Source organism: Sturnus vulgaris, chromosome 3, assembly GCF_052056855.1.
Source record: "Sturnus vulgaris isolate bStuVul1 chromosome 3, bStuVul1.hap1, whole genome shotgun sequence".
NCBI classification, from domain to species: Eukaryota; Metazoa; Chordata; class Aves; order Passeriformes; family Sturnidae; genus Sturnus; species Sturnus vulgaris.
Window position 1 is genome coordinate 78014476 of NC_142245.1, and position 144179 is coordinate 78158654.

The following is a 144179-nucleotide window of genomic DNA, read 5'->3' on the forward strand; positions in this document are numbered from 1 at the left end:
GTTTGGCATTTTCTGGGAGGGAAAAAGACCCAGCACAATTTTGTTCTTTAAAAAGATTTTAAATGAAAAATAAAGTTTAGAAAGAAGCTGCTTTCAATGTATATTTCATAATTCAGAAAGGAAAAGCAAGGCTTCCTTTTTTTAACTCACAAATGAGCTTTTAATAAATTTTGGTAAAGACTATGAAAAATCCTGACAGAGGCATTGTTTCAAAATGAAGGTGTGTATGTGTGTGGAGGGGGAAAATCTCTTCAGATCTCTCTGTTTAGAGGCCACTTTATATTTCTTCTATACTATGTCCAGTTAAAGACAAAAGATAATGAACATTTCTTTTTCAAGCACTGCTGCTGTTGTCATCCATGTTTGGCTTTAAAATCTGGATTTTACTCTTTTATTTTTAAATTATGTTCTTATGTTTTATATTATTTTACATAACATTTGTTCCAATAATTGAGAAAAACAATAAAAGGCCTGTTTTCTATCCGACAATATTCTCAAACCTAATTTTCTCAAAAATTTTAAAATAACATTTTCTACTTTGGAGAATAATTCTAAAGCACTGAGGCTTAAATCATTTGCAGCTCAGTACATAGTTGTGTTGCGATATAATCTAGTTTTTCAAGGAAAACGGACTTTTCTACTCAAAAAAGCTTAACATTTTTTATACCAACTCAGTAACTTAAAAAAATTTATTTAATGATAGTCCTAACACTTATTTAATTAGTCCTAACACTTTAACTTCGTGTCTAAATACAATAATTTCTCAAAGGCAGCTATCAGTACTGCTAGTCTTTCAATCATGTGACATTTCACCCGATATTTTTTATGTGTCCTATTTTCAGTTATTTCTTGCAGGGTTTTAATATAAGGTCTGACAAAATATTCATGTAAAGAACGAGGACAGTAAGCCAAAAATCTATGGCTGAAGGAAAAAATGTACAGTTAAAAACCCTGAGCATTACTGAGAGAAAACCTTTGTCTCTGTAATAATATCTTAAATAAATTCCAATTCTTATAGCATGCTAGAGTTTCTTGACTGTAGGTATAAAAAACAGACTTGTATTCAGTATTTTTGAGACCATGCGAAGAAAAGAATGAAAGCAAATATTTAAAAATATGATATGACCTTTCCCTCCCCCAGATTATTCTCACATTTGAATTCTAATCTTATGCAACAGTGAATAACTTTATGGAAGACCTCATGCATGTTTCTGGGGTGGGGAAGCACACTTTGTATTGGAAAACAAGATGTTAATGAAAGTCTAACTAAATTAGACTAGGCTAATTAAAGAGTGAATATAAATCTTTTTAGAATTATTCTAGCACTTACAGCCCCAAATATTCATTTACAGACTGTTCTAAATTAAGTAACAGCTAAAGCTGACACACACAAGCATTGTGATATCTACCATTTTTGCTGAGGTTTTTCACATTTTCAGAGGCTTCACATTTTGGGTGGGTTGTTTGGTCACAAGTCACAAGCATCCCAACCTATTTTGAAACTAATTTTTGTGGTGTGGGCTTTTTCACCTTGTTATAAGGTTGAAGTTATTCAGTACATTTTTTAACAGCCAGCTTCCTTTACTAATTTTTTTTTCCCATGTCATGTTACATCTACATTGTACAGGTGCTACATAGTTTACATTGCTCTCTCTGTTATTTGCAAAAGGTAGTTTTATTCTGTTCCCAAGGTTGTATTCTTTTAGTAAATAATAATTGACCATTTCTGAGTAGAGTTTATAGCTCTGGAGAATCTTGTATCATCCTTCACTTGCACTTTCAAGGTTTCTGATACCATCTTGTTAGGGGAGGCCTGTATTAAAAAATTATTTGACTTCATTGCCTTCAAGTCAAGCCTTGGTAATGTTTTATTAGTACAAAATAGTCAAATATACAGCTCAGTTTTAGGGCCATTAATAGCTGCCTCCACAAAAATGATGATTGATGAGGAGATGTGTATGCATGTCCATAGATGCACTATACCTCTCTAGCTACCTGTTATTAATATCTATTAGTTTTGGTATACCTCTCTGAATTTATCAAAATTGCTTCTCAACACTACTCAGCTAGGATTCCAGTACTTAACTCTTTCACGCACCTACCTTGCAATGTATAAAATCTCACATTGCCAGGTCACCTCCATACTGGGAATATTTCTGGAACTAAATATATAGCTTTTCCATTTGAGATGGAAAATCACACAAAAAATAAGGTGTCACAGAAACATTGTAGTTATGAATATCTCCAGAATGCTTCTGTTGAACAAAAGTTAATTCTACACTCAAGGTAGTCCTTAAAACGATCCACTTTTGCTTTCTTCCAGGAACTACATTTTTGTTCCAATTCTATAATTTTTCTTTAATCAAATACAACTTTGTCACATATAGATCAAATGTAGATTGGCAAGATTAACTAGCTGTTGTAATTTTTGTAATTAAAGTTTTGAAGTACCCTCTGTTTCTATTTCTTTAGCTGAAGGTCTATGAACAGTTAATTGAACTCCCTCAAAAGTATTAATGACTGATGGAAACTGTAGCAAAATGGAGAGGGAAAAAGATCTGTTGTTTGCATCCCTACTATTCTGTTTTATTGTAAGATCATTTTTCATAGTTTCTCCTAGCATTTTTCTCTCTCCCCTTATTTTCTGACTTTCAGAAACAATACTCAAAGAGTGGGAAAGAAAGTATGAGAAAGTACAGGAATACCGAATGTAGCTCATTATGATTAAAATTCAGTAGAAAATTGAAAACAATATTACAACTAAATTTGCAAATCTTTCTTCAATCATTAAAATGGAATTTTTAAAAAGTGTAGTTCATACTTGTTTTCTAAGAGAGGTATGTTTGAGGATTTAATTGATTAAATTATTAAAAAAAACATATGCATATGTCTGATGTCAATATATATAAAAATGATATTTGTCTTCAAAATGATTTTTCATTTTGAATGTTAGTATGCATCATTTAAAACAGTCAAAATACTGTTCTGAATCTATGAAATAGAATTGTATTCACTCAGCTCAGCTGCATATTTTTCTCGCTTTTGGATGAATGAAAGCTATTTTGACTTTTCATTCCAATTTTATATTTTTAATTTTTTATGAAACAGGAACTCTGTCTTTCACCTGTTGTCTAGAGGCTTGCAGTTGGAAAGATAAACAGCAGTTGTAGGAGAAACATTGGAGGACGTGCTTTCTGTTCCCCAAATCAAAATGGAATTGTCAAAAGAGCCCCAAGAGAACAGATAACAGATGAAGGAGCAAAGAATCAACTGGTGGGAGTGGAATTTCCCTTCTTTTACTAGTGATGTTGTCACGGCTGAGTGAGTCAAAGTGAAAGGAATCAATTTCAGTGTCAGCGTTAATTTTCTAATTATTACTATGTTCGCTGGACTGAACACATCTTTTACTCCTAGTGCAATCATTAAGACTCTTCATGTCCCCACACTAAATAATATTCACTAAATCAAGAGCAGGTATTTCCTGTTATTTGAATGGATACATATACCTCTCAGCTAAAGTACTTCAAAGTGCACAAAATCACAATTTCTTACCCAAAAATATGAAATTAAATAATGTAACAAGAGAACTATGACATTTACAGGACGTGTTACTCATGTTTCTCACCTTGAAGCATAATACAAGAAAAGATAATGATTTTTCTTTATACTTATTAATATGTGCATAATTTTGCTTTTTAATATTTCTTTTCAATTTCAGTGGGAATATGTAAATAGTTCCAGATGAATTCAATGGATGTTTTCCCTTTTACCAGAAAGTCGATGGGAGTCTATATTTCCTTCCTGGCTTCAAACTAAGAAGAGACTTTTCTAGAACTCATAAGCAGTTGTACTATACTGGTACCTAATTTATTAACCATGAAATTCTATCAGGTTATACTTCCTGAAGGAGCTAGACAATATCTATAACACTGATGTCATGGTGTGAATTAACATTTTGCCACCTGAAATGAAATAAAAGCCTGTCTGTTTATGCAGTGGGAAGTTCAGATGTCTTTTCTGCAACAATTTTACTAAGTAAAATATCTCCTCAGTATATTGAAAAATTACTACTGAGGTATATGTCCAGCTTGAGCAGTGGTCAAATCTTCAAAAAAGTTTAGACATTTGGGCTATTCTGAAATTAACCAGAATTGGAGAATCAGAGTAGCACTCACATTTCTAGAACTGATTGTTTAAAAAGAAATTTTTTGTAAGAAATAAAAATTTCAGTTAAATTTCTCATTAAACTATTTCATGGACTTGAAAAAATTCTTACCTTTTCCTTTATTTTCAAAACTGATGCTCATAAAAAACCTTACACTAATAAAACTATTAAGAGTCATCCAGTTATTAGTGTTTTCCTTTAATGCAGCTGTTTAGTAAAACACAGTCAAAACTTCAGATGTTCTGATTCTTCCAAATGTCATCTCCAAAAGTCAGCGGCACTTGGTGCAGATTCCACCTGTTAGCTCATGTTCAAAGAAATCTTTATGGTCAAAATTCTTGTGTAAGATCACTAGAGTTCAAATATTTCCTAGGCTTTCATTATTCCTACATGCCTTTGCTCCATGGCTACATCTCTTATAATAAATTATGAAGAGAGAGAAAATCGTAGCCACTGGAACACATTTTGAACAATGCTATTCTCACTATTTCAAATAGTTAGAGCAGACTTTGGCAGAGTTTTGGCCTTGACCAACTAACACCACCATTTCCTGCCCACAGCTGAAGCACTAGTATGTCTCAGAGCTGATTTCCATTAGCAGGTTGCAATTACCAGTCTTTGGGGTAAGAGAAAATAATCACATGAATAAAGACTCTTTTGTGACATTTGCCTCAGACACTTTCAATTTACCAGCCTTGTTTCCACCTCAATATTGAATTACTGTCATGAAGTGTTTAAGGCAAATGTTTAGTAATATTTTAAGGACACGATTTTCACCTGAATAAAACATTTTGTGGGCTTTTCTTGAAAGTAGAAAAATTCTTTTTTTTTTTTTTTTCCTAAATTGGTTTCATTTAAAGCTTTCGTCTGAGACCACAGCCTATACTTGATCTTAAAAATTGTTTAGGTGTCTGCATGCAGAGTGTCACTGAATTTGCAAGATAAAGTCCATGGACTCCTAAAAACAACAATGCCTTTTTCTCTTCTATTCATTTGTCTATGATTTTTATGCTCATGTAAACTTGCAAAAATTTATGTCTTGTGGAGATGCTTTCCTTCTTTTTTATTTGTTTCACAGAAGAAATCTTTTTATTTCATTTTGTTCCTCTTCCATTCATACTAGATATTCACTGTCATCAGACAATGAATGATTGTTCCTTATTTCCATTTTTTGAGGTAATTTTGATTTTAAGGACCAGAGCCATCAAGACCCTTATACTTCTCTTTTACAGGTCGAATATCTGTACTTAATTATTTGTCTTATACATACTATGTACAGATTGTATAGGTATAAAAACTTTTCCTTAAGACTGAAAGTATTTAACTCATAAATCAGGAGATAAATCAGGCAAAATCGTTGTAGGGATAGTGGTTTTGAGTATATGTGCCTCAGAGTTTCTGATTTTGAATGAGAAAGTGCTGACTTAGGCTATACTTCAGATCTTCACTGCAGAGCTTTGCTGCAGAGCTTTGCTACAGGGCCTCTAGTAGTGTAATTTTCTTTCTGCAAGTTGTCCATGCACCCAATTTGTAGCTTCTAAGTTAATAAGGAATTGAATAAACAGTTCAATCTCTCTGTTCCCTCCATGCAGAAAAGCAACTTAAAATAATTAACTGGATATTTTGTACTCTTATTAATAGAGAGGAGAATTATAAGAAATGCATCTGTCTTCAAGATGCTTTAAACTGTAGAGGCAGTTATATCAGTATATTTTTAATACCTCTCTCTCTCTTCTCCTCTCACTACGTTTTTCTTTCTGTTTCAAGATTCACAATCAAACAAAAGAAAAGAAAGTGAATTTCATGAATCTCTCAATATACTGGTGAAGAATAGGTTCAAATGTTTTGATCGCTGGAGGAGATACACTGATGTCATAGTGACCCAATTTCTGAGTCCTAGAAAAAAATAGAAAACCTATCATGGGTTACTTGGAAAAGCAGAAATATTGTTAACGAAGGAATTATATTTAATAAAGTAGGCTTTTAAACAATATTCTTACTCTTAATTTTAGATTGTTCTCTCCTTTTAAAATCAACTTTGGTGCTAATCATATTAAAAAATTCCCCCCAAAATTGTAATGTATTTAAATAAAATAATAACAATATTGGACATCAAAATATTGTTCAATAACACAGTATTATGGAATTCTAACTTCCTAAGTAATTTTTAAAATCAATCCCAAGCAAAGGTTGGTTCCATGCTGCACAGTAAGGTCTCTTTTTCACATCTACGTCATGATTAAAAGAAAGCCTGACTAGCCTTGCCAACAGGACCATGGACAGTGCCTAACTGGTCACAATGGCTTTAAATGACTACCACTCCATCACTTATAACAATAAAATTAGTAAAAATACATAGAATAAATTATATAAAATATAGAAGTTTATAGTTTAACTATTACTGGCAATTTATAATGGCAGCATGCTCCTCCATATAATCTGATATTTTTAACCATAAATGTCTTTAAAAATTGTTACTTTTCTTTTGAGTAAGTGATATAACAGCAGTTTAAAGAATATCTCTAGTTTGTACTATTCAGATTATGAGAACATCTGTCTACAAAAGTTTATAAACATCTCCACTGTGTGCAGTTTTATGGGGAGCTCCAGGGCTTTGTTGCTGTTTCAAGAACAGTTATATTACGCAAACAAGGATAAAAATACAAAAACTGGTCCTCTCATATGCTTTATAGAGAGAAATATTATATGTAACAGACATATAAACGTTACCAAATTATCAAGTACATATTCAGTACATCAAGACTACTTTGTCTAAGGGTCATGTTCCATCCAAGCAAAGCTTTATTGCAGAACATGCAATAAATTGTGTTAGTGATATCAGTGGAATGATTTGCAGTGTAAGATACTGTTCATTCCGAATAAAGATGACAGCCTGGCTCAAACAGGATTAAATAAAGAGTGAGAGTAAAAAGAAGGTAATCACTTCAAATTACAGCACTAGAATGAAACCCTGAACTAGCTCCTATAAAACTATTTATGGGCTTCAGCTGTTCTCATGCTAAGGACATAAACAATGCTCATTTGCTGATGCTTAAATGTCTTTAAGAGAGAACAGTTACCACAAAATCTTTCAATGTGACTGAAATCTCTAATTACTCTTAGATCCATGGAGAGCTTACTCATTTCCTTTATTAATGTATTTTGGCCAGAGTCCCCCACTGAAAAGAGACTTATTTAATAAATCTCTATAAAGAACTCCACAACATTTGTATGTAGCATGAGAGACAATTTGACCATTAATTGACCATTAATAACTAGTGTTTGGAAGAAGAAAAAATCAAAACCAATAAAGTTGGTGATAAACTTGTTTACTTCATCAAGCTATCTTCATTGCCCAGTATATCAGGAGACAATTTTTAATTTCTGTTTTCAGAAACGTCCTGCCAGAGTAGTGGTGTATTGTCTGCTTTCTAAAGTTTGAAAAGAGGCTGTGACCTCGTGCAAATTCTGCAGTTTCATTCAACTCTTCTCTGGCTGAATTATTTACATATGGAGAAGAAGCCAGTTTCTGCCCCCTTTGATTAGGAATGCACAGCTGTAAAATGAGATTTTAGAAAACTAAGCTTTAGATTATCAGAAGATTGACTCTGGAACATAGCCCAAGTCCTGTAGTTCCTATGTGAGCATGATAGTTGTGTTATGGATCATGTTCCTGTTTTCTGTTTTTTGTGTTCTTTCAGGGTGAGATTGATCTCACCTGTAGAATTATAAACTAGGCATTTAAGTAAAACTAGATGTTTAGCCAGATGAAAACTAGTTTACATATGATACCTAACTTTCAAAAATTTGACATGCACTATGATACTAAAAATAAAATACAAAAAAAAGTTATTATTTGCAAACATAACACGTAAGACTTAAAATAATAAAAATATTAAGAATAAAATTTACATGAATCCTAATTTTATATTAATCAGTTCAGAAACAGTAGTAGCTTCCATCTTTAGCTCTTCATTGTCAATTGGAGTAAAAAATTCATCTCCTGCTGTTACCCTGGATTAAGGAATTGTGCAGCTTTCTTTATTATTCTTCCAAGCTGAATTTCCTGTGGACTTTTAAAATTTTAAAATAGAGACACTGAAATTAAAGCACACATTCACACAGAACTCACTTGAGTTACTGTGGTAGGCAGGCCCTGGCTGAGTACCAATTGCCCACAAAAGCCTCCCTATTGCTCCCTTCTTCAGCTGGAAAAGGGGGAAAAAACACAACAAATGGCTTGTGGATGAAAATAAGGACAGAGACAGATCACTCACCGATTACCATCTTGATGGGCAAAACAGAATATACTTGAAGACATTAGTTTAATTTATTGCCAATCAAATCAGAGCAGGGAAATGAGAAATAAATCCAAATCTTAAAAGCACCTTCCCCCCACCACTCCCTTCTTCCTGGGCTTGACTTTCTTCCTGAATTCTCTGCTTCATCCTTGCCAGCAGCACAGGGAGAGAGGGAATGGGGACTGGGGTCAATTCATTTCATGTTGTCTTCACTGCACCTTCATCCTCAGGGAGAGGACTCCTCACATTCCAGCAAGGGTCTTTCCCATGTGAGACAGTTCTCCCTGAACTTCTCCAGCATCAGTCCTTCCCACTGGCTGCAGTTTTCCATGAACTGCTCCAGGTGGGTCCCTTCCACGAGGTCTCTCAGGAGTGAGTGACAAGTCCTGCCAGTAAAATCTGCTCTAGCTTGGGGTCTGTTCTCCATGGATCCAAAGGTCCTGCCAGGAGCCTGCTCCAGCCCAGGCATCCCACAGGGAGGGGATTCACCTGCCCTCCATGGTGAGACCCTCCATGGTGCATATCTGCTTCACAATGGAGGTCTCTGATGGGATCTGCCTTGCCCAGGAGCAGGTGCAGCTTGGAATTGGCTGGCATTGGTCCCATCAAACATAAGGGAAGCTTCTAGCAGTTTCTCACAGAAGCCACCCTTGCAGCCCAGCCCTGTACCAAACCTTAACATGCCAACTCAATAAAATTACCTTTGTGACATAACTGAGACATTGTTTGCCGTTAGTCGTTTTTGAGCCCAGTCCTATTCTCATGGACGTCAGTGTTACAGAAGAATTACCTTTAATAGAATAATATGTTTTCCCTTAAAAATATAGAAGCAAAAAATATTGAGGAGTACTTATCTGGACCACTTATGTAGTCATTCCTCTTTTCTTTTATTCCTCATTTCTTTTGAAGTATGAGTTAAGACAATTTTGCTATTTAAAAAGACCCTGATATAACTTAATAAGCAATAAGGACTGTCAGTCCAATCCTGTATTTATAATTTGTAGTTACAATGTAAATCCTAACTGGGTTTTATAGTTATTGGTTCAAAAAAAATTCCAGATCAGAGAATCTACCACTGCAGGGAATAAAAATGTTTCTCTGCTGGTTCAGATATACTGTAGATAGCCAAAGAAAAACTGGATATTTATTTTCTCATATTTCTTACAGATATAAGCACACTTCAATGTAAGCAAATGTGAATTCTAGTTTGAAAATGTCTCAGAAATATTACCATTTTATTTGACATAAGAAAAAATCATATTCACCCCAATATGAGTGTCCCAATTAGTTGCAATATTATGCAATTCACCGCAATGAAAAATGAATAAAAATTAAATTTATTATTAATTATTATACCAATTTGTTGCACTAAAAAGATAAAATTGTAAAAAAAACCAGTAGAATGATATTTTTCATCATTTATGATCAGTGAGCTGCCTAATGGGGTTAAACTACAGCAGTCAATTTAATTGATAGCTGTGGGTTAATCAGTCAGTAATCTTCCGTTCTCTAACAATAAAACAAATTTGAGAGGCTGAGGACATCTAAGAAGTCCACAAAGCAGCTGACTGATGCTGCACTGGATAAGCAGAGACATTCTGGACTGGCAGAGGAAAGTACATTGGATTACCTCAAGCCCTTATGTTTAGGCAATGAAGCCCTAAACATTGAAATCAGAAATCCCAAGACCAGCATAGAAAGGACTAAATGAGAATAACATAGTTTAATATAAGGAATTTAACAGTTGTTTACTGCAAATACTGAACAGGATGAAAATAGTAAGAAATTAATACCCACATCTTTACCAAAAATCTTCATCTTGTCATGTATATTTAAGGCAATCTTGTCATATGAAGGGATAAAAATAATTTAAAAATCCATAAAATAATGAATAAGTGTTTAATTATTCTATGCTCCCTGTCAGAACTTGCTTTAGTACTCAGTTTGGAGGCATGTCTTTGGAAATATCAGCTGAATTGAAAAAATAATTAAATTAGAGGACATAGACATAAGCCTGGAGTCTTTCAAGCTCTGAATACGTGTACAGAGTCCTCATTTTCTGGACTGGACACATATGTCTATATATTTCTGTTTGAACAATAGTGGCTATGAGATAATCAAATATGCTGCAAATGTGAGAAAAAATTTTACTAAGCCAGGGTTGTGATATACTATAATTAATTTTATTATTTGAACTTATTAAAAAGTACAAATTTTATTTTAACTTTGATTGCAACGCCTTTTGAAATGAATTATTATTTTCCACTTTAATCCTCATTATTTTCTAAATTGTCTCAGTAGGTGGCAATGAAGATTCTATTTTTGTTACCCATAGCGGTGTATATTTTTGCTGAGTCACATCTAATTGAGTTCCTGTAAATTCAGCAAATGTGTGTGATCTAGAGATCACTGCTGAATTTAGGCTAATATATATCTAGAAGTCAAATGTGTTAATGCAGGCAATCCAAATAAAAATCATGGCAAAAAAGTCATTATAGTCTGCAATTCATATAATGGATTTTACATGTGCTGGAAATGAAGAGGTTTTGCCTTCTACACAGTTTTATAATAACTCTTAGAAAATAAAATAACAATGATGATATGAATCTAAGAGACAGTTCATGGTTATATGATCTGCCTGCATCTCCTTTCTCTTTCTGGTTGCTTCATTCATCCATCACATGTTTGGCTTCTTGGGCCCAACTGTCCTAAGGAAGCATTGTAGGAGTCTTCCATGTAATTTTAATATTTTAAATTAACTTGCAGTCCCTGGTGTTAGCTATTGCAATATAACAGTGCTAGAAGGGGCAAGGCTGTGCAGAGCTGCCTCACCTGCTCAGCAGCATTCGAGGCTGTTGTGCACACACGTGTTATTAACATGTATTTAGGCACATAGCAAAGTCTGGCAGTGGAGGCCTAAGCAGTTCAGAGGCTCAGATATTCATAGAAAGAAAGTAGATCTTTGCAGGTTTTCCTTAACATCTTAAATGCCAGTTCACCAGGGACTTTCATGGTCCTTTTAGGATCTAGCCTGAAAAACATGCATGCATAGCCATGCTACTTAAAGCCTAGTCTTTTATAATGATGGAGTGGCTCTTTCAAGAACTTCAGACTATTAAATCAGTCCTTGAATTTAGCTCTTCTCTAGCCCCTACAGGACGTAAGCATAGAACTTCCCTTCTCATCACATTATTTCACAAATATACTATTTTTCTGGCTAACATCTATTCAGAAAAAGCTTAAAGGTGAAAATCTTAAATCTTAGACCAAAACATTTGAACCTGAGGTTAATTAAGACAAAAGAATGGTTTGGAACACTTCTAAAGGATTTAAATGAGACCTAGACCTGGAAGCATTTGGTGAGTTTCACACGAGTCTTTTCAACAACCATGTGATGACCAAAAGTAAGGGAAAGCACAGACAAGCCCATGAAGATGTGTTATCGGGGCCTTTTCATTGCAAGTGTTGATCTTTATGAGGTGAATTAACTCCTGAGGATACATTCTTGCTTCGAAGTAAGTATGTTTGACAGCTTTCAGCAACTCCAGCCTTCGGGTCCCCCCCAGCATAATTGGATTGTGTTTTCAGAGTTTCTTCCTTTATCCTGGATTGAAGCAAGCAAGCTCTTTCTTAATTATACGCTTTAAAGCTTGTTGAGAGCTGAAGGATAGGAGCAAATAAGCTAAATCCCACCAGATCAAAGTATTTTTACAGACTACAATACTTTGCCCAGCAGCAAGAGACATATCAAACATTGACCTTTTCACAAAGGCGTTTAGCCTCGTGGTTGGCCTTCTAACAGTTATTTGTGATCTCTTCCCCTGTTTGCCACAATTCATTTCTCTTCTCTTCTGCTGGAGAATAGTTCATAGCAGATTATAAACCATAGAGTTCACTTAGTGCAGTAGTCACAACTGCTGCAGAAATACTTCTAATGCTTCAAAATCCCATAGAAGTGACTTATTTTCTATTTTTCTTTTTTTTTTTCCCTTCTGGCTTTCATTGCATAGTACTCATAGCTGTGTATTCACTATTAAAATCTCTAAGAATGAAGCAGAATTTCTCCCATGGTAGTAGTCACATTTCTAGTGCTATCAGAGTGTCTAACTTGAGTCAGTTTTCAATTTTTTACTCCACTAGTTTGGATTCATCTAGTTATATGAAGTGCTTACACTTGGACTTCACTCTAGTTCCTCATCTCCATTTTTATATCTTTGGATGTATTTATTTTTTATTGCTTTTTCTATGTTCTTTGTAGTTTCACATTTGAGAATGGATGTAACATGTATTTTGTTTTGAAACAAAGTCCAAAGGAAATGTCCCAAAATATTTCCCTCCAATTTTGTAATTTCTGGACACACTTTCCTTTTCCTTTGCCCTTATATGTCTCTTTTATTCTGCCTATTTTATCTGTCTTTTCTCATACTTTTTGATTCATTTAAGCTTATGCTCTATCACAACAAACCACTGCTATGTACTGGCAGTGTCTCCTTCTGATATTAATATGCAAGGACTGAGACCATGTAGAAAAAAGTTTTCTCTGCCTATTTCACCTCTCTTTGAACCTCCCTAGGATTAATGGACTCTGTGTTTCACAGCATACACCACACTGATCTCCCAGTAGTTACCCTAAATTCCCGCAGGGCTTCCTCCTTCCTTCTGGTCCTCTAACCAGTTTTCCTGTCTGCAGCACCAAGATCATGACCCTCTAACTTTGTAAGTAATTTCTACTAGAACAAGCAGCATTTATTATTATTTCTTGAGCAAAAATTAAGCATAGAAGAGACACTGCTAAATGTAGATTTTCTATTAACTTTTGTCCCATCCTATTTTTCAAAAGTTGACTTCAGAACCATACATCTGGAGACCAAAATTTAGGTGAAGTGAGTGCATGCTCACATACACAACAGTATTTTCAAACGATCTCCATTAATTTATCACCGTGACAGTAAACGATGTGAGTTGCAGAAGTCTGCAACATTATTGTAAGTTATCATTTGTAGTGGATAAAGAATGAACATAAGAAATTAATTTGCTTTGCATTTCTTCTAGGTAAAAACTAGAGCCCTATCAAAGTGCATGCAGGTTAGGAATTATCTAGCCTCTAAGGCTTTTATCTATTCTATAACTCTTATAAATGACCAGTGTCAACAGAAAGCCTCCCTGGGCAGTGAGATCCAGATTTTGGAAGCTTTCTTGGCAGTTCTTGTGAAAAAGAGCTCCAGTGAAAAGAAAGATGCCTTTCTACCTTTCTGCTCAGGATGGTGTTCGTAGGGAGTTTTGGCCAGTGTTGTGGTGTTTTGTCTTTCCTTTCTTTTACAGAAATTTTAAAGTTCCATTGTTAGCTGTTGCTGTTTTATAAAACTTCTTGATGGACCACCAAGTAATATTAAAAATCTGATCCTTTAAAGTGGTCATCTGAAGGGTAAATAAGGGCATGGAAGACTCAACTTCTGAAAGTGATTTTTTTGTCAAAATGATACAATTTTAAACCTGAATTTCATAATACATCCTTTAACATTGGCCATTGCTAAATCCAGATTAAGAAACTGATTTACTAGTCTAAGGCTCTAGTTTAACAGATGGATAAAAGTGCTTGTACAAATAGATAATTTTAAGATAATTTTGTATTTTTTTTCACAAAGGCAAAATTTTCTACTAACTGTTAGATAAAAAGATATCTCTATTTATTCAGTCGCTGTCTTCAATATAATGATAAAAATACATGCTTTTTTCCCTTTAGACCATTAATTTGATAGTACATTAAAAAAAATCTGTAGTTTTATGAATTGCATTTCATAAACTGCATAATAAGGCGTTAAAACACATGTGCAAGCCTTACAAAAAACCAAGCTGCCTAAGTTATATTAGAAACAACACACTTTCTATTTTTCGACTAAATTTATCAGAATATGTAAACAATGCCTTCAAATGAGATAGGTTGTTTTACTCTACTAAAGTATCAAAGTTTAAAAATAAAAAAAAAATATTTTATTAAAGCAAAAACCAAAATTAAATGGCAAGAAAAATAAGACTTAAGACAATGTGTTACCTGGAACAGTTTAAAATTCTTTAGTTTCAGTTTTTAATCTCTGAAAAAATATATTAGTGAATAAAAGAAGCTTGAAAATTAGTGTAAAAACTACACTGGATGTTTACCCAAATACTTTTTATCTATCACTTTCAGTATGTTGAATGGCAATTCTCTTGCAGTTCAGAACTACTGTTCACCACCAAAATGGAGTGTTAATATTAACATTTAATATATTAACATTAACATATTTAATATTAATATTAATTATTAATATTAACATATTTAATATATTAACATTTTTGTTAATAATGGGTACCAAGAAACAGAAAGGGTTGATGTAAATTTTGTGTTCAGTTTTAAAGGGTAGGAAATTATCTTAAAATATAATCACAGACATGTGGCCAAATCTTTCAATGAATTCTATATTTCTAGATGGTGACATAATTTGAAGAAAAGGTACAAAATAGCTGCTGAAATAAAGTATTTTTAAGAAAAGTTTTAGTCCTTCTTCTGTTTAAAGAAAGATGGTGCACAGGCAGCTCTTATATACCTGCACATATACATTTAATAAACGTTGTTGATACAGAACAACAGAAGCTATTATGTTGATATCAAGTTATTCAAAATTTGAGCCCTTAAATATTTTAATAAACTGCAGGTTTTTAAAATTGTTAATAATTAACTATAGCTGGATGATAATGACTAAGCAATTGCATTGTGAACATTGTATGGTTGGCTAAGGTTTTTTTTTTTAAGGAAAAGGGAAGACAATCCAAAGATGAGTAGGCTGGATAATAGTCACCAGGAGTAAAATCAGCAGAACCAAGCAGTAACTGGGGGAAAGACAATTTCAACAGTGGGGGATTGTGACCACTGACTTATGATCATCTACTCAAAACAGATCCCAAAATCAAATGGAGGGAAGAACTGCACATGCAAGCTAATTAGCATGAGAAGCAAGTGATAGAACTAGTAAGTAGGGGTTTGTGTACTAACTTAAAAAATAAATATAATCTGTAACCAAGGAATGCTGATGTGTTTGTTTATTAAAATATATAAATAGTATAAGGTTTTGATGAATGTTGAGCCAGCCTTATATGAATTACCACCAAGGTATTTACTTTGCTCAAACTAGAAAAAAAAAAGAAATAGCTCTCCTCAGTGTGTGGCAATGCACACCCAGTAATGAGCCCTCATTCTGGACAACAATGTAAGAATCCAATTAAAACTTGGCTACACATGTAAAAGGACACATGTAAAATAAATACAGTTCATCTGGGACAGTACCAGTAAGAGAGCATATTTGGGGCAATTATTCACAGAATTGGGAAAAACTGGAAGTTAAAACTCTTTTGGATTTTTTTCTGTGACTTGGTTGTTCACAATATTGAGTACCGAGAAAACCATAGACTTCAACTTCTTTTCTGGATGTAATAAGCAAAGGGAATGAACTAAACAAAATTTTCACTGAAGTTTAATAAGGTCTAAATCTGTTCCTAGTTTTCTCCTATTTCAGCTTTCTATATTTGATCCACAGTTCTGAAAGTGATTTTTTTTATAAAATAATTTTCTACAATGTTACAGCTTTTGTACAAACATCCACATATCTTCACTGGTGATAATATTAAATGCACATCATGAGTCTAGACATAGAATGAAAAAAATAAAACAAAGATGCAAGACAACTTGCATTTCTTTTGCCTAAGCAAACTGGGAGAAATCAAACCCCCGTAGTTTTAACATGTGCCAATCACTTTCCCTTTTATCCATTTAGAATATTATCAAATAACACTACTATAAGAATATGAACAGAATAGCTTCTAGTGGAATTCCCAGTAAATACTATGTATCATGAATAAATGAAAAATGCATAGGAGATTTGCAAATAAAGATCCAAGTAGAGTAACCTGGAATAGACTTCAATTTGCTTAAGATGGGGAGGTGCTAGTTATTATGTGCTTCCATTATAGCTAATGAAAGGAAATAAATACTTTTAGAATACCTAGACCTAGTTGACCTACTTTGGGATGAGTTACATTGCTTGTTAGGATGTGCAACTTCTTCAGCAGAAGAGGTGTAGGATGATTTGTTCATATATCAATATTGGTATTAGCCTATATTTTATCAGATACTTAACTCTAGTTTGATCCTTGTTTTCATATTTGTAACAGTAAATTGCTTCAGAATGTCACTTTGAAAGTTAGCAAATTTATCATAATTTTCTGAAAAATTAATTCATTTTAATAGTGTACTCCTATTTTTTGGCCATAATTAATTAGATTATGTAAGGTCTTCTTTACAGACCAGTAAATTCTGTTTAGTAACATCTAATGTAGTGATAGAACAAGAAAAGACTGAGACTAAAATTAATTTATGGACAGCATAAAAAATAAATGAATATTCTACTTGTTTTTAACCATGGAGAAGGTACTAAGGATCAATGAAAAACAATGTGGTTAGTAGGGAAGAAGGTAATTGAAACTTCAGCAAGAAAGCTTGGTTAAAAAAACAATAATTAAAAAAAACATGTGTTGTAAAAAAACCTATACAATATCTCAGTGAAACAAACTAGTATTCTCTATCATATTATGCTGGAACACGTCATATGTGAAATTGCCAACTCATCATATGGAAGCTGGTGAAGGTGTTAACATATAACAGATGGGGAAATACAGAGTCTGCTTTTAAAGGAAAGAAAATTGCAATCTAAATAAGTGTAAACTCAACGTCATATGAATCAATGGTATTGAGAGCTCTGGACAGACTTTTGAAGGAAAGTATAATCAAATAAATGAAAGAACTTGGAAAATGGGATGAAATACAACACATTCAACAAAGGTACTTCATGCCTGATTCATCTGATATCTTTTTTGAAAAGCGATTTTTTAGACAAGGGAAATGAAGTACATCTAATCTATCTGGACTCAGGCTCTATGAATAATTGATTTTTCAGTTCAACTACTCATTTGAAAAAAAAAATTATGACCTGGAAGAGAGATAATAACAATCATGATTAGAATCAATTGGTTAAAAGTTATGGAAAAGGTAGCAATTTTAATAGCTAAATATGTACTTTCTGTATGTCTATGAATTCATAAAAGGAAAACCCCCACTATTTTAAAATCATAATAGCAAAGAGTAAGTTAAGAAGGTAGCTATTTTCTGCCATATCAAGATAGGAACTAACAGCAGTCAGATCATATAAGGCCAGTCTATAAGCAGCATTTTCTAAAAATAGCTTGTTTTGTTTGATTAGATATTTTAAGAGTTTTAGGAAAAAAGAATTTCAAAGTAAGTTTTAAAGTCAGCTCAGGATATGTTAGGTCGTTTAAGCTGTTACAGCTAACAGTCATTTGAAAAGCAAGAGATGGTACAATTATTGCTCCAATACTTAAAATCAAGGAAGAATACTGTCTAAACAAAACCAAAATAAAAAACATAGATAAACAGTTTCATAGGGAAACAATAAAATTAATCTTCTTTACTTTTGTTAAAGTCAAAGAAAAAAAAATCTAAAAAGTATAGATTACAATTAAAACAGTAACTTTACAAAGAATGTAAAAGATGGAAAATGCCTTTTGGAGAAAACCTATGAAAATTGGACAGCATAACTATCTTATTAGAAGGAATAGTAAATTGCTAACTTAGTGGAAGTACCAGATTTTTGTTTTGAAACAATTTTTAAAGCATCACATACCTCAGGTAATCCTTTCAGGAGAAGGCTTTAGTTGATCATAAGGCTCTACTTTTATTTAGTTAGAAGGAGAAAACACTATGTCCTCCCAAATCCCATCATAAAGATGACAGTGGTTATTATTGTGAAGAAAAAAAAAGTTCAGATGGGTTGACTGTTAATTTTAAAGGCCGTCTTAGGTCCTTTATCAATATCATTATTTAAACTGCTCTTAAAAAAGGAAATGCTTCCTTACAGTAGAAAAGAAATAAAGATAATTCTTGTTCACTGCATACATAATTATAAACAATTGTTATAGGCTTCTGCAATAGTTTTGGCAATACATGAAGAGATTCATTAGATAGAAAAGTAAATCTAGATCAGTCAGGATTTATTTGGGTTAGGTAAATTGCTGCTAATAAAATTAGGATTTGAGTTACAGTCCCCACGAAAATAATATCTGATAAATTTTATTATGCCTCAGAATGGAGAAAAATCTTTAGCCCAATTTAATGTAAATGTAAGTTCCTTCCATTAAAAAAATCCTACCCTATTCTGGAGAAAAACTAAGTCGTGAAATTCCTTCCTTCCTTCCTTCCTTCCTTCCTTCCTTCCTTCCTTCCTTCCTTCCTTCCTTCCTTCCTTCCTTCCTTCCTTCCTTCCTTCCTTCCTTCCTTCCTTCCTTCCTTCCTTCCTTCCTTCCTTCCTTCCTTCCTTCCTTCCTTCCTTCCTTCCTTCCTTCCTTCCTTCCTTCTTTCTCCTGGAATTTTATATTTAATGAGTGGAGTTTCTTCATTTAGCAATTAAAACGAGAGAGGTAGCCACCATAATTAGTTAAGAAAACTAGGAGACTGCACCATAATCTTCAGTGACAATGAAATCAACAAATATTAAATTATACAATTGCAGTATGTCTGATAGTTTAGACTTTTGCTTCAGTTGAAGACATTTTAGGAGAAGCAAATGTAAAAGCTAAGACTAATTATTCCTAGTTCTGATTTACCTTTCTCTTACATACTTGCATATAGGAAACATACAGAGTATATTACATGAGCTGCATGGGGGAAAATAGCATTTGAAAATGTGGAAACAATTTTAGTGAGCAGCTTTTGTCTTCACAATGATTTAATCATTTTGGTAGTCAGCTAAAGGACTCTAAGTGTTAACTCCAGTGTTCATTTTCTTGAGATCATAAGATTCAAATCCTGTCCCTCTGGAAAGCTCAGTTTTATGTAGGGACATGCAAGGTTATTCTTTTCACTCTCATTCTGAAAGAAATAATATCAAAACAAGTTGATTTTGCTTCCCCAGAATGCTCAATTAGTGTCATAGTCAGAAAAATACCTTCTAACTCACACTGCTTTAACTGAAACACATGCCAAAAAGAAGACATAACCTGCAGTTCAGTAGGATCTCTAAGGTTTGGGGTCAGCTGCCATGCCATTGAAATTTGCTAGAGTTACTTTCTGGACACATTTATTAAAGAGGGAATAATCTGTCCTCTTAAGCCATTATAAATCCATTCTTCTTTCTGGTTTTGGAAGCATGTTTATTTTATATCTGAAACTCTAAGATATATTCTTATCAGAAAGAACATCTTCTCCTCAGATAATGAAATAATTTTTCATATGGTTGTTTACTGAAACAAAAGTTGAACTCTTTTTTGAACTTACACAGGACTTTTATCAAACTTAGTAGGCAAATCATCGAGCTTTACATCAACAAGAGGTTTTGCAACAGTTCCAAATAAAGCAGGAGAAAAACAGAAAGTACTTCACTGTTCTTTACAGTCTGTACAAGTACAGTACAGGCTGGGTTTGAATAGATTGAAATAAGTACTTACGAATTATTGGTAAATTAAAAAGTAGCTATGACCAGGCAATCTGCCCTTGTAGCCCAGTTGATTATGAGAGTAGTGACACATTGGAAGAAGTTGCCCAAAGAAGTTATGGATATTCCATTCCTGGAAATGTTTAACGTAATTGTAGCTGGAGCTTTCAACAATCTGGTCTAGTGGAAGCCCCTGTCCATGGCATGCTCTTAAAATAAATTATTTTAAAATGTCACTCCCAATCCAAACCACTCTGTGATTCTCAATTTTACAAAGTCTTCAGGCCATCAAGAGTTGCATATGTGAGTTTGTGAAGAATGACAGGAATAATTATAGCAACACAAAAGATGAAAAAATAAATTCACAATGTAGAAAGCTTCATAAAACATATATGTGAAAAAGCTCCTTGACATATATTAGCTAGATGTATATGAAATGTGTTTATTACTAATAAGATGCCATAAAATGCAAATTAAACCATTTAAAATTGCTGCTTCAGGTCTTTACTGAACAGAAACTGTCAAGTTTGAGATCCCATATGAACCTTAGGTAGAGTTTTTTTCAAATTTAGTGTCTTCAGGGATTTCAATGGAAACTCATTCAGTTCATAAGTGGGTTTTAAAGAGCAAAGATGCAAGGTTGCATAAGCAATAAGACTGGAGAATTAGGTAACAAATCTTACAGTGTCGTGTACAGACATCCAAGATTAAATGTACTACAATATACTGTACTGGTACCTCTTTTCATACAAATAAAGTAGTTTATTAGAACAAGGAGAACACTAAACAGTTCTGAAGATGGGAAGGGAAGAAACAAGATAGAATGAACTTGAAGTAACAATATGTTCAATTGTAAATGTTCTAGAGGAATTAGATTTAAAACTGCTGTCATCCCAATAACATGCCATGATGACAAGAAATACAGACTTTCTGATACAATAAGAAGGACAAATTTTATCACAATGCCTAATTAAAATTAGATTGCTGACAAAGAATTGTGTCTAGATGAAAACACTTACCTGGGTACCATAGTGAATATGGAGCAGTAATGAGGCTTTGAGCGGCAGAGTACTGGGCAGTTATTAGAGTTAAAATTAATGGAGGTAAGGGAAGAGGCAAGTTTTAGTTATACATATATGGCAGACAGGACTACTATCTGCCTGTAGGAATTTTACAGCAGGCAGAAAGGATAGTTAAAGTCTACCCATGGTTCAGCTTTCAACTCAGTTCATTGCAATATACTTTCATTGGTGGAGGATGTCAGCTTCATGGTGAAATACAGCTGGAATATGCTGAAAAATTGGTTGAGGAGACTGAGGTGCAGGCACAGAGTATTATCTGCCAACTGAACATTTGAAACATTAATGTCATGAATGGCAAGCACAGCAGCTAATGGTAGAAGTGTTTTGGGTAACCCAGTAGTAACTCTATCAAGAAGACCATAATCTACCGAAGAATTAATGCTCCACATAAGAGTTTGCCTGAGAAGGTGCAAGCCTTTTCTGTGCCAAGTTGTATTCCGATGCTTTCCTTCAGCACTTTGTTGAGCTGTGCACATCCCTGGGCTGCAGGGTACACGTAGCTGGTACTGGTAATGAAGGAGCCTGTAGGCAGCTGCCATTAGCATCAGCAATAACACCACCTGTGTGTGCTTGTATTTATTTCAGAGTGAAGCAGCCTGTTCTCATGTGAACATCCTTTTGTTTGACACTAGAAATGATTAATAGGATTGTTCTTTTCTAAGAATATCCTATAAGAGCTCTAAAGACCAAAATGCCATCAAACAGATGGGATCTGCATTATGTGCTGTTCCCTGACTAGAGGTCTTTCTAATGATATACAACTGTTCCCTACATCTGAAGGCATGTAAGATTATCCATATTATTCTCTTTTTCCCTACAGTGTTAGCTCCAATGAATGGTATTTTAGGCAGCATCTTACTGAACCCGAATGATCTTTTCACTGGGATCATAAAGAACACCAGCCTCAGCACCTTGCAGCCATGCACTGCAAATCCCAAGGTAGACAAATCAGACATTTAAGCCATCTGAGAGTGGTTGTTCCCCTGCAATACAAGTCTGGGAATACGAAGGATGTTTCTTCAGTAACTGATGGAAGCATATAGCACTACATTCAATTTTGCTTTGGGGTAGCATCTTCCAGGAAAGAAGGCATCAGTCCCTATTTTAGCTGTTTCAATTCAGAACACCTTGAGTGCAAACACCCTTTCCATCCTATGCTGCCTATACTATGGAGGTGATAATTCTCCATCAGTGGAACCCGGTATGGGTATCTGGGAACAATTCTATCAAAGTTTCCCATCAGGATGAGTTCCTACCTTCAAGGACACTTTTTAAGTTGTCACACTTGTAAAAATCTGGTATTGACTACAGGACAATAATTTGATAAAATATAGATCTATTTCAAGGCGGCAAAGCTTATGTTACTAAATAGCTGTATTTCTTCATTATGAACAATGGATAAATTTTTGCAGAATGGGCTCTCTATTGTGGAGTTCCTTGAGGCAAAATGGCTGCGACTTTATTTATCTGACTTGATTTAAACTACAACTGATTTACATCATCAAGCAATGTAAAGCTATAAGATAGAATCATTGAAACTGAGGAAATAAACATTGCTGTGTTAATAATGATTATTTTCAGAGTTTATTTTGGTTAAGTAATTTCTAAGAGCAGAGGCACAAGATACGATTTTCTCCATTGCTGCTATTCTACAGCAGAAGAGTCCTACAAACAACAATTAGCAGAATGCTAGTGACTGTAAGGACCTTAGAGGCAGAGGAATGGATAGCTGCTTTTTCTTGGGAATCAAAACACTTGGCAAGTCAGAGGAAGAAGCTTTTGTATAGCATCTATTGCCTTTGCATGTGAAAACGAAACAAGTTGATTGAATTATCTTATTTGCACAGTTACTAACCTTATTGATCATTATGTCTAAGGTAGGGATGCAAAGGAATGCATGAACTTGCTAGCTGAATGGGTGCAAAAGCTGTGCAAGATGGAATCCTTGAGTAGCGGGGAATGGGTAATTTTATGAGTTTCTGGAATGAAATAACTGTATGTATCACTATATTCCATGAGAAATACCAGGATAATTTTACTTGAAATTACACTGCTGTGTGACTGGTCACCTAAACTAGAAGACAGTGTTTCAGTATCTGGGCTAGATAATTAATACATTGAACAAGAAAGAAGTTAATATTACAGTTGAAGCCTCAAGAAAAAGCCTTGAGCATTATTTAAGTTATTACTGATGATAATACTTAAATGAGATTTGAATCATTCTAACTTTCTAAACTTCATCTGTCTGAATGCAAAGATACATGTAAAAATGACAAAGGAAATGTGTGTTTAGGGGTCTAGCAGAAGACAGGACATCAGAGGAAATGAGAAGGAAAATGAAGAGATAAACCTTCCATGCTCTCCCTGCTAAGAGAGATAGGAAAAGTTATCGGGAATATTTCAAGAAAATCAGGCTTTTCCCTCAGGATTATATTTATTAGTCAGTGAATTATTAAATTTTCATTTTGCTCATATTGGCATTTCTATATGAAATCACTGAAATAATTAATTCTTCATGTGAAGATACATTTATTTTCACTGCCCTTTAGTAATAGTAGCTTACTGCTATGGAATGATTCTCTGAACACATTTTTTTAGGTATCTGACCATTTTCAAAAGATCATGGACAATCATTTGCAATTTTATTTTGAAGTATAACAACAGAAATATTAGTCCTATCCTTAAACAGTAAATAGAAATGCTATTTATTCCTTCTTTCTGCTTAAATGACACATTAAACTTTTTGATTAATCTAGTGTTAAAAGTCACATGGCATTATTTTATTAAACAGCATTTCATGTTGGTCTAAATAGCTCCAATCAAACATCACTTACAGTTTGCCCTTGGAGCTCACTTCTTGTGCTATTTGCATAAACAAATCATGTAATACACCTCTCTGATGCAAATCCCATTGATTAATATCATATATTTATCTTGCAACAAAGGACTTCATAGGTTAAAGATCTACTGACTTGAAGAAGAACAAGAGCAGAGAATGGGAATACACAGTCTTCAGTCATGTGAAGTTCCCTGTGGTGACGATCAGCACAATTCCACTGAAAGCAGTTGAGCTAAAATGACTTTAATCTACCTCTTAATTCCATCAGTTTGCCTGGAAAATGAATAGCAGGCATTTAACTGGTAACAGCTGGGTTTGTAGGTTCCTACATTCTGTATGACCTTGTCAAATTTCCTCAATTTTTATTTGAACTCCTTTGTCCTCAAGCTATAATGTACAGAACTATCCATTGAAATCATAAACTGAACCTAGACAACATTTTTTTACAATGCTTATTCAAGGCTCTGATTTCATTATGCAACAACATGTGTCATATTTACTTTCCTATTAATTTATTGATTGTCCTCTTTTTGCTAAATCTGAACTTCTAATAACTAGATCAAGAAGAAGGCGGCAAAATGAAGGTTTGACAAGAAGTATAAAGTTGCAGAACACACACGCACAAAAAAGATTTTAAAATAAAGACTCTTAATCTTTCTCAATCCTGACAACACGATTTAAATAGGTCTGTGATAAAACCCCAGTCAAATAGAGACACAACATCCAATTTTCTGAGTCCAGAAATCAATTCTATCCTTAATTCTCTGCTTTTCTTTCAGAAATAAAATAGGGATTTGTTTTGATCTAAAAAGAACCCCCAATGTTTGTAAGGAATTTCATAACAAAGTATTGGATGCACATGTGACTAGTAAGCAACTATTTTGGACTATACCATTACCATCACAAAGTTGTCACCCACTTATAACCTAGCACTGCAAGAGCTTAAAAAATATTGCTGCCTACACCATTTGGAGTTTGGATTAGAAGCCAGCTGCACCATCCTATTCCTCATACAGAGAAGCTTAAGTTCAGCAAAAAGTAATAAAAACCCCATACTACAGAATATTTTTCATCTGAAATAATCTTTAAGAAACTGGAGACTTGTAGGTTCAAGACTAAGGCTAGGTAAAGACTTGTCACCTGAATATTTTATGCAGTACAGCTACAAGAATATCTTCAACTTACTTATACCATTTTTTGTGTCTGAAGTCCTTCAAGAACAGTATTTCACAACTAACAGTCCAAATTGTCAGAAGGAACTATTTTGAAGTAAAGAATGCAGTTAACCAACCAGACTTAGAAACACATTGTTAAAAAATTTTCTCTTTCTTTAACAAGTGTTAGAAACTGATATTTGATTCTAGCCACTAACACTTTCTGTCTCACAAACAAAAAGATCACAGAGGTTAATCCTGGATTCTGCAGGTCTTAGTCAATGATTTGTCTTCGAAAAGGATTTGAGTTCCAATGTCTTGCTGAACAGGACTTTTGACCCTAGGCAATAAGGTCATATTATTATGCCTTAGTTCCTTTGTTGTAAAATAGATATTTCCAAGAAAGGCTGAGATCTACTGATACAGGGAACTACATAAATTGTAGCTTGTTCCCAAAAAAGTATTTTCAAAAAAATCTTACTTAAGCCATTCCCTGTTTTCTCTCTGAGAGGTTGTAGTGGATTTTTTGTTGGTTTGGGGAATTCTTTTGGTTCTTTTTTTTGGGGGGGAAAAAGTGGCATGGTGGCAGAGGTAGTTGTGACTTTGCTTTAAAATATCATAATGTTTATCTTTTCAGCTGATGTCATATGTTCTTTTTTTTTTTTCAATGTGTCAGCTTCTGGGACCATTGTATGAAAAGTTTCACTTAAAAGAAATTAAAAAATGAGCAAAATTATATTCAGGCTAATTTAATAGAAAAACCACCCAAGTCAGAAATAGTCAAAAATTTCAGCTTATCACTTGAAGGATGTGCCATAGACATCTTCAATGCTCCAATGGGCTCTGGGCTATTTGGCAGAAATTAAAATAAATTTTAAAAATCAGGACATACTTCTGAGGTTTCTGCAAAGAGAAAGGAAGAGATGCAGCAGAAGAGGATCCAAATGTTACAAAACACACTTCCTAATAACTAGAAGTGTATCTGACGTTTTTTCCCCTTACAATGAATTACAGCCCTTATTTTCCCATTGAGGCAGCTGGAGCTCCATATGAAAAGGCATGAACAGCAGTGTGAAAACTGCAGACATATTGTTACTTTCTCTAGTCAAATAAGCTCAGTTCCATAGCGAAGTTGGTATTTTGCCAAAGCTTGAGTAATAGAAACCACAAGAGTAGTTTACAATCTTTAATTGTAAATGCATTACACAGAATAAGAAAAATACTAACCTATAACAGCACTTTGAAAATCCATCCAAGGCAGTGAAAATTTGTACCATGATAAACTGGTGTCTAGTGCCTTCTTTTGAAGTAGACTGAAAAATAAATAAAGCATTTAATGATGTTAGCATAAATGACAATTTCTTTATCAATAGTTTGCAAAACAATTTAAGGAATTTATTATAATTTACTTTAATTTAATGTTCTGTAAGTGTTGTCTGCTTTTTTTCTCATACAGGGCTAATTTTGTACATCACCTGCTGTACACCCTCCTTTATTTAGTCATATAGCTTTCAACTACTCTACACTTAAAGATTAAAATTTACTTCAACAGAGAGACAGTGGGAAAACTTTGCAATATATAACCTCTTCTTTAACAGTTTCAGTCATAAGTGATAGGAGAGATATGTTACTACTGCAGCATGCCAAAGCAGTCAGAGATTTCAATCAGAACCAAGGCTGTGTAATAAGGGATATTATTTATGTATTTTGTGAAGCAATTTACTCATTGTATGGACAGGAGTAGGAATATGAAAGACTTTTAGACAAAGCTGCTTTAGAATAAAACAGAATCGGTTATATTAGTAATTTTAACTTCTGTTTTATAAATATGTTTTATAAAAGACAGTTTTATTTTTTTTAATAAAAAATTAGTGCTTCATTTTTGCTTCCTGGTTTGGTTGGCTTTTCTTTCTGGTGTGATACTGTATATTTCATTTAACAAGTTTCACATTTTTTGAAAATTCAGAGAATAACATTTTGTTGCAATGAATTTTTTTTTAAGTCATTTTTATCCCTTAGCAGTCTGAAATTTTCTGTCTTTCACTATGGCCAAATAGATTTACTTATTGTAAAAAATAGTATTCTTATTCTCTTGCCTTCCAAGATTTCATTACCCTTCTCATTTGTTTCTACTTCAAAGTATGGACTATTGTTTTCACCCTATCAGAGGTCCTGCTAGAGATTTGTGATTCGCTTTTGGAAAAAGGATTCACAAATTGCATAATCTCTATAAAGAAATCATAAATTGTGATAAAGCTGAGAAAGATACTCTTTATTTACACAATGTAAAACTGTTCAATAATACTTAATAAAATCTAAATCCAAGACAGAATTATCACAAAAAATATTATCACACCTTTAGATTATAATTAATATTTTTATATTAAATTTTAAATAACATTAAATTCACATTTATAAAGTCATGCTTTAGGATTGCCATTCCCCAGTTTAGTGCTCCCGCTGAAAAACTCCAAACCATGTGCTGCTTGCTCACTTCTCCCTCCCCCTTGGCCTTCTCTCTTCTTGTGGCAGGCTGGAGATGAAAATTGGAGGCAAAAAAGGTAAAGGTTACAGGCTGAGATAAGAACAAGCTACTGCAAATAGTAATGCGATAAGAAAAGGAACAGTAACAGCCCCAATACTAATGGCAGGGGCTACAAGAAACAAACGATTTGCGAGTTCATATCCCCACATTATCTAACCTCTGCTGAGGCCAGCTGCACTGCTTTAGTCAGGCATATACCATATACTTTGAGGGAGATGTTAAAAAAATCTGATTTTCCCTCTGTTTCTGTTTTCCCACATTTTCAATTCAATGTTTTAAGCTTATTCCCACAAATTTGAAAACATTCCTACATTTTGGAAAATTCAGCAGGAAATTGCTTAGTGTATTAGCAGTAACAAAATTCTGGCCTTAAAAAATTAAGTTTCAGATACTTTTGTTACGAGGAAAAAATCTTTTGTGTCCATGCCTAAGCAACATGATTTCCATCAAGGGCAGCTGGGGTAAAAATAGGTATGAATCTGACTCTAGAAAGTGAAAACTGTATATAAATACTAGGTCCAGACACTCATAAATGGGAAGTATTTCATCGTTAATTTTTACATGGGAGCCAAACAAGTGCTCTCATAATTCTTCCTCAAGCATGGTTACAAATGCAAACCATCTGGAACATGTTTTGCCTAGAAGTAAATTACTTTCTCACATAGTGAAATGTCAAAAAGATAGACTGATTTGTAAAGTATTTTAAATATTAGATCAGGAGTTGAGGCGTTGGGTCAAATCCTTTCTCTGACATGGATTGCCTTTGTGATCTTTGGCATTTGACATAAATCGAGGTATCAGGAAAGGACTTAACGTGCCTAAGTTGTGATCTAAAGGCCACTTCATTGCAGAAGGACTTGTACTCTGCAGATGTCATTATTTTCACTTTTAGAGTTCCTAGAAATTACATAAATGCATATTGGCAGAGGTGAATACACTCTGCCTATCTCAGCTTGTGGCTTAGACTTAATATTCATGGCTACAAGTTGTCATATATAGTTTGGCAAGGATTCAAAAGGTACATGTCTGTCTGCCTAAGCCCTCTGTCTGACCAATGTACTTAGAGCATTCCTCACACCCTCCACAGGACCAAAATCTTCATATAAACTAATGTGATTCATTAGTTTATTTGAAAATGCAGGAAATAAGACAATTGTGGTATATGCCCATGCTCTCCATCTTCACTTTAAGCATGCTGGTGTTCAGAGGCAGTTGTATTGGTGCATTGGGAGTCATCTGCGAGGGAGCTGAATCACCTTTTGGAGATGTCCTGCTCTTTCCTTTGGCTACAGAGTCTACAGTGACTAGTGGAAATGTACCAAACCACTACAAGTTACATAAACCTTGGTCTGAAGCATTCCACCATGCTGATTCCCCGAGCAAAATATCACCATTTCAGATTTCACCCTGCAGTCCTTGGCTTCTCCAGGTGTGGCTCAGGAAGGCAGCACATCTCCACGGGCTGCAGCAATTCATTCCAGCTGCAAGGCCCATCACTGGCAGCCCACTGGAAATCTGCTCTGGAAAAGAAAATCTGCTTGAGACCAAAGCCTCTGGGTGTGCATGGTTGGTGTGAGATCTGTCACGTGTCCTAAGTACAGGATCATAGAGGAAAAGAGATGAAAAGCAGGTATTCCTGTACGTAGCCTCACTTAAGCATAAATCATCCTTGCTGTTGCTATGATTAGGTTAATATGACAGGCGTGCATCACAAATTTTAGGAACTTATTGTGATTGCTTTCATACATATTTTATTTGATTCATGTTTTTGATTTGTTTAACAAATAAGCTGTTCAGGCAAATTAAAGAAACTCCAGGGAGAGTTTTGTTGTTTTTGTTTTGTTGTTTTGTTTTTTTTTAACCAAGGGCAAGTTTCAATTGTCAAAGTAAGTAACACTCTTTTTTCCTTAAAATATCCAAATATGATTATTCAAACTTTTAAAACTCCTTTAATAACACACCTTTCTTTAATTTTTCAGGCTATTTTATTTTATCCTAAATTTTGGCAGTCACACATAATAGTTATGGGGATTTTTGCTTTGTATAAAATATTTAATAGAATTCTTTAGTTATACACTTTAAATATTCTGCAAGTGGCAGATGGTAAAGTGAGAAAACATTTGTTTAAAAGTCAAAATAGTCAACAAAAGAACAGATCACCTTTCTCCTTTGGAAGACAGTAATTTGGCACACCTATCTGCTTTATATCAAGAAGAAACAGAAAACAGCACTGTAAAGCAGCTTTGTAAGCAAACAAAAACCTCACCAAAACAAAGAAAGACTGATGCTAAGGATCAAAGAAATGCAGAAAAGTGTCATCAGCATCATAAAATGCTATAAATCAGGTCATTTCTGTCTCCTCTTTTTCAGAAAATATCTGACTTGAACTGTGTGAGAAACTGGAAACTCTTTTTATTTTCTTATTCAACCTATAGCCTGCTGTAGGCATCCTTAAGCGTTCAGATTTTAATAAGTGCACTGTCAACAGGAAAATACTGGTTGCTGGTTGCTAACTTCAGTTTCTGCTTAAGGATGTAAAATATTTGATAAGACACCATGGGTAATTTCTATGGTTTTTAACACTTACACCTGCAACACTGTGTAGAATCCTTCATTTCATATTTTTTAAGAGATGAAAGAAATGTTCAAATAATAGGATCATTTTATATTGTTTCTAGGTCTGCAAATAAAAAATCTTATTTTTTCTAATTTTAATGTAAGGACTGCAAGAGCCTTTTCAGAAGTAAGACCTTTGTAATACACTTGTTCAGAAATGTTAAATTAATATTAGTAACTTGGAAGTTGCATTGCCAATATTCCCTAGATATCTTTGTTCCTCAATGTAACACACTAACCTTTCAGCGTCTGGTGATACAGATGGGAGTTTTCTGGTCAACCTTCTCTAGCTTAAGTTCACTTCTTTCACTGATTGAAGTAATGGATTCCCAGGAATCCCTCTTTCCTTGCACAAAAGACTGTCAGGAGAATTAAATTAAATTAAATTATTTTTGTCCTGTTTTCGTGACAGAATTTGGTGATGAAATATTTTGTTTTTCATCTCATTTATGTTTTAAATGGCAGAAATTATGTATTAAAATGAATAAATGCTATAACACAAGTTTAAACTACTGAATTTTGAAATGTCCTTAAGCAGAGCAAAAGGTGTAAATGCAACCTCATATTGTATCATTTGAGGTTAATGGCAATATAAATTGTGTCCCCATTTTTTTGAGAAATCTTTTGTGAAGAGATAAATTGCCACAAGTTTGAATTCTATACTCTGTGACAGCTGCTGACTGGTAACGAGTTCTAATGAGCTGTCTCTTTTCTAGGTAAAAAACCCAACATTTAAGACAACAACCTCTTTGCAAATTGCAAGAGCATGGGAGCAGAGGCAACTCGTCTATCCTGAGCTGATAAGCACATGCTGACATCAATAACATTTCAATTCAAAAGCAAACCTACACTTCTCAATTCAAATCTGGAAACAGAATATGAGATTAGTGTTTGCATAGACAATCAAGATTTGCATTTATTTTCTTGTGGGTTTTGTGATACAGTAATGCTTTTGTTATTTCAAAACTATTAATACCTAAGCAAATGACATGCCTTAGAAAATACAGACTAGATTATGTTAATCTAATATAAATCTATAGATTTAAATATATTGTAAATATTTTTATATTCTGAAAGAGATTAAATATATGTATTGATGTCAGAAAGTGTTTCATATACAAAGACAAATGTGCCTGCTCACAGCTGGCTCTGAGGCTGTGTATCAGTTCCAATACTATTTCAGAAAACAACACTGTCAAAGATAAGGACAAAGGGCCAAAGAGTAATCTTATTGACTTCAGTGTGAATGAAGAGGTACCCATACTGAATCAGAGGGTTAATGTTCATGCAAAAATGACCCAATGATTTCCAAACCAGAGTTTAACTTTTTGCTTTTCCAGCCTATTTTCTTTATGTACTAAACAATATGTTTCTTTTATGGTGCTTTTCCAAATTTTAATTGCAAGTGAACACATTTTCTGATATTTAACCCCTCATTCAATGAAGTGTATCGCGGCTATAGAGATATATATGTCACATATTTTGTTTTAAATTCTGTGTTCTCATAGCTCATGATGTACATACCTTATGCTAGAGCTACAAGGGCTTGGTAAATTATTCCACTACCATAAATAACTTAGTTTTCAAAACACGTTCAACATTGTTTACCTACATTTCAGTGTCTCTGATGATTGAGTAAATATGTAACCTGGAAAAAACTGTACACTGTGTAAAGTAGATAGCACACAGGAGAAGTTCCAAATTAAATACTTCAATTTATTTATATTTTAAAAATATCTCTGTATATGTATATACATATGTATATATATAATATATTTCTAACAATTAAGTAGGAATACAGCCATTGTAATTGATATTTATTCACATAATAAGTATGGATACTGTCAGCTCTGTTAGTTATGTTAAGAGAAATCTATATTAGAAGGCCTAAAGGTGTGAATCCTCATATTTGCCTTACTACTTTCAATTACTGGTAAAATATGCTGACATGGTAGGTATAAGAAATTTAATGGATACAGGATTTTATTAAACTGATCCTTTGAACATACAAAGTGGCAAAGAACATTTCCCACTAAGTTATATAGTCTTTGACTAATATCCTGAAGAAACTTTTGGCTATAAATGAACTAAAAATGGAAATCCATCTGTGAGACAGAAATACACAGAAAAGTATGAGAAGATTACTCAAGCATTTTGTACAAAGGAAACAGAATGCAAACTGGATTTTCCAGTAAACACACACACAAAAAAAATTAAAACCAAACATAATGTTCTGAGCTTTCACAGAAAAAACTGAAGGTACCCTGACACAGACTGGCTTTTAATCTCTATTGCTTCCTTCATGTATAGTCAGCTTCACTAATTCAAACTAGCTAAGAAAAGCTTCAGTTTTTATTTTTAGGAATTTTCATACATTCCCACTTTTCACATAAATGAGTTATTATAAAAAAATAACACATGAGGAAATCATACATGCCTACCTAAGTGCTAGGAGGATAAAATTTTTTTGAACACCAATCCTGTCTCTTATTCTAGAAGACGTGGTTATAAAACACTGTAATTTGTGGATGCTCCCAAAAGAACAGCTCTAGGTAATTTAACAAATCGTTTCCAAATTTTACATAGAATTACAGTATCATAGAATGATTTGGGTTGGAAGAGGTCTTAAGCACCCTCTAGTTCCAAGCCCTCTGCAATGGGCAAGAACTCCTTTCAGTAGACCAGGCTGCTCAGAGCTCCATCCCAGCTGTACCAAAGGACTATTTCTTCCCATATTCACCATTCCCTTTACCTATGCTGAGCTAGCTGAGTGGAAGCAATGCTTTGTGTCCTGGTGGACTTTTGCTAGCTATTCCAAGGTAAGGTCCAATTTAACTGGCTGAACAGCTGTCTGTTCTTTTTAAATGAGCCAATAAAATGAGCAAATGTTATCAAAAAACTGAAAGACTCCTCTAAGTGCTTTCATTAATTTTGTTTTTTTAATCAAACACCAAGTCAAAATTAAGTGCTCTTTTTACCCACACAAAGCTGAATTTAGCCATCCTGTCTGAACACAGAAATTCTATTTTCTTCTTTCTTCATAGCAACCAGTTATTGATTTTGGCTGCTTTTTGATGTGATTGAAGGACTGTAAGCCTGCATCTTTGCACTAGAAGATCCAGGCATATTATAATATACCTGAATATTATTTACATATGATATATATTTAAAGATATAGATAGATATAGATTAGATATAGATATAGATATAGATATAGATATAGATATAGATATAGATATAGATGATATAGATATAGATAGATATAGATATAGATATAGATAGATATAGATATAGATATAGATAGATATAAATATAGATATGAATATAAATATATAGATAGATAGATAGATACAGATATAGATAGATATTTCCTTAAATGTTGATGCCAGGTGTTCAGACGATTGTTTTAAACTCATGTGCCATCTTTTGCCTGTATGTCGGAGACAATGATCTTTTTTTATTAAAGCAAACTTAGTGGGATTTGGGGTTTCGCCATGAAAAATGAATGTACAAGCCTTGATTTCTTCTATGCAGAGCAGAAATATTACAGACATTTTCAAGACTTTACTGAAAGGTTACATTAAACATCTAGCTGCCATACATAGCTATATCATAAATGAAATAATTCAGCAAACATCTTAAAAGCATAGCAAGTGGATCATATCAACTGTATTAGGAAACAATTTTTAGAAGATTTAAATTTACTTCAATGACTTCATTATGCAGTGTGGACCTGTAATGTAATTGAAGAAAAGCAACAGCAGCAGGAGCTTAATGAGGATAGGGCACACTGAAAATGCCAAAAGGTCCATCTATAGAGCAGAGAGTACTCCATAGAGCTGAGGAGGTCGGACAACTTAAAAAATACTCAATTTTATAAAGCAAGTGAATATTAAAAATACTCAAGATGTATATTTTTTCTTATTTTAAAACAGTGACTAATATCCTCTCTGCAACTTTCTTTCCCTATGTCACTTCTGAATGGTCCTCTTCCCTGCCTCAATGAAGATAGATTTATATTCATTAGCATGGGATATCCAGTCTGCTACGGAGTCATATAAAATATATCTTTGTTAGTATCTGCCTTCTGAAGGGTTTAAACATGTATGTTATTAACTGTTTGTGTCATTTTTTCCTGTGGTTAAGTGGACAAATGTCCTGTGTACTGATTGAGAGTAATAGGGAAACCCTTCTTGGCACATAAACTCCATAGTTCAGGTGTTAATTCCCTATTCCAAAAAATTAAGGTAATTTTTTTTTTCCAAATCTTTTTTAATGTGCTATATATTTAATCCAGAGAACACTTTCCATCGCTGCTCTTTGGCTTGCAAGTTTTTCATCAGGTAATCATGACTAATTATATTCAGTGAGGACAGAAACTACAGCTACCTGGATTTTTTATAAGCATTTTGAAAACATGTCCTATGCAACACTAATCTAAAGATGAACACTTTACAGAAACACCAGGGAAAAAGGGAAACAAAGATAGGCCTCTTATATAGAAGGAAACTGAAAGTGCTGACTTTCAAAGCAACTTATCCCTATTCTAACAGACATAAAAAATGTTTCTACTCCCTGTCATATTGAAACAGAGGCTTTCAATTCTAACACAGAGCAGGGGAAGAAAAGAATAATTTGATTGACAGAACACATGAATGGGAATGAGGAACCTGGCAGATGAGGACAGAAGAAATGAGGCCACTCTGCTATCACAAGAGAGATTAAAAAAAAAAAAAAAGAAAGAAAAAAAAAAAGAAAAGGTCTATATTTAGCTACATACTTTTTCAATAATTTTTCACACATTATATTAGATGAACATAGAAAGGGAAAAGGCCCAGTAATGGTATAAAGAACTTCATCACAATGGGAAAAGTGAAACATGAACTACCCCACATCCCCAAAAATCTATTTTAATTCCAAAAATACATATTAAAAGAAATGCAAATCTAATACAAGGTTTTTTGTGTTTTATATCAGTGTGTTAATTTTCTAATGTGTTGCATGGTGAGGACAGGTTTTTAATAGCGTGCAGAACTGAACAAAATTTAAAACACAAATGAAGGAATATGGAGTTAAATGGAAAATGTAATACATTTTCACGTGATACTATCAAAGGTAAGTTACAGCAAACTAAATTAAACTTTTCCTGACAAGTAGTTTTTTTAATCAAGGAAAATAATAATCTAATATATATGTACCACAATTAATAAAAAAAGGAACACCAAAAAAAGGTATGGCACCACCTGGAAACTTCTAGTTTATCTGGACAAAATGGACACCATTTTAAGAATTTTAAGGGGTAAGGAACTACTAAAGAAAGGAGAAGATGTGATGAAAGTCAGACTAAGAATCTGAGAGGAGGCTACTCTTAAATTGTTTCAAGTATTGGTCTTAACAAACGTGTAACTTAATTATAGAAATTATAGCTATGCTACAGGAAAGATGATGATAATAATGGCTAGTGATGCACAGAGTTGGAGACCTCCTCAGGAAAATTAGGATATCATGACGGATATTCAGAAATAAAATGAACAAGTCAAATATAAATATCTGCAACAAGATGGGAATTTATAACACGTGAATGCACTCCTGTGTTCATGAAGTGTCTATAAGCTCAAAGCAATAGGGTTGTAATGACTACAGGAGACATATTTAACAGATAAATGGAAACATTGATGTTATTATATAAAACACTGCAAGACTTCACCTGAAAGAATGTGTGCAATACTTAGCCAAAAAATGAAAGATGAGAGATTGAAAACGAGGGTGAAAACAAGCTCTTAAAAAGAATGTTTGTGACCTAAATGAAGGCAAAATTATTTCAGCTGTTAGATGATGTGACAGAGAATAAATGGGAAATATTTCTATTAATATATTAAAAATAGTCTTAATTTCCTATTTTATCATTTTTGTTCTGCTCATCTGAGTACCCTAAAAAATGAAATACAGAATACTGACCTCTTACACTCAGAATGAGTGCAACTATTTAAATAATGTGCAATTTATTTCCTAAGAATCTGTGAAAAAAATCTTCTCATGGTCAAGCAATCTGTCAGTGAGCCTAAACCTTAAATTCAAGCCCTGTGTTTGTCTGGACTATGATCATAGGTGTCCCACATTTCAGGTGATACCTATTTTGGAGCTTGTCAAGCTTGCTGCACTTCATTCAAGATAAAAATCTGAACTAAGAGACCCTTGATAGGTCAGAACTGTCTACACCTCTCAAAAAAAGATTATTTTCAATGAGTCAAGAGTTTTAGACCAAAGCCATCAAAGTTTCAGTCTTTAAAAGAGCATTTAAAATGCATTTGACAGAGTGGACTAAGAGCTTTCAACAGGAATACAAAGGGAGGTGGTTGTAGAGTATTTCATTACTTGGGAAGGACTAGCTTTGGAAGGCAACCAATTTCTCTGAACGTGTGGACTGTGGAAAGCTGCAGAACTGAGAAGTGCCAGTTTTTATTTTGTATTTGTGTTGCCCATATCAGCCCATGGTTGTTGTCAAAGGATGCTATCCTACAAATAAATAATAAATAAATATGTCAGCAGTGTAATATTTTCTGTGATCTTAAATTCAGTAGAAAAATGAGATTGTGCACTTTTGTCTAAAGAATCCCTGCATTTTGTTTACAAGCTGTGAGATAATCACCATGATATTCATGATAATACCCAGTGTAAGACCTACTTTTGGCTTAGTGTCAGTAATGGTTTGGAAGTGGAACAATTACTGAAATACAGCACACAGCACAACAGCAGTGGCAGGGATGAAGCTGCAATCTGCACCTCAGTGATGAGGTCAGGCTATCATCTCCTCTGGAGCACATAACAGAATTAAAATGCTTGTCTGTCAGTCATATTTTTTTTCCCTGTGCTAGGTCACCTGGCTTTCTTTATGTGCCCTCTCCCCACCCACAGATGCCTTTAACAGAAGGGATGCTTAGACCAAATTCAAGGGAGAACCCTAGGTAAAATAGCTTAGACCAGCCATCTAAATTTTGAATTCATTAAAATCAATTAATTTTTTTATTGTCCTAAATGTTTTTGAAATTCAAGAAGTCATGAAGTTCTACTCCTAGATAAAACTTCTAAGTACTCCTAGAAATTAAATTATGATAATAGGAAAAATGCACTTTAAAAATAACCTAAGCCTTTTTTTTTCTCTTCTCCAGGATCATTACAATAGCATTTATTGCAATTTCTATTTTTCATCATAAATAGCAAATTATTAACCACTATTCAAGGGTTTAATTATAAATTCCTTAATTTATATATGTCCCTCCTTACTTTGCAAGACTCGGATAATAAATCTATGAAATGTTATCATTCTATAAAGTCTATTTTTGTAATTGTCAAATGAACTTAATATTTTTAATTTCTATTCAGTATTGGAAGTTTCAATCTACTAGGTGGTAGAAGCACAGACCCAGCTGTACTGTGAGCTTGGGCTATATAGGAATTATCTTCCATGCCTAAAATAACTCATGAGATTTTGGGAAACATCATAACACTGAAATCAAAACTTTATTAATGTGCTTCATTTTCAAGAACCTGGAATCAAAACAAAGATATGTGAATAACATGTCCACTATCTGATGATAATTTATGGTCAGAAGTAAAAACTTCTGGACTCTTTTGTTTGGTCTTGATGTTGCATAATTTTTTTATTTACCCAAATTTCTATTCAATACTACAAATATTCAAATATATGTAGAGTAGGAACTGATTACCTGTAGGACACCAGTAGTAAAAACATCCTCTTAAACATTGAGTTAGCTAGAGTCAGTTTAAAGTAATATGTCATGTTTTAGTTTAAGTTTTCTTTTTCTTTTGTTCTTTTTTTTTTTTTCCTTAAATAAAAGATGAACCTTCTAAAATCAAAGTACACGGGAAAAGTGTTATTATTAGCAGCCATGGTTAAAATAATAATAACATAAAAATATAGCTTATACAATATGTTTTCTATAATCCCATGCTGATTTGCATTAAAAAAGAATTAAGGAGGGCTAACATAGTCATTCAAGTCCTGGATTAACACTTTCATATTTTTGTGTAATATATACATTTCAAGCCTAAAGTACGTGGCGATTCTGTTTTAAAATATTGATAAAACACTAGCATTCTTCCAGTTCTCTGAAACTTCTCTCACATATAGGACTTACTGAAAATCAACATTATTGGTGCATAAAAGCACTTGCTCAGCTCTTTCAATAGCTTTATATTGAAGGTATTAATCTTACTTCTTTGAAATATCTCACTTTACAAGATTCTATTAAATATTTTCCTGAGTTACTGTTGAAATTATTTTGTGTTATTACACTACAAGACTGAAAAGAAATACTTATTAAATAGTTATATTTGCATTATCATTGAAAAAACCCTGACATTTTCACTTCAAAAGAAATATTATAGGATCTTTTTCCCCTAGTATACTGATATTTAAATTTCTTCTAATTTAGTGTATCCCAGATTCTGCCTTCTTTTCTTTGGTGCTTTTCAACAGTTTCCTACAAGTTTTAGTGGTTTCATTACTTATGACTTTTCCTCCTGTCTGCATTTGTTTCTGAATTAGAATGCTCTTGATGTATATATATATATATATATATATATATTTAGCTGATGTCACTGCTGTAGCTGCGCTGATTTCAAGGATTTTCTCCTGCTAAAGTTTTAAATTTTATTCTTCCCACTTTCTTGCTTTCTATTTTCACTTTCCATTGATCTTGCAAACAAACATTTTCTCTCTTCCTAATTCTAGTAAATTGCAGTGAAAAAAAAGCAACTGTGAGGCAATAAAAAGCAAACATCTATTCCTTACCAAGGTAAAATCTGGTGTTAGCAATTGTCAAAAATTCCAGAGAGTGGGACTTGTAGTTGTTTGGAGCAGTTAAAGAACCCAGCCTCTTTCAGGAGGGTGCCTTAGGCATATTTGCTGTAATCAACTCCCTCTGCCACATCAGTTAACTAAAAATCCTCCATAAATTTTACTGCAATGGAATATCTTCTGAGAGCCAAAATAGATAAGTAAAAATAATTATCTAGGCCTGTGTCCTACAGAAAGCTGATTCCTCTTATTTCCTCTTTTCTTTACTTTGGACCTGATGATGTACCTATCATTCATGGCAGGGAGAATTTACAAGCTGGAGTTTTCTGGGAACCCGCAGCTATTCATCTCTCGCTGGTGATGTACACGGCTCTTTCCTTTGCAACTACTCGATCACTTTCTTACATGACGGGCTACACTGTACCTGTAAAACAGAGCAGGCAACTTGTCATGCTCCAGACTAGGGCAGGAGGGCTCTGGAGATGTCCTTCTCCTGAAGGAACGAGTGACTGGGCAGGAAAATGAAGAACTGGAGCTCGCTGCCTACTAATTCTGGGGCTGAAAACAAAGAAACCTATGCAATCTCTAAAGAAGAAACATAGAATAAAGGATAGTTATGTAGATAAATGCCATCTGTTTATCCTGCAGTCAGATTTCTTTTTACATACTGGTAATTTAAAATAATTTTAAAAAAGCATTCCTGGATATGTCACAAGGTCCAAATGTCCAAATTTTAAAAGCTGTTAATTATTAAGCAGCATTATTGTACCTATTTTAAGTTCAGTTTTAAAGAGACCAACCAAAGTAGAAAGATAGTTGCCAGTGGTGGGTCTCAATGAACCATTTTCTTCCTTTCAATGTCTTTTAAAATAAAATTTAATGATGAATCAATTTGAGGTCATAGTACGTGCTCTTGAATACATGACTTTTAACTTTCCAGAAGGATCTCAGCATTGCTTGGTATTCTGTTTTTTATTTTCCTGCTGAGGATCATGAGCAACACAGAAATTAATATGTCTGAAGGGAAACTTAATCTGAAATGGATGACTGATACCTGGTTTTTCTTCTGTCAAACAGGAATCTACCGTTGCCACTTTTATTCATGTCAGCGGCATCAGTGGTACCACTTATAAAACAAGGTCATATTTAAGGCACGTCAGGCAGGGAGACTCAAACCTTTTCATAGTCTGGACTTCTTATGTGGAAAGTATTTTTAAATGCTGATCATTACAGTATGCATGTAACTTATTTAATGTAGGGTGAAATTAATCTCAACGTATAGAATCCATTTGTTTAATTTCCATTAGATTCTTTTTTTCACCCCAATTTCTTAATAAAAATCAGATTTTGCCTGTCATAATCTTTCAAAGGACTTACTTGTACATTGCCACACTTACCACAGTTGTCCCTTGTGTGTATCAAATGCAATGTGCTACTGCCTGCATTGTCTGTATCTCAGATAAAATGTCATGCTGCTGTTGCTGTGCAGCCTGTCACCTGTGCTTAAGTACTTCCCTATCATGGAGCTCACCTCTGACTGCATCTTGGCAGCTGCCAAATCAGTCTTACAGGAACTGTGACAAGAACTGTAATATGGAGCAAAATTTGTAAGACATACCAAGGACAGAAAAAAAAAATTGTGTATGAATCCACTGCTAACATAGAACCAAAAAAAAATTTGCCTTTATGTAAGCTGCAGTTAAATGACTGTATCAAATAAAAGAGGTACCTGAAGTAATACTGAAGGTGAATTTATGAGCACAGCTCCAAAATTTTAACCCTTGCTTAAGTCCTACATTGCCTTTAGCCTAGCTAAAGCTCCTTCAGATTTTGTCTTTATCAGGTCAGGCCTGACTTGTCATGTGGCAGAAGGAAGACATGAATTAGTAGCCTAGTGGTTAGGAATACTCTTTCTGGAAAAAAAAAACCTGTAGTTTTTGTACCTGTAACACGCCAATATTTTGTTTTGTTTTGTTCTGATCTTATCTTCATTGATATTAATTAATGAATCCTCTAAAAACTAGGAGAAAAAAAATTACACACTTCCAAAAAACTCAAACTTTTCCCCTTGAAAATTTTGGGTTGGAGTTTCCTGGCTTACAATCTTGCTGCTCTAAAATTAATGCAAACATATTTAAATTAAACACCTGATGATGGTACTGGTCCTTTAATTTCATAAAGGAAATGTTGAAAGAGATGTGTTTTACCTTCTAGATCATCAGTTCTCATGTTATATTATATATACATATATTACACATGCTGAAAGGCAGGTGACTTAAATTCTTTGTATAGCAGTATCCAGTTCTCTTGTATTACATATCTAACTATTGAGTCTAAGGTGATACTCATCAGATTAAATGATGCCTGCAGTGTTTATATCTGAGTTTTTCAGCCTGGATTGCCTTTATCAGTGGAGAGATATTGGCCATTTCAGTCTGTAATTAGTTTGGCCTGCTTTAGATAGCTGCCTTAAGATGCTATAAATTGTTTCCATTTCCCTGCAACTGCTCTTATGTGAGAAGAGGCAGAGTCTCAATGGTGACATGCCCTAGGTGACTTTCCTCCATTCTTCCTTCAATTTCAGCTAAGGGTTAGACCTGCAAAAAGAAGATTAAGCAAACTAACTGGGCAGAAGAAGTGATCTCTCTTTTGAGACTCTGAAAGGGTCTAACTTTATTTTGTATAACCAGTGTCCCCACTTACTTTAGGAACAGGAATTACAAAGTTTAGGTGCAAGGAAGATGTCATGGATAAGTAAACACAAAAATTTTACTTCTGGTTCCTCTCTGAATACAGATTGCTCAAAAAGCAACAGCTGACTGAAATATGATCCCACAGGGCTTGCAAATATGCCTTTGTCCCCACTCAACCAGTCCTGTGACACTGTATTGTCACAATACACCTACAAAATGAAGACACAAAACCTACCTCAGATGGATTTGTACAATGATAGGTTTTATGAAGATAAGGTCATCTCCACACACTTGGCACAGTCCCAGAGGCACAAAAACAAGCAGGAGGACGAGTTGCTCCAGGTTGAACCCTCACAAGGCATCTCAGGAGGGTGTCAGACCCTTAGGCTGAGACTGAGATCCATCAGTTGACAGGAGATGGTCTCCAGGCCTCCTTACAGACTGGCAGTGGATACTGCTCACAGACGTAGGGGAACAGTGCAAGGTGCAAGGATTTGGATTGTGCAAGACTATTATGAGATAATTAGAGGACAAACCAAAGGAAAACAAAAGGAGGCTTCTCGGTAGCTTGTAAAGTAACAAGAATGGGAAAATAGAGATAAAAAGATTAAAAGGGCTAGGTACCTCTCATCAGGCTGCTGGTCAATATGCTTCATTGCCCATACTCTATGTCTGATTACCTTGATCTGTCCTGTATCCACATTAAGTTCTATTTTTTACATTTTTCTGAGTAAGGCTCTTTATTTTCAACATGTATACGTACATAGAGACCTGAATGTCAGCAGACAAAACTGGGGCGTGCAGGTCAGAGGGGCCACATATCTCCTGTGCCAGCAACTCAAGAGGCTGGAGTGGTACCTGCTGGAATGTGTTTACTAGTTAACATCCACCTGGACTAGCTGCTGAGTGCAACAGAGGCTTGGGGCAGCTGTGAAGACCTGAGTGGTTTGAGAAGATACAGGTGACTAAGTCAGCAACTGGGGAGACTGCAAAATGTGGGGGTCAGACTCACCAGCATCTTGTGTTCATGTGTACCAAGAAGCTGGGAAGCCAGGGATTCCAGGACCTCCATAACATATAGACTGGGTATCTAAAGGAGGGATTCATGCTATGTGAATAAATTGCCCACCAACAGACCTTCATCCTGACCTGTTGGATGTGGAAACACAAAAGCTGTCTGTGCGACCTGTATTTGTGTGAGTGCTTCTGTCTTTGCTAATTTGTGTGGCCAGTCATGTAAGTATTTACACGTGTATTGTGGAAGAGTACACTGTGACTGTGTGCCTATCAAGGACACATGCTTAACTCAGTCTGGCTGCTGGCTGGACCTGGGCCATGCTACTGTGGCAGCCTCATCTCTGCCAGACTATGGGATTCAGCAAATTGTAGTGAATTTTATATGCATTTGACTTTATGTGTTACTTAAAGAGAATGTTATAAACAGTTATAAACTTGCAGAGAAGTATGAGAAACAATTTCAATCCTTTGGTTCAGATGAGAATTTCTCTTATATAAGAGACAATTTCCTCAAATATCAAAACTCAAGGGGTTCCTTCTGTGTTTTATAATACTTTTGTTCAAAAGCTGCAATCTCTGAAAGACCTAGTTGTGCAGTGTGGGAATGAATTTTGTACTCTATTTTCATTGAAATAACTTTTGGTATTGGATAAAGCTGTGGTCAGCCACTTCTTCAGTCTTTGTTATGCTGGTTGTAAGTGTGGAATATTTGTGTAAACATTAAGTGAGTCAAAGAAGTTTGGGGTTTGAAATCGAAGGAGAAAAACTATCTTGAGGAACAGAAAAATTATGGAGAGAGAGGATTTTCAGTATAGCATTAAAAAACCCCTAAAACTATTTGCCATTTGAAATTGCAGCCACCTATATACCCAGGACTTTCTAAAATGAGAAATCTCTTTCTGTGTCTATATATTTTAGGTTTTATACCACACCCATGATAATTACAATTTGGCATAATATGTTACTGAAGTTGACTGTTACAGTTATTTCTAGAAAAAAGTAAGCAATCAGAACAATGATTTCCGTATCTTCTTTCAGAATAATGGAGCATTCTACAATAATGCACCTTTTTATGGGAGATTTTGTCCATTTCTTGCATTATATGTTATGAGACTGATATGACAATTAGGTTTTCACAGTTTCTTTGAAAGATATACCAAAAGGAAGTAGCAAGCCACAGGCACCTGGTTTGTGTGAAAACAGAAGCAAGTCTGAGAAAAACACTGATTTAGTTACCATATTCTTAATCTGATTCTTTTCTCACTGCTATTTAAAAAATATATTTTGGCATGATGGGAAGTAATTCAGTACTTAAAATCATCAAAATGGTCATATTAGGCTGAATTCACACGCATCTACCCATTTCCTAACAATGTCTAGCAGAGGAAGAATAAATACATGTCATAATTCTTAGTAATGCAAGCCCACTCTGCCTTGCAGGGTGCAGAGAATTCTAAACTCAGGGCCTAATCTTTCTCCTTGATAACTCCTGATGGATTTGTTTTCTGTGAATTTATTTCATTGCTCTCTGAATCCATGCAAATATTTGGCGTCCACAAAATCTATTGTGAATGGCTTCCATGGTTTCTATTTTATATCAAGATTGGAGAGGCCATAGTATCTCTTATTAACTTTGCTTTGGAGAATGGATCACTACGCAAAATTAAAGTAACTCGAAAACTAAAAGGTAGGAATCAATAAAGTAATTTACAACTAATCTAGTAAGCATGGGCTTTGCACCTTCCCTCTGTAGTCACACCGAAGACTGCCTTTGAAAAAATATGGTTGTTTAAGTTTGACTGGCCTGAGCTACACGATGCCACATCACTATTAGGTAAGTGCACATCTTCATTTAGATATGCTTCCTTATGATCTAAGAATATACAGACACTCTGCAGACAAATTAGGAACAGAACTCAGCCTTCCTTAAGCTCCATCTCTGTTTTTGCAATAAAACCCCCAATCCCTTTGTTCAGTGTCTCTCACAGTTAATTTACTTTTGCCACATCTTACTCTCTAGTGTTTGTTTGTATCAGATTTAGTTGTAAGCAAGCAGAGTATTTATTACTCCAATTCTTTATGAGGTATTGCTAGGCAGAGAAGTCCTTGAATGCAAGGACCTACCATACAGTTCACATAGACTTGTATTCTTTTTTTTTAAGGAGAAAAATGGCCTTCATTTCTGGTTGATAGAATTTATCTTTGAGATGTGAAAATCACAAATATATTCATCAAAATCCTTCATTTTCTGGTCCTGTTAATGGATATGCATTCTCACAGTGATTGCATCCCTTTTCTATCAATTTATATAGAGAAATGATATGTTATTTTCTATTAAATATCCTGGAAAAAAACACATATTTTCAAACTCAAAATCCTTCTCGTACTATAATGAATCTATTTTATTATCATTGAAAGCATGCAACAATATGTCCATTTCTATTATATTAAAATTCATTGCAAAATACCTTTTTATTAAAATATAGCATCTGCTACTAAAGCAATATTCACTCTTACAGGGAAAACAACGAACTATGCACCTGTGACATTGATTTAATATTTGGAGTGAGAAAGAATTTCCATAAAAGGAGAGAGCAAATTGTTAGGACTAAAAAATAAATAAGGGAAAACACCATCACCGTGCCCACTTTTCCATTTGCAACAATAATTTGTGTCTTTTAAATAATGGCACTTCACTGCATTTCAACATACATATGTCCTTTTCCTCTGTATCAAAAGTGTTTCTGATTTTAGTTCAGAACCATACTCACATTGGCCACAGAAATCTGCAGGCTTGGAGTGGGAATAAGTTGTATATAATTTTCTCTCTCACCTTCACCTCTTTGGACACGTCCATGTCCATCCATTGGCAATGCTACCCTTCATAACCAGTTGAAAAGTTGCTCTGAAAGCTGTTTGTTTTCTGTTTTCTGATTCAGTTCTGTGTCATTAAGCTGCTGCCAGTCAGTAGCTCCAGTCATGTATAGTAAAACCTAAGTTATAAAATGCTGTGATAGTTATGGGATTTTTTTTTTTTTGGTAGGATTATATTTTTTCCAGATAGAGGAAAGGAATTTCTGTGGAAACAGTTTGTTGGAGGTTAACACATTAAAAAAAAACAACAGAAAACTCAATCTTGCTCTCTCTGATGAGTGTCAGAGGGCTTAAGAAGTGTCCAGCTGTGTTAGTGTGATGCAGAATCACATTTCCTTGAAGTTAAACCAACATTGTGATGGTGCTATATGGACTACCATGTTCTGAGCCATATTCTGTTAGTATATACAACAGGAAGATCAGATAGCTGAGGTCTGATAAACATTAGTAATGGAGTCATCCCCTGGAATCTAGGAAGGGTTACAGCTGCCTGGCAAGCAAGGGTACTGAGGCTGCAGCATTTGCTTCCACAGCACCAGTCAGAAGGAGTAAAAGGAAAATTTGACAGTGTAAACTGACAGCTGCTGACTCCAGGCTTTTAGTAGCCTAGCAGGTGCTGTTCTGAGCAGCACACAGTGACAGTGGAAGAGTACAAACAAGTGGAATGAACCAGAGAGTAAAAATTGCATGCAATGTCTGAGAAAGGCCACTGATCCAAATTATTCTAGTGAAATGGATGTTAAGTGCTGCAGTAGTATAAAGCAGTCCCCTTTTGCCTTATCAGCAGATATCACATAAGAATACAGATCCCTCACTGGCCTTCAGAGCCCAGAAATGGTAATCACAGTCAGCGTGTAAAGAAATATAAACCACAATATGGAGAAAAGCCAAATAGATGTTTATATGACAAAATATTCTTGTGATTGTGCCTAACCACATTTTCCCAGTGATCCTGGAGGATTAATTTTTCTTTCTCTTTTCCCATCCCTGAGTCAGAACTTTGGCATTCCATACAAGACTGGAGGTATGGCACAGGGCAAGCAGAAAAAGTAGATGTCACTCCAGGCCACAAAGATTGCAACTGTAAGTAAATGTTGTGGGACCTGTGGTTGCTTGATCCTGGCTAGTATCTAAGCCACTTGCTCAGTCCATCTCCCTGTCCCCAGAAAGACAGGGAGAAAATAAGAGCAAAAGAGGGAAAACTTGTGGGGTTGTGGGAAATTTTAATAAATTAAAGAAAGAGGGGGGAAAAAAAACCCCATGCAAGAGATGCAGAGGCAACCATTCACCACCTCCATAAGCAGACCAGTGTTCAGACAAGCCTACAAGCACTGTTTTATTGATGAGCATGGCACTGTATGGTATAAATTACCACTTTGGCCAGCTAAGGTCAGCTATAGCAGCTGTGTTTCCTCCCAGATTCTTGCCCAGACTCAGCCTACCCTCTGCAGAGGCCAGAATGAGTTAAAGAGAAAGCCTTGGTGCTGCACATATACTGCTCAGCAGCAGCCAAAACACTGATGCATTGTCACCACTGTGTTATACAAACGTAAAACACAGCACCATACAGGCTGCTATGATAAAAGTTAGCTCCATTTCAGCCAGACCCAGTGCAGAATCATCCAGCTTTTTGCAGGATGCTGATGCTGCTCTTCAGATTCTAGATAGACCTACCCACACCTGGCTTGATTTTCAGGTCTGTTTCTAATTTAAGCAAGATGGAAATTTAAATATAATGAAAAATGTGTGAGATTGTCAGTGTGTTTTTTGGTTTTTGTGAGGTTTTTTTTGTTTGTTTGTTTGGGCTTTGTTTTTGTGTGTTTTTTGTTTGGTTTTTTTGGGGGGTTGTGTATTTTTTAGTAGGGGTTGGGGTTTTTTGTGGTTTGTTTTGTTGTTGTTGGTGGTGGTGGTTGTTTTTTGGGGTACTTTTATGGGAAAGAAGCCACATGTGGCCTCTAGATGTTTTTGAAGAAGCTGTCTGAAGATAGTAGTATCAGAAATAACCTGGCAGTGTCTCAATTTGAAAACATGTTTTTTGGCCCTGAATTCTTGCTTTCTCACATAGTTCAAGGCAACTTAACTTTTCGTACCATATTTCTCACAGACATCCTTGCCAGAACTATGCTATTAGCAGGTCATTTGTTATTAGTCATAAATTCACTTCCTTCTGTGGGAATATCTGAAAAACTGCCCATGGTCCAGGCTCCTCAGAGTAGCCCTGACTTTCCTGGGGAAGGGAAACTCTGCAGGCATCCCTGAGTATAGACACACTAGGCTTCATCCATCAGAGAGAGCACTGGTCGGGTTTGGGGGGAGGTGAGAGAATAATCTCAAGCAGGAAGTTCACAGTGCTGATGTCTGCCTACCAGCTGCTTGCATGGGAAGAAAGGCCCAGAGATATTAAAGATTAGCCCATCACCACATCCACCTACCTAGGGAATTAAAAGACAGACAAAAGACTCAATGGGCATCTGTCATCTTTGCAGACAATTCATTATCACTCTCTCCTTTTTCCCACACTATACTCCATCCTCTTCCCTCTGCCCTTCTGCCCTTCTTAAAGAAGTAGACAAGGTAGCTCACAGAGCTGCTCTTAGGAACTTCACCCCCAGTGTACCCTATCTCTGGGCTATTGTTTTCCCCTGTCTTCTGCAGACAGGGGTGCCAGGAAAGGGAAAGAGCAGGGAGCTGTTGACTTAAGTCCAAGTCCACTGTGGTTGACAATGCCTTTCTCCTTCCACCATATACATCTCAGACTCAAGACTCTAAGATGTCTGTTTTCATAGTATTTCTAGAAGATTAGGAGACCAAAATCTTTATCTTAAATACCTTAGAAATTTTTTTCTCATGGAGTTTTGTTCCTTGGCACCTAACCATTAAGTCCTGTTCTTCATGGTGGCTTTGTAGATATGGAAAGGGAAGCTGTTTTACCTGAGACTTTTACCTGTCTTCTCTACCAATAAAGATAGAAAATGTCCTTGATGGCACATGTCAGGTCTCTTGTCTTTTCCAAGGATCTAAACTTTCACTTCCTATCTACAAACACTAAAGACATGCTCTAACTTGAGAACAGTTTCTCAAGAACTAAGAAATCTGAAGCAACAAAGTCAAGTCCTGTGTCAGAAAAGAGTACAAGCAGTGAGTATCAATTGGATTTAAACCTATTTCTATAAATACTTCTGCAAACATTTTAATTCTGCTCATCTACTTAAAATTATTCACACATGTAGGATCAGGACCTTACACTATAAACACTCAGAGAAAATAAACAGACACAGGGATTTTTTTGTTTGGTTTGTTTTACAATTACAGACCAAAGATTTTGGGTGAAAGGAATGATAGAAATAATAATAACAAAAAAATTATACTTCTTTATTAAAGGAAATTATTTGAATATCAGGAAATTAACAGTGAACCAAAGCAGTTCTCAACTTCCACATAATCTCTTATTATTCGCTCAACTCAAGGCACTAACTAATTCTCAACTTTGACTCCTAAAATCTGTGAAAAATGCCTCAGATATTATTTTGCATAACATTTTCCATTTATCTGAGAAAAATCTGTTTTCCAATTCACTGGAACACAAACATGCACTGAAATACCATTCCTTAGAAGGCAAACCAAATAACAAGACACAGTGCTAGTAGCTGTCTTTTATAGACCACAGAGATTGCACATTGAAGTTTTAAAAGAAATGTATAGCCCTGCATCACTGATTACAAAATGGCTGCCTTCTATAACTCCTGCTCAGCTTTCTTAATTTAAACAGGACACTTTACAAGTCAGTGACAAGAATATATTGTTGAATTGAAGCTTCTATATTCAATATATTAAGTAATATTAAATATGTAGGATTTTCAATTTTAATGATAAAAAATATTTAAAACTATGAGAAAACTTCCAGCACTCTGACCTTATATTTCTTGGGATTATATGTCTAGAAAAATCTTTAGTATGCATTTAATAGTCATTATAGAAAGTCAATGCTATGGTTCATTCAGCATATTTTCATTTTAGAGTAAGTAATGACATAAAGGGCTTTCTGTGAATGTCAGATTGGGAGATTTACAATGATTACAAGTGGACTAAGTCTGTATTGTATCTTCTAACAGTTCATTTTCTTTATTAAGGGACATAGCAAATGCTTTCCTTTAGAGATTGCAAAGTGTGGGTTAGGAGAAGCAGGCATCATGTTCCTCTCCTTGCAGACAGAGAAACTGTAGAAGAAAGAAGTAAAAGCTACACCTAAACAGACAAAATAAATAGGGCTCCAACATAATATGAAAACTGAATCTTCTATGAGAAAGGACAGGCTGGTTTCAAACCTATCTCACTCAAAGTTCAGGAGTCAGCACAGGCTTTGATCCATTAGTCAGGAGGTCTTGCATGTTTTGACAGTTAAAATAATTAAATAGCAAAGATATGGTTTTTCTAGTTGGCTCCCTTGGCAGAAAATTATTCTGGGCAGTTTTAATTTACTACTGAGTAGATAGCCCAAAGTAACATTCCCAAAATCATCACTAGACAACCAAGGCAATGCAAGACAGCAAAACAAAGGTCTTCTGAATACTAGATATTAGGTGAAGAACACTACCACAGACTTTTAAACTATTTTTTAATATAATTATTTAATCTAAAATTTTTTTTTGGTGGTATTTAAAAGAAACTATCTTCATCTATGGGAGAGGACGTTTTGATTTTACTGAATGTTTCATCTTACCCAGAATAAGCAAAGAAAACTCCAAAGAAAATTAACGGAGACCAAATAGCTTAAAAACAGAATGCTTATGAGACTGATTTGATCAAAATTCATCAAAGAGATTTGGATTAGGCAGATTCAATCACAGTTAAGCTTTGGCAGAATTTTGTCTAATTTTTATATTTATCAAAAATGGGATATATAGATCTATATTTGTGTCTAGAGATGGACTGCTTTAAATGAGAAGTGAGGACAGCATAGAGAGTGTTTCTTTTTGATTTTTAATATGTATAGAGATATTTTTTAATATGTATAGAGATATTTAAGTACACCAAAGCATTCACAGCAGCTAAAGAATTATTGCTTTTTTTAGAGTAACGAATTATGCTGTGAAAATTTTTGCTGTGTTAACATATTTCAGTCATTTTCCTGATGAATAAATAATATTTACAATACCATTTGAACTGAGGCATGCCTGTTAATTTTGTTATTCATAAATATAAAGTCTATTAAAAAAGAGACTTGTGGCATTTTCTTTTCTCCTTTTGATTCTTAATTGCAAGTGCTTATGAAATATAATTTTCTTATGGTGCTGTTGTTATTTTTTCAGAGCTCAATATACTATAATTTTCTTTAGTAGTGAGGGATACAATATTTATTGTTTGTATTCACAGAGTTAACAGCATCTGACTTTGTCATATATATTTTTCTAAGCTTCTCAGGTCTTGAGTCATCAAAATCACCCAGGGAGAGATTTACAGTAAATCAGAGCAGACACTTTCTGTTCTCACTATTCCCCTCTAACTGTCGTCTGTAAGTCTTATTTAAATGTGTTTCTGGAGATAATTTTTGTGTGGGTATATTTTGTTCCCTTTATATTTTCAACAAACTTGATAAAATAAAAGATCTCACATGCACAATAAACTTGCATTTTCCGTACTCAGAAGTGAAGCGTAGCACTTAGACCTGCACCAATTGCATTGGTTTGGAGGATATTACATGTTACTTATTTACTTAAGCCCAAAAAGAACCTGAGCCAATCTACTAAGGCCATAAATTAGAAATGCTCTTGGTTAAATAAATCAGGACTTACACCTTTTTCTTCAGTGAAATGATGCTTGTTTCACTCTAAAGAGAAAATGGCCAGATTTTGGCTGCCTAACTCAATGTTGTTTCTTACCTGACTATATCAGCGCTCTAGTTACAGCTTTAAGGATTTTTTAGGAGACATAAATGTGAGGCAGGGAAGTTCAAGATCAATTTACAGCAGTGACATGTTTTCTTAGCCTATGTTTCGCTGAGCAGCTGGGAAGAGCTTGGGGAGGGCATGAAGTTCAGTCATGTCTGGATAAAAGCATTAACTGCAAAATTGTTACAGATCCTCAGCATCTTTTCTAGGCGGCCTTTTTCTTTCCCACATGATTTTTAAATGAAAGACTATAATCCTGAGAATTGTGGGTCTAATTGTTATTTGTATATGTAAGGAGAGACAAAATGTACCTTTGGGAAAAACAATACTTTTGGGTTATTTTCTTCCTACCTTTCTGAATTGATTAATAGCTTCAGAAGTGGCTGTAGTTCCTCAGTGTCCTGGTTCTGGCCAGGACAAAGTTAATTTTATGCAGTAGGCAGGATGGGTCATGCCTAGGACACAGAGGTTATTCTATATCACTTCACATCTTTGCCAGGGGTGGGTAAAAGTACCTCTCTTCTAGTTGAGTAAATATGGTGGAGGGAACTGTCTGGTACTGTCTGTCACTGGGATTGTTTTTGGTGTGAATAATTAATTTTCTTGTACCATCTGTCATTTGTATTATTTTTGTTTGTTTTCTTATCTCTTTGCTGTTTCCAGTAAATTGTTCTTATCTCAACCCTTGATCTTTGCCCTCCAATTCCCCTCTCTATTGCACCACAGCAGTGAGGGGGAGAGGAAAGTGGGGAAGCAAGAGAGTGATCTGTGATTTGGAGAGTCTTAGTGGGGGCACTGAATTGAGTACAGTTCCTGAACCACTTCATTCAGGTGAGGGTTGGGTGGAGTTTGAGTACTTTAAGTCAGATATACCATCCTTGAAATCTCAATTCAGATGACCCTAAGGGCTGTCATCAAGTCTCCCTGTGAACTTTTTGCCAGAGACTCTGAGAAGGACCATTATTCACTGGATGTAGTGCAGAACACATTTTTCACATTTTATCCTGTCTTTACTAGCCCAAGGGCTGCTAAATGACCAATCTCCTGTTGAATTTTTTCAAAAAGTTGTTGCTCAGGATCCCACTTGAAAGCATTCTGCTTCTATGTCATATGATAGAGGCAGTTTACAATCTGACTATAATCTAGCATATGCATCCCCAAAAACCCACAGTACCTAAAAAAACCCCTGTGTTTTCTTCTTGCTGGTTGGTGGGGACATAGCTGCTATTTTGTTGACAATGTCCATTAGAATGGATGATGCCCATCTTACCACTTTGCTCCTAAAAACTGAATTTCCTAGGAAGGTTCTTTCACCTTAATTTGCTTTATAGCAAAACTGGCCTACAGGAGGATTTGGATTATCTTCTCCCCTTTCTAAAAAACTTCCTCTGCCGAGTAGTCCCACGTGATGACATCATCAATATAGTGCAAGTGTTGTGGAGCCTCTCCATTTTCCAGTGCGATCTGGATCAGTCTCTGGCAAATACTGGGGCTGTAATTCCACCCCTGGGGCAACTGGTTCCAGGCGTATGGATGCCCCTCTAAGCATTCTGATGCTAAAGGTTTGGAGAAAAACGCATTAACAATGACATTTTGCTGCCTTGGACTACAGTTCATGTGTGGCACACCAGCCCTCAGTGATGGTGTGTCTTTGTTCAGGCCACAGTAGTCCACTGTCAGTCTCCATTCTCCACTGGACTTATGCACAGGACATGTAGGGACTTTTAAAGGGTATCAGCTACTTCCTTCCCTTCGAGCAAGCATGGCAGAGGGAGCAGTGGGGTGGTTCCGGATGTGAGCTGGAGGGAGGGTTTGGGTAATGCCATCTTCAAACAGAATTTGCTTATGCAGCAATGATAGCTGGAAAAATACCTTAATTTTTTTAAGATAAATTCACCGAGAATATCTGCCTAATAGCAGTATTCAAGTATGACAACTGAGTTTCTTGCCTGCCATTCTGTTGGCTGAAACATGTTTCACCCCTGAACTTAAAACCACTTTGCAAATGCCACTATGTTCATTAGGTTAAGGTTCACAGTATGTGATGCATGTTTTTTTTGAGGGAAGAGAACAAAGGAATCTGTTGTGTGGAGGCTAAAGGAGTTATGAAGGAAGAGATGTGTGGAGAACGAGAGTGGTTGATAGATATGGAGGTGTTTGAATGTCTAGTCAAAGACAAATATTCCTTTTCTGAACTCTTTTGCCTCTTCAATACCATTTTACCTTTGGGATGAAAAAGGAAGATGAGATAGAGAAAAAAAAAGTACTGTTAATATTATACACATGAGACAATGAGAGATAAAGAGGATATCCTCTCAAATTTACTGGGTGAGTAAGAGCATTAAATTATTAGGACTCAGAGCATAGCCTTTCTATTCAGTCATTATATGCTTGGAAGCAAAAACATCAGGCCAAAAACTGGTGAATGTTCAAGATGAAGAAGAATACAGAAGAGAGGGAAGAGAGGAATGATGCACAGATGGGGAAGGGGCATGCAGCTGCCTGGCCCAGCAGTAGGAGAAAGCAGAAGATAACAGTTTGTAAAATGCCTGACACAAATTTGTTTTGGCAGATGTGCCTCTGTAGCAGGAATCAAAGGAATTCAAGTGCTTCATCTTTCCTTTTCTTGATGCACTAAGCCTCTCTCCTTTCTTGCACACTATTTTCTAGGGCTACCCCAAAGGCGAGCCCTTTGTTTCAGTGGAGCTCCACAGACCCCAAGATCCTACTGTTCATAAACTACTTTATTAATCCAGCACATACTGCTGGCTTGAGTGCATATACATTAGTCTTGCTAAAAACCGGTTTTTTTAAAGAAAGAAAAAAAATAAAGAACAACAAATTAATCAAACCTCAATGATTTTATTCCAGCTGCCGAGCTCCTAGTAAAACTCCCAGCACATGTGTTCTCATTTTCCCATTTGTTTCAGGATTTACAGTGAAGAGGGCATATAACCTGAGTGATGAAACTCCATTTTTTCTAATGAGTTGCATATGTTTTACATGAATGCTACATGAAATGCATGATGTGACTAGATTGATGGGAAATATATAGGTGTGTATATATATATATACTCTTGCTAGTAGCAAGATTTCTATTTAATGCTGTGCAATTTTAAAAGGAAGATAAATACAAAGCACATATCTGACCTGCACCCAGTGCTGCTCTTTATTAGTAATCAGATCATTGACTTAGATTTCTTTGAGGCTCTTCACGTTAATGACAGAAGCAATACAGACGCACACTAAGATGAATTGTTCCCAAGGTGTTTCCTGAACTTAGTGAACTTGTCCAAAGGAGGAGCAGCAGAAGGTATTCAACCTGTATTCCCAGCTCATCTGTTTTCAGCTGATGTCTGAGACACTTGGGAAGATTTTCCTCGGTTCTGTCTCTAAGGATAAGGAATAAAGAGAATATAAAAGAATCTTTTACGCAGCGTTTAGCAGCAGTTCCTAGAGTAGCAAGCAGTAAGATATATTCTCCTTTGAACAGATTTCCAATAAATCTAGAAAGGCACAGGGGGTAGAAGAGATCAATGAACCATGCTGAGTTACAGAATGACCTTACAGCCCACAGGAAGAAGATCTCATTGGTGTTTATTTTTAGATGACAACTGTGTTGGACTGACTTTTCTTTCTTGGCAAATGCACTAAGAACAGAAGTGGTATAAATAACACCTATGGTGATTTTGAATATAGCAGAACGGAATCCAATGAGGCCTCCAGCCTCCTGTTAATATATACATCGAACCCCAGTTAACATCATTGCAAATTTTAACCATGTGCAGTGGTTAAAGAATCAATCTTATGCCGACGAAATGGCACCACTGGCTATTTTGCATAAGGTTAGCAGCAAAAGCTTGCCTTGTGAACAAGCTCATGTCTCAAGGTTTTTGGAAAGGGCTGCAAAAAAAACACATTAGGTGCAGCAGCAGTTGGCAGTGACACAGGTTTTCACTGAGCCTTTCAAAAGACAGTGGAAAGCAGGGCTAGTATCAGAATAAAGTGTTAAATAAATGGAAAGGAATAAAAGAACAGATACAGAGTAAATTCTGCAACCACATCTTAACAGTGTTTATTTAGGCAATTTATTTTTGACAAAATATTAAAAATTACAGTATTTCTTCTCTTGGAGCAAAGACTTGTTTGTGTGAGTGCTGTGAAAACTCCACCTTAATTTTGACTAAAACAGGAGCAATATCTTGACAGTATACTTTCTATGATGTCTGTTTTTATTAATTTTTTTTTGAACCCTCAACTCTAGGAGTTTCTTTTTTGTTGTTATTATTATTTGGAATCTTAGTTTTCATTAAGTAGTAATGAAGTACCAAGTGCTTATGCTTGCAGATTTCATGTTGAAAATGAGTTCTGATCTTACCTATTCATTTCAGAGAAAAAAAGGAAAGGTGGCAAAAAATATTGTCTTACGCTCTTATTTATTCTTTATTATTATTGTTTAGAATTTGGCTACAGCTATAATGTGTTAAGTGTTATTTAGATAGATCATGATGTGTGTCTATTTCTCTGGCAGGAATTATGAATGCTTTCAGTAGCAGTACCGTATTTTTCCCTGTTTAGCATACTCTGTCATAACAGGCACCATAAAATCAGAGTGTCTTGGCTGTACGCTGTTGTGATGGAGATGACGAAAGGAGGAATAGCTGCCTCGATGAATACAGATATCTGAGCACTGACTAAGCGTGGACACGAACACTGCCCTCCTTAAGGAGAGCGAGGAGGGCTCAGGCATGGCAGGAGCAGCTGCTGGCATCAGGGCTGCTGACCTGGAACACTGCTTCTTGAGACGGGGAAACGCTGCAGCTCTCGTCTCTTCACTAGGGCATACTTGCATTTAGGCGTGGATTTTCAAAGACTGACTTATTTGACCCCCCCGCAATGGGTTTCCAAACCTTTGCTGGTTGAAGTGAGCATCCACAGAAGCCCTGGGGGCTTTACCTTGCAGAATTTTTTTTCCTGTTTCCTGTTTCAGTGACATATCTCACAAGGCAAAAATTAAGTTTGAAAAGAGATAAGGGGAATTTCCTCCCCTCATTTTAGAAATTAGTCCGAGAAACAGAAGAGGAGAGGAATAGTCCTTAAAGTGCTAGAGTTATTTAAGTGTTTGAGAAAAGGATATAGGAAGTTAGAGAGGAAAATAACGTCTTTTTCTCTCTCTATATATATATATTTTTTTTTTGCTAAAATGCTAGTAACATATGAGAGTCATTCTGTGAAGACATAAAATTATGATCCAATTAAAACCAGATGACAGGAAAAAAGAGTCATTTTGAGTCTAGACTTAAGCTTAATGACTCAAATTCATATAAACTCGAAATCAAATATGCTGACATAGGGCATTTTTCCACTAATTCAAGAGTAAACAATCTGTTTGTGCTTGAGAGGAGAGCTCAATGTGTTACATTTTGCATACATTTTTCTGCTTTTTATTAATACAGAATGATAAATAAAGGAAAAACTGTTCTAAAGAAAAAGGGTGTAAAAAAATGAAGGATGTGTTATCTTTAAAGGACAATACAAAATCTCATATTAAATTGTTATATAATTTAATTATAAAGCAAAAAACAAAAAATATTCTGCTTATGGCTCTTGATACATGTTGAATGGGATTTAAAATTCATTTATTTTATAAGATCATCCATACTCTTGTAAGAAGCTATCATGCTCTGCTAAGTTTTGGAAGATTTTAACAAATATTTATACATAAATTCAAATGCTATAAGCACTGCTTTGTTCAATGGAACTTTTCAGAAAGTTTCATTTTGCAAAACTGTTCAGATGAAAAAGAGGAAGTTCAACTACAAGCTGTAGAACTCTATTCAAAAGTTTCATGGACATGAGCAGGAAAGACATATCAGGCTGTGTGTCAGTGTTATATAAGACGAAATGGTTTTTGTTCTTCATTCTCAAAGCCAACAGATATAGGCCAGTTTGTGTTCATACAAACTCCCCTCCTGCCAAGACATGTTGGTGACATCCAACTAGCTGGCTTGGAACGGCTTCCAACACCTTGCCCTTTAAAACATTCCCAGATGTGCTAGCTATCGTGGTGATTTACATGCTAGCTATCATGGTAATTTAGTAGTTTTACTAGTTCTCCTGGACTAAATAATAAACCAGGCTAACAAGTGAGCAATATGAACTATTACATATCCTTATCCTATTTTTTTTTAATTTTCTGTAGATGGAACTGTAAATATTAGAAAACTAATACAAATTATTTAATCAGTAGAAGTACAACCACAGGGATCCACAATATTCAGAAGGTGATGATTTTAATACCTTACTAACTGGTAGCTTATAAAAATTCCACTAAGTGAAAACACAGCAAATATAACTACAAGTCAGCAGTACAGCAATCAAAACCAGACAATGACTACAGGCAATTACAGCAACAGAATGATGAGCAATAACCATAAGTTTTATGGCAGTGGATGGATGGACGGACGGATGGATGGATGGATGGACGGACGGATGGATGGATGGAAGTGTCTACCATCTATATATGTATGTATACACGTATCTATCTACCATGTATGTATGTATGTATGCATCTCTGTATCTATCTATCTATCTATCTATCTATCTATCTATCTATCTATCTATCTATCCATCTATCTCTCTACCTATTTTTGCATCCATCCCAAAAGATAACTAATTAAATTATATAAAAATAGTAGATATTTATGATAAACTCCCTAGTAAACAGTTATTAGCAGCACAACATTCTGGTTATGAGGCAATCTTCTGCCCAGATCTCTAAATTCTTGTATCTTACAAAGGTCTGCAAGATGCCTGCTGTTGGCACTTAGGAGTCACAAGCATATCCTGGCCAGTATTTGTAGCTAATTTGGAGAAACCACTCACCTTTCTCAGTCCGTGGCATCTGCAATGCTGATTCTCTTCTGCTAAACCCACATTGATGAATTTCTGAGTTTCTTTTATCTCCTTATAATGCTGTGACCCAGGGGCCACATACATTCTCAGCTGTCCAGAATATCCTTCTGCTGTTTTGCTGAATCCATTCTAGTCCAAATACAAGAGACTGGGGAGCCAGTTCTTTGAAACGGGCTGATAGACAGCTTTTCTTTTCTTTCGTTTACAGCTGTCTTAACCACAAAGTTACTGCATTATTTTTGCTATGTTCTATTCATTATGCTGGCTCAGCAGCTTGTTAGTTCAGCAATTCTGTTATAGTCTACAGATATTTTAAGGCCTACCAGTTGTGCTTACTCAGCGACTGTGTTAGCCTCTGTCCTATCTCAAGCAATGTCAGATGCAGTTTTGCAGGGTTTAGCAAGAATTACACCGTTCAGTGGTTCAACCCCATGCACACAGAGAAATAAATGATATATTGTGTCCCATCTTTGCTCAGCAGTTGCCTCCCCAGCAAAAAACAAAATCTGCTAAAGTTTACTGGCTTGTATTATTGTGGAGGTTGCAGATTCCTTCCTCTGTTAGAAAAGTCATGATCCCCTTTGGCATTTGGGTTCCCTCTTGATAGGCTACCCAGCCTCATCATTTTGGTTTCAGGTCTATTCTCACATGTAGCCAAGAAAACAATTCTTAATCACTATCTTTCTGGGCCACCAGAACTCCTTCCCAGCAAACATATTTCAGATGGGACTGTGGGAATGTCAATATAATCTTTTCCCTGACCCTGCAGGAGGTTAGGCTTTGCTGTTCTGAGGCACATGATATCCATTTGATAACCTTATTTCAAAGCCAAGCACAAGTACCTTTGCCACTTCTGAGGCAGATGAGAATGACTGATTTCCACATTGAGAAATCTTCATAACTCCAAGTGAAGATAATGGGAAGGTATGTTACTTACCACCATCACAGTGTTACCCAGGGCTCCACGCAATGACCAAATATGTTGCCGTATGGCCAGCACCAGGGAAATCCTTTCCCATCCTGAAGGATTTATTTACTGGTTGATCAAAGGCTGGAGTAGGGCAAAGAGCAGATGGTGGCTTTGGTGGCTGCAGAGAAACAGCACCAGGATTAGCCCCAGTGAGAACCAGCATAGTGACAAGCCAAAAGAAGGAGGATTTGATTGAAAAAAGCATTTCCACAGGTGACCCGCTGTAAAAATAGCATATGGTTCAGGAGATTGCAGGCTGCTGTATGGATTTAACATGGTCTGTGCTTCTTGGCACCAAACATAGAACAAAAGAATTACTGAAAAAACAGCACTGAGAAAAAGAGCATTCTGTGTGGGTTTCCAAAGGAACCAAAAAATAAAATAAAAATAAGCAATTAAAATAGCTGAAGAGATCTCCTAACCCTGGGAAGCTGTGATTCACTCATAGGCTTTAAACTCTATACAAGTGCCTGAGAAACTTCAAATATTGAAAATGTTTTCAAATATTAATAAATAACGTATCATATTTGTTCTACACTAGAGGAATGGTGTGACACATGATATGGTTAAAATGTCCCCCCACACCTATATTTGAATACCAGATGTAAATTTTTTGTGTACCTTAAGCCGCTTCTCAGGTCTGCATGTGCAGATGGAAGTCATAATTTTGTGTTTTAATTAAATATAGAATGTTCACCCACTCTTTGCACGTTAAATGTTAATGACAAGAGTGTGACATAAGTGTATATTTATTTTTTTAATAAATGCAGTTCATGGATTTGAAGGCTGTGTTGACATCATAGACTATTTTCCTCCCAAGTTTTATTAGTGTTTTTCCAACCTGTTTCATATTTCTCTAAAGGAAGGCCACTGCCACTCCCAAGCACACTTTCTGCTGATGGCTACAATCATGTGTATAGCTGAGAGAAGACTGAAGCAAGCAAACAGGAGAATATTTCCCCTGCAAAACTTAATTGTTGCTGAAGTTCATTAAATTAAAATTAAAGTCCTGGGAATCCTTATGCTGTATAGAAGTTTCTGCTGAGATAGGTTTGCTTTTGGTCTGGTTTCCTTCTTACATACCAACTCTATGATGTACAGTCTTCTTCACACATTTAAATCAGTTGGTTGCTTGATGTCACTGAGCAAGATTCTAAACCAGAATTATGAAGCTTTTATAATGGCATTTAGAGCTTAAGTATTCCTCTAATTGACCATGTTCCCATCAATTAAAGATTTTTCACATAGAGAAGTAATTTAAGCTCAACATCTTTTAAAATATTTTTATTTAAATGTAAGAACATTTTAAACCACTTTTTTTTTTCCTGGGAAAACAGTGAATTGAGCAGTATTCAAATGTTGAATGAATTTCTCATATTGCCTTACAGTTGGTTAAAAAAGAAAAAAAAAGAAAAAACCCAATCATCGTACTTTTCTGAATAAGCTGTAGTGGTTAAAAAAACCCAAAAAGAATTCTGGAGTTTTGAAAAGGGTAACAATCAGAAAATAGAACAAAAGCAAGGCAAATCTGTGTTTGGTGAGTTTATTTGTCTTTATGGGAGCAGAGGCTTGAAGCATATCTCTAGTTTCAAGAGGAAAACATCAGTGGGAAGTACGACATCAGGGTGAAGAATGTTTGAGAAAAGAAAAAAGAGTAGAGGAAGATGGGGGTCAGTGGAGGAGAGAGGGATGGAGATGAGGGATCAGAAGTATGAGCACAAGTTTTCTGAGCAACAGACCCAAATTCAGGCTACAGACTGAACTGCAGAAAAGTGGAAGAAAATATGCAGTCTCAATATTAGTATTAACAGGAACTACAGACCACAACTCCACTGGAAACCATTACTATCACTGGGAAAAATAACAAATATTCTATTCCTCTCTATCTTCTCACAAGGATGCCACTTGGTCTAAGACAAAGCTTTACTCTGTGGACATATACGTACACTTTGGGAGTTTTAAATGTCTAAATCAGTCTGAGTAGAATTGTGAGCTAATCAGTAGTTGTTAGCAACAGTTAGGACAAAATTTGTCTGTAGGCTGACTTCACTGTCTTTCCTATTATTGTGCCAGAACTAATACTTGGTCCCTGATGCACAATGACCTAGATAAAATTTGAAAAGACAGCCTTGAAATGAAGGGTTCTCTCTTTTTTTTCCTGTAGTGAATTGTCACGCCTGTTTTATAATATTGTTTTTCATTTAAATGCATTAAGTATTCAATCTAAACTTTTCTCACCTCTGTTCCTTGTCCCATTCTGATCATTTCTTTTCTCAATAAGCTGCTGTTTTCAAGTGTTTTTAAAAGCAAAAGACATTCAAGAAAATGAATGTAAAGCTGCTCTCTTTTGCTAATTCTTATCCTGTAACTCTTGTCCCACAATACCTACAGTTGAAGACTTTTACAAAACAGCACATTGTTCTGATTGCAGCCTAATTAATTACTAACACCTACAAATAAAGTGCATTAAGGCTGCCAAAAATGACAACCTTTATCAAGGCACTAAGAAAAGCATTAAGAAAAGCTATGTAGGTTATCTTAATGGATTTATAAATTTTAAAAATTATAACAACCACAGATGTTCAATATTCTGCTGAAAATTTTAGTATTCACAAGGAAAATAATTGGTGCTACTACTTTCATTCTTTAAAAAAAAATCCTCATTCAAAGAAAATTCATATTTTTCCAATAAATTTCCTTACTTTTAATGAAGCTAAAAATATTTCTCCCCTATGTTCTGCTTGTACAGCTGAAGCAAAGAATTTAAAGTGGCTCTCTCTGACTTAATGTGCCCGTGTCATGTAAAATTCTTCCTGAGACACCAAGCAAAGTACTGCAGCAAATGTCTGCACCAGTCGTGCACAGTCACTTCCAAAACTACCATAGAACCAAGAGGAAGATAAGAGAACTGCTGAAATAGAAAACGCTTAAAATTTGAAGTTTGCTTCAGGTGTTGACTCTGTTGATGTCTTAGTATGCCAAAGTCCAAATCCAAAGTATATATGGTATGGATAAGTGTGACAAGCTGCAACTAGCTGGAAAATGGGTCCTTGTTTTAAAGCTTAATTTAGTGTTTTATAGCTTTCTGAGGAAAATTTGTCATATTGTAAAGAAAGAGGTCATATGAAAAAAATCTTTTAAATTATATCAGATCACATAAGCCCAGATAAAATACATAACAAAGAACACTTTGTGTTGTCGTTTTGTGCCCAGGCTGGATTTGTGGCTATCACCGAATTTGGAGTACTTCTTATCAGTACTACTTCATACTATGCTTTCTAAGGAATATGCAGAGCACATTGTATCTATTGAGATTTATTTTTCTTTTCTACTAATCTTTAATTGAAATCTTTTTTATTATCAGTATTCATTATAAAGTCGCTTCAGGAAAGATTTCTTCCCCCCTCCCCTATAAATACCTATTAATAGAGTAGTTAGTGTATTTGTAGATGATAAAACAAAATGAAACATAGATTTCTTTCAGGGAATTCTGCAGGGAGAGCCTTATTGTATGAATGTGAATGAATAGGAAAAAAGATCTTAATTTTCAAAGAGCAAGAATAATTTCCGGATTTTCCTATGCAAAGTAATGTAATAATCTTAAAAATATGAAGGTGGAAAATAATTCAAGGAAAACCATCTTTCATAAAAAAGCATTGCCTTTCAGAAGTTGTAAAACTGGATGCAACTTCCCATAAAATAAGCAGTCTTCCATATATAAATCCTATATATGATTTAACCTGTTTAAAAAAAAAGAAAAATCAAACCCAGGCTACCAAATCAGTCAGGAAAGCGATGAATAGGGCACAAATTGCTCACATTGCCACGGAACATTAAATTTAGCCAGACTTGGACTTACCTGAGCAAAAACATATTGAGTGGGAGAGGGTGGGTGGGAAGGGAGTGTGAGAGGGGGGCAGCATTTGTGTGTATGATCAAAATATTTGATAACATTTGATATATTCTTTGCCAGACTAAGATGTAAGAAGAGGGAAAAGCATCCCTTCCTTATTTCAAAGGCTATGTTTTAAAATGCATCTTAGACAACTAAGTAGAGGTCAATGAACTTTTCAAAGTGCAGGTTTCAAGTGAAACTTATTGTCTAAAACTCATTAACGTAAAATATTTTCTTTTAACTGAATATAATTTGTGGCAGTGAAATTCATTGCAGAGAGGAGGTATTAACTTTGGACAGCTCACCCAGGATAAAAGCCATGCCAGTAAATGAGATAGTAAAGGGATAACACCTGAAGTTTGTGTAGGTCTTGCCACTCATTATGACAGGAGATAGACTGATTAGATTGACAAGTCAATTCAGTATGTCCTATATTACAATAATCAGCGAAAAAGAAGAGAGGAGAGGAGAGGAGAGGAGAGGAGAGGAGAGGAGAGGAGAGGAGAGGAGAAGAGAAGAGAAGAGAAGAGAAGAGAAGAGAAGAGAAGAGAAGAGAAGAGAAGAGAAGAGAAGAGAAGAGAAGAGAAGAGAAGAGAAGAGAAGAGAAGAGAAGAGAAGAGAGGAGAGAAGAGAAGAGAGGAGAGAAGAGAAGAGAAGAGAAGAGAAGAGAAGAGAAGAGAAGAGAAGAGAAGAGAAGAGAAGAGAAGAGAAGAGAAGAGAAGAGAAGAGAAGAGAAGAGAAGAGAAGAGAAGAGAAGAGAAGAGAAGAGAAGAGAAAAAATATATTTTTCAGATTTCCTAAATACAGACTAATAGGAACTTGCAGTGTGCCACAGAGAGGACAGGAGGAGACTACCAGTTCAAGAAATTATATTGAGCATTACTTGGAATGGAGCAATTGGAATTTTAGCTATGTCCCCTGAACAAGAAAGTCCTCAAACCTAGACAGCTCAGTCTGTACCTCCTATGATTAATAAAAATAAATGATAATAACAAGAATGATTCTCAGAATTGAGCACTGTTATTTAAAAGTATTTTAAATTAATTGGAAAAAAATAAAAATATTCATGTATCTTTATGTCTTGACTTCTGCTATGTCTGTCCATCAACTTTTTTCTTTCTTCTTGTTCTTTGTATGTCTGTTGATAGCATCATTATGTTTTTCTTTTCCCTAAAATGCCTTTTTGCAATCTTCAAAGGCATGAGGTAGAATAGAATAGTTCAAAGGTCTCTGAATATGTTCAACATGACTTAAATAACTGCATATTCTGAAAGAGGGAAATAGTCTAAATACTACTTTAATGATCCACTTTGGCTTTAATACAGATATGAAATTTTGATCTGTTAGATGTTTAATTTGTACTTTTTTAATGTGTGAATAATGCTAACCTCAAATCTTCCATCTCATTCTTTGTTGCTTTGACTTCCAAAAAAACCACAGCTTCTCTATATTTTGTAAGAACCAAAATGTCCTGGTTTATTATCTTTTTTTCATTTGAATACATGATATTCTGTTAGAAATTAAACAGTGATTTTATTGGGCCATCCTTTGAAAATTCACTAGACTGAGATTTTTTTTCATTTGTTCTGACTGCCTAATCAGATATTAAGAATTGTAAGGACTTAAGATCTTCACACAAAATACGTAACAACACTGTCTAGAGGATCTTCTGTTGATAAAACAAATTCTAATAGTTCTAATGTGGAGATGTGCAGATGAGCGACAAGATCAATCACTTTTATTTATAAAGTCGTAATATTCATAATAGCATGTAGTCTTGATTTAGTAGAAATGCAAAAAACACTTTACAAAGGCGGTCAGGACCACAGAGAGAGACGGCAGCAGAGAGAGGAAAGGACTTGTTTAAGGACATTCAACATTGTCACGTATGGAGAAGCAACTCAAGAACTCCAGTTGGGTGCCTAAACTCAGGTGACTCTCCCAGACTTACTCACTGTGTTATATACTCATACATATATTCACAGTTATTTCCTATTTTAGATATAGTTCTTGATTTGTGCACATAACCCCTTTTATTCTTTTCCTAAGAGCGCTGAACATTGAACAATCTTGCTGACTGGAGTCGCTGCCAAAACAGCAGATTTTGCAGTGACTGCAACAGATTGAAAGTGGTAATGGTGAAAACTGGAAACTGTAAAGTAAAAGAGGGAATAATTCATATAGGGGATAGATGAACGTTACATGCTTTTCACAGCCTATCAAAGAGCTGCTATTCGAAATGCACATATTGATTATTGGAAGCGTATCTATACCAGCTCATTATCTGCTTTTGGACTTGAGTATACTTAGCATTTGTTCAACATTTTCAACCAAAGAGCAAATTTGTTAAAATGGCAATGTTAGTATGTGATTTACAGACAATGAAAGAAGTGAAAATAGTGAAAAAACATTAATAGTAATAGAACTTCCTCCTGCTACAAAACCTTTGACATTTCTTATATTGAAAAATACTGATGAAAAATTGAATTGTTTTTTCCCATTTTGCCTCTCTTCCCCCCACCTTCAGAGCAGTTAAAAATACATAAGTCATAGAATACATATTGATGTCTGAGATCTGAACACATAAAATGCACAACAGACAGAAATGAACAACCTGTGTTTGTAATGGTGCTGAGCATGTGGAACTATGTTTATTAGTCTTTCTATGAAGGACATTTATTCACAAAATGGTAATATTTGGTTTTTAAGATAGTTTATCTATTTATGCAGAATAGTAAATTATTTTGGGAGTAAAATTTATGTCTGTTGGTACCATGTATTAAAGGGCTCCTAAAGTCTAATACTAAAAGGATTATGCAAAAGCACATTGGGAAATGGGGAAAACCTCAAGTTAAACAAGTTTTCCAGCAATGCCATATTTTACAGATTTCTAGGCAGCAAAATATGGCAATCAGGTTTTTGAAGTGTTACCAGATAATCAAAAGTTATCCACTGACTACCTATTTACAGTTTTCCAAAGAAAGTTATTGTTGGATATAAACTTTTATATGCCTTAATATTGAGAAAATATTGTTTTTCAAGAAAACTTAAAAAAACATGCATTAAAATACTCTGGACATCATCTGATCCTACTCAAATCAGAGTTAATACAATTACATCATTCTTGGAAGCTGTCTGCTTGACCATCTTCCTAACAACTTTCATTAATGGAAAGCTAGACATACCATACATCATTTTTCCCCATGACACTGAACGTGTATTTTCCATGTTCCAACTCAAAAGAAGAAAAAATTTCTTCACAGGAAGGGTGGTCAGGCATTAGAAAAGGCTGCCCAGGGAAATAGTTTCCCCAACTTACTCACATTAGATGTGGTGAGCAGTGCACTCTGTACTCTTTTTCTACTCTTTTCCTGCATCTTCCTCTGAGGTATTTGAAGATTATTACAAAAGTTCCTCAACCTTCTCTTTTGCTAAGCTGCTCCATGTCTTGCATTTGTTTTTTTTGTTTATTTTCTCTTTGGTCAAATTTTCTGCCCAACCTATTATCCCTAAGTAGCTGCACATTTTGTTTCCTGGTGTTACTTCCTGTTATTAAGTAGAAAAATAAAGTTTTTCCATGCTCTTTCCAGATATAACTGTTATATCTCCACCAAGATGGAAGGTCAGGGTTTATTTTCTTCTTTTTTCTTTTTCTTTTTTAGTGGTTTGATACAGTTGACTCATACTTGGTTGTGATCTCTAGCTGACATCTTTTGCTCCATTTTTTCACAAATTGCTAAGCAGATAAATCAAGGTTGGGCAGGTTTCCTGAGTTTTGATGTTAGGGCAGGAGCTGTGGCTTTCTGTCTGTACGAGAAAACTCTTAGCACATTTTTATCTCTATTTTCCAGTGCTTAAGAGGATGTTAAAAACATGCCAAATGTCATAAAGCAGTTAAAATTCATTCTAAATGTCTGAATGTCTTCCAATACATAACACAATACTTCAGTTTTACTGTTTAGTGCTCTGTTTGTTGTACATTTATGTTGTCATTTTTTGCAGTGTGCCCTGTAGAACAAGATTTTTCTGTTTATTACATCTGAATGTACTCAGTATATTGCCCAACACAGAAAGATACAATAACATGGGGGGCAGGTGGGTACTGTATGGACTATGAGAATACAGGCTAACAGAAACAGATTCATATATTTGAATTACATATTTTCTTAAAGAGAAAAAGATTCGCTTTATGGAACTATTTTTAAATTGCTAAACTTTATACCATGGGATCAAATAGAGAATAGTACATGAATTAATGAAGAGTATAAAACTATTTCCAAAATTGGTTTTAAAATGTCATTGTTTCATTAAAACATCTCTGAGCTAAGGGCATATACTTTCTTTCAATAGTGTTTAGCATTGCTTTTACCATTTCAAAGTTAACTGTGCAATTTTAGCCTTTCCTAATGCTCTGCTACCTTTCTACCATCTCAAAAGGGATGCAACCACAATTACCAGTAGCATCTTAAATGAGACAGGTGTCCTGGGTCCTAAATCCTAAGATCATCTTTGAAATCAGGTCTTCAATGACTTCAGGTATTTGGCACTGCTGCTTTCTTCTCAGCTGAAATAAAATTCCAATTTACTTTCCTCTTTAGATCTGCACAGGAAATGGCTCTACATCAAATTGTTATGATCAGGGAAGATATTGCTTGCAGCAGTCTCTTACAGGTTTCAAAATGACTCAGAGGAATTGAACAGCTGTATGTATGTCACCAGTGAAGGAAAAGGGGAGAAACAAAAAAGAAGAAGAAATGAACAATTTGTAACTTTTGATGGAAGCAAATTTGCAAATAACAACAGAAGACAAATGGAAGATAAACAGAGTGCTTATTTCTGAGGTGGAGACAAAAGACATTTGAAATGTTACTGCAGATCACAGAACTGCATCTTTATAAATAACTCTGTTCAAAGTTATATCCCTTCTTACACTCTAACTCATTTGGCATTTCTTTTTAATAAAGACGTGAAAATGTTACTGAGAGTTTTAATGGAGCTAATAGTCTCCTGATTTTAATGACTTTCAGCACTTTTCATAAGTCTTCAGGAACTCAATTGTAGTCCACAGCAATTGCTTAAGAATTTTCCATGAAATTCCCTCTTCACAAAAAAAAGGTAATTCATAAATATGAATGATAGAAAATTTAGTAAGATGTTTACATTTAACATGAAACCTTATATAAACTTTACATAAAGGAAAGATCTGCTTCTTCAAATGATGCATACACCCAATTTTCACATGATTTTTCAACTTGAAAAATTTAATTAATGTTTTCTTATTTTGACACTTGCAATGTTGTATATATTTCGTGTCAGAGTTTATACTCTTAAGAATCTTTGATTCTTCATGGGAGATTTTTCAGAATCCTTCTTACTACCTTTTCCAAAGAAAGCTCACTGTCAATATCAGAAGTGATTGTTACTTCAGGAATGAGAAAGTTTTCAGTTTATTAACAACTATAATGTTCTTGTACATGAATTCCACTTATGCAAAAAATAATGTTAAAAGGCCTTAATTTTATTAACTTTTTTTGAATGGCACATAGCATGTATGGCACTGCACTGTACTGTACAGATACTGTGTTGATAAAGCTCCTTGTTTATTGAATTCACCCTGCTTTCCGGCATGGCTGCATTATTTGAGTTTAAAATCTTATTATGCTGTGATAAAACACATTCTCCATACTGTCAGAGCTTCCTTACATGATACTCCAACACAAGAAAAGACAATACATCTCCTTTGCAAGAAATTATTCACAGCTTTTCTGTGGTACACAAGAGGTGTTCTCATGTAACAGCACTGCTACAAAGCCGTCTACTCCTGAGGCGCCCAGGAGTCACAACTGCAGCCTGTGAAGAGAGGTTTGTGCTCACCACTGCTGTACAATGCAAGACATGATCCTTGGGACATTATGTTTCCTTCTACCATCTGAAATACTCCATTTGGTTGACAAAGCTGATATGATCTGTCAGAGGAAATCAGGAGAGGCTTCAAGCCTTGTCCAGCATCATGCTACTCTCTCTGCAGGTGTTTCAGTGACTGATCCTTGTCAGACAGGACTTCTAAGACTGTGGCTCCAAGTAAGACAGTGTTTGTCCAAGAGCAGCTACAGCTCCTGAGTGCCCTGGGTCCCCTAACTTTTTGAACCAGAGCTCTTCCAAGAGAAGGTCTGTGAACATCATTTTACCTAGACTTACTCACTGCTTCCAGGGATAACTCAGGAATCACACAGACCCACCCTGAGTGGAAGTTTGAAGGATGGAAATAGTTATGAAAAATTAAACTTAATCATAATGATAGATTATATTCAGCTTCAAATTCTTTCACAGATGCTTCAGAGTCCCTGCTGAAAATCACTGCTTTTATATCCCATGCCTGCAAGCTAACTTCCCCAGCATAGAAATAAGTTGTTTGAGTGCTGGTGACCACATTGTGCCCATGGGGCTATCCCAGTCTGAGACAGTTCTATGCCCAGTTTTGCTTTGGTATGAGCTCTGAGATGTGTGCACCAACTTAGAGATATGACACACTGGAGAATTTGTGCCAGAGGCACTTTCTCAGTTCTAGGGGGCAAATTCATCTCCCTCTTCCCCTTTCTGTTTCTCATTATACAAAGTATAATGCCTCTAGTATTTTTCCCTTTGTGTGCATTGTAAGCCTTTCTACTAATTCACATATCTTAATATTTTATACTTCTGTCACATTCTTATTTTCCTTCTGAAGCAGTTGTTTTTGAAGTGCTTCCATTCCTCTTCCAGTTCCACCCTCACTACTGAGGCACTCAGAGAATTTGTCAGTGCTGAACAAGTTTTTAGTTTCTGATAGATGCTACCTACAAAAGATAGCTGTGAGCAGAGCATATCACTATGGGCTGCCTAAAGCTTTGCTGCATCTCCTTCCCACTGCTCCTACCTCTTGTTTAAGGCTTTGATTATCATACCATGGTACCACTTGCATCACTTAAAAGGCTATTCATTGCTGCAGAAGTGTGCTAGAAGAACTACATGCTGCACCTTTTTAAAAGACGTACAGGAAATGTTTCTGGCAGTCTTGTTTTTCACTAGTGCCCCAAAAAGATTCTGTGTCTTAATCCTCTGGCTTGGAGTAATATGACCAGGGCTGTTGGCATATCAGCTGCCATTACTTGAGTGCACCACTGACAGAGAGAGCCGTAATATTGAATATATGGTATAAAAAAACCCTTCATATTTTGGTACAGGAGTGAGCTGAAGGTTATATATTACAACTTATGAGAGTGACTTTGATAAAATTAGTTTCCTTTTACATTTTTGGTGCATGAATCATTTCACTGAATGGTTTCTCTTTGCATTTAATCTTTACTTTCCTTTTTTCCCCCCTGTATTTTCTCCTAAAATTAAAATTGATTATGAACAATTCATGAGTGCACTAGGAGTTTTTCTGACATCATTCCCACTCTTTCTGTTCTACGGACAACTGGCTTTTTGCAGATCTTTTCATAGAGGCTTTGTCATTCTGATTTTTCCTCTTAGAGTATTAAGAAGTAAGTAATTATTCTTTAAAAGTGTACAGGCAGGCCAGAATTCAAGGACTGAAGTGTAGCATACTAAACAGGCACTGTCTTTATGTATTTCAACCATACATAAAATACAAGTATGTCAGTCTCCATATTGATTTCTTCTGTTACAAATTCTGAACAATAAATATTATTTTCCATGGAATAGCTCACCACCGTAAGTATTGTCTTATTGGTTTATGAGCTCTTTATTGTTTACTTTTGTATTTTAACCTGTTTAGTCTTTAAAATTTAAAAGATATTGTTAAAACTACATACAAATTTCCTTATCAGAACACTAAAATAGATGTGTGAAAACTAAGAACTATAAATAATCAATCTGATAATTTTACAGAATTACCAGCAATATAACTTCTATAAATTGGATTTCCTACTTTTAAAATAGACACAAAACAAGTATCCATAAATTACATTAGATTAGAAAAAAAAAATCTTATCCATTTCAAATACCATTCCATATCTAAAACATGAAATGTCTGACTAGATAAAGTAGTTCTACTTCACTACTTCTGTGAGGAAAATAAACTATTACTTTAAAACAAGAAAAAATAGATAAAAATTTTACATATAAAGTTTTTTTGAAGAAAATACTGGTAATTTACCTAATATACACTGTACTGTAAATTACCAAGAAATTTACATATTTAGTATGTCTATTTATATTCTTAGCTTGGCTAATAGCAGAAATATAGTATATCACTGTCAGTTTTATTACATATTTTGTTTACTTTTACTGATTAGGTAATCCTAAGTAAAATATAATTAAAGAATATGAGATTTTGTAAAATAACACATGCATGAAGGAATTCAAACTGTTAGAATATATATTATTTTGTATTTTATCGATTCACTTGCTTATCCTGTTTGAAAAAGAAAAATGGAAATTATCATATAAATATAAGAGAAAAATTACAACTATTTGGTTTTTATACTCAATCTAAGATATGAATCTGATAGAATTTCTACATTTTTTCTGAAGTGTATTAAATGTAATTCAGCAACTTAAATTCATCTAAGTAGTATATTAACCATATTACAAAATCTAATACCACATTGATTTAAAAATGCTGGATTTTTTATCATAACATGCTACATCATTTACACCAGGTAATTTTAAATACATTTCAGTTTTTCAAAGGAGAAAAATAAAGACTATATTTGTGCCTAACGTGTTTATACAAGTTTTGCTTTTCAGCACATATTGTTGTAAAGGAAATGATTATCCTTTTCATAAAATTTCTACGTAGTGACATATTTCTTGTTGAAAGCACAAGCATAAAAAATTAATTTTCTACAATGTGCTAGCTTGGCTATAGGCCTAAAGGACTTTTCCTTGTCTTTGCAAGTATTTTATGTATAAAGTACCCCATTTTTATTGGAAGTGTTCTAAGATCTTCAAGTTACTATTGCAATTATTTACAGATTCATGGATTGTAAAGTCAAAGGGGACCATTAAGCTTGTAGATTGACATCCTGTGTAAAAAAAATATTCAGATTCACTCAGATATCTCTGATATGAAGTCAGTAACTAAGACATGTCTGAAGGCATTCCAGTCTGGAAAGAATATTTGATCCCATATTTACAGTATAAAATATATGGGTGAATATAGAAAGGGAAGGAGGATGGAGAGCAGAGAAGAAAGGAAAATTTAGGATGTTAAAGCAAGTTTCACAAGACAATTTCCAGACTTCTCTTTATGATATCTCTGGATCATCAATAATCAACATGATCCTGGTTGGTTCTCTAAAATGTAGAACAATGCAGAAAAAAGCAGGTCCTGGCCCAGAAACTCCCAGAACCTCAGATTCCTAAAATTAGTAGATCATGCAATTTCCTTTCATGGCAACCCATATATGGACATTGTACACGAGTGAGATGGTCCTGCCTTTCAAGGGCCAATGGAAAAGGGATGCTATGCCAAAGAACTGTGCTACTGCTTTTGTCATTCCTTCCCTGTGTCTCATCAGTGCTCTAGTTTGATTTTAAATAGTCTAAACTAATTTTTTGTTTTCTTTATTTCAAGAGTTGGTTGACAATTTCTCCCTTTTGAAACTATTAAAAAATTTTTTAGCTTGCAGTAATCTGACTACTAGATTACTGCAAGCTAAAAAAATATTTACGAGAAGTAAACCCTAGGAATATGCACTGTTCTATCTACCAAACAAGAAACAGAGAATTTAATGATAAATATGTGGAAAAACAATAGAATCATAGCATGTCAACATTTCAATTTTCACTTGCTCTGATGATATGTCAGTTAAGTTTTACACAGCATAAGCAAGTTAAGACAAAGCAGCAAAAGGACAGTATTGCAAGAGCAATATTGCAAGAACAATATTGCAAGAGATGTAGTTCTTCCTTATATCTTTTATTTAATTTCACATTTATTTAATTGTCACATGAAAGAAACAGCTTAATGAACTGAAGAATATTTTTCTGGTTCTTCGCTTCATCTAAGATTATTAATTTCTAGTTCGTATATATTATTCATCAAAGTGCTCTGTTATTTAAAGTTGTATTTGAGGGAACCTACTAAAGTCAATAATAAATTCTTCAAAGTGGTAGTTTGGACCTGTTTTGCAAATAGCTATTTATAGAAGTTGTTTCATTTTTAACCACTAGTTAATTCAGGAATTCAATTTCCAAGTTACTTATGCATTTTTCAATTAATTATGGCAATCTTTCCCACTTGATCTGGTTTCATTTTCAAAATCTAAATATTAGCTATATTTTCAACAACTATTTCTTCTAAAATGTATAATTTTGTATAGTTCACACATGGAAAAAATTTGAAGTATGAGGTAGATTTTATAGTCAGCTAGAAGAGAAGGACTCACAGCATTTACTGTTATATACTGTTATTTGAAATAATAAAAATAATTTGAATTATAAAATTATTCTCTGAAGATTTATATTTACACGAGGTATTTGAGTCTCTTATGAACTGACTCCTAGTCGTTAGTGCAATTTTTGCAAATGAAAAGTGAGAAAGGTATTTTGTGAATACCGCAAGATTAAGTGATGATCTAAGCACAGACCAAATAATGTCTTTATTTTAATAATAGAATTAAATAGCTGAGATTCATTGGTTATATAATCCCTCAACATACAGACTGCATGTGGGATGAAACAAAAGTTTGATTCCCCCAAATTCATAAAAATAGTTCTGTTTATAAGTATTGCAAGTGGAAGAGATCAGCTCCCTAAGAATAAAAATGACACCGCCAGCACTTGACTTACAGATATGGAAAAACATCAAGCTTATATCCAAACCTACAAACAGTTATTCACCTGCCTGATTTTACACAGGTCATGCTGAAGCACCCAGCTCTTCATCACCTTTGGCCAGGAACCACGCTCTACTGCTGCCCTAAGGACTATTTATTGCAGTGACTGTCCTCTGACCATGACAGCTTTCTTGCTTTATAACATCAAACTGTTTCTTATTGGTATTTAGAGGAGGTGACTTTCCTACTTTATGCTAATCTTTAAAAAACAAAATCTGTCTTTCAGTGAGGGTTCCTGAGATTTGACAGGGTGTAGCAGATGCTAAGGACATCGTGTGCTACTCACTGCCAGAGACTTATTTCTATGGATGCCTAGAAAGCATGGCATGGTCTCTTAGGACTAACAAAGTGTAACTGGACTTGTTTCGAGCACATCTGTTTCCAAACTGACTCCGGCCACTTTGCAACTTATTTTCCAATTCCTGATACATAAGGCCAATCTTGCAAAATCCTCAGTAATTTGCTGAAAAGCACTAAAAAACATACAGTTATTTTGATTTTTTCCCCCCCACTTCAAATGTAACAAGTACCTTGCAAAAAGGACCTTGACCCTCTACATTCCGTTTTGGAACACAAAGCCATTACCTGACCAAAGCAGCAGCTCGAAGAAAATAGAAGCACCTGAAATAATTTCTTTGTGTTTCTGACTCCTGTGCACAAAGCCTTTAACACGGAGCAGTGTGTGTCGTTTCAGCCAGTGGCAGGTTTTGCTCCGATTAAGCTGTAAACCCTTGAAAGCAAGGATTTGTCATGGAAATGCTGACACAGCCTGAACTGAAGCAGGGCGAATGGCATGGCATGGCTCTCTGTACCAAAACAGCACAGCCTCAATTAGCACCGATCTCTGTACACACACTGCCATGACAAAAGGGGAGCCAGGAGCCTGAATATTCGACCAAAGCACTTAAAAGGCCAGCATGAATCATGAGGGTCTTGCATGTTTTTTGTTTGTGTGCAGCTAGCAGTGTGGTGAGCTATTCATTCTAGGTTAAGCTTTCAATGCTGTCTAATAAGTGGCCCTTGTACAAAAACGTGATCTGTGCTTTTCCAGATATTTGTATGTCAGGCAGCTACACAGCAGCAACTTCTGTAATCGCTTCTCCTGCAGTTAAAGCTACTAGAAAGGCTTAATAATATCCCAGAGGCAAAGATGAAACGGTATCTCCACAGCTACTGTTTGCTGTAGAGAGCTTTTGAAGTCGAGCTTAAGATGTCTTTATTTCCCTACCAGAAAGAAATTTTTTTCCCCTTCTTTTTGCAGTGTTGTCATGATGATGTCTTTTTGCTTGAAAAATATTCCAAGAGGCTGTAGTGTTCCCATAAAGCATTAGGGAATGAGAACAGCTTTTCATCAGGGGCTCCTAGAATCTGTAAGTACAGTTTGTCACTACAGAAACCCACAGCCACCCTACCAGCAGTCTCAATTTAAAACCCCACACTTTCTTCTTTATCAGGTTTATACCAGCCTCAACCTTCACTGGCAGCTTACTCCTGCTTGGCTCCTGGCTTTTAACTTCAGTTTCTAATTAAATATAAACTGAGTTCATCATACATCGCCCATTTATAGTTCATTCTTCTTTGGTGTAAGAAAGTGAAATATGATAAAGTGGTTCAATCCCTGTAAATTCTCACCAAATGGTGGTACGGCTTGATAAAAAAAAAAAAAATACCATAATATTCTTGCAATTACTTACTGATGCTAATTATCAGAATTATATTTAGCAATTCGGAACCCTAATTATTTCCTGTGCCCTCTTGTGAAAGGTACTAAAAAAAAGTCCCAAAATAGCAAGCTATTTTTTAACCATAAGACAAAAATGAGCAGATTCAAAAGGAGAGGAATTGCAATTAAAAAAAAGGTATCACTTGTCACCACAATTCTTGTTAGTGGCTGCTAGGTCTCTTGTTGGTATCTAACCAAGCAAAATTCTTAGAAGGATAAAAAATATAAGTGATGTAGCTTAGCGGGAGTATAGTGACTATCCCTTCCCTTATGGGACAGAAAACCAGGAAACAAGTGTCATTGTGTAACAGCTGAGGCTGGGCACAGCATTTTGGATTCAAGGCAAATTTCAATTTCTCAGTGGCAAATAACAAATGAAAGGTAGAGGCAGGACATTCTTAAAAGCAAAGCTAACAAGGTTTTTACAGAGTATGATGCAAAAAAAAAAAAAAAAAGAAGGAGGGGTTGCAAAGAATATAAGAGGGAGTGGGAAAATAGATTTGCAGCATTATTTTGAAAACATGTGAATGAGGAAATTGATTTGCTAGGGATAAAGAGGGTATAAAAGTTATCCAATATGAAATCAGTGAGCTTTACCAATATTACTTAATTGGAAAAGTATAGAAGAAAAGTCTTTGCAGTTACAAAAATATGTAGAAAATAATCTTATTATGATGGCATGAGCATTAGGATACTCATGTTGAATCTGCCTTTAAGATTTCAAGTAAAATTCTTATATTGTTCAAAGTAGCACAGGAAGGAAGATTCAGACAAGTTCTGGTTTAGTGAGGCTGAAATATGTCACTGAGAGCAACAATTATAAACAAAAAAAAAAAATTCTCAGCAATCATCTGTACTTCACATCAGACTATGTAATCAGTAATTTTATGGAAGGATGAGATTTGGTTGCAAAAAAAGATTTAAATATCTCAGAATACATAGACAGTGATATTTGCAGGACCTCACCTGAATCCTTTAGAATAACTTATATTTTACTTGCAAGTAGAAATATGTGGGAAAGTAATGCCAAGGTAATTTTAAGTTTGTCAGATGCAAGAGTTTACTATCTCAACTCTAATGAAAAGATCCAACCTAAAACTCCCTATCAGCAATGTCCATATATAGTTATAAGTCCTCAATCACTATTGAGAGCAAATGAAAAGGCAAGCAGTACAATGAATATTTCTCTGAATACACACGGATTTTTATTCATTTATTTCAGAGCTGACCTGTTACTATATGAACCGAGTCATAACTGAAAGCCTGTCCATATGCCTCATGAAATAAAATCAGTATAAATGTTATTGTTATTGGCTTGGTACAATCTATCATGTAACTAGCTGTGCTGGTTCTTCTGGGTAAGACCTGTTAGTTAAATAAATAAATAAATACAGCTGATTTGTACCAATTGTATTTTGATTTGGTATATGCCCTGAAGTGAGTGCTTTACCTTAGAATTTAAACAGGACCACTGTGTACAGGATGGGAGGTCCTCTTTCCTCACATTCCCACTTTCTGCCCCAAAGCACCAGAAGAGAGCTTTATCATTAAAGGTGTTTTCTTCCAGTTATTATCTCAGTTTCCAGATAAAAACAATAAAGACCAAGCAGGAAGGGAGAAGGGTTATCCTGAAAACTTCAGCTTCACTGCAAAAGAGGTTATATTCTTTGTGAGAGAGTAGTGCAGAGGACCTGCCTGCCCTTCACATTTGAAGCCTCAGCAGGTTAGCCAAACTGCAGAGAACTGGAAATTTCCTGTACCTTAAGTCATCAAGAGGAATTAAGCTTGGAGTGTTAGAGAGTCCACACCAAAACATGGTAATTGGATTTTGAAGCAATTCATTGTGAATTCTCATCATACCTCAGATCTCTAGTCATACATGCTGGAGTTCTAGTGTATCTGTGAGAAACTAGTAAAAAAGAACATATACAGCACTTTCACACCCTTGTAGTTTTCAGTTTATAGTATTTCCAAAGAAACTTAAACGGTCTTGATGAGTCCAAGACTTGTCTTGAATGAAAATAAGATACCAGAGGTAGTGGAAGATAGATATCTGGGCTTTTCTCTCCTTACCTACTAGAGACACAGTCACAATGCTATCAGTCCCCCGAGCCAGGAGTAGAATACAGTAGGAACTATATCATAGACTGACATATCCAAACAAAACTTTAAAGCATTTCATTTCATATGGTCTTTTTCACTGATAACAAGGAGGGAAAAGGCACAAAGGTAGGTATAAGTTGACTGTGGATTTTCATTTCACCTTCCTGCTGTCTAAACTCTGCTCATAGCTGTTAATCCTTTCTCTGCAGGGCTTCTAATCTACCCCAACTGGATTCTAACAACCTTGCCAACTCTGTATAGTATCCTGATGGCTTGTCCTGCTGCTGTGATCTGCAGCAGCATGTGTCCACCTGCCAGCCTTGCCACAGGGCTTCAGGCTTTCATGATCCCATTCTGAAAGCAGCCCTTCATTGTTCCAATCTCTTTGATGTTCTTTTTCTAGGCTTTCCCTCAATAACACTTTGCTTGTCTTTCTTTTTCTCATTCACAGTGGCAGCTTAGCAATGTGCATAGTTTGAATGTCCCTTTCATAAATAGCGTGCCAGTTGGCCCACCCCATGCCTTCAAATTGGAATGCTCTCAGCATTTTGGCTGCTAAGCTGCCAGCAGTTTTTACATAGAGTAAGACACCACCCCACTGCTCTATCAGTACATAAACACAGTACAGCAATATTCAGCTTAGGTGTCACATCTTTATCATGGTACATGGCCACATATTTTTGGAGTTGTATGATAAGGTGAAATAGATAATTAATTTAAAAATATACTCCTGGTTAAAAATAGCAGATACTACTCATTTAGTTATTCAAATTCCTTCCTTCCTTCCTTCCTTCCTTCCTTCCTTCCTTCCTTCCTTCCTTCCTTCCTTCCTTCCTTCCTTCCTTCCTTCCTTCCTTCCTTCCTTCCTTCCTTCCTTCCTTCCTTCCTTCCTTCCTTCCTTCCTTCCTTCCTTCCTTCCTTCCTTCCTTCCTTCCTTCCTTCCTTCCTTCCTTCCTTCCTTCCTTCCTTCCTTCCTTCCTTCCTTCCTTCCTTCCTTCCTTCCTTCCTTCCTTCCTTCCTTCTTTCCTTCCTTCCTTCCTTCCTTCTTCCCTCTCTTTCTGGAACTGTCTAATGCTTATAGCACTCACACAATGTTGTTAGGGACTAAGGAAAATGAGCTAAAAAAGGAAGTGCAGAGTGACTAAAACGTGTTGGTAGATGCAGTGATTACTCTAACAGATGACACAAAACACTGTAAGTGTGATATTATTTGCATCTGTGTGAATGTGTCATTCTCTTAAACTTCAGGAGACGCAAAGGCCTATATCATTTTGGTTTTAATTCTGTTCTCCTACTTAAAAATTCCCACTGATTGAATTATTGCATAAAATTTTTACTGATGTTAACCTAATTATTTCCTGTCAGGGGAGGATTTAAATGTGCTTTTGCAGTTGGCATTATTTAATAAATAAAAGAGAAATGATCTCTAGATCAGGCTGTAATACTAGCTTGAAGTCACCTTCTAATTTTTTAGAAATTTGTCCAAAACCTCCTGTCTTTTCTACTGTAGACTTTAAAATCAAGTGTTTCTTACCTAAAAGTTACTCTGAGACAAAATAGGGATCAAAACAAAGGACATAAACTTTATAATTAATACTATAATACTGTAATTAATACTATGCTTCACTAATGAATGTTTTGCTTGTCAACACCTGTCAGGCTTGCAGTATTTTCTTCTCAAGCATGGAAGGTACTATAGAAATGTCAAGACCTCATAGGAATTCAGTACAAAATGTCTGGGAATGAGTAAAATCTTTATCTGATGTTTTGAGGCACCATGAAACCATCATGATCAAATACAGATAAAATCCTTGCCTCTTTAAAAAAAATAATTGTCACAATTAAATGTGGTTTTTAACAAATCTTGCCTCTTGTTTTGCAACAGCCTAACCCAATAATATGTGAAGAAATATATACCTTCTTTGTGTTCATGGTAAGGACTTTATATTTTGTAGGTGTTTTGGATTTGCTACTGAATGACCTTCCTGCAGGTAGGGCTCCCCAAATGGCCACAGAGTGCAATGTGCTATTATTCCCAGCAGATATGGTACTATCTACAGCATCAATAAACTCTTGAGCAGATGTTCAATACCTAAACATAATTACCACTAGGGAGCCATAATAACTGCCTACAAATACATAAAGGAATGTTATAAGAGGATGGGGACCAATTATTCTCATTAGCCAACAAGGGCAGAATAAGAAGGAATGAGCATTCTCTCTAAGCAGAAAATTTTGATTTAAGAAAATCTTTAGCTGATAAGATTAAGAAATTATAAAGCACAACTGCCAAAAGAATTGGTAAGATTGTCGTCATTTAAGATATTTAATGAGGCCTTCTGCTATTCCTATTTTAGACAAGCAAACACAGGGCATAGTATATTTATTTAGATTTATATGTGTCTGAGAAGAATTGTGTTTTATTAATGAAATGCAGCTTGAGAATGATCTTACTGCGGTTGACCAGAATAGCTATTTGTTTCCATTCCCAAAGTCTAAATATTAACCAGGAAAATTCATTTGTACAGTGATTGAAAGAAAAAATTTAAAATCTTGTCAAGGCATCCTCTTGTGTATGTGTGGATATTTGCAGCACTCTGCTGTGGGTCTTTTAACTTAATATTGAATGTCAAACTTTTCCAAAGCTTTTTCAAACTAGTCTTATGAGGAGATGAATAATCTTAGAGCGTGAGTGTGCAATCTTACAGAAAGTTTATGATATCTATTATATATATTTTACTTCAAAACATTATTTTAGGCATGACATTTCCAAAACTGCAATAGCTTCTTTTCAGTCCCTATTGACTCTCAGAAAACTTCCCGTCAAAAGTGATGGATATCTACAATGTTTTGAGTTTCAAAAACATCACAATTTGCGTAACTGCAGGAACTGACTGCGGGAATATCCTGAAAGAGAGAAAGCAATATCCTTCTTTTCTTCAGATAGGAAATGTTTATTCTTTAGTCAGAAATAGCTTTGAATAGTTATAAAAAAATGTATTAGCTTTCTAGTCAATAGTGATAAAACCTATGTAAGATCACTTTTATGAGTTGAACACGATGGAAGAAATGGCGACTTTTATCTGCTGATAATGCCTTCAGCAGGCTGGAATATAGCTGCACCTTGCAATCTTGTATTATATACTAGTTTCATTGCACTATTTATGAGTTGAATATGCAGATCTCATGTTGCAATGAGGTTTATTCGTGTATCGAGATGTGCCTCTGTGCTCTCTTCTTGGGTAGATTAAGTTGAAATAGTACCTGCACTTCTGTAATTTTGTAGCCATCATTACACATGGTTATCAGACACCTTTGTATGTGACCTATAGAATAATTCCCTCCAACAAACTTGATCAGAAACTCAGCTAAGTAGCATTCAACTAAGAAGGCTCCAAAGTACATGGATCCAGTAGAATTTGAAGTACATTTGCCAAATTATGATCCTCTATACCTTGATATTGTGTTGAGGCTATTAAATTAACCCTACAGTGCAACTGAAAACAAATGGAATGATTTTCAGTTATACTGGGAAATTTCCCAAAAGATCTTAAAGTTTGCGAAGAATAAAATTATTTCTTTAGTTTTTTTCAAAAGTGCATTTTGTGGTAACTTTAATGCCAGTAAATCAAGAATCACAAGGATTATATGTTTCATTTTTCACTATGTGATAGACACCCAAGATTTCCAAGTTAAAAACCTTCTCTGACTGAACATCAACATTCTTCTATATCAGACTCAATGAAAAAATCTTATTTGATTGATATTATCTTTATTGGTTTAATAAATATGAAACCTTCTCAAAAAAACCCTCCTTCTGCTTCAGCAAGAATTCCTTAGAATGATGGGCATAAATTGCAGAATCATTGAATCATTGAATAATTAAATTTGGAAAAGACCTCTTAGGTCACTAAGTCCAAGTGTAAACTCCACCACAAGTACCACTTCACATGAGTACCACCACAATCACCATTAGACCATATCACCAAGAGCCACATTCACACCTTTTGAACCAGTTCCAGGGATGGCATTTTCTCCGCTGCCATGGGAAGCCCATTACAATGCCTGACCACTCTTTCAGTGATGTCATTTTCCCTAGTATTTAATCTACACTTCCCCTGATGCAACTTGAGGACATTTCATCTTGTCCTGTCACTTTGGAGAGAACAGGCTGACCACCACCAGGATACAACCTTCTTTTAGAAAGTCATGGACAATGATAAGGTTCTCCCTGAGCCTCATTTTCTCCAGGATAAACAGCCCCAGCTCCCTCAGCCAATCCTCATAAGATTCCTGCTGCAGACTATCCATCAGCTCCACAACCATGTGATTCCAACAATTTTATTCTTTTATATTTTGGTCTGAATTCTGTAACTGCAGTACCTATATCTGTTCATAAACTTTTGGTTTGAAAGCAATGATGTATTTCTTTAATGAAGGAAAGCATGGGAAATTTAGTTTATTTCTGTAGGAGAAAATTAAACCTGTCCAAGAATATATTGGAGCACTGTAGTTACTGGCACAGAAAAATGTGGGCATGCTAAGTATAACTTTTCTGCCTCCAAAATAAGTTTTCTAAATGCAAATTGCCCACTGGTAATGATTCCTGGAAGGTTCTTACCCCAAAGCTAGGAAATTGCTAGAGAAGTCCTAGCCAATATGTGCTAAAATCGTGTGTGAGGGTTTTCTAAGATTTACCAGTGTAGAAGATCCCATTACAATGCTTTAGAATCTTGCATAGCACTATGTATTTTACTAAGAGAGCCCTACATAATGTCTACATACCTAAAATTACCTGTTCTGGTCACTTCAGTGCCTGGTAAAATCATGGAACAGATTATTCCAGGAGATATTGGAAAACACCTGGAGGACAGTGTGGTCAGTCACAACCAGCATGGCCTCATGAGGGAAGACTCCTGCTTGTTGAACCTGATTTCCTTCTATGATAATGAAGCCCCACAGGTTGATCTAGGAAAGCCAGTAGATAAAATATTTCTGGACTTCAGCAAAGCTCTTGCTTGATAATGTCTCTCATAGGATCCTTCTGGACAAAATGTCCAGCACACAGCTGGAGAACCAAGTTACATGGTGAGGGAGCAGCAGGCTCACAGGTCAGGCACAGAGGGTTGTGGTAAGTGGGGTGACATCAGACAGACATCAGACACTAGTGGAGTTCTGCAGGGATCCATCCTTGGCCCAGATCTCTTCAACATCTCCATTAACAACTTGGACACAGGACTTGAAGAAATATTAAGTAAGTTTGCAGATGATATTAATTTGGGAGAAGCTGTCGACCAGCTTGAGGACAGAGTTTAACAAAGGCAAGTGCCAGATTCTGTACCTGGAATGGGGCAATACTGGTTGTGTGTATGGACCAGGGAACAAACAACTGGAGAGCAGCACTGTGGAAAGGGGCCTGGGAGTCCTGGTCAGCAGCAAGTCGAATATGAGTTGAATATGAGCAATGCCCTGGCAGCCAGGAGGGACAACCCTGTCCTGCGGACATCCAGCACAGCATCACCAGCCAGGCAAGGGAGGGGATTGTCCTGCTCTGCTCTGAGCTGGGGCAGCCTCATCTCCAGTGCTGGGGGCAGTTCTGAGTGCCACAATATAAAAAATATTTTATGTTATTAAATAGTGTCCAAATGAGGCTGACAAAGATGGTGAAGGGTCTGGAGAGGAAGCTGTTTGAAAAGCAGCTGAGGTTGCTTGTTTTGTTTAGCCTGGAGGAAGCTGAGGGGACAGCTCATTGTGGTCTAAAACATCCTCAAAAGGAAGAGGAGAGGCAGACACTGATCTCTTTATTCATGTGAGCAGACACAGGACTTGAGGAAATGGCACAAAGCTGATGGCTCCCCAGGGAAGTGGTCAGAGCACCAAGCCTGTCTACATTCAAGAAGTATTTGGACAATGCTCTCAGACACATAGTGTGAGTGTGACTCTTGGGGTGTCCTGCACAGGGCCAAGAGTTGGACTCGATTCTCCTGTTGCATGATGATTCTTTCAACTCAGCATATTCTATGATTCTATAAATTATAATGAGAATTCTATACCTATACAAGACAGAGAACACGTATGCTGTCAAAAAGATTTTCAGTCCAAATAATCCAGTAGATTTTATCCCACTAGACAACTTCAGTCATATCTTCAGGGGACAACTTTGTATGCTGAATTTCTACAGAGGAATGTCAGGTAGACATTTTTATTTGTTGTACGTTAGGGAGAGTTTTGATTGAAGGAAGTTTGTGCAGCAGTAGCTTGTAAACATGCATTCAGGTATTACTTATGACATATTTATTTTTCATGGGGCATAGGAATAAAAATCAGTTTATGTTTTCCTTGGTATTTCCCAGGGAAGCTAAATATAATTTTTAAAAAAATGTACATGGATTTTCAGATAATATATTCACAGTCATTTCCGTAGTTTCTGTCTACAGAACAGAGATGATTGAACTGCTACACTTAGCACAAAGACCAAGAAACAGATCTTGGTATCCTTATGGAGATTCAAGATGCAAAAAATAAAAAGTGATTTGAACATCTGCTACTTGAATTCCTTACTAATCTGCCAAAGAGAATGCTTGGGATTGTTTTTAGCAATAAGAAAAATACACAGTGAGTTGGAAGACATTGATAACACTTGAGCAGAACAGCTCTTCAGCGCTCTGATGAGATGAGTTACTGTACAGATGGCTTCCATCATGCAAGTCTTTTCTGTTTATAGGGCTGCAGGTGGTAGAGTGGGAAACAGGGTAAGTGGAGGAAAGGTTAAGACTCCAAATCAATTGTAGCAGTTCACCAAGTAAAATCTATCCTTGCTAAATGTACTAGTTGTTTATCAGCACTGCCATCTAGAGCTGTGTGAAAAAAATTCACTGCAGGCAGCAGAAATGGTGAAATTAGATCTTTCATTGTTGAAGAACATTGTACATAGAGGGAATCATACACAGGTGACATTTTATGGTATTTAACACAATGCATCCCGCAACTGTGTTAAGGGACCAAGATAAACTGAGATTTAAAAAAGAATGAAAATAATGTCTACAATACTCTGAAAACTTTGGCTGATATTTGTTCCTAGAAAATAACTTGCAGTGTTTGTACAGTACATAGTTTAGCTTCCCTTTTGTAGCACAACTGAAATGTGTGTTCTCTTGATTTGCCCTTGTGGGCAAGTTATTTTATCTGTTATGCATCCAGTTTAAAATACTTTAGAGTACACAGTAATCACGCAATTCTTTCACTGCAGCTTTAACTCTCCTGGGGTGATTTTAATCATTCCTCATCACAGAGGAGGGATCACAAAGGCTAACGACAGACAGAGATCCACTGAAATAATTTTATAATTGTCACACTTTAAGAGAGAGTAAGTAAAGAGCCAAGCTGAAGTCCTGAGAAGGCTCAGAGCTTAGTGTAGCTCTCCAGATTTCTTTTTAAAAGGATGAGTATTCTGCTGTCTTTGCTACCGTTGTAATTTTTGCACACAAATGCAAAATAGATGTGTTCTATGTATAATTTTCCACACACGCTGGGGAAATTATGACCTTTTTTATCTGCATTACTTCAAGCCAGGATTGAGGTTGTGTTCCGTAGGAACAAACACAACCTATTTTTCTTGCTAGGACAGACTTCTGAGACAAAGGAAGGCAGAAACACAAGTTCTTTTCTACCTAATCCTTAAAATATTATTTTAAATAATTATTAACTTTAAGGCTCTTAAGTAGATATAATATAGGTAGAATCCATGAAAGCGTTAAAGTGTTTAAAGTATCCTTATTCTGAATGTGATGGAAACACTATGTATATAAATGCCATTGAAAATGGCTTTTTATTCATGATTGCACTGCAATATAGAAACATTTGTAAGGATGCCTTAAAGTATTTGGGCCTAAATTTTTATACCTGATTTTTCTCACACACAATGTCATATTCCTATAGGGCCTTGCTTGTAGGAATACCCAAACTCTCTCAGCGCACACAGAGCAGCAGAATTACTGGCATCACACTGACCCTACAGGTAGGGTGTTCATGTAGGGTTGGGAGCCTTGCTGAAGCCAGTGTAAGTTCTCAGTAATGGCTGGAGACACACTGAAAGTCTGGCCTTCAGACATCAGCCTCCCTCTGTTTCTGGGTACAGTCTGCACATGCTGGGAGGAGTGAAACCCTTCAGGTAGGGCACAAGCAGCAGAGGTTAGCCAGTTTTCCTCCAGGCAAGAGCATGTTCATCTTCTCGATGATGAGCTGACCAAACAGGGCATGAGAGAATATCACATCCAAGTATCTAAACCCTGTGCAGGTTAGAAGCTGCCTATGTAAGACTCAGTCCATCATTCACTACTTCTGTGTGGGCACACTCCCTGGGATAATCTCATGTCTTTGGGAACGCCTTCTCTTTTCTTCCTGCTTTCCTCCTCTTCCTGTCTGCAATCCTCCACAAGATATTATATCCTCCAATTAGAACAGTATGCAGTACAATAGCCCTTGACAAAATTCTTTCTTGTCCAGGTGCTCCAGAAGAAGCCAAGGATATGCTAAGATCATGAAATTTTAACATATTAAACTGGTGTTCTGTGACATTTGTGTTTAGGAATCTGGTCATCCTTACCTTAAACAGGGCTGACACTTTCTTTTCTGCCTGGTGGCAGGAAGTCCGGAAGCACGAGAACTGACAGCTGCTGGTGACAGTGCAAATGCTGACCTGAGGAATGTGGATGCATTCGAAACAGGCTGACACATATGGAAAATTCATTTTAGTCCTCAACTGCTGCCAGATCATCTTTAAATAAGCCTTAGGTGAAGTAAGGTGAACTGACTTTTTAACAGGAGATCTGAAAGCTCAGCCATCAATATTGTTGTCCAGTCTCTTTTGACCTTAGAATATACTATAGCCTTCTTTAATCTCTGAGCTAATTTACAATTTTATTAGAACGAGGACAGACAGAAACAGAATTACCAGGTGTTGGCTCTAGATCCTTGACTGATATCTTGTGAGGTTGCCTTGGACACTGTAGATCAGAAGTACCTGTAGGTTAGAGGTAGTGGCTCCATCTAGGGCAGAGGGCTGTAGTGGGGTAGAAGGGAATCCTCCCCTCAAAGAGAAATCTCTGCCATGAGGGACCCACAGCTCCTATCTGACATTGAATTATTGCATTAGATAAAATACCTCCCTTCTATTTTCCCTCCTCCTTTTTGTGACATTCCTGGTGCCAGAAGCATGACTGGTCTCTGATCTGGTGGTAATCTTATCAACTTTCCAGATGGTAAGGTCATAGAAAAAGCAAGGTCATAGTCATAATTTTAAAATAACGAAAAAGAGAATAAATATTATAGGAATAAAGTAAGGAATGGCAAGCGTACATCTCCAAAGCAAGTTGAAAGACAAGAATGTGAATAATTCTTAAATGCATATAGGCCCAGGATATACAGATTAAGACATATAATTAATTGATTTATCGCACCTTAGACAGGTGCTTTAAATGAGTTCATGTGGATCTTAGCTCATTGCTTAGCTCATTGTTTTATTTCAACATGTAATTTAAAAGGAACAAATTTTTTAAAAACCCAAACACCTGGGGTTTTGTGAGAAGTTTTACTTCACATTTACCATGAGATGAGAGTATAAAATGTCTCTGCTACACTGGTTAACTTATATGTGGGACCTCAAAAAGCCAAAGTAATTTAATGAAATATCTGGTGCTTTTCAGTGTTAGGATTTCTTTTCTTATAATCAAAGTGGCCTCTCATCAGTGAGAATCTTCCCATTGCACTTACTTATTAGTTCAACAGTACTCAATTGCAAGAGTAAAAACTAAATGTACTTAGGTTTGCATAAAACACCATGTCTTTCTTGTTTGCTTGAATATTTGTACTATTGAGATGATGTGAAGCATATGCTTTGGGAATATTTGGGAATACTGAGAGTTCTGCTATCAGTATATCTTGTAGTTTTAAAGATGCTTTCCTTTGTGAATTATTCTTACACAAATATAATCAAATATCATTTATGGCATTGCACTGTATTCCAAGGAGCAAGCTAAAAGCAGTACAGCTCTTAACAAATTAAATAAAAAATAATATTTTAACTATGTTGTACTTAGAGGTTTCACAGTTTAGGAAAGCTGAAGTCTGAAATTCAGCCTCTGAAATGATGTGCTCAAAAGCAAGGTTCAGTATGTGATTTTAGTCTAGTCAACCCAGTGGCTTAACATAACAATATTATTATCAGGGAGCTACATCTGAAGCTCAAATTTTTTTTTACATCTTTGGCTATTCTGATTCTTTTGTAGCTTGTTTAAGGCAGTTCTTGCTCTTTGACTAGTTGGTTATTTGTACTAAGTTGAAGGGGAAAAGATGAGAGCCAGCTTTTGATGTTTACAGTTGAAATAATAAAAAAGTCTTTTTCCCTTGTTGGACAATATTACTTGCAGAGAGATGGAGCATTCAAAGAGAAGCAAATGCACATACAGCAGTCTAAACTCCCTGTCACTGACAGGCTCTGAAAAGGCTGTTCATTTTTGTATAGCTGAACCTGATAAAACATATGGTTCCCTACTGGTATCTAGGAGGCCATTAAAATATCTCGAGCTGTTCCAAAAGGCACAGTCCCAATTAAAGAGAAGTCTCTGTGTACTTCTTCCCAGGGGTAGACTGATAAGCCAACAGCAAGCCATTCTAGTAGTGGAGACAGAACTAGTGTGAGGATTAGCCCTTAAGGGAGCACAGATACATCCGAATACCAAGGGGCAACACTGGGGAGGAGCTGAGCTTGCCAGAGCCTTTCTGGCACCAGCTTCCACAGGTGGCTGCATTTTTCTACCAGGGCAGTACAAACTGCCCGTAATTGCTAAACTTTTGCAAATTTCATTATCATAATTCTGTAATTTGTTAAATGTTACTGCTTCATTGAATGGTTGTTTGAATTTCTATACCATGAATACAATTTTTAGTGGAAAAAAAGAGAAAAATAACAACAAAAATATCTTTCTCTGCCAGAGGCTCAATAATCGAGGCCAATAGACTCATTAAATTATATTGCCATTTTTCAGTACATACTTCCATAAAAGGGACTCTTTTTTTTTCTTAATAAGACAAAAAGCACAATGTAAATGAGACAAATATCATGAAGATGAGGGAAGTAATTTATGATAAAGTCTTGGGAATCCAAACTTCAATCACTGTAATTTTTCTTTCTCTTACTATCTTCAGCAAGCTGTGGTAAATTTCTGTTTAAAGAATTGCACTTTTATGAGTCTTCTGGACAGACTTCTAGTCATTCATGTGTCCTATTCAATGATCCTTGTATAACAGCCCCTCCTGGATATTTCTACCTAAGTTACCCAGAATGCATTGCCCTACTTTCTCCCTGATCCCAAAAGTCTTTATCTTCTCTGATTCAAATAGGACAGATGGCCCAGAAGAGATTAACAGACCTCCTGAGACATATTTCATAAAAACTGGGAGGTCTGTTATAGTTCACTAGTTATGTGATCTTTGTTCTAAAAATGATATAATAGTTATGATTCTAACAGCTTGGACATTTCAGATTTTATTACCAATTAACCTTCAAAATCATGTAATGATTACAGACATAATAACTGACTTTTTTTTTTCATTGAGTATATAGTACAGTATGATTTTAATGGTCTAATATTAAGAAATATCATTCCAAAAAAATCCTTTTGATTTCTGATCAAACTCAAAAGCTATCTGTTTACTTTACAGGATTACTAACTTAATGATCATACGTAACTAGCTAGCATTGCACAGTCAGGATAACACTTAACTTTAAAATTACTTTGAAACCCTGTGTCCATGGCATACCAGAGGTGAAATAATGACAGTCTTAAATTTATATTTCCCATTCTATGAGCAATGGGAAAAGATATGTTCAGTGTTTCAGGTCGAAGCAGTGGCAAAGGCAAACTGAGAAGTTTTTTAGATACTTGAAGGTTTTGGATATTTTTTTTTTGGTTGGAAGGTTGTTATTTGTTTTTGGTTTTATTATTATTACTATTACTATTATTATTAATTTGGTGTCCAGAGTAAGATGTGCCATGTTTTCATGTTATCTCTTTAAATTGTTATAAGCATGAAAATAAAAGATAAGGAAAAGACAGAAATTTATATTTTCCATAGGAATGGCTAACCTGCTAGTAGTACAGTAGTTCCCCTCAAGGAAATATAGAGAGTATTAGAAAGCCAACAACTTTACTGTAAGAATGTCTAAAAAAGTTATTTTCAAGTATGGTGTCAACCACTTCTTGAAGTAAATAAAGAAGCAATGATTCAGTGTGAGAGAGAAGTGGGAACTCTACACTCACGCTATATGAGAAGTCTTTGAACTACCAAAGCATCTCTGCTGTGGGAAAAGAAGTAATACAATAGGAGATAATTCTTGTTACATCAGACCAGAGACTGCTCTGCTCCCTAATAGTATATGATAGTGAGATATCACTTATTTAAGTTTTGAAGAAAAAGAACTCCCCAGCTACTCTTAATATTGTATAAATCAGCCTATGAAGGATTCATGTAAAATCTGTTGGCTTTTTTTTAACCCAACACTTGTACGTATCTCATTTTAATAAAGTGAGATCATATTAAAGAACCTGACATTCAGCTTGCTTTTTTTTTTTTTTTTTTTTTTTTTTTTTTTTTTTTTTTTTTCCGATTAAGCACATCGGGTAAGGTGGTCCTTCTTCACTTATGAATGAAACTAAGTCAATGGAACACTTTATTTTCTTGCAATCCATACTCATTGTTTATAAAGAGCATAAACCAGATGGATTTAATGATTTTAGCTTACTAAATCAGGATTTTTTTTTCTTCCTCTTTCTATTCTTTTTCTGTGATAACTAAACTCTGATACTATTAAGAGGTAAGTTATCACATTTATATATAAATAAAATTTACCTCCAGAAAATAAAACATTGCAACAACTGTTAAAAAACAATTATTGTTAAATTTTAAAAGGAAATTGATGTTTTTAAAATTCTAACCATGCTAAAAAATAGGATAATGTACCATTAAAATCAAAACAACTTCACTGTTCCCACAGTTAAAAAAAACCCAACAAAATATTTTGTATTTTCCTCTCATTAAAAACATGCAGCATTATTACAGCTTCATAGAAAAAAATAATTTTCTCAAAATAACTTTTACCTACCTGTTATGATTTAGGAATGGTGCTTTCCAATTTAGTGCTCCCAAATCAAGAAAACTAGATTCCAAATCATGCAGCAAGCTACATGCTTGCTTTCACTTCCTATGTCTTTGTCAGGGTGGAGAGGAGGATTGGAGGGAAAAGAGGTAAAGATCACAAGTACAAATAAGAACAATTTACTGGAAACAGTGCTGAGATAAGAAGAAAAAACAGTAACAGCAACAATATTAATAACAAAAATGCACAAAATAGAGAGTAATTCACATGCAAAAGTGATCTCCACAGAGCTCAGCCAACCACAGCTGCTCCGCCCCAACAGCTCCCACCAGCTCAGGACCAGTGCCAGTGCACTGTTTGCTCCCTCTTGTGACCAGCATTACCCCACTGCTCCATCCACCACACTTGCTTGACTGGAAGGAATCCCTTCTCAGAACAAACTTCCTTCCCCACCACTGGCAAGGATATCAATTGTATAGAATAGAATTAATCTCTGGGTTCCAGCCATGCCTTCTTCTGCTTACCACAAAACTTATCTGTCCTGGCTGGAACCAATACACAATCATAAACTTTTGACAGTTTTTGATTTTTCTTGCAGCATCCTATATACATATAAAACCCAGAAAAGGATATTATGTATATAGCATACACTATTTTATCCTCTGTATGTACTATGGCATGCTATCTGTACAAAAAAGGAAGGACGAATAATATTAATGATAGACAAATAAAAAAACAAGTGATACACAGTGCAATTACTCACAACCCACCCATTGATGCCCAGACAGTTCCCAAGCAGCAACCCCGAGGCAGCTTTGCCCCCAGTTTGTTAAATGATCATGGTCAACTGTTCTGGTTGTGTGTCTTCCCAGCTTCTTGTGCCCCCAAGTCTGCTCACTGGTGGGGTGCTGTAAAAAGGAAAAGTCCTTTACTTAGTGTAAACACTGTTTAGCAACAACCAAAACATTAGCATGTTACTAAAGTTTTTCTCATCTTAAATAAAAAACGGCCTTGCAACAACTATTAGATAGAAAACTAACTTTATCCCAGTCCAAAACAGGGCAATCAGTTACATGAAAAATTCTGACACAGAGAATAATTTCACAAGTGTTTACAGACCAAAAAATTAATACATTCATTTTAGTTACAAAATATGGGAATTTTATAAAGGAGGAAATTAATCTGGAATTTGGAATTCTTGCCACTTTAGATATCTAGCCCACATATTACCCAAATGACACTGTAGAGGCTCACATCTAGAAGGGAGAAGGTCACTAACCAAAGTAATCTAAAAGGACCATCTGCAATCTTAGTAAGGAGAGGAAAGCAGATATCTAATATCTACAGAGAAAGATACTGTTTAGTCTCTCCTTTGCTTCAATGTCTTTGGAAGACAATCCAGCTATGATAATTTATTCTAGATAAGTTCTCTAATTATTCTGCCCCAAATACATACTCTTTTTTAAGTTTTCTTTTTCTTTTTTTTTGTGTTTACCTTAACAAAGCAGTAAACAATCTGAATGGGAAAAGGGGTTCTTAATGTTCTCTTAGGTTTATACCTCTCTCCAAGCTAAGGATAGTCTAGAAGTAAGGTCTTCTACCTCCTGAATTAATGGTTTAAGGTTTGACTGTGGTAAACTCCACAAGATGTTTTGGATTTAGTTTTAGTCCTGGGTAGATTTAACTTTGGAGTTTTCTTCAGAGATTGTCATCTCAAATTGAATCACAATTACAATCGAGAAAGATTAATAGTACTGTGCATGTACTTCTATCCCCTACAAGTGATTAAATGTTGGGAATGGTAAAAGATGAATAAGGAATGCTGAAAGGACACATTTAATTACCTACTAGATTAAGGAGAAAAAATCTGGAAAGAAAGTAAAATGGATCAATGGATGGGAGCACAGTTTTTAAGCAGTCTGAATCAGGAAAAGCTACAGGAAATAAAAAACGTTCATTTCTTCCAAGCATTACTCCAACCTGATGCTCTCAAAATATTTTGCCAGTTGGTTGCATAGGTATTTCTGACAAAGCAGCTGATTTTATTTACTCTTATTGAGTTCTTCATATTCTGTAGATCACAGTTGAATTCAGCTGTCTGCACAAAACAGAACAAAATAACACAGGGAAGTAGGTATTAAAGCGAAGTTCCATCTGGGAAGGTTTGAATGGAAAGGTGGGAGGCTACCGTGCAGGGAGTTCCCCTGGCAAGTAAGAATTTTGAGAGCAAAAACCTGGCAATTTTCAAATATCATGTGGATTAGTAGTAGTAATGCAGGGACCACTGTATCTCTTAATAGCCATCAGTGAATGGAGAATGTTAAGGTGGTGTTTCTATAGCAACTCCTTCCCACCGCAGCCTACCAAGAGCTCCTAATGCATGTGCACAAGGCAATTTTTAAAAACTTGTAACTGATCATTTGGGCACATTATTAGTGCCTCAAAGATTAAATGGTCAGAGACTTCAGACACTGAAGCAATTAAAGGGTGGGTGGTAGCTGAAATCAAATTTGCTCCAGTATTACTCCTCGGTTCCCCTTAGCACATTTTATTGAGTTACGGCAGAATCCATTCAAGAAAGTGTTAAGTAATTTAGGTTCCATGTGAGACAATTGTGGAAAGTTAGAGAAGGGACCCATGGCCATTTTAACCTGGTGTCAGAAGTATTCCAGTGACCTATTATAGGATGTTTATCTGGAAAAAAGAGAGTTTTGCTCAAGAGGATATTGAAACATGTATACCCTTTTCCGATGTTCATTTCTATAACTTTTTGGACTTGTAGACACATATTTACCATAAACCTTCCAGTGAATCCATCTTGATCCCCTTATGATGCTGTATTAAATGAAATGGGAGTTTCGTGAATACACTGTTCCATATGTGAGGATATGGAAACTCACTTTACCTCAAATAATTTTCTTTGTGAATGAGGGATGAAGAGAAAAACTCCCTCTCAATAGGATATGTTTAAAAGGATCCTTTTTTTTTTTTTCACATACTGGTTTCATTGTGTGCTCCTCTCCCATGCTTTGTATTGGCTGTCTGTCAAGGTCATATGAACTGAATTTCAAATATTACTCATATCCTCTCCTCAATGGCTCATTAGAGGATTTTAAATAAAAGCTTTTATTACCACAAAGGCTGCAACAATGTCTGCATCTGTATGTGAGCAGGTGATCACTATTTCACAGAATTTAAGACAAGATATCACTATCATCTTTGTCGAGAGACCAAAACCCCTGGAAAATCAGATGAATACATTTAGAAATTTTCCTATGGGAAAAATTACAAATATATGGTAATATTTTGCTAGTAATGCAAATGATGTAACAAAAATTATAATTTCCTTTATTCACAGGATAGCTGTTAGACTGGCACTAGAAGTCAAGTGAAAGCTTGCTTGAGATGAGCAAGTTATTACGTGGAATTTGTCAGTTGATCTAGAAGAAAATTTTTTATTATTCTGACTGTAAAATTGTCATGAGATCCCCAGGCTGGTATTCTATATAAATCAAACAGGGTTTTGTACATCTTTATTTCCCCTCTGGGTCCTCTTCTGTAAACAGATATCCTACTTTTATTTAATAGAAGTAAGATCATGTCTATTATCTCAAGACTATCTTAAAGAGAATTAATAATTATTATTTTTCCGGGTGAATCTGCAGTAATTTCATGTACTCTCACATTTCAGTATTTCTCTTCTTAAAATACTAGCTGTATGCAGATCAGATGAACAGTGAAAGACAGTGTGATTTATCCTACGTTTTATGAGTAATAACTAGGAGAGATATAAATTAATTTTGCTTTTGTGTTTTGTGTTCGTTTTTAACATAGTTTTTGGAAGCATTTTCATTTATTTTTTTGTGTAGATTACCTAAATAGAAGAATAACACGACTCTATAGAGGAGCAACTAAAAAATGTCTGTTCCCAATGAGTTTTCAGCAGGTCATTATGTAAAGTGAGACATAACTGTTATTAATAAGTGACTATAATTTTTTATCAGAATTTCATCTAAGGCCCTGCATGAAAATATTGCAGTGCAGAGTGCATTTGTCAATCCATTTTGATTTTCTGCTATGATTTCTTTTTCTAAAGGTGAGTACACTTTTCTGTTTCACCTTTTCTTTGCTCACTCTACTCTAGTATTCACAAAATGGAAACTATGGAAGGTTCAAATTCCATTTCAGTTTTTCTTCACATATAGGATACAGAAGTAGAATCTTGATGGAGACAGGATAAAGGTATTTATGAAAATAAATTTTTAATAATATACTTGGGCATGCAAACATTTATGTGTATGATTATATGCATGGTTAACTTTATAATTGGCTCCATTGAAACTATTGTTACCAACGCTCCATCAGTCAAGTCTTAAACTTTGGTCTTGTGTGTGTCTGTAATATTAGGATCAGTACAGTGTATACCATGTAATAATTCCTGAAATTTCCTTTTCTAATGTCCTTTTCTAAAGCAAAATACTTCTGCAAGTGTTGGAAGTATATTTAAGGACCTAGATTCCAGGTCTAGCACTATTATATTTTGTTTTAATTTGAAATAAAGAGGTTGGAATCTAAAACCTCAGTGCTCATAAGAGTTTCATTTATTTTTTCAACAAATCCAATGGAGCAGAGATTACACTACTGGAATGTGTCTCCATGGAACTAATCTAGCAGTGATTAGGTGCTCCACCAAACAGTGCAGTTGATTCTCTTAAAGTCAAAAAAGTGTTGGCAGCAGTGTCAGAAAGGTGATTGTTTAAGTGATCTGAAGCTTTTGGAAACTTGCTGCACATTATATTTAATGGGAGGTAATTTGCTCTCTTTACAGGAAACACAATGTTGATGCTTTTCCATTTGACTTAAAACATTTCCTCTTATCTAGCATAAACATGCAAGACGAAAGTGCGGATGATATTTTAAATATTTTTTTAATAAATATTTAACTTTGCATTGATTCTTTCTAAGCTTAAAGCCACATGCATTTACTAAGAGGAAGGGAAATAATGTAGAGTATGAAGCTCAGCTGAAGCTTTTTTTCATGACTACAACTCTCTTAGATCTCATCTTTGCATGTAGGAAAAAAAAATGGAAACATCTCCTGTCTGCCCCCTAAGATTACAGAGATAAAACTTCCTTAGTTCAGTGATTGATATGTTCGTCTAAATGTTATTTTTTGGTATGAAAGAACTGCTATCCTCTACACACAAAAATGTGAGAGAGCCCTTGGTGCTCTTAAACCATGGCATATTCACACAACAACCCTCCTGTGCTTTGTGCAGATGTTTTACTAAGGATGAAGTCTTCATCCTTCCACTCAAGAAACACAGACCCTCACCTAATGGTGGCTGTATTAGAGCAGTGGATGATAACCATGTCAGCATGGCTGCTGGCTCTCCCCCTAAGTAACATAAGATTTCAAGAGAAGGACATACAAATTTAGCATGTTAACAAGCTCTGCTCTTCCAGAGGAGAAGTCATGTCAGAGGCTAGATATCTGAGAAAACAAACAAACAATTGCAGTGAACATCTTATCCAAGTAATCCAATACCTCAGTGGTAAGCTTAGACTTTACCTTCAAATTTTGCTGCTTGCTTTCAGTGCTGAGAAAACTATGGTTCTTTTCCCTTGACAAACTCAAACTATGCCCAGCTGCACAGACAGAATTTAATTTCCCTGTCAAGATGCCCAAGAAAGTGTGTTTATTATTTCCACCTGAAATAAGAAGTAGTCATAATGGATAAGTAAGGAGACATTTTTACTCTTTTATCTTTCATCATTCCCAGTGATATATACAAAATTAAATTTAGTAAATGCTCCTTTCATAAATTTAGCTTCAGGTTTTTTCTCTGTACAAGTAAGCACTGCTAAGCTTGAAGTTTAGAGACTCAGGACCAGCTCAACTTAATCTGAAAAACCTATTTTAATTTATTTAGACTAAAATCAGCGAACGAGTAAAAACAATGTGATAGTCTCAAAATAAAACAAAACCCCAAAAAGCTTCCCAAAAATCAAACTTAAAAACAAAACCAGCAGAATATGACAGAAGTTTAAGACACTAATAAAGCTATGAGAAGCTCTTAGTTCACTCCTGAACTTTCCAACAAACTTTCTTGGATATTGTCAATAATCTCCCTAATGCAGTCCTGAACTACACAAAATAGATAACACTCGTGTTTACTCCATTACTTAAGCCCTAATCTTCATGGTGCAGAACCCACTCATACTGTGTGACTGCACAGTGCATAGCATACTGATCTGAGTGTGACATACTAATCACATTTGTACCATTTTAGGCACTATAAAATGTCTTTAGCTATGTTACTGAGCTGCAAACAGCTACGTTTGCTTAAAAGCCAATGTTACACACACCAATGAGCAAAGTTTCAGAAGTTGTTATCCAACTTAGGCATTTTAGTCTAGCATGCTGTTATTTAAGATTGTGTCAGCACTTCTCTTAACTTATTTTTCACCAATCCATAATTAGCTTGTACAAAATTCACTAGGGACTACATTTTAGAGTAGAAGATCTTTTATGTAAAATTGCTTACTAGCATGGAAAGAAATAGCTTAGTTGAAGGTTTACTATAATGTAACAGGAAATTTATTTGTGTTCTTATTTATCCTTGTAAAATAGGGATCTTTTATTTAGCCTATCTCAGTGAAGGATGAGCAGATCACAAAGAGTACAGTCAGTCTCTGAATCCATCTCCTATATTTTCTTCCTTGTCAAAATTCATTCTTTTTATCTTGCATGTTGATTGCCCTTTTGTCTAGTTAGGATAACATAACAGCTCTGCAAAAAGATAATAAAAACCAGTTTACTGTTTTAGTCCTTAGTGATCTTCCAGTCCTACTTTTTTCAAGTTCTCTTCCTTAATTTTATGTCTTGTAATCTCAACCTTTATCAGGTTATTACTGTAGTGAGGTTAAATTTTTCAAATGCTTTATCTTCCCACAAGGATGGAGTTTCATAGATTAGACACCTTCACACTCAATGAGCCTTTATTTTTCTTGGTAACCATTACAGATAAATGAGTACCTCTAGAGGGTGACAAATTCCACTCATGGGCAACATTTTTCACTATTGCTCACTTCAGAAAGATAATGGTATTGTTACTTACTTGCGTCTCTCCACAAGAAGTATTAACAGACATTCTACATTTCTTTCATGCTGGGTACCACATTTTAAAGAAGCTATCTAAATAATGGAGCTTTTTAGTTTTTTTGTTAACAAAGGACCATGACTTCCCATGGATCACTCTGAAAATAATCTGGTTTGTACAGATCAGCTATTTAAGATTTTTACAAGTCCTTCAAGCCTTTCATATACTGGTTTGCCAGTACCTGAACCAGCTTTTCATCACACTTGGGAAATTGATCACAACATTGCTAAATATTAAAAAGATACTTGCAGGGGACATTCCATAATTTTGTTGAAAATGTGAGAATGGAAAGTGATTGCAAAAGAAAAATGTTGCCTGAACATAAGAGTGAAGGGTTTGCATCACATTTGGTCAGTCTCAGATGACATAATTCTGGTCAGTTAGTTTAGGGTCTAATCTGTTAAGCAGTATTAGAAACTGTTAAGTGCATAGTTGCAGACTTAAATAAATATTTACTTATTATTCCGATCTGTGACATACAACTGAAATAGAATGAAATAGAGTGATGTCTCAGTATGTCAACTTTGTTATAACACATTCAGAGACAAACTAAGCAGTTGATTGCAAATAGAAATTTCCTTCAGGAAATTGCTGTGAAAATGTTGTGAGATCGTTTCTTCAGCAGAGTTAATTGATAAATCTTCATCTTCCCCCATTTCCTTTAGTGTAAAATTTGCTTGTAAGAATTGTTTTACCTTTATACTCAAGAGTCATTGAACAAAATACAGGAATGGTCTTAGGAAAGGAAAACAAAACTGGACTTTTCAAAGGTAAGAATCTCAATGCTTTCCTGGTAATTCATGCTTTCATATTGGCCCAAGACATCTTCAAAGTGTGCAGTGTCAGAAAAGGCTGAATGCATTTTTCTACTTACTTTCTCATGTTGTATCAATAGACCATTCTCTCCAAAAAAAAAAAAATAGTTTGAACTAAAATTTCACTTTTTGAATTAGCGATTTAAGTACACAGATGATAGAAGGTGAGAAGAACCAGTTCTATCAATACATCCGATTTTTTAAAAGATATTTGAGGATATCAATATTACCTAACACTTCTTTCTTCATCCTACACTTAAATTCTGGAGAAAAGGCATTTTTTATATTTATCCTGGCAGTACTCGGCACAGGTTTTATGTGGTGCTATGGGGTGCTATATGGTTATTTTCTTGAAGCTCAGATTGCTTTTCTGAGGTATTTCTTCTGAAGAAGAAGAACAAACAATTTTAAGCATTAACTCTGTCATAAGACTCCAGATGTAGCGTAGCTGAAGAGTAGATCCTGATTCTATAATTTTTTCTTAGAGTAGGTAATCCATTCTCTGGAAATCTCATCAGTTGTGGTGATATTGTTTATAAAAACTTGTAAGGACTTACATGTGTTTACAGGTGAATTAATGGTGAATTTCAAATGATTGAGTGCGGTTAAAGCAGCCATCATGATAATCTGCGGGGTTTTTATTTTTATTTCCAGTAGCAAAACAAACAAAACAACTTGCTAGTTTTACACTGCATCTGTTTGTCTCAAATTAAGGTTTCAGTTGTAAAACAGCCTGCTCACTCTCAGAGGGATTCCTGCTGTGGGTAGGAAGGAAAGAAAACCTCGATGAGATGAGTTGAAGCCAAGTTGCTGGTAATTTGCTCAAAGATGCAGAGATAAATTGTGATTCAAACACTCAAGTTATTTTCAAGTGAATATTTAATCACAAAATATATGACCTTTAAAAATACTATTGAAATATTATCCCTTTATAAGTAAAAATAATTATATGCTATGTTTATGTGATCATTACTTCCTTTACCACACATTTCAAATGCTTCAATTTGCTCTCATGCTGTTTACTTCATCTGTTCAGTCAGTAGATGATATATGAGATTCTTAAAACTAAAATTGATGGAATTCTCTGATTTTTTTTTCCCTGAAAGAAATGCTATTTTATGGAACTATTATCCAAATTGATTCACAAACATCAAATTTTATTTAAATTCCTTAACCAAAAATAAATTACAAGGCTAAAGAATGACACTATTTTTGTTTCCAGCAGGAAAGTCAGGATTATAACCATGCTAGAAAAGGGGGAAAATTTCCCTGCTAAGACAGATTTCACTGGTGTTTTCTCTCACAGTGTTAATTATATGTCCCACTAATATGGAAGTTTTACATTTTTTCATCTCAGTACCTTAGGAGAGTTATTTCCCCAGTCTTCTCATGTCCAGATCTTTCCCAAGAAGCCAGAAGGTCTCAGGAATTATTCTTGTATTCTTGCTTCATGTCTTGCAGCACCTCAGACTTGCTGAATGTTCACAGGGCTACTTTCTCGGACACACAGAGCTGGCTTGACACACTCCGTGCCAGATCAGCTGTGTGGTGATAATTCCCTGAGGAGCTAAAAATCAGATTGGACACTATTGCACTTGCCTGGTCAGTTGCACGTGGTCCATGTGTGGCTTTCTGAGCCAGTCCAGGTGTCACTGTCCCTGCCAACCCATCACTGTGACAGGATTACATCACTTGTGGATTTGCTCATGGTCCTGGAGATACTTTAGTGTCTTGAGTGCTTCTTCAGATAAATAAATTCATGCCTTTTATTTTAATTTTGTAACATTTTGATCAAATTCTTCCATTTTATTTTTTTTTCATGCTGACTCAGTGAAAAGAAAGGGGAAATAAAAGAAGGCACTTATACAAGCATGCCAGTTTTGGTCAGCTGTACTTAGTTTAACACAAGATGCTGATTTTGGTTTACTGGTTAGTTAGATAAGCAAAATCAATAAGTTAATTTTTTCATTTAATTTGCAGTATTACATAAAGAGTATATTGTAGGCAGACTTATAGACTCTCAATTTATATGTTTCAATTACTGATGAAAAGGAGCTTATGGAGGTAAAGAGACCATAAACACATATATACTACATAAAAATAATTTTTAGATGTGAAAAATGATCTTATATTGTATAATTGCCAATTCTTTTACAGAATTTACCTGTAAACTGAACGAGGCTAAATCCAGCCAAAATAATAAGATGCAGGAAAATAATAATATGCAGCAAAATATTCAAAAGGTGTATAATATCTATACATCAAGGAAGCAAATTAGGGGTCCAGCATTTTTAAAATTCTTACATGGTGATATGTATTTATATTGGTCATATACTATGTTGCAATATATTTGCAGTGCTATATTTCTATGATCAGTATTTAGTGGTAAAAACTGGGGATCTTTAATTTAGGTGAAGTATATATCCACTTTAATACTAGATAAAATTCCTTTAGTGTTCATTTTTTTCTGGAGAACCTGTGATTCTAAATAGTATTTGCTCACTATGATTATAAGTGCAAGCACAAACAGCCTGAAAGCTCCAAAATACTACAGTAATAGAAGCAAAAATATTTTATCCCCCATGGGAAGGGATCAATTAAATATATAATATGTAATATCTAAACAAGTTATGCCAAAAACTTTATCGTTAGCAAAAGGAAAGGAAAAGGCCATAGATCCTTTGTCTATTGCATACTCCGTTCCTATTTTTATCCTAACCCTGACTGGCATTTTGTCTCGAGCTACAATTTATAAAATGACCATTTATTCCTGCCAATGTTCCTGGCAAAGTAAGGGAACTCAGAATTTCCCCCTTTCAGGTTATCAGGGACAGTATGTCAGTAAAGCCCTTCTGGCAGCAGTCCAGCAGGTCTTCCCACAAGACCTTCCCTTCTGGCTGACTCTATTTGCACAAGGAAAAACACATGTCCTACTTTACTTCCTTGAATGTCATTCAATGAAAACATTCTTTATACTGCTAGATATGATAACTTTTTTGACTGACAAGAAGGGACCTACAGCAGCTAAAATCACAGAGATGTTTAGTTTCAAAATATGGAATACTTTGGGTAGTCGAAATATAATTGCTCAACCTAATCTTCCATCTTCTAACTCATTCTTCCATGGAAGTGAATAAAGCAGCTGCCTTGACATGGTATCTTATAATCAGTTTTACAGCTACATTGTTCTTGTGGGTTAGGCTTCACTTCAAGTACCTCTATATTTAATGTCTACTAACTCTATGCATATAAGGAAGAATTTGGCTAAATGATAGACTCCAGCACCTGCTGTTTTGAAGGACAGCACCTCAGACAATAAGGAAAATGAGCCTTGTGATAAGTAATAAGTGAATGAAAGATAAGAAAATTTTTCTACAGAACAAATTTCCTGAAATTTCCTTTGCTTTAAGTTTTTGTTGGCAGTGCAAACAGTGGGGTGAACCTTTCTAAGGTTTTGTCAATTTAAATGATATAGGGTGCTGCTCTGCAAACAAAGGAAACATTAAGAATCCTTCTCTATGCTTATGAGGAATACAGCTGTCTTTCAGGAGGCATAAATTAGCAGAGACACAAAAGTGATTTCAAAGCAATCTTTGTCTGACTTGTATAACAAAGTAAAAAAAGTTACAGAAATTTACCAACTTAGCACTCATAAAGCAAATCTGCAATTGATTTATACTTCTCTATTTGCTGTAATTTTCCAAGGTAAAATGTGATGTTTAAATATCCAAAGGCAATAAATGCATAATTATCATTATTTTCTAAAGGGTTACAAAAAAAGGAGAGAAATAAGTTCTTTGTTATAACAAATGTAAAGGACAATGCACCTAATTGAAGGCAAGCCAGAGCAAATTAAGACTAATACAGGTGAAGATAAAAATAGATGAAATTTGTGATTGGTAAGTGCTCAGGCACCCAATAATACTAGAGAATGTATATTCAGCAACCTGATATAATGTCTCATTTTTCAAAATTCTCAAGGCAAAAATGGAGTATAAAAGCACTCATCAGTTTAATAACAATAAAGAAGAGCCAGAATACCTAGACTAATAATAACAAGTTGTTCTTGAAAGTTTTATCTCAGAACCAGGAGAAGAGTATGACATAATGGCAAAATATGTGCATAACTAAGTTATTAAAAATGAGGAAAGAAAAGAAAAAACTCCAGCACAATAAGATAAGAGAATGCACTTGGAAGCCTGAACTACAATATCTCATCAGGAATGCATTATCATGAGTCCCCATGGAAAATACACAAACTAATAAAAGTGTAAAGACATCTGCTATAAGGTTTGTTAAAAATCTGATAGTGAAAAAGCAATTTTCTACAAAAGTTCTGGGTTTGGGTTTTTTTAATAAAAATTTTTTTTAAAATATTCTTAACATCACTAAAATAATATTACTGTAATTTACTTTTTGTATTCCCGTCTAGTATTTATTTTTTAGTATACTCTGTCTCCAAAAATACAATAGATATTGAGTTTATTTCTTGAACAGCAGTTTTAGGTCTATTTCCTCATCAGTTTTCGCGATATTGTTAATGTTTCTAAAAGATCTGTTAAAGAACCAAGTCTTCATCTGGGTCTTTATAGCTTACACTTTACTCATTACCAAAATCTCATCCTTGTATAAAAACCCAATTACCTTTTTCAGAAGGAGAAAATTTGAGTTGTCTGAGACCAAGACTTCACCTAGTGCAATATCCCAGAGCAAGAGCTCCTTGTTGGAGTATCAGCCATGACATTTCCCTCCATTGCCAAGTACAGCTGTCACAATGAGAGACCAGGAGTTTGATAAGAAGCTTATAAAAGTGAGAGCTGTAACACATATATTTTTATTTTTGCAGTAGGGCGAATACTCATTTGCTTGGTGTTGGATACTGAAATGCAAACATGAATGCAAGAAAGTTCAATTTGATCAAGAGCCCTGTAAAACCACAAATGATAGTGAAAATCATACTCTTGGGAACAGCATCTTATTGTGGGATTTATGTCATCTTGTTTAGAATAAAATTCATAAAGAACACATACTGTACAAGTGGACCAAACAAGTTATTATCTTTTTAGGAGCTTTTCCCAAGCATTTACTTTTGTTTGGACAACTTGTGTTCGACTTTTTTTCTTACTACAACTAAACTCCTGACAAATAATCTACTAAATTAACTGGATCCAGTAGACAAATAGTCAAGACCGGGAAAAGTACTAAATCTCTGAGGCTTTACATAGTCTTTTTTTCACCTGATATTGCCAGGAAGAGTCCAGATGCTGAGGCACTAAGGAGTTTTCATGGATTTTTATGTCATTGAAAACCTGCCTAAAGAGGCTATGAAAGAAAAAATCGTGAAACACAATAAAACGAACAAAAAAAACCAAACAAAAACCCAAACCCAAACCAAACCAAATAAATCCAAACTACAGCCACTTTCTAAGTATAGTTAAACTGTTACATCATGTCAGTAAAGCTCTCTTACTGAGGTTACATATCTTTATTATGTCTGGCAAAGAACATTTTCTCACAGAGAGCTGACAAAAATATGGTTCTGCCATTGTGGTCTACACAACAGGGTTTTGCTCCTACAGCTAAATCAGTCTCAAATGACACCAGATCTATCCTAAGGGACATGGATGTTCTGGCAGAAGTCTGCAGCATAAGTATACCATCAAACAATGGAATATAATTTCCCCTTATATTGCCAAACAGGTAAGTACATAAAGAAATTACATGAAAAAAAATAAAGAGGTATGAGCAGCTCTATACAATATTAGTCATTACTGTAAACATGTTAAGACCTTAAGGTGGAAAATAATGTGATCTGAGAGACAAAGTGAGAAAAACAGGTTAACCAATAATTTCTCAAAGTGTAGGTGAAGTTCTATGTAATATCCACATGCATAATTTGGTATTTTTCTTAAAAGCAGTCAATTATTATTGTCAAATCACTGTATTCATGTGTGGTAGAAGTGTATGAAACTTTATAAGAAGGACATTTTCATAAAGCAAGTTCCATTTTAAACTAGAAATAGAATTCAACTAATACATCACAGAAGAAAATTAGACAGAAAAATATATCCTTCTGAGAGGATGTAATGTAGCAGCAAAGGAATACTTTCAGATCTTCAATACCAAAGATGTCATTTCTGTGAAGAAAATTTTGTGAGTGAAAGGGATATTGAAGGCACACATCCAATCCCTCTGTCTGATATATGTAGTCAGACTCAGCAGTCCAAAATCAACAGACTGCATTAAACCCAAAAAGCATGGTCATGAGAACAAAAATGTAATCTCTGGAGATAAACCTAAAACACGATTTTGAGAGTATCAGTCTTGATAAAACGAAAAAAAAAAGTCTGGATTTTTGTGTGAGAAGTCAGAACTTTATATTGCTTCTGGTTTATTTCTGTCCTAAACCTGTATATATAACAGCATTCCATTACAAGGGCTCTGATGCAGGAGTCATGCACCAATGGTCTGTTTAGATATTGCCAAGTATTATATTGTTTTAGCATCTGTAACAATGCAATAAAGTCCAAATATTTTTAACTGTCCATGTGCTTACATGCCAAATGCTTGATGTGAAGATAGAAGTCAGAATTATGTGTGCAAAAATTCCCTAGCTATGTGGGTCTGCTTAGCATTTCATGCACACATATTGGGAAAATTTATTTTGCATGAGTTCTTTAAAATATTTGCTATATATGTTTTGGGTTTTTTTCCTGTACTTATTTTTACCTTTTTCTTTTATAACTCTCAAAAAATTAGTAGTGAATTATTGTGGCTAGATTAAGTTTTATACTCATCTGCCTTCGAGAGAAGGGAAAATGCTTTGGCAACTTTCCTAGGAAGCAGAGATGCAATAGAGCCACAATTCCTTCCTTTTGCCGGTGACAGCTCCCTCCCTATATTATCTCCTCAGACACTGGGACTCCTCTAGCTGAGTCACTCTCTCTCAGGTAGTGCAGCTTATCCCAGGAATGAGCTCTGAACTTCTCTGTCCAATGTTCACCACACCACACGGCTGTGAGGAATCGGGCTGCTAGACTTTGACAGACAAGCCACAATAGATACCTGCAACAATTCTATACTCATTGCCAGCTCAGATGTAATGATTGGGACAATTACAAAGGATTTATTTTGTTTTGTCTGGTTTAATTTCCTGGAATTTTATATTTGGAGGTTATTTGGGGAGGGGATGAGGGTGGGATTTTGATAATTTAGAAACAGAATTCTCCTTCATCTTGCAAATGGCTACCTCTTATATTTGATAATGGAAAATCATCTGGGGAAGCTTGAATCCTGAACATACACTCTGATCATTTATATTCCTGTTGACTGGATCCCTGGCACTGATTTGGATTTTAAAAAATATTTGCAGATCTAATCTTTGGTAAAGATGGTACTAACTCCAAATTTTTCAGATACATACTAGCTGCTATTTTGGGGCCTTGCACACTGTTGTCAGCCTCAGGATTTCTTCTAGTTAACAGGCAAAACAAAGCTATTGATTTTACATTACTTTCTTTATGGCACAGAAAAGGTTTACAATTTTATATTTTAATCTGCTTCCATCAGAATTCATTATTACTTTCTTACTTCCACTTAAAAACTTAGTAATACCCAAAATCTGAAGCTTTCCTCACAGAAGTTCTATATGAATATCTGATTTTACTAAATCCAGAAGAATTTCACATTTACTGTAGTATATGCTTATTATTATGCTTATACAGAGCTCCTAAGGCTATTTCAGGTAGACTTTGCATCAGCTAAAAGTATGTCAATTGAGAAATCCCTCTGTTAAGGTCATAGGTCTCAAATTAGTTCATTTAAGGCCAGCACAGTGTAAAGTATTTGAATTAAGATGACCTCAGTTACAGTTTTCTGTATTAAAGCTTTTTTAGTTAATGCTCCCTAGGTCTTTTTCTTCCCTGCAGGACACAAACTGCCTCTATTTAAAGTCAGTAGAAATTGCTGATATTCTGCACGGAGGAATAAGGTCTTGAGATTAAGAAGCCTCCATTAACAACACCTCAGTTAAGATGCTTTTCTTTCAGAAATACCTGCTAAAAACAGCTTCTAAAGTGATTTGGGAGCACCAAGCGCCTGACCCTGTATTTGTAGAAACTCTTAAAATGTAGGTAAAGCAGTCCGACAGTTGAGACTTAACAGTGGGGAGACTTGTTTTATTTTCACTTTCTTACTTATTTTTAACTTAACATTGGTACTGATAAGACAAAGGACAAGATATGGAACTAAAATAAGTATGAATTTATAACATTCAGTTACAAATTGAGCATAACCTTCTATTAACTGGGATTACCAGATGTGATGTCCCAAAATGATGTCCGAGGGAATTACCTTCACAAGATATGTGTCTTGACTGCTCCCCCCTTCTGCCTTCTCGGATGCTCCTAGCTGCAATCAGCTGGTGGTTTGTTTCAGTAGTACTGTAGAGCTATAATCCTTGGTGAACTCAGTTGTTCCGACAGGAGAGTGGAGTTATACGTGGTGCTCGAGTTACCTTCAGCATAAGTTGTGTGGAGTCATTTCACTTTCATTTACCAGGACCTACGGAAAGCTAATGCAAATAAACTAAGGACCACAGTTAGCTCATTTGACTGGCATCTCAAACTCAGTGAGTTTGCTCTTACTGAGTGAACATTTGTTTAAGTTAGACATTACTGTGAGATAACATCCTCAGTGTACATAATATTGTGTGTGTAAGAATTATTACTAATGTAAAAATTCGGATGAAGTTTTGCTATTCTTCAGCTTGGTAGGTTGTAGGCATAATATTAAGTGTTCTAAAGAGAAGAAAAAGCATATGCATCAGACTTTTACTTCATTGTTCAGTTAGGCTCTTACTACACAAGGAAAATAGGTCATGCCTTAAATTTGTTAGGGGATACCTATTTATTTTTAATCACTTTGAATTATCTATGAAGACAATTTGAATCCGTTAAAAGCGTAAAAATATTATTAGAAAAAGGCTTGTTTAAAATAATTTCTGTTTAAAAATGGTTATAATTAAGAGTCTTACTCCTCAGGCAATGCTGCAGTTACCGAAGTACTGAGTTTCAAGTTGCCTGGCTTTTAATTGCCGCAAGAGGTGTAGAACTTAAGTATAAAAATAAGTATGAAATTCAGGTTTGTCCTATAGTTATAATTGTGGTGTAGCTGAGAAACAGGGCTGTGCCTGTGTGCACACCTGATGCACTCAAGTCATTAACTCCTTGGGTGATCCAGAAACTCCCCATGTATACATCTGCATAGAGGAGATAATGGAGTAATTTAGACAATAGACTGACTTGAGACAGTGATTGACCGAACTTCTAGCCACCCTTTCAATTAAGGATTTGACTAATTGGTGCAGAAGCTCTCCTAGTGGAAATTTGAGACTGCCCTGAAGATTTCCCCCAGGAAACCCTGCAGTGCCTAGACCAATTTCTGTGCTTAAATATGTTGATTAACAACCTGCGTGGAGAAATGTGCTATCTCAGAGACTCTCAGGAGGTTCCTGCCACAAAATTGATCAAATTGTATGTAGAAAAGTCCAATGGGGCAGTCTTTTGTAGACAGTTAAGAGAATTAGGAGATGTTTTGTCTGTAGCTTGAAATAATCTGTTACAGTGGAGCTTGCTTGTGGTGGGGTTGTCTCACAGAAGCAGTGAAAGATGAACTGCAAGAACTGAGCAGAGCAGTGGATTGAGGAGTCTCAGGCAATCTTGGTGAAGACATTGCTGCAAGGACCCTTCCATTGGGGGTGCCCATCTCTGTCTGGAGAGCCACCTTTTGTTCAAGAGACCTGATTCCCTACGTAGGACTTACCCCGTGCTGAGATCCCAGTAAGATTTTAGCAAATGGTCCACCCGTGGGTGTCTTTGAACATAATTGTGGAAAAGCTGGTGGTCTAGTCTAAACTCAGGGGAAGCAGTGTCACCACCACACCATGCTATACACCAGCTATCTTTTAGGCAGTTAAAAACATGAAATTCTTCTCTAAAACTAAGAGTGCTGTACTAATCACACTGAGATGCAGGTGTGCTTAGGGCACTCAGGTTCGCCATTCACACTGAATAGCTGCACTGTCTCCTGTATCCTGTGATGCAGCTGTGATTACACAGCTGCAAAAACTCTTTCCTCCACCATTACCCTTTTCCTCTTCCCTCACCTCCATCTATGTCAGGGTTGAAACATGTCCTTGATTTTCTCAGATTCAAGAAAAATACCTCCCCCACTAAATTTTCATTCAAATATGATTAATTTAAACCAAACACAAAACATTAAGAGTAACTCAGAGTGGGAAAGCAAGGAAACTTTCCTGCACCATGTTAACTAATTAATCCTGCAAAATAAAGCATTCAAAGAAAATTAATAAATGAATGGAGAAAATGAAAGCCACTCAGTAAAAAAAGAGAGCATTCATTTGAAGCTCGACCTTTGTAAACTGCTAGTAGCAGACTAAGTTACCTAGTTGTAGGTAACAATGCCATATCCTCCCTTGAGCAGGCATAAGTTCACAGCGGCAGAACCAAGAGTGATTCAAATGAAAACTTCCACAGCAGAAGGAAACAGTTATTTTTCAGCTCCATCAGTTCTCCAGTGTGGTTCATTGCACAGAAGTAAGAGCAGGTGTGAGAGGTAAGCATTGTTTCTGGCAGTGATAGCATATGATAGCTTAAAGTACTTATAAACACCAGCATCTCATATCCAATGTGTTTCTTCATAGACAAGCCAAGAAACCATTCCAGAGTGTTTAAATGTCTATTTAATATCACATTATACAGCAAGAGGCGTTTATTTAGCAGCTGAGAATTATATCTGTAAAACTGAGTGATTTAACAGGTTCTTAACCAAAATATAAATACTCTTAAATATAGAAAAAGAAATTGTTTCAATGCAATCCACAAAGAAGATTTATTACTTTCATTCTTACAGTTTTTCACAGAATCGAAATATTCTGAGTTGGAAGGCATCTACAAGGATCATTAAGACCAGGTCCTGGCCCCACACAAGATCATCCCCAAGAGTCAAACCATGTGCCTAAGAACATCCAAATGCTTCTTGGATTCTGTCTGGTTTGGTGCTCTGACCACTTCCCTGGGGAGCCTGTTCCAGTGCCCAGCCATCCTCTGGATGAAGAACCCAAATAAAAGCCAGGAAATCTATGTACCAAATGATCCAGAGCAGATTTCTCTAAGTTCATAGAAAGTATTTCAGTGTAAACCTACATTAATTGTGTAAAGCTTAGAGAAAACAATAATATCTTCCATAGCAATTTTGTGCTCTAGAATGAGATACGAGAATTTCAGATAAAATGCTTACCGAAGTGCTCAGATATAGAGAAAGCATCTTTAGTTCTTGGTGTATGCAATTTATCTCTCATAAAAATGATCAACAGCTGTCATATTCACAAGCAACACAGAGGTGCTCAAAGCCTCTAAGAATGATCATCATCAGCCATGACTCCATTATCTGAGATTCAGACTGATGACAAATGATTTATTATCTATCATGGTAAACAAGATCAGCAGCTGCTTTGGTGCATGGCTAAGAAGCTTCTAAGAGCTATTTAGAGTTGAAATCCAGTTAGAGTCATTAAAAAAATTCTATTTACTTCACCATGAAATTATATTAAATGGATGATGTTATTGATTCAGTAGATAATGTTTTTACCTCTAAATCAGAATTCATGCAATGTCATATTTGGGACTGTGAATTTAGTATTTTGGTCAAATGTGGAGTTGCACTAGCTTTTAAAATCGGAAATTATAAAATCAGATAAACTTTCAGAAACACGAACTTGTCCTCTGTCTAAAAAAATTGAAATCTAGTACCCTAAACATTTACACTCGTAATCCAAAGTATTTACAAAAGTATTTCTTATAGAAGGGTTTCTATAAAGCCTATAATTCTAATTTTAAGTAATTTTATTATATTATTTATATAACTAAATTCTGGTTGTTTTTTTTTTTTCCATGTGCACAATATTCTCTGCTTTCCATTAAAAATTAGTCTATTTTTTAGTATATTTTGATCAGTTCTAGTCTGTAAGAGGGAGACCAGGGAAGGTTCCTATACAAATGAAGAACTGTTTAAAAGGTAGTAATAAATAAATAAATAAATAAATAAATAAATAAATAAATAAATAAATCAGGCGTTGAAGTATACTATATTTATGAATGCAATCTTAGTGAAATCTTTGTTTGGACCAAAGAAAACTTAACAAAAGATCCAGAAAGAAGGATTGATAGTGAGTTGTCAATGTCTGCAATGAAACAAAGTTATCCGGTGTAAATGAAAACCAGTTGTGAGGACTGAAGAAGTCTCACACAATCAAATACCTGAGACTCCAATGACAAACAGAAGTCAGAGAAGATAAATATAAATCGAAGCACAGTATCAAAAACAATCAGATTTTCATAGATGGAATCAGAGCAGCCTGTTAAAGCAGCAGAATGCATACTTGGGACTACACAGATAGTTATACGAATACTTTAATGCAGTGACAGTCAAGAACAGTAAATAGAGTGTTAGGAAAGGAACTGAGAGCAAGGCAGAATTTTTCTGTGCCAACAAGAATTTTTTTATGCCACTGCATCACTCAACTTCTCCCCAGATTCCAGATCTTGAAAAATGTGTTGATTTTTCACAGATTGTTTTGATTTTAGAAATAATACAAAAGGACTGGAGAAAGACAAACGTCAAAGTCACTTTCTAAAAAGCAAGAAGGGGTCTACCAGGTCAGCCAGTCTCTCTCTGACCCCAGTAGAGCTCTCCAAGGAGCAAGTTCCCTTAGAAATTTGTGATGACTTGGAATAACCCATATGTATTTGCCAAAGGTAACCTATTCTTTATAAACAAGATTTACTTCTATGAAGAGTTTCCCAGATCTGTGCATGCGATGGAAAATCCTTATTTTGAATTCAACAGTGCTTTGTGTCTCATCTGCCACAGTGTCTTTGTTGGGCAATATGGTCCAGATGAATGGACTACTAGGTAAGTAAAAAATTGGATGCATGATCATGCTCAAAAGGCAGTGGTTCATAATCTACGTGTAGACTGGTTATAGGTAGAGTTCCTCAGAGACTAAACAGGGAATTTATCATCTTTGCTCTCTTTATCAATGACCTGAAGGTCTAGGTGAAGTGTGTTTTCATCAAGTTTGTAGGTAAGTTTGAGACAGGGCATGCAGTTGATATGCTTGAGAACATGGCTGCAGTTGAGAGACATCTAGAAAGGCTAGAGAATTGGGATAATAAGATCCTTATGAAATCCAACTATGACAGCTGCAAAGTCCTGTGCTTGAGGCGCACTCACCCCCTGCTGCCAGGGATTGGCCAGGGACTGACTGCCAGAAAACAGTTCTGCTGGAAGGACATGGTGGGCAGCAGGCCAAATATGCGTCATCTCTGTGCCCTGGCAGAAAAGTTGATTGCATACTGAGCTGTAGCAAAAAGAGCATGGCCAGTAGATCAAGGGAAGAGATTATTGCCCATTATTCATCAATTAAGAGACTCCATCAGGAATGCTGCAAACATTTTTCAGGACCTTGGTACAAGAAGTGTTTATAAAGAAGATGGTAAAGGGTCTACGAGGCATGGCCGAGGCCACTTGGTTTGTGCAGCCTGGAGAAGAAGAAGAGACAGAGGGGAGACCTCATCATGGTCTACATCTTCCTCACAAGGAAAAGCACAGGAGCAGGCACTGATCTCTTCTCTCCAGCGACCAGTGATAGCATGGCATGAAATTGTGTCGAGAGATGTTTAGCTGGGATATTAGAAAAAGATTCTTCACTCAGAAGGTGGCTGGGCACTGGAACAGACTCCTCAGGGAAGTGGTCAGAGCACCAAGCCAGACAGAGTTCAAGAAGCATTTGGATAACACTTTCAGGTACTCGTGATTCTTTGAATGGTCCCATGCAGGGCCAGGGCTGTATTTCTATGGTCTCCGGGGGTCCTTTCTAATGCTGGATGTTCTATGATTATATGATCCTATAGTAAAGTAGAAAAAGGGCAGCAGAGTCAAGATCCCAGAGTCCAGTAGAAAGTGACCAAAACGGTTGAGGGTGGAGCACTTAATCTGAGAGGAGATGAGGCTTTTCAGCCTGGAGACAGAAAGTAGCAGCTTTCTATTACATAAGAAGAGGCTACCATAAGACAAAGCCAAGATCCTTGTCAGCATGAGCAGAGGGAAAAGAATGCACTATCATAAGAAATTGAAACAAGGCAAGTTTGAAAGGATGTAAGGAAAGGGATCTACTCTACAAGGGTAATTAAGCACTGGAAGAGAATTTCCAGAGAGGCTATGGGATTCCTGTGTTTGGAAGTTTTCAAAACTCAAATGGACAGTGGAAACCAAGCAATTGGATCTAAATTTACTGTCCACCCTGCTTTGATAAGAGTCTGGGATAAATGACCTCCCAATGTTCTTTTCAGTCTCAATAATTTGGTGATCTTGTGTTCACATGTTTCTAGGACCCAAGTGATTTGCCAGAAATAAATAGTTCATAGCTGAATTTATAGCAGATGGTGATATTTGAATAAGCCTGTTATCGATTGTGATACTAAACCTTATATAGAAAGCAGAGGCAGTTAAGACTGTAAAATGGAAGGATGTGCCTCAGCAGAGATCTAGTACTTTCCAATATGCAGCAAATTAGATGATGGAAGCAGAAATGAGATTTATTAAATTGACATAGCATATAATTTTTGAAGTCGTAAACATAAATTGCAGGACAGATTCTAAAATCAAAACAATTTTGTCAAATTGAATAATTATTTGGGAAGGAGAAAAAAAATCAATAAACATAAATGCAAGACTCTGCCTTTTGATTAGAATATTTCTTAATCCAGCTGACTACCAAACTAAAACTGGAGCTGAGAAACATTAGCAGAACATGCATCAAACATGTTTTGTAGTTTTAAGAGTATAGAAAAGCACAGTGAAATGCATTAACCAGGCCTGAAATATAGGCAGCAATATTTTCCATCTTCTACTGCTAGTACAGCTTCTGCTGGGTCTTTCACAGACATCAAACTACAAGAAAGATGTGGGCAGAGAGACCCCATGTCATAAATTATCAGAAACAATATTGAACCCTACTCACATGACTTGTGAAGAAGGTTTGAAAGAACTATGTTTTTTAGTCTAGACAGGGAGACAGAAAAGAAACATAATACCACTTCTGAAATATGTAAAAGGGTCCTGCAAAGTGAAAAAAACCAATCTGCTTTCTATCTGTGTGGAGGACAGGTCAAGAAGACATGAAATGAAATTGCAGCATAAGAGCTTTGTGTGACATTAGGAAAACTTTCTGACTTTAAAAATCGCAAATCACTGAAATAGACTGATAATGAAAGTGGTAAGAGTCTGCATAAACTGTGGACTAGGGAACAGGCTAGATAGACCCCTGTCAGGGATGCTAAAGGTATAATTGTTTCAGCCTGGGGATGGAGAGTTGGAGCAGATGACCTCCAGAGAACTTTTCTAACCAGAGGCATAGAATCATGGTAAGGGTCGAACATGAAGTTTCTCTTCCTAAAGGAATGCATAATTTCACAGAAATGGAAAAGTTCATCCCTTATGGAAAAAAAAAATTCTCATACAGTTGTGCTTTCCAGTAGTGATAAGCAGTTCCACTCTTCCTAATGTGAGGAGCCCTAAGGATAAGACTGGGCTCAAGCATTTCACGGCTTTGAAAGGCTTTTCCTGCCAAGCATAAATTAAAATAGAATGGATGGAAAGATAGAAGTTTGAAGGGAATGTATTTTAAAAATGAATGAATGTCCAAATATATTCAGAAGATGTGATCTCTGAAAGCTTATGAGTCCTGTTTGTTGAATAACCAACTGCTTATTTCACATAATCATTTAGGTTGGGAAAGACCTCTAAGATTGAGATCATAATTTCCAGCTGGAGAAGAACATCAGTCAATATAACAAAAGATATGGCTCCCCAGCAAAACTCCTGGTGTTCAGAAGCTTTGGAAGTTCTCAGCTGATCCCTTCTTCATTGATATTTCACTATGTGCTCTGACCCTTCAGAACAAACCCTAGAATCACATGCCAGCAGTCAAGTACCCTTGGAAATGGATGAGTCTATCAGGAGACAGGAATATTATAATGTACACTATAAGTTACTTAGCATTTGCACTCTATATCACACAAAGCTTTTGCAAACACAAGAACAGCCTTAGTAACTCCCTTTTCTTTCTGATAAAATTGGAGGGTTGTGTTGGTTCTCTGTACAATTGTTGCTAGAGTAATTATTATAGAGCAGCAGAGATGTAAAAGTTAGACCCACTGCTGGAGATAATCAACAATTACATTCACTTCAGTGGAAATCTGACAATTTATTATATCTCACTATCAGGTCAACAATGCCATGTGTCCAAAGAAATGAATCAGTTTTTAAAGTTGAAAGGCAAAATGCCAACAGGTTTTTAGTTTTCTAATTTGTTTAGAAAATTTATTTTAAAAATAATTTTATTTATTTAGCTCTCTAATTAATAGTCTTATCAATATGATATTCTTTTCAAGATAACCTATTAAATATATTTCTCTTTTTATAGGGTTTCTTTTTAGGCAAATGTATACTAAAAAATGCTACAAAAGTATAATTTCAAAGTGGAAATGGCAGGTATTGTTTTTGCTAGTGTAGTGATCCAGAGCATGTTAAAGACTAGGAGTGCCATATAGGAAACAATTATTCTGCCTTTGAGAGGAAGGGCTAGAATTAGTTGCTCTTTCCGTTGGAAAGTGAAAAGTAGAAGGAGATCTCTGAGCATATTCACCAGTGCTGAAAATGAGAAACATTCCCTGTTGCCGAGGGAGAGGAGGAAGATTAGCAGTAACTGTCCCCGAAGGTAATGACTGCTTTCCCATAGTCTTTGATCATTCTTTCAATAAGAATAACAGGAGTGATTTGCTGAAGTTGTGGCATAGGTAAAAGAGGTTGCAGGGACCACGGTGATTTTGTCAGCTGCAGCCAGGCATAGGACTCTCTGTCGGCATAGGTATATTTTGGATCCAAAAACCCTGCACATTTCCCTCTTATAGTCTTTGCCTAAGGATTCTAATCAGGACATTTTAATTATTATTAAGCCTCAATCCATAAAAGCTTAATGCTTGCACAATAAACTACTAAAAAATTTGAAGGGATTTACCTATCTGCAGTTGTGCATAACAGCTTGCAAGATGAGACCTTCAGCAAGAGCTCCAAAATCATCTGAGGAAATTAGAAGCTGTCCTTTCAAGTGTCCTTGAAAATGACGGTCTCAACCTAGACCCCTGTAGTCATGGTAGTTTGTTCAGTCTATTTCCATGTGAATATCAAACAGGCAATTTAGAAGTCTAATTTTTACCCTCCCTTTACTGTCAAAAAGGAATTAGACCATATGAAGTCATCAAGGACTATCTGAGGATTTGCTGTAACACCCATCACCATGGTATCTAAGTGCTTCCTGAAAAGACCTATTAATCACTGTGACTAAGCGTTCCCTCCTACCTGATCTGTCAGCTGAACGGCTGTTACTTGGGATTCTGATTTATGTTCTCATGATTTAGCTTAAATATGGGCATCAAGTAGGACACTGGATAAATTCTCTCTTTTTGAAATTATCACAGGAAAAGGCTCAGTTTAACAGATGAATTTGTTTCTCCTAGGGTGATGGGATTAGGCAAAGAGAATCGATTTCTGCAACAAAACTGTGAATTTCAAAATTAGGCTGGAGTTAACAAAGGTAATGGCATTAATTGAGTTACTAGTGCATTTTCTGACAAAACAATTTTCATCAAACATTATTCTGCTTTGTAGAAAAAGTAAGGCACAGATTATGAAAAGTTTTTCAAATGCCATTGGAAATTCTCATTGTAACTTCTATCACGCTGTCTTAAAAATCAGATTGTTGGTCAATCTTGTGAAATGTAGTGTACACAAGTTAGTATGACAGCCTAACCACAAGGCAGCACAGACACTTTCTGATTTTTTATGCTAATATGCTCCAAAATTTGTTGATTATATCAATAAATTTTGGGTTTAGTTTAACAAAAATTACCTAAGATTCTTGTAAATTTTATGACTGAGTTTTCAAAATGATTCAAAATTTCAAATGTTTTGGTCTTTTTCTTCTTTATAGCTAGATATGCAGAAATTTTCCAATGGAAGAATTCAACATTTGAAAGGAAAAATTATTAAATCACCCTTATTTTTCTCATTTTTCACCTGATTTCTCTGTGAATTTAGCCAGTCATAACAGTTAAAAAATTCCAGGAAAATTGCAGTTTCTTGTGCTTGTTTATAGTTAATCTTAGAGGTACTACTATTGGTTTCTTTGCTTCAACTTGAAGTAGAAGTAGCATTCAGAATTACCCGTTGTCCTCAGTAAATAAAATTTGTTATCACATCATCACAAGAAAATCTAGAAATTTCCAACAGTTACTTCTTCCATTAAAGGCTGATTTTTTCCTCATTTATGATCTTTATTATGAGTGATGCACTGCTTTCTGTGCACACCAGCTTCACTCCTCTCTCTTCTCATACACCTAAATGTTGCTCTTAAACAAAGAAAAGTGTTTTAGAATTTCATTCTGTATTTTGGTTCTATTTCATCAACAAGGTGAGTTTTTTTGGGAGGGAGGGGGAAAGTCAATTATTTTACAGTTCTTCTAAATATGTTTGCATAAAGTGCACTGTGATTTTAGAAGTACACTTGACATTATGGTATTTTTAAAACTTTTAAATTAGGAATTTTTTTTAAGAAAAACTCGTGGCTATCTGCTCTCCTCTCCTCTCCTCTCCTCTCCTCTCCTCTCCTCTCCTCTCCTCTCCTCTCCTCTCCTCTCCTCTCCTCTCCTCTCCTCTCCTCTCCTCTCCTCTCCTCTCCTCTCCTCTCCTCTCCTCTCCTCTCCTCTCCTCTCCTCTCCTCTCCTCTCCTCTCCTCTCCTCTCCTCTCCTCTCCTCTGATTTTTGTTGCATAATAATTATAATGTTTTACTTCTCAGATAAATTTATCAATACAATCAGCAATTTAGGGACATACTAGCATAGGAGACTTAATAAAATGCAATGTTTCATTTCAGCTAGGCTAAAATAGCCTCACCTTCTAAAATCATGCCACATTACTTATGGATTCACATAAGTACTGAATTCAGTCTAAACATGTATAAATATATTTGTACCTAAATATATACTTTTACAAAAGATCTACATCTTCCTATGCATGGAGATATAAATCTTCAGAATGATATTAATATTGATAATTTTATTTTCCTAATACTATTCTTCATATACTTAAGGAATGTAGAGATTTCATACACTGAAGTCATGAAAAAGAAGTATAAGATGGTAATCAAAGCCCTAAAATTTTGGACAAAACTTTTCATCAAGTCTGTGAGCACAACAATAAAACTCTTTTCAGTCTTTCCTCTTAAAATAAATTTTGCATCTTCTTTATAACTCTAATCTTCTGCCTCTGAATTTTTTCTGATTTTGTAATTTTTAATGACAAAACAGAGGTGACTATAAATGTTCTAAGATGTCTAAAAGACAGATGTAAATCACAGCTAAGCAAAATCTTATCACAAGTATTTTGTCCAGAACAGAGTCAGTTTGGCTAGTTCAAGCCAGATAACTACAAAAAAAGTACCTTTCAGAGTCTGTCTGTTTCTCTAGAAACCATCAAACAGGTCATGGCTTTTTCAGTAACCTCACAGTTATTAGGATGATCTCATGTAACATTTTGACTGGCCTTATCTACATGCTGCTTCTTTTCCACATTCTTGGTTTTTAGAACATCATTGTTATTGGTTAGGCCTTTATAGCTTCTCTCTAACTGATGCTTCTCTGAAGTCACTCAGCTTTAAATAAACTGGTTTTAGAAATGTAGTTTAAAATTGCCTCCAATGGATGCTTTATAATATTCTTCGAGCTTCAGTGAAGGGTCTTAAATGAATCCAGGGTACATCTTCCAATGACTTTTACACTTCACTACCATAAAATTTTAAGCCTTCATCTTCTGATTGTGTACCTTCTCATAATCTTTAGTAATCCTTATTTCATATTATATTTATGCATTAAAGAGTGCTCTCCATCTCTAAAAAATGCACATATTAAATTCTGTGTTCTTCTGATGAAAGAACAGAAAAGTGCTCTCTAATGCTGAGAAGAGTGTGGGGTTTTTTTCCTACAACTAATTTTTAGTTTAACTATTTTTGTTTGTTAACTCTTTTCCTGTCTGTGTAAAAACATAAATAAAAACACACAGTATTTACTAAAGGTTACGAAACCTTGTTTCATCTCAACACCACTGTGAGTGATTTGCAGAAAAAGGCAGGGGTGTAATGGAAGCACAACCAACTGTAACAAGCTAAAATCCCCCATATGTTGGGTCATCACTTATCTTGCCTCAGTTTCCACCCTGTGTAACAAGGGTTTCTGTGTTAGAAGAGCATGTGTAACCCAAGAACTTGAGACTACAATGTAAGAGCAATTACAGTTGTGTTAACAGCATTAGTCTCCAATATCTGTTGGGAAGAAGAGATGTCTACCAACATCTCCAAAGTTTCTTAACCGCCCAAGTAAATACCCTAAGCTTCCATTTTCTCTGGGAATTGATAGTAAATATGTTTCAAACAAAGTTGGGGGAAGAAATAAGGATTATGGTCTGAAATAAGTTAATTTGTAGTGGGCAGATAAAGTTTGAATTTTCTGCTGAACAGCTTGGTTTCCATTTGGATCAGAAATGAAGAAGATTGGAGCAATATGCTACAGGGCTTATTTTGACAAGTTTAAGGAAGGAGAAAGGACTCAAACTTTCAACCCCATACTCTGTCCATCATCCATTGAGCCACTTTTCAAATTTGTCTGACTTTCCAACATACTTTCTGTCAGAATGTAGGGACACAGCTGCTCCTCCAGTGCCAGTGTGCAGGTTGGCTGTATCAATGAGTACTTACAAACCCCAGAAGAGCTCAACTCCTAGGATCATTTAACATTCCTTGGCACTGGTGTTTAATTAGAGAATGTTTGAACTCTTTCAATTGCTAGTCACTCACAGTTACTTGCATCACCTTTTCAAACTTTTCAACATTTATTTTTATTTTTAGAAATGCTTAATCCCCTTTTTAATAGAAGAGAGTGAAGAGGATTAAGCCAACGAGCAGTGAATTGAATGCTAAACAATCTGAGGAAAGATCTTCTGACAGCAGCCTGCATAGAGGCTTTCAGGAAGGCAGCTGCAAAACAGGCAGAAAGATAGAGGACATTTTAAATACATGTGTTTCTTACAAATGACTGTCAATGCCTATGCATACAAAAAGATTAGAGATTTAGGTTAAGACAGATGTTCACATGAAATATGAGGGAAATAAAAAGGAAAGGATCTGGAAAATAAAATTATTAGGGATTGATTGAAAGGTGAGAATATAACTTCCTACATATGACAAATGTACAGCTAGTCAGCATCCTGCACAGACAACCATCAATTCATTGCTATGCTGAGTGCCAGTGGCAGGCTCCCACTTCAGATGTGCCTTTAAAACAAGGGAGAGATATGTGAGAAAGTGCTAGCAGAAAAATTTGCCATCAATTTCTTAAGAAAGGATAATTTTGGTTAAAAAGAAGCTTTAGAATTTATCTGACATTTTCTTTCAGTAGGGGCAAACTCAAGGACTTTTGCTCCATTGGAGACTGCATCCTATTTTGTGTTGTAGGCTACACTAGGTCTCATAAAGATCAGTTCTTTGGCAGACCTACATTTGCTTCAGAATATAATTAATCCAGTTTCTATGTAGTGATTATTTAGACAATGTAGAGATATTACAAATAGATTATATGCCGTGATTTGTCAAAAATAGCCACATCAGCAAGATAACCACAAAGGCAAGGCAACAGGCATTTCTGATAATAAACACATATTGAAAATTTTAGGCATCTGAGTCACAGATATACAGCCTCTCTCAAAAACAGTCAGTTTTCCTGTGGGCTTATGGGAGATACATGATCTAGATAACAATTTATGCACTTTCATAGTTGGTTTGGATTATGTTTTTTTCTAATGCAGAAAACTATTAAATAGTAAATAACAGGCAAAGAAACTTCTTAAGATTTAGTATTTGTTTGGCAAATATTTCAGAGGTTCTGTGGTTCTGTAAGTAGTTATTTATCTGTATTTCTGAGCTTTTTGCAATATAAAGCTTTTGCAGTGATAATATATGGTTTGCTGTGTTTGAGTCAGCTTTGTCCTTTGGGCATCAAAATTATTTCCTTGTAGCAGATCTTCAGTTGCCAGCAGTCTGTAAAAGTGGGCCAGGTTCCTTGGTGCCATATGGGATTCTTTAGTGAGATTCTCTGAATTTTGTGCAGCCTGAAGAGAGCATTAAGGAGGCCACGAAGCCCAGGGCCCACCTTGCAGCTGAATATGCAAAGAATGGTAATGAGCATGAAAGCTCCTTTAGCTCAATGACATTCAAAGTCCTTGCTCTCACAATGCCTGACCACTGGAGTTACTGGAATGGAAAAGACTGTTCTGTCATTTAATCAGTGCTTTCCACTCATTGGGATTCAGCCCCAGTCTCTAGTGGCAACTGTGCTAGGATTTCTACTGCTTTAGGGCTGCAATAACTCACTTAACCATAAAAAGGGGTGGGACAGATGAAGAAGATTAGGAAATGCACTGGTTTGTGGAGGTTTGCTCATTTGCATATGTTTTCATCTCCCCTGTGGATGGGCTGACATTCTGGCACTCATGCTTTTCCCCTCAAACAGCAACACTTGTTTGTCACAGAAAGCTCCAAGATACATCTCCTGTATTTGTCCTAGATACAGACATTATACCACAGAGAACAATAAACAGTATTGATTGTTTTCTATCATACTTGGATGACCCTGACTACATTTTAATAATTTTTAAGATCTCTGTTTCTTAGGCAGTATCCAGGAGGCTGTTGGACTTGTGGCTCAGCTTCTGAACACATTGTGTCTCCTTAAGAATGAGATTTATATTGGCTGCATCCCAGAGGTGAATATAATGACCTCTTTCACCTTGTCAAAAGGGCAGCCTTGTCAAACTCACAGTAGTCAATATCCTACAGCGCATCCATTTAGCACCGGAGCACAGCCCAAACTGGGACTTAGGAGTGCAGGTACTCAAATGCATAGGTCTGACAAAGACAAATAGCACAGGGATGCACTAACCGAGCAAGGACAAAGGGACGCCTTGCCTCCACTGTTTGAGAAATTGAAGCCCACTTAGATTTCTCCTCCGTGCATTTTATGATGTGAGAAGAGGTTTAATTTTTGAAGTCCCTGATTTTTAAAATGTAAGATGCAGAGGAATACTTCTGCTCAATCCTACACATTTTCTTTCATTAATTTTTGTTTTGCCTTCTTTATTTTTTATTTTTAATTGTCTGGAACTTTATCTTTTTCATATAGGCAGATTGGCAGGGGCCCGTAAGTAATAAAGCTTCCCTGTTGTTGCCCCTGCTGCTCTCTGATACAGGTACTAATTTAATAGCCCCTGCTTATTAGAGAAGCATGGTAGCAAGCAGTGGTCATATCAAAAAAGGTCAGATCTAATATTTTTATTGACTGTCCTGACTAAATAAGCTATGTTGAAATTGTGCTGTATAAAAAAAACTGTAACACAGAATGCATTTCACAGGATGAGATTTACTAAATCTAGGACTATATTTCAATTAAAAAAAAACAAAAAGGAACTTTGGGTAACATCTGTGAAAAGAACCAGAATGTTTTAAATTCATATTTTTGTGACCTTTTTGTAAAACCATAAGTTTTTTAAATTATTCAATTTTTGCATAATTTAATTTTGGGTTATATGTGTCCCAAATACCCCTCTAAAAAAGCTCTGCTGTCCAAAAGTCTTTTTTTTTTTTTTTTTTTTTTTTTAATGTAAGGCTTTGCAGTGATCTCAAATCTATTTAGAATTAGGATTGTGTGCCCCCTTCAGATCATAGTTTTCTGACTATAACTTTAATGCAAATCACAACAAGCAAACTTAGTGGAGCCAGTTAAGTAAATTCTGTATAAAATCACTACCAGTCCCTCATCCTACAAGCACTCAGCATGTAGCTAATATTAAGTCACATTGATTTCAACTGTACTACTAACAGTGTGAAAATTAAACACATTTATAAGCCTTTGCAGGATCAGGGCTTCAGAGAGCTCACAAACTGGCCTTTGATGTCCATTTATAAATCCCCATTATAATTAACAGGAGTTTTACAAGCACATCAATAGCAAAGTATATGTAGAGTTCATTCCTGCTAGCCAAATAGTCTGCAGATGGAGTCCCAAAATATTCATTGACTCCCTGCTGACAAGGAAATTATTTATTATTACTACCTACATGATACAGTACTAACCTTGAAAATTCATTATATTCTAATGAGGCCAAAGCCACTTAAACTAACAATCACCCCCTCAAAATCTCTATTAATTTTAGGAAACATTACGGCTACCATAGAATTAGAAATTTTCAGAATCCTTTTGTTATGTTCCGTAATGGAGGAGATAAAGCTTTCTAGAAACCAGAACAATGCTTACCACACTGAGCTCTGTTCTGTTTTCTACAACAGGAAGTCAGGATCAAACTACATCATGGGACAGAAGGGTGCATAGAAAAGAAAAAGCAAGTTTTTTAAGCAAGGGAAGGAAGGGTCATTGGGTATTTCAGCAGGAAGACCAGTCTTAATGGAAGAGCAATCAGATATGTTAGACATTTAAGAAAAAAAATATTGCTATTACAGGTATTTTTCCAAATTTACATTATTTACCCGATGGCCTTGATCTATTTCTGAGCTGGGGGAAAAAAGGAAAAATACAGAGGTAGGAAATATTTTGCTTTGTTGATTTTAAAAGGCAAGAAAATTTTAATCTGTATGTGCGGGGTGAACTCTTGAGTAGATATGCAGGTATAATGATTAAAATACAGAATAGCCACTACTCTTGTCTAAATAAAGACTTTGAAAAGACAATTTATTTAAGCAAAGGTAGCGGGTAATAATGAGGAAAGGGATTTGGGAAGTGGCAGTATGTATGTATATCTAAGGCATTATGCATAAATTCAAGTTCACAGTCTGATTCTTATGCTTTGAAAGGGTCACAGCATAGCATATAAAATAAATATCTGTCTTAGGTACATGGGAAAACATGTATTTTATAAAACAACTAATAAAAAACTTATTTTACTGGTTCTATACCTTGATCTTCACAGACCTTTGCAAACATTTTATACTTCATCTCATACCAATCTCTCTTAACCCAAGAGGATATCAAATATTAATTATTTAGCTGGAAAAATGTTCCCCATATGCCAAAGGATTCTGCTTTGTCTTTACACTGAATCTGGAACAAGCCGATGTACATTTACAAAGCAACTTAGTTTTTCATGCTAGCACTGAAAAACTCCAGTATGTTTCATTGAAATATGACAAATTAACCAGAGAGAATCTGACCTATTCAGCAAATGTCGGGGCTGTGGGGGTTTATATTGTGTTAATAACAAACAAGCAATACAGTCAAAAGTTCAAGTTTAGAATGAGAGTAAACAAATTTTTGAATTTTTTGTCTGAGTGCAAATTCACCAGCTGGTGTTTTCATGATAAATCAAGTGATATAGTGAGTGCTCTGAGGAGTAGCATATATGCTTTTTGTTCGTGACATAGTATGAACAACTATTTAGGGTTCACCATAAACCTTTCTACAAAATGTTCTGGAGATTGGAATAAGTCTATCATACTGTTCACTAGCTGTAAATATGTGTTCACTTTCTTCATCTTTTTGTATAATTACTGCTCCAGGGTTTTGCTGAAAGATCGATATGACCAGATTGGAAATAAAGACCTTCTCAAGGGAAATGTACACTCACACTCATTGTCCTTCAAAGGAGGAATGTTATTCTCTTAAAACTTCTTTATTATCTTTAATTGAAATGTAAGGAGAGGAGAATTTAGGCCTTTCCCCTTGACTCCAAGGTTTACTTTTTTTTTTTTTTTTTTTTTTTTGTGAAAAAAATTCCAGATGAGTTCACCTTGATTTTTGGCATGAGAAATTTTAGAATTACTTAACTCTTGAATAATTCCATATATGGAAGAGCTATTTTGCTATGACCAAAACAGGATCTTAAGTGTTAACTTGGTAATGGATATCAGAAGATCACCATGTCTTATATTTTAATATACCCTTGAGTTTATAGTGTTTGTTGAGATACTGGCTGAAAAGTCAAACATCTTATGTCTGTACTTAAAACAAATTCAAGTAGGTACAATGGGAAAGGAAAAGTTTGAATTATCATTTAAAAATGTCTTGAGTGTCACGTGTAAGTCAGATTACCATATCCAGGAAACACAAATTTCAGGGAGGAATACCTAGCAAAACTGTGCTTTAGACATCTACCAAGGCAGAGAAGGCCAAAACAGTCAGAACATATTTAGGAGGATGCTGGTGTATTCAGGCCTGCACTAGGCATTGACAGTGTGATATCAGGTTGCTCAGTCCATCTGTCCTGGATTTTTCCTGGCTAGCAAGGGAAAGCACCTTGCTCCATTGACTCCAGTTCCTCCTGATCGTGGCAGCAGAAAAAGCACATGTTATGGTTGGAACAACTTGGCTTTATTGTCCTCCAGCTGCAGTGAAGCACAGGAGATATCCCTGGACATACCCAAACACATAATTTATGTATTTTATTACCCTTTTCCCGTTACTTTACTCTCCTCTTCACCATAATTTCTGCACTCTAGCACTGTCCCAAATAATTACTGATAATTATTTTCTCCACTGAGCTCAGTTTTGCTATATCCATAGCTAAACTTGATATTTCTTTTTCTGCTAACTAAGTAATCTCAGCATTACATGCTCAACTAACAGTGCAGCCTAAATGCTGTTTATCCTGTAAAGCTGTTTTCCCCAAAAGGTCTACAATGCTCTCCTCCAGTTGTCTGTGATGTTCAGCTTCAGGTCTCACCTCCTCATTAACCACCTCTGAAACCCAGACGTCCCTGACAGTCCTCACAGTGCTAACTGTAACATTTGGCGTCTTCTCACATTGTTATCTGTCGTGTCCGGAGATTTCTCATGTCATAGTTTCTCATGTCCTCTTCAGTTTGCTTAGCCCCAGACCAGAGCTAATTCAGATTCCTTGATATTTTTGCCTGTAGCTCTAACATAAAAAGGAAATGAGACTTGGCCTCTTTATCTTGGCAATATGAGGACTGTGGTCAGATATGAAGTAAAATCTTGAAGATATCAGTTTTAAAAGTTTATCATGTAGGGCTAAAAACCACCGAAAAGAATAATTTTAATAAACAAACTGATAGAGCAGCAACTGAACATATGTACAAGGATGTATCAGACGCCTAAATATCACTGTGATTTTTATAAGACTGATAAGCCTGATCAGTTTGAACTCCAAAGAAAAGCTTAACTAGATTGACATTCATTGATGCCCTTCATACTAATGCTTACTCCTTGTTCATTTTTAGTTGCTCTCAGTAGACATTGCAAGTAGTGAGTCTTTAGCAGCCATATTCTACACCCAGTGTGACCCCTCGGTACCACTGTGCTCGTCATCTTCACCCCAGTGTAGGGAGCAGGCTCCAGAGCTCTTCCATGTGGTACACTGATGTGGGAAAAATGTCTAGGATCTTTCCCTTTTGTAAAATGTCTGCGTTTCTTGACATATATGGCAGTGGCAGAGGTCCTGTGGAGTGTTCAGGGTGGTTTCTGTGTCAAGTTCCCCATCCTGCTGCCTGGCTCTTTCTTCCCTGCCCAGTGGCTCCTCATTTTCTTAAAGGCTGCATATTTTCAGTGAGCAGTAATTGTCCATGAGCAGGTTGCTTATGGTTATGGAGCCTTTGCTTTGAAGATATATCCATATTTCAAACATTTAAATACTCCATGCTTTCAAAACTGTACATCCTGGCAAGAAATGCCATGTAACAAATTCCAGTTCACATGACAAGTTCTCACAGAAAACAGATAATGCTCCTAACAGATGATAACTGTGACCTTGCAGAGTTTGCCTAGGCACAGTTAGCTGAAGCCCTGAAGCTTATTCCCTAAAGCATTACAGTTTTTACAGGGCTACAGGGTGCAAAAATGTTTTTGCACATATTGTTACTTATTGCTCATATGTCGAAGTTTAAAAGGAACCTAATATTTCTCAAATCCTGCTTAGTGTAGTTCTGGTTTTATGGGTGTAATAGACCTTTGATTTGGCTGCAGTATAAAGTATTCATCTACTAGGAAAGTCTTTCTTAATACTGGGCGGTAAAATCAAAAGGCAGTAATCCAGGGGGACAATAGGTATAAAGAGTAGGTACAATGCCAAGGCAAAAATACTTTCTTTTAAACTAAAATTTAACAATTATGTAAAGAAGATTCTGATGTGTTTCCTCAGAATGTTCAAGGATTAGACTGCTCAGTTCAGGAACCCATTTCCCACTCCACCATCCAACAACAGATTCTGTCTTGGCTTCTAACATCTCACTGACATCACTGAGTCCTGTCTCTGGTCCAAGACAGATTTATCCTCTACTGTAAAGTTCAGTCCTGAGAAAAAAAAGATACAAGGATATTCACTAGCCCATCAAAAGCCAATTTAAAATCAACAGATGAAGTACCTGTTGTCTAGTTAAGGGCAGTTATGAACTGCAATAATCTCACACAAACCCTGTATTACAGCTGATGCTCTAATTCAAAGAGTATTTTCAGTGAAAGTACAGTATCTAGAGGTATATGCATGCTATCCTCCTCTCTTTTACTAACTCCACTTCAATGCATGCATTCATTAGCTTTGAAAGACACTCTTAAAATGAGATGTGGCCACTTACATATGAAAACACTGAACTGAATTGATACAGAATTACTTATCAAGGAACAATGCCAGAAACTAAATTTGCAGCTTCTTCCTTGAAAATAACAATTAAGTCCTGTGGGTACTAGCAACCAACTTCTTATTAATTTTGTCTAATAGCTGTTATCACAAATGCATGAATACATAGATTAAAATTTTTCAGACACTAGTAATCGACATGTAGTAGTAGTAGAATTATGCCAGAATTGCTATTTAAGGATGAGTGTAAGAAAAGGTGGGTATATTTTCAAGTATTGAATAGAAATGTGATAGCTGTCTCACTTATATTTAACGTACTGCATTACTATTTCTTTGTTCTCCATTTAATAACTCTTACTGTTCTGGCAGGAAAACTATCCTTTAATTAGGACACACTGTCTTTTCTTTATTAGTAACTGAAGTATAAATAGGCAAGAAAGCTTATGGAGTCAAGAGAAACTTTTGTAAATACATTTTGCTCTTTCTAGTATAAGAAATGAGTAGAAGCAGAAATTAGGTTCTTATTCTTCAGTGTGAGACAATAGGAGTTCTACATTCCATTACTGCTCTGAACATGAGATTTGACTTCTGCTGTTTCCTCTGCTTTCAAGTTCTCAGATCTTACATTTTTGAAGTTTGAAATGTTTCCGAGGCATTTAAACTTTGAATCAGTTTGTCATTTCCCTACAGTGAGTTTTCAGAGAAATTTTCGTACTGCACTTCTCCACTTTTCTGTCCTGCTCCTCATGCCCCAGTCTTCCCTGTCAGGTATCATGCCAGGTCTGCCTCATTCGTACTGTTTCAAAATGCTTCACATACTAGGCAAAAAAAAGAGGGCTTCTATTTCTAGTTCTTCAAGTGACGATTATCTCTTCATTACCCCCTCTTTGTAGTGTGTTGTTCAATGCTGGGAGAAATCTGGGATCAAATAGACATAGCACAGGAGGTCATATTGGCTATGTACCTAAAATGACCCTTTCCTTTCTATCCAGCTGTCTATCCCGCTGCATCCCATCGACATCCCTGCCTGTATGCTCTGTTTCCCTTCCAGAAACAGGACTGAAAGAGGGCTGGTAGTCAGCACTTTTCTTCTCTCTACATACAGATACAGCATTATCAAGGTTAAAGCAAATATCTATCTAGGCTGCTTTTAAGTATTTTGCATATTTTGCATCTTATTCTACCCCAAGCCCATCCATTCATCACAAGGTCTCTGCATACACCAGGGCATGGCACTACCTGAAGACAGTGCTACCAGACTGCAAATGTCCTCCAGAACTGACCTCCAGTCTGTAGATTCTAAGTATTGAAAAGACATAACAGTTCTCCCTCATGTTTTCTTAATTAAGGAGATTGCTAATGAGGGCTGTTTCTTTGTGGAGTGGGGCAGTTCAGATGAGAGCAAAACACTGTCTTGTCAACCTTGTGGTTAAATATAGGTTTAGAAGATGTTTTAAAGATAGATACATTTGATAAAATATACTCTATCATCAAGCATTCATAATGTACTTTCAAAAGCTAATGTAAGAGTGAGAGAGGAGGATTTATTTAAGTAATATTTTTATAAAATTATTCCAGAAATTAAAATATCCCCAAATACAAAGTTAAAGATTTTGCAGTCATACACCAGAGGACATAACTTCTATTTAGTTTTATGTAGCATAATTACCATGCTATGCCCATGATGTGCAGGGTGAAGCAAGCATATTAAAGATAGATTCATAATTAGATCTGAGGTACTTTGCTAATTAACAAAATGGATAGACAAAATCTGTATTTCATTAGGGTGAGATGTATCTGTTTCCTCCTGTGCTTCTACATTTTTGATATATTATACTGCAGTGAGCTATTTCCAGTGGATCGTGTTGGGATGTTGTGATAAGTCACATGCCAAGAAACATAATAAAATAATTTATGATCAACCAGACTGGAAATATCAGTTGGGGGATTCTCTGTATTTAATGTTTTGCCATATGAGTTCATCACATTGCTCTCAGATTTTCAAGCTGGTGTTGCTTCTGATATTATTTGGACAGTCTTCCTTCTTTCTCTCTCATAAAATGAAAGAATAAAAGTTCCTAAGCGCATGTATACACCTGGCAGAGTCCTATCCTCTCACATTGAATGTCTTATATATTTTATGTCTTATAAAACTCGTTAGGATTTATATTTTAGGACTTAAAAGCTGATTCATCAACTAAGACCTTGGTGCATATACGTCCCAATGAAAACTGATCAGGTGAACACAGGTAAAGAGAGAGATGATTCTCAATCTCTATTTATTCTGCAAAGTGTATAGAAGAAAAATGCACCTGAAGGATCACAAAAGCATGAATCAATTTTAAAAAGCATTATTACTTTTTTCTTACTCTTCTCCAAAAATATTTAAAAAAAACAAACCCAGTGCTTTCCTATAGCCAACCCTGCACATAGAAAACTTTCTCTGTTACTAAGCCCAGGATTATATCTATCAAAAGATTTTCTATGTGTCTGTATGCACCTCTGTATTTTTAGTATTTATATCTATATCTATATCTATATCTATATCTATATCTATATCTATATCTATATCTATATCTATATGATGCTGTCTTTCTCTTTGATGATGTTCTCTCTGCTTATTGCTATGAGGTAATTCTGCTTGTATTCTACCCTTCCAGTAATAACACCACTAGATCTTTTTGTCTCACCTGTGTACTCCATTTATTTTCTATATAGGTCTTACCTGAAACTTGCTGTAAGTAATGTTAGTAAAAAAAACCCCAAAAACATACCTTTTTAACTACAGTAAAAGACTAACATCTTACACAGACACGCAGCATACCTCTTCCTTGCCCCTCTTCCCCACACCAGCTCAGGAGAACTCTAGCACTGACAGCATCAATACACTTATTATTATTATTATTATTATTATTATTATTATTATTATTATTATTATTATTATTATTATTAGCATCACTGACAATGGAGTGATGTTGAATGCTTGCTTTCTTCACAGGTAGTTTATATGTTAATTTGTTGTATTGACACACTAAAGAATACACAGAATTTCTCAACTATGAGTGTATTTTCTTTATTCAGTTTTTCAAAGGAATACATGGACCTATGTACATTTTCAGAAGTACCCGCTCCATCTGTCCTAAATTATATAAATGGTAATCCTAGGGGTAAGGATAACATAAAACAAGACCTAATTATGAAGTGGAGACTAAAATAACTGCAGGGGTTAAACTCCTTGATGAAATCTTTGCTTTTTGGGTGCAGCAGTAATGCAAAACAAGATAGTAAAATCACTCTACTTACATCTACACAAAGCTTACTTGATAAATTCAGTAGAAACACAAAGACAGCCTCTTTTCTTAACATGAATAGTTATGATTTAGGGTATTTTTATGTGAATTAAGTTGAAGAAGATCTCTAAGATCAAGTCCACCCTATGACCAAATACCACCATGTGAACCAGACCACTGCACCAAGTGCCATATCCAGTCTTTCCTTAAACACCTCCAGAGATGGTGGCTCCATGACCTTCCTGGTCAACATATGACAATATATAATCACCCTTTCTGCACAGAATTTCTTTCTAATGTCTAACCTAAACCTCTCCTCATGCAGTTTAAAACTATGTCCTTCCATCCAGCTGCTGGTTGCCTGGCAGGAGGGGTCAATCCCCACTTGGCTAAAATCTCCTTTCAGGCAGTTGTAGAGAGTGATATGGTCCCCCTTGAGCCTCCTCTTCTCCAGGCCAAACAATCCCAGCTCCCTCAGTTGCTTCTCACAGGACTTGTGCTTCATATCCTTCACCTACTTTGTGGCTCTTCTTTGAACAAGTTATACTATCCTTCAGCAGTCCCAAAACACTTAGTGTCATCAAGGTAACAGCTGTTTCCAGTCATTAAATACTTTATTTAAAATGAATTTTGCATGATTCATACTGTTGTATCTTTTAAGTATTAAATCGTGTCATAATAGTCTGCTGCATCCTCCCAGGTTTCAACATTTGAAATATTATAGATTTGTTCACAGACAATCTATGCCTCACATTTTCTTCATCACAAGTTTTACAGATTATGAATGGCAGCTTCACAGGTTTGTAAAAAATGTGATTTCAGGCCTCAGTGCATCTTATGTTTGGCAACTCTTAGTAATATGGCATACTGACATGATAATTTTGGCTAAATTACTAAAAAAATGAGACTAGATTTCAGCTATTTAAAAGCAGTTAGAAGTCTAACTTCCCTTGAAAACAATTTTTTTTCTCCAATGCAATATTTTTGTTATTGAAAGCTTTTATAAGGACATTATAATTGCTCAAATAATACAATCAATGAGTTTTGGACTGTTTTTGATGGTGTTGTGAAGTGAACTCATGTTAAAGTAATTGATGACAACTGCTCTTGTCTGCCCAACAGACAGAAATATTGCCACCTTCCAACAAGTTTGAAGAATGACATTCTGATTTATAGGACATGCTTCATTATTATCTTTAATCTTCCACACAGGTATTGTGTGTCAGATAGTATCTGAAATGCTTGAAAATCTGCAGCTGAAGAATCAGTGTATTAGCTTGTAGGAGGTACATGTAACACTGACGTTAGTAATTAAAATGACATCTGCAGAGAAAACATGCAAAAGCAGCTGTCATTTGATTTGGGCCATTCTAGATGACTAAGATCCACCAGAATGCTTGAAAAACTAATACAAACCAGCTGATTCCCTTAGCATGTAGTTGCTAAAATGTATCTGGGGATTTGGAATTACAGACAGCATATCCCTTCCATACTCCAGAGAAGAGATGCCATGGAATTAACCTAGGAATAGCTGTTAATCCCTTTCAGGTCATCTAGAGGAACTACAGATAAATACATGGGACAAAAGCACTCTTGATTTCACTAAGCTGCTCCTTAAAACAATTCTTAGGCAGTCAAACTAGTAGCACTATTGCACTTCACATCCTCTCTGTACTACACAAACAGCTCATTAGGTCTCAGAGTCAGTCATTGTTCTTCAGATCTTGCAGGCAGGAAAACTGAGGCACCGAGCTGGGAGGCATCCAAGGCTAAACACAGTGCCAGTAACCAAGTCAGGATTACAGTTCTGGAACAGCTACAATCAAGACTCCCACTTGATTCACCCCATGCAAAACATTTCCATTCACAAGAAGGGCTATGTTTGGAGAACAAATTTTGAAGATCAAGCACTTTTGAAAGCTACTTATTGACCCTGATGGGCTCACCCTATGTGATAAACATCCCAGCCATGATCTAAGGCATTACTTAAGCACCTATACTAAAGAAACAAATGAACAAACAAACAATATTTTTAAGTGTTTTAAATCAGCCTCAAACAAATAAATCTGAGGGTTCCTTTTCTTTTGTTTTTTTGTTATTTGGGGTTTTTTTAATTGTAGTTGCTGTCCCAGAAGGATTAGTAGCCTTGGCTGATATCTTTTACCATGAGTAACTCTTTGCAATTATTATGGTCACTTTACTGTCCAATGTAAAGACAGTGACAAAATCCAAGTAACTGCCTTTTAGCCTACTCTGATTTTTTGTTTTTGTTTTTTTTTCCCCACGAGCTAGATAATGTGGTCCTGATTTACAGCCTGATAGGTCATGATAAAAAACATTTTATACCATCATGGTCTCTCTGAAAAAAACAGCAGAATTGAAAGTTTTGTCATAGCCAGTAAAACATGAAATGGAATATTCTTGGTTACTTATGTTTAGATTCAAATATCTATGACGTATGCTTACTCTATGTTATTAAAAAAAAATCCCAAAAAACAAAAACAACCCATTTATTGTGTCACTCAATATTTCTTCCCGTACCTGGATTCACAATTATGTCCATAATATTATTTTGACATACAGAGAAGTGACAGAATATTATATTTGTGTTGACTTTATTTGGGGTGCAGCTTGCCCAGAAGTTGTGATGATCAAGGATCAGCAACTCCATAGGCAGGGTCCATCTTTTACAGTTATAGACTTCCTACAAGTCTCTTACAACAGACCTTTCCAATTGGTAATAAGTTTTGGGGTTTTTTTTTCATTTTCAAACACAAAAAATCTTGTTGCAATTCTTTTCCTCATCTATAGCTATCTAGTGGAGAAGGAATCTAAATCTCATTTGAAAACACTGGGTCCTAGATAACAATTACATTATGTCTGCAGTCAGCAATGAGAATAAGAGATACAATGTGCATGTTTCTTACTGTGGTACACCAATGCCCGGAAGAAACCAATGACTCTTTTTAATGCCAATGGACATGATACATTTAATTTTAGATATTAGCATTCTATTTATGGAAGTCTGTTGATAACATACATTATAATGACTAGTATTTTTCTGCTGGTTTTCTCCCTCCCCCCGTTCAAGCTCCAATTTTATATTTTTAAATTGATTCCTCTTATTTTCAAAAACCCAGGGATCAGTTTAAAGAAGTTCAAATTTTACCAGAAGTTTTATTGAAAAATCAAATATCCTGCGTTTTTCCTTCTCCATAACACTATTTCAAATAGATATGCTAATTCCTTCAATCCATTCAGTATTCCCAGGATTGAATTGAAGTTTATGGAAAATCTAGTGTCAAAGAAAATGCACTATATTAAATCAACTTTCATAACAAAGAGAGAAAAAATATTTTGGTATGTTAAGTTTCACCAAGGAAAATATATGCACAGAATTTATAAACACTATTGAATAACGAGCTACAGTAGAACTATTTCATCATTGTCCTAACAAACAGAAATTCTCAGCTAATGTCTAATTTCTTCTCTCAACTGTAACCACTGTAACCTAACTGACTTCAATATAAAATTGCCATAGAATTTACACTTGGATAAAGATGTATTCCCAAGGACCAGTTATGCCGTTCTTAACATGTTAACTTCTTCAAATTAAAAAAGCCACTTATGGAATCCAATATCTCACCTCTTCCCGTGTTAAGGATGCAAGCTCTCCATGATTGCAGAAACGCTTGTTAGAAGTGGTGGTGTTTGCTCAAGGAGTTGTTTTGGTTTGCAGCAAGTTGTGTTTGCAGCCAAAAGGACAAATTCACATTGATATTTTTATGGTCATTTTAACTCTATTTCTGTGAGAAATACCTGTTTTTACTCGCGATCTACTATATTGATAAGATTACCATATTGTGTTCTTTTTATTGAAAAGCCAAATTAATTTATATCTACATATCCTTACATCCTATGTGATTGAGCAAATGAAGAAAAATAAGATGACTATCTATACCTACAAATATTTGTTCTCAGGACCCTTCTCCATATCTTTGTCTCTTCTATAGAAAGCAAACTCTTTCTCTTTTCTTACACATTGCAGCGGGATAATGACCAAAGAGAATAAGATAATTTTGGGTGTGAGTGCCCATTGGAGGGACTAACTTTATTCCCATTGATTCCTTACCTCATATATGAGTTCATATCTATGACCACAACTTTTTCTACGTCCAGTCAGAAGATGCAAATAATTTTTTACGGGAATCAGTTCTCTCAAGTGCATCTTTCTCTCTTTCCTTCTCAGCCAGTAAGATTTCAGCACGTCTGACATCAGGTCTTATATAGAAATTTTGCCTCTTCTTTGCTGAGCAATTTATTTATTTTGTACTTTCATAAACAATCTACAAGCTGTAGTTGAGGTTTACTTCTTCTTAAGTTATTGTGTGGACGGTTTATTACTTCTTTGTCTCAGGATGAAAGTTACTATTGATTTGTCTAGAAATCTTTCTTCTAGAGAATTTTAGGGTCTTCTTCTTCCAAAAAGAAAGATTGACGGATAAGCCCTACCAACTAAAGTTTCTGATTTTTAAATTTTTCTCTCCTTTGAATGAGGAGGCAATGTCTGCAGAGATCCTAAATAGAAATTTCCTTGCTACTCCAAAGCTTTCTTTGGATTATTCTAAAATACTTGAGAGAAACAAAAGGAGGAGGAATGAAGGAAACATCCTTTATTTGAAGTATCTTGCACAGTGTAAGGTAGTGTCTCCTACATAACTTTTGACAAATTATCCATTTATTTACTTAAAAGTCTGATCTAACTTACGCAACAAATGTGTGTTTTAAAAATAAATGTTTTCACGCAATAAATGTCTGTTTTCAGTCAGATCACAGAAATCACCAAGCTGGCTGCCAAATCTAGAGTAGTCTTGCAGCTGGAAATTGCCTGGGGGGGTATGACTAAATGTTCTCACCAGGAAAAAAATTTACTGAACTGAAAAATTCACTATTCCCATAGCAGTCTGACAGAGAGGACACTTCCCTTCCGAAACTCAAATCTTGCAGCTTTGCCAGGCTCTGAGCTGCAAGTTACCACCAAAGCACTTAAAAGATGTTTTCCATCACGTCCCAGATCTGCCCCAGTCATTGTCTCATCTTTATTATTTCAGAAGAAAGAACTTGCAGGGGTCCAGGAAGGAGTAGATAATCAAAACAGAATTGGAATATGTTCATCCAGTTGTGCTTTAGGGAAAGTATTGCTGAATTTGGGTGGTTGAAATGCTGAGGCATGACATCTGATTGATGTTGTTATCCCAGTGTAGATCTGCACATCCTGTGAAACCCTGTTAGTGCTGGCATGGAGAGGAGATGAACACAGGGGCCAAAAATATCACACAAGCAAGAAGTAAACCATAATGTTTAAATTATTGCTTACAGAGGCTATTTAGCATCTCTAGAAGAATCAGACTGAAAAGCTTCCTTAAAGGAAATCTTACATCTTAAAAAAGTAATTTTAAATGAAGCTGAGTTCAGCATTACTCTATGTAAGTTGCTTTAATATCTCTCTTTCAAATTCATGTGCAAAGATCTCACCTCAAGCTGCTTAAATACTGATGGCTATTAAATACATGAATGAAAAGCAGATTACTTAGACAATAATTAACTAGTAATTAAAGACTAATTAAACTGCGAGACTCTGGAAAAAAGCAATGACAAGTTAACTGACAGTACAAAATGCTGTCTTTCCGTTTCAAACAGAATCAAGAAAAAAAAGTTTTTACATAAAATTTCAATATCTGTAAAGGGCACAGTTACATAAGAATCAATCATTACTGAAGAATGGTTATTACTGCAAGTTGCAGTATTCAGTGAGTGCTTAAAAAGCTAAATTTAGAGAGGTCAGAAATAAGCTATGAAGGCCATGTTTTAAGAAAACCTGGAAGCTGATCTTAAAGTGATGGAAACTAATTGTCCTCCAGAGCAGGGAACAAAAGAATATTTGCTGCTTCTCAGGAATATTTCTGAGGACTATTGATTTCTTTACAGGAAGTAAAATAAAATAGTAGAGCCCAATCCCTCAGCGTGTGTATTGTATTGCATTAACTTAAAAGGAGAACAAACACATAAATAGCTCAGAAGGAAGACTGGACTGTTGTTTTACAGAATCACAGGCTGGCTGAGGTTGGAAAGGGACCTCTGCTTGCCAACTGCCCTGACATCCATGTTCAACATGTTGTCCTGGGCCATGTCCAGATAGCTTTTGGATGTCACCAAAGTGGAAGATTCATCTGCTTTTCTGCACAACCTCTGCCAGGACTTGGTCGCTGTAAGAAAGTGCTTCCTGATGGCCATGAGGGATCTCCTCTATTCCACTTTGGGGTCTCACCAATGCCGAGTGGAGGGAAAGACTCACCTCTATCTTTCATCCCATAAGTGACACATCTTAACTGATCATTTTGAACATATTAACTAAGTTTTAAACATCTTTAGCTGAACATAGGTGCTTATTTTTCTGAATCTGTAATATGAAATGTTTGCTCAATGTTGTTCAATGAATTAGTGATTTTTGTACATCTGTTTTTTTTTAAATCCATATTTGGTTTCAATTGAGTTTATAGACTATATTTTTTCTACTTTTTTAGTTTTTTAAAAATTATTTTCTTCTTTTAGGAGACCTGCTTTTTTTGTGTTGTTTTACTTTGTGACATAGTAGTATTGCTGAACACTTTGAGAAAGGTGATTCATTCTCAGCTAGTTACATGCAAACCTAGCTCTTTCAAGAAAACTACCCTGGTCCCACACATACCTGAATATCCCAAAGCAAGCAGATAGTTAATGCAATAGTTCATGGCAGTGAATCCTCAGATCTGACAATTAAAATCTCAGGTTAGGGACTGCAATACTTTACATGGAAAAAAAAGATGAAAACCCCAAACTAAGCCAACCAAAACCAACCACATTTTAAGTATACCCTGACTTACATTTTTTATCACTTAATGTTATAGAAATGTATTAAAAAATCAATACCAAATAGTTTGTAATTCCTGTCTGATTGCCTCTTTGATTTCTGTTTGTTTGTTTGTTTCAATTTGGATTTGGTTTTTTGAGCTTTTTTCATTTGATTTGGGATTTTTTTTATTTGGTGGTTGTTTGTTGTTCTTGTTGTTTTCCCCCTCAGTTGATGTACTTTAAATGTATTGATTTATTTAGGAGAAGTAAATCTGATTCTTCTATTTCATGTAGACTGTATATATGTTCTGATGATATCAGAACCTCACTGGGGAGAAGCAGCCAAATTAAGGGCTCTCATCAAAGCAAAACCATAGCTTAATGTAAGTAGTCATTTGATCTGCTTGGCTGCTGAGTATTCCACCAGAATATGCATGCAAGTTTTCCAGTCATCTTTGATTTAACTGTGGTAAGGGTTGCATATTGCATTGTCAGTTCATGGAAAAAACAAAAGAGAACTAACTGAACTTTGCACCTGTAAAGGCTAGCAGGCATTTAGAGACAGATTCATAGAAACTCAAGTATGACTACTGTTTCATCTTACTTTCTTTTAAATTTTATATATTTACATTCCAAGTACCGTGTCTGCCTGTGGTACTAAAACTCTTTCCTATTCGATTGGCATGAGATCCTGCAGAAAATATCTTGTTTTATTTATATTCACAAAGTAGCTAATTATTACTGTGGAAAAATACAAATGAACTTGTTTGCCATGCAAGGTATTCTAAGATTGCGAATTATGAATCTACTATCATAAATTATTTGTCAGTAAGTTTTAATGGGAATCAATACTACTTTGAGACAATGAAAAAGATTTACCAAGTTCCAGCTCTGTACTTCATTATGAGCTACCAACATCAAATTTTAAAGGCAAATTTTTTAAAAAATGTCTATCCTTTATGTATATAAAAGGGAACTATTTTAAATAATTTCTGTCATTTATTAGCTATGTGTTTCTCCTATCTGTAAGGAGATAGATAGATAGATAGATAGATAGATAGATAGATAGATAGATAGATAGATAGATAGATTCTGTAAGAAGCTGTCTCTGGTGTTCCTCTAGTGCTTTTTTCTGAATGTAGTTGAAGGCATGGGTATGTACATAGAAGTATTGAAAGAACTCTCCATTACCAGCACAGGATTTTTCTCCTAACATTTCTGGATCACTCCCATTAATAGTATTTGCAGTTACAAGGGAATGATAAATCCCAAAGTATTATCCAAATGCAGTCCAGCTGACACTAGAAAATTCCATTCTATTACTTAGTTTTTACTGTATCTGTTGAGTGTTTTAAATCGTGACTTTTTAAACTTGAGGGGGAAAAAAAAAGGCGAGAGAAAAACTAGACAGCTAAGGAAGGAAAAAATTAAATTCCTTTTACACTTTGGTTATTATTATTATTTTGCACCTAAAACACAGGTAATCAGTTACAGCGTGGGTGTTCAGTGGTCTGCTACTAAGCTCACTAAGGCTTGTCTTACATATGTCTTTAAAAAAACCTGAGGATTATGCAGAATATGATTGTCTATCACAGCACGTTCCCACAATGTAATGTTACTAAAAACATTCATTGCACAGACATAAGCCAAATGAGTAGAAGGATTGAACTATCTTGCCATCTTTCCGTGTAAATACTAGATGAAATTATATATTTTTAACATGGACGGATTTGTCAGTGTTTTTGAGATTCAATATGAACAGACTAAACTTTTTAAGCTAAAACATTCAACTACATATGTTTTCCTATGTTTTGTGTGTGTGCTTTATAGTGTTCCCATTACAAATTCCATGACAAGTCCTGAGCTCATTCAGAGTACATAATGTAGTCCTGAACTGACAGGAAGATTGCTGCCTCATTAGTCTGCAGTCCCACATGAACTCACACACATGTTGACCCTAAGACTCAGCAGGCAACTCTAGAAAAACCACCAAAGTTGTTCGCAGAGCATAAAGATAAACAGATGGGTGAATATTTGTAAAACATGGTTCTTAGAAGTTTTTCAATTTTTGGATGACATGACAAGGTGATATCCTTTCCATGCAGTCCCACAGAGAATGTGTCAGGGACTTTCTGTAACATTGACTGATTCTGATTTTATAGTATGTGTCTGGTGCTCTTTAAGAACATAAGGGTAGTGCAGAGATGAATCAAAGCTGAGTTTGTGTGATATAAAGGAAAGGATCCACTCTCATTAGCAAGAGTACTGCCAATGTTCCCCATCAGTTCACATTTCCCTACAGGGAGCTACCAATATGTGCTTAACACTTTAGCAAGCAGAAGGTATGGGGTTTTCTGAGTTGATAATAGAGGAGATAACTGTGGATGAGGCTGAATTATTGGTAGGAAAATTTAGGAACAAACAGAACTAAAAAGATTTTTCCGACCAGGATTTCCAGGTAAGAGGAAGTGGAAGGAATTCATCCCTATCAGACATCATGCTGGAGAATTATCCAGAGAATTTTTCTGGACAGAATATGTTGACAAAATGAAAAAATACAAAACTATATACTACGTGTGCAAGTGTCCTTGTGCAATCCCTTACAAGCTTCTAAAAAACACAAGGGAATAGATCCTTCCAAATATTCCTGTTCCAAAGGAATAGATCTTTCTTCTTCAGAACTCAAAGTAGCCGTTGAATTCCTGTTAGGATTTTCTCTTGACCAAGGCAAAACTGCACATGAGCTTCTAGAAAGAGGAAAGACGGATTAATGTCACCAATGTTATCTAATATAGTGCTTCTATTGACAACACTAGTGTATGACAAATTAATAACATGTCGTAGAAAAAAATATTTTTAACCAAGCTGTATTATATTGTCTCTAACAACAGAAATGGTCAAGGAAAACAAAAGAGGAATCTTTAACTCATTTTCTTTTCAGTCTGAATTTTCATTTGACCAAATGAAAATTTTCACAGATTTGGAAACATTAAATATAATGAAAGTTACCTCTTCCTCTTCCCTGCACATTGCCACTAGTCACTCATACTGCTGATACTTGGGAACATGTGCAAAATAAACAAATTTTAATTGGAAAGATTGAGTTGTCAAAGATAAAAGAATTCCGGATGGAAACAGCAGGTCGCATTATGTTGCCTCAAATTGTTGGAAAATGAACAAAATATTCTAAGCTGCTGCTTAGAAATGTTTTTTTCATTTCATTATCAGAACAAATCCTTTTAATGTTGAAATCTAAAGGCATTCTGAAAATAAAAAGTCGACTTAATCCCAACAAAATCTTTTTGTGTTCAATTTGCTTTTGTTGCTCCTTTTTTCTATTTTGAGGTTTGGTTAAGGTCAGGAAATAATGTAAATCTTCAGATAGTTCATCAAATCAAAAGCATTTATTCCTGCCCTGCTCTTCTTACTCCAGCCTCTGCTTTCTTTAGCTCTGTGGTACAAACACTGGCAACTAACTTGTTCCAACAATTCCTGGGGCAATCATATTTTGGACAAAAGAGAAAAAAACCCACAAATATTTACTCTCCAGTGGTGTAAACCAACCTATCTCCTTGTATTTGCAAGGAGCTATAGTTCTACAACTGAAGATACACACAAATGCATTCCATTTGATTGGTGTTTAAAATCTTCCTTGAGCTGCAGTTATGTTTCTGAATTCAGAATTTGCCCCAAAAGTACATGGTATTCCCTGTGTGGATTTCTCTAATGTTTATTATTCACAACCTGTACAATAGCATAGTATGTGTCATATTATCCAATGTTTGGGATCTAACCCACATCACAGATGAAAGTGAATCTTGCTGCTAGGAAATGCTCTAGCTCTCAGAGGTGCATGTCATCTTTCTTCTTCACTTCAAAAGTAAATAATGAGGCAGGCAAAAAGGCTGAGTGTTTCAGAGGCTATGCAGTCATCTACATATTGAAGGGAGATCAGCTTAGGATCCATTTCCTTAGGTTGTTCACTACAAAGTGAAAGCCTGACATGATAACTGAATGCTGGCTCAGAAAAGCATGTATTATTAGGTAAACTCTGAGACCAGTGAACTCTATTTTTTTTCCTTTAGGAGCTGGGACAAGCAAGTCACTGTCTAATTTTAGGCACAATTTAGCAGTAAGAATATTTTATCTTCATTACACAGGGAACCTCTTGTATGAAAACAGCAATGAAAAGCAAAACAACAGGAAGCTCTGAAATGCACCATGCTATTGTAAGTCATCAGGTAAGCTACCCTCGTGGTGATCTGAAGAGTTCAAGTGAACTCAAACTAACCTAGAGAAACAGCTCCATGAGCCCCAGCTCATAGGAAAGGAAGGTTGTGTGGGGAAGCCTCCTGTAATACTTCCATTATCCAAAACATATGTGACTCTAGTTTTAACACCTTTTTAAAACAATGCCTCTTTTAGGTGTCATGCTCAATAAAACACTTGTTCTCCAAAACTCAGAATGAATTAGAGAAAGAAGTAGAAATAAAAGCCACACTTTTTATCATTACATTTTTATTGAAATTTAAACACCCAAGTGAAAGAGAATTACATAAAAGAATTTGACCTACACGATACACCACATATGATTGAAAATTGCTTTGCCATTCTTTATAAAGTCTCAGCTTGACTGGCAGATAGAATGTAAAAGCAATATATGAGCTCTGCTTTTGTTTAAATTTGCACTCCTGTGTCAAATACTAATATATATTCTTGATTAATATTTTACAACAGCAAAGACATTAGTTCAGTATCCTTCCAAAGAATAACTCAGTATGTCACAATAGGCAAATTTTTGATTCTTTACTTAACCTTTTACGTAGTCATGCTTTTAGAACTTAAAACATAAACAGAAGTCAATGGCAATAATTTTGCTGAACATCAAGGAGATTTGAATCATAATTTTAAATAGTATCTTATTTATTTAATGAAACTTTTCAAGTATCTGTAAACTTCAAGGAAGTTAGGCATCTAATTTCCCTAAGTAAATTTTGGAAACCCACTTTTCTACTTTATAAAGAGTATGATTAATGGGACTTCATGGCATGTTTATCTCTCTATTGCTTTCATTGCAATAAACAGGAACAAAAGTACGAATTTAAAATTGGCCTCAGATTTCATGCATAATGATTGTTCTTTTAAGTAAAATAGATTAATTTCCGTCAAAACACGATAGACTCAATTAGTTTTGTATTTTTGTACAAATGATAAAACTAGAAAGAAGTGGTTTCCAAAGTTTGCCTTCAAAATGTTCAGGCTAGCAACAGTTTCAGTCTACTTTCTATCTGTATTAAAGATGATTACCAGGGTAGATAAAGCTGAACTACACTGTTCTAAGGTTTTCAAGTAAGTAGCAACAACATAAAAATACAGGAGGGAATGACCCAAAGTCTTTGTTGGAATTTCTTGTAGATCTGGATATATCCAGAAGTTGGAATGACAGGTAAACAGGTAAAACCAGAATAAAATAAGAAGACTATTGACAATGGTTGCAATGAATGAAGTAAAGCATAAAGCTTCACTTGATATCATATACAATTACAAAAGAATCCAAAATTCTGTGGGAATTCCACACAAGTCTTACATCTTTGGCAATTTAGTCAACTGTCAAAAACTCTTTTATGGGTTTATAACCTGGCTACTGAAACCAGTGAAGAGGTCCTTCTGAAGAACAGTCAGTAAATCCGAAAACTCTTTCTGAAACAGGGAGAGAGAAATTTGTATCCGAATAGTGGTGAATAAAAACTCCCCAATAAGATTAGGAAGAAGCAACCCCACTAAATTGTGAAAAGAAAAAAAAAAAAAAAGGTGGTAGTAGAAGAATGAATTCTTCTGTAAGAAAGTCAATGATAAGCTACAAAAGAACTAATAACTATTTCTAGGGACAGGGCTGAGAACGTGGGGATAGGGCTGGACAGAGGATACAAGTGTGAGCACACAGGACAGACACCTCATTGTACATTGACAATCTTCATGAATAATGAAGAGGGTTGGAGGTGAAACAGGAGCTGAGGGAAGAAGAACTTATTG

The 144179-nt window shown here is 35.5% G+C and overlaps 2 long non-coding RNA genes across 5 annotated transcripts; both read right to left on the reverse strand.

The window, feature by feature from the left end:
• Positions 1-10617: 10617 nt before the first annotated feature.
• On the reverse strand, positions 10618-100927 carry LOC148224431 (uncharacterized). 4 transcript variants are annotated; one of them, XR_015802600.1, is made up of 6 exons: positions 91909-92602; positions 91145-91249; positions 59385-59535; positions 30479-30598; positions 26306-29143; positions 10618-12070 (listed from the first exon to the last, which is right to left on the reverse strand). It is a non-coding gene; the product is annotated as an uncharacterized LOC148224431 (long non-coding RNA). The 4 variants fall into 4 exon arrangements; XR_015802601.1 differs by lacking the exons at positions 10618-12070; positions 26306-29143; positions 30479-30598 and adding exons at positions 54381-54924; positions 100477-100927 and having other exon boundaries at positions 91909-92046; XR_015802602.1 differs by lacking the exons at positions 10618-12070; positions 26306-29143; positions 30479-30598 and adding exons at positions 54381-54924; positions 96711-96838 and having other exon boundaries at positions 91909-92046.
• A 2776-nt stretch (positions 100928-103703) lies between these two features.
• On the reverse strand, positions 103704-116510 carry LOC148224432 (uncharacterized). Its single transcript, XR_015802598.1, has 3 exons — positions 116278-116510; positions 107469-107688; positions 103704-103882 (listed from the first exon to the last, which is right to left on the reverse strand). It is a non-coding gene; the product is annotated as an uncharacterized LOC148224432 (long non-coding RNA).
• Between the last annotated feature and the right edge of the window lie 27669 nt (positions 116511-144179).